The sequence below is a fragment of the Zootoca vivipara genome, chromosome 15, assembly GCF_963506605.1.
Source record: "Zootoca vivipara chromosome 15, rZooViv1.1, whole genome shotgun sequence".
NCBI classification, from domain to species: Eukaryota; Metazoa; Chordata; class Lepidosauria; order Squamata; family Lacertidae; genus Zootoca; species Zootoca vivipara.
The window spans coordinates 41,328,047-41,435,146 of record NC_083290.1 but is presented as its reverse complement, the minus strand read 5'-3'; the positions used below and the strand labels follow the sequence as shown (position 1 = coordinate 41,435,146).

Below are 107,100 nucleotides of genomic sequence, written 5' to 3'. Positions count from 1 at the left end.
ACCGGGGGGGGGGGGGGAGAGAGAGAGACTCTTTCGCTTTCACCTTTTCATAGCCAGAATTCACCTTAAACCATTTGTTTTCAACCAGGGTTCCATGGCACCCTGGGGTGACTTGAGGAATGTTCGGGGGAGCCAGGGGCGGGGTGGGGGCTCCTTTCATTAACTTGCAGCCCATATCTTCCTGCATCATCTCTATCTCCTTCCTCTGAGGAACATTCAGAGGAACCCGTAGCTTTAACTTGCTGCCCATTATCTTCCTGAAATAAATCAGTGGCAAAAAGTAAGGAAACACTTTTGCATGACTGTTTGTCTTCTTAAAAATCTTCCTCCCCCTCACACACACACAAACAAAAATCTCCCCCAGCTTCAGTAACTAACAGTTCCTTAGTTTTAGACAAGGGGCATAAGAAATGCAAGAAAATAGCAACAGTAGCTTGTTGGCGTGTGTGCCTGAATGTATGTGTACAGTAGTAGGAACTATGGACGGGATGGGAGGGAAGTCATGAGATTCAGAGTAATCTTGACATGTGGAATTTTTATGATATTATGATGTAACTATTTTGTCTTTCCTTCTTTCTCCTTTGTTTTTTGTTTTTTAAAAAATCCTTATATTTTCATTTTTGAAAATCAATAAAAATCATATTTTTTTTTAAAAAAAAGATATGGCAACCCTAGGTGGTCAGTTACCTTCCTCACAGGTGGAGCCTTGCAAAGTGATCAAAGCCACCTGTTGGATCAAAGATGTATCCTTACTTTAAAGGTTCAAGCCTTAGTAGGTTCTAAACAAGTGCTTATAGGGTTGCCATATTTTTAAGGGCAAAAACGGGGACACCTAGAAGTGTAAAGTTAGAAGGGACTCCAGGGGTCATCTAGTCAAACCCCCGTGCAATGCAGGAATCTCAACTAAAGCATCCAAAATGCCGTGTTTGCTTGGCCCACATGCCTGCTGTGCAGCTGCAAACTCCGCCACAAGCTTCCTTGCGAGGAAGCATGCCCGCCACCCTCTCCCAAGCGCAACGGGAGTGGGGGATTTGCGCCCGTGGGAATTCCAGACCTCCTTGCATTGGCGTGGGGCTCATGTCGCTGCTGCCAATCTTCCTAATGTTATTGGCTCAAATATGGGGGGGGCAACTCCCATGACCAACCCCCCAAAGACCACCCCCTCGAAGATGAACACCCCAAGATCACCACCATCACAAGAACAACTCCCATTACCAACCTCCCCAAAGACGCATCACCCCACAGAACGACTCCCTCCGAGACCCCCCCTCAAAGCCTTCTCCCTCCCTCCCTCCCCTCTTAAGTGGGGTGTCTCCTTCTTCCTCTGTCTTTGTCCCCCCCCCCCGCCCCATGAAAAACAACCTATGTACCACAGGGTGCAGGAGGAGGGAAGCCCCGCAGCCCTAAATGACCCCCCTCCCTCCCTCTCTCCCTCCCCCACCCCCCACCTGTGGCTCCTTCCCTGACAGCAGCAATGAGTACAGGTAGGTAGCCGTGTTGGTCTGGGTCGAAGTAAAATAAAAAAAATCCTTCAGTAGCATCTTAGTTGGTCTTTAAGGTGCTACTGAAGGATTTTTTTTATTTTAGCAGCGATGGAGGAGGAGGAGGAGGAGGAGGAGGAGGAGGCACCCTAGAGGTAAGGTAAAATACTTTACAACCACTTCCGGATTCTACTCGAAGCAAAGCGGGGCAGGGGAGGCTGGGGAAGGAACGGGATGGGGAAAGGCCAAGCGGCGTTCCGAGTAGCAGGCAGCTGGCCACGCAACAAAGCGGTGTTCGCTTGGGAACCGGAAGCATTTGCTTGTAGCAACTGTGCTGGCCGGAGGGAGGAAAGTTTAAAAAGACGGAGAGGAACAGGAGGAAGACAAAAAAAAAAATTCCCCCAGACAGAAATTTTCACCATGAAAAAGAGGGCGGGTCTAGGGAAATCCGGATACATGGCAACCTTAGCTTTTTCCTTTTCTCTCTCTCTTTTAATTTAAAAACCCTTCCTTATCGAAACCTTTTGAAATAGAAAAAAGAATCGATTAAACGGTAGTGATTAGACATGCATGAAAAACAAGCCTAGCGGTAAGAATGTGCACTTAACTTGGCTGGCAAAAATAATAATAAATATGCCATGTGAGGGAGCAAGCATTAAGAGGGACAGATAATTTTCCAGACACTAATAATTTTAGAGAACAGTGGATCATTGGAAGGAAATGGCACCCTTGCTTGCAAAGAAATAATAGAGAAGCTGGCTTGAAATTGTGTTCTGCTGGTGATGTTGTTAATCACAGGGTGCTGGATGGAACCGTGTGGTGGTGGTTAAGGCGGCTTCTCTAGAGCTAAGGGAGAGATTGGCCAAATGTGATAGGTTAGTTAGAATGAGGAAAAGGGGAACAAAATGGACTCCATTTAGCAAAAGCAGTATGTATGAAATTGGCTGACTATACCCTCCAGGGTAATTGATTAATTACTCATTGTATTAACTAGCATATTAAGTAAGGTCCGGTGCACTAAAAACTCATTAAGCAAAGGCAACTGAGGACAAGTACAGTGTCCCGATTCAACCAGTCTTCATCAAGGATGCCAGCAAAGGTGCCTTGGGTGGACTGTCCCAAGTCACCTGGCCTGCACTACAGGAGTTGGATCTACAAGAAGTGGCCTCCTATGAGCCATTGTGCTCCTTGTTGAAGTGCCCTGACCCTAACCCAGCTGAAACTAAGGCCCCATTGTTCTGCTGTATTCAGCGTAGGGGAGAATCCTGCCCTGACATCATTAGTGCATTGTTCAAGCCATTAATAAATAACAAGAGGCTGTTTAGTTAGTTGTCCCAATGTCCCTTTGGCTTGGCTGCCTCACTGGCTCACAGACCCATGGCTTCCACAGCAGATCTTGATCCAAACATTCCCCCCCCCCATTTTATGTTATGGTGGATTTCAGCAAAATGTTGACACTTAAACCAGCTAATAGAGACTGAAACATATATGTCCCCTAGAAGAAGAATTATAGCTAAGTGATAGAACGTCTGGTTTGCTTATAGGTCCCATTTTCAACATCTCCAAGTAAGGCTGGGAATGTCCCAGTCTAAAATGTTGAAGAGCTGTTGCTGATCAGTGTATTCTGTCTGAGCTAGATGTATTAAAGGTATGTACTGTAAGCAAGATCACTTAAGTAATGCAGAGGGAATCCAGAGAGAAAGCTTCTGATCACGCTTTACTGGGTAAAAACTGAACAAAAACAGTGTAATTATTATTATTATTATTTATTTATTTATTTATTTATACCCCGCCCATCTGGCTGGGTTTCCCCAGCCACTCTGGGCGGCTTCCAGCAGAATATTAAAATACAATAATCTATTAAACATTAGAAGCTTCCCTAAACAGGGCTGCCTTCAGATGTCTTCTAAAAGTCTGGTAGTTGTTTTTCTCTTTGACATCTGGTGGGAGGGCGTTCCACAGGGTCGGTGCCACTACCGAGAAGGCCCTCTGCCTGGTTCCCTGCAACTTGGCATCTCGCAACGAGGGAACCGAAAGAAGGCCCTTGGCACTGGACTTCAGTGTCTGGGCAGAACAATGGGGGTGGGGACGCTCCTTCAGGTATACTGGACCGAGGCCGTTTAGGGCTTTAAAGGTCAGCACCAACACTTTGAATTGTGCTCGGAAACGTACTGGGAGCCAATGTAGGTCTTTCAAGACCAGTGTTATGTGGCCTCGATGGCCGCTCCCAATCACCAATCTAGCCGCATTCTGTAGATCGCATTGCAGTAATCCATGCAGGAGATAACCAGAGCATGCACCACTCTGGTGAGACAGTCTGTGGGCAGGTAGTGTCTCAGCCTGCGTACCAGATGGAGCTGATAAACAGCTGCCCTGGAGACAGAATTGACCTGCTCCTCCATGGACAGCTGTGAGTCCAAAATGACTCCCAGGCTGCGCACCTGGTCCATTCAGGACCAGGGAGTCCTCCACACCTGCCTGCCTCCTGTTCCCCACAAACAGTACTTCTGTCTTGTTAGCCGCCATCCATCCTCCAACCGCCTCCAGACACTCACAGGACCTTCACTGCCTTCACTGGTTCTGATTTGAAAGAGAGGTAGAGCTGGGTATCATCCGCATGCTGATGAACACCCAGCCCAAACCCCCTTATGATCTCTCCCAGTGGCTACATGTAGATGTTAAAAAGCATGGGGGAGAGGACAGAACGCTGAGGCACCCCATAAGTGAGATCCCAGGGGTCTGAACACTCATCCCCTACCACCACTTTCTGAACACGGCCCAGGAGTAAGGAGCGGAACCACTGTAGGACAGTGCCCCCAGCTTCCATCCCCTCTAGAAGGTCCAGAAGGATTTTATGGTCGATAGTGTCAAATGCTTAAGGTTACAAACTCCACTAACCCAGAAATAGTACCTCAGGTTAAGAACTTTGCTTCAGGATGATAACAGAAATCGTGAGGCAGCGGCGCGGCAGCAGCGGGAGGCCCCATTAGCTAAAGTGGTTCAGGTTAAGAACAGTTTCAGGTTAAGAACAGACCTCCGGAATGAATTACAGTAAGTTCTTAACCAGAGGTACCACTGTATTGGGATGTGATGGCCTCATTCTGGGTCACCTATCAGAAGTCTTGTTGTTGTTTCCCACCCAGGACTGCTTGGATGAAATTCAAAGCCAGGCAGGGCATCTCAAATTGACATTAATTACACATAATTAATTTCCAATGCTGGGAGCATAATCCATAATGAATTATGCATGCAAGATCTGTAGCTACTCTTTCTGTTTGGGAACTGATCCTCTCTCTCTCTCTCTCTCTCTCTCTCTGTGTGTGTGTATTCTCAAGTTAACTCCTAGTTCCGAATCTGCTTTAGAAACCTGTGATTTATGCAGAGTTTCTTTTTGTTTTTTTTAACTGGGAGGAGGTCGCATCTCAGTCCTACCGTAGTGCACCTGCTTTTTAAAAGCTGAAATAGAAGGCACAGCTGCTTTATATGTTAGCCTTCCTTGATAAAATCTGGCATGATTAGAAAGACCAGAATGCAAGTCTGCCTTCTTTGCAAGAAGTGGAATGAGGTTGGTTCTTTTTGTCCCAGTGCATAAGTACATAGGAAAAGCCTGGCTTCTGGATCTGGCTAAAGGTCCATCTGGTTCATCATCATGTTCTCTTTGTGGCCAATCAGAAGCCTGCGAGGAGCCTACAAGCAGGACTTGCCACACTTGTGATTCCCAACCACTGACATTCAGAAGTACCATATACTGCCTCCAACAGTGGAGGTGGAACATAGGCATTGAAGCATCATGGCATAATTTTCAATATTTGCCAGATGACTAAAGAGATATGTGTATGTATATTCTACATTATTTGAAGGTAGAAACTCCTCATAGTGGAGTACACATGCAAGCGACGGAATCAACCATGTTTCTATGGAAACAGCTCATGAGTATTCAGCAAATCTTAACTTCCATATCTATTTGGAAGTAAATTCCATTGATTTTGGTGGGGTTACTTTTAAATAAGTGTCCATAGTGTTTCCTAGAGATTCCTACCATTCTCACACAAAAGAGAATGTGTTTCTTTGTTTCCCCAAGGAAAGGGAATTATTATATAAAGACATGCTCCCAACATGTTTCCGCCTCCCATTTTTTTCCAACCGCACATTATCTGCTTTCCAGCTGCACCAAACATTCCCCAAAACAACTGGTCCTTATTTCCATATTAGCAAAGGAACAGGGTCCTCTAAGGGCAGCACAGTAGCTGTGAGGGTGCAGGATAGTCAGGTGGTACATACAGCCATTCTCCTGAGAAGGGTAGCGCCAAGGGGCTCAGGAGGAATAGCTGGGGGGGGGGGCGCTGCTATCACTACTGGAGGCAGTTGCCCACTTTGCTGAATGCTAAAACCAGGTGCGGTACAGATGTCACCCCCCCTCCTGGTGACATTTTAAGAGGTCTTTCCCTATATCTCAGAGCGGTGCAACGCCTGTCAGGCCTTCTGAACAACCCACATCTGAAGGAGCTTGCTCATTTCTTCACCGAACTGGCTGTCTGCCTGGGAGGCAAGACCCTTTTGCTACCGTGAAGAAGAGGACAAAAATGAGAGGAAGGCTCAGCTTGACAGATACTGCAAAGGCCTTGGCTTGATGACTGGTTACCAAGGCAACCAGGCTTTCCCGGGAATAATTGCTTGCTGCGCAGACACAACACCTGCCCCTCCTCCCTATTTTGTGGAGAAAGCTGCCCTGTTTCATTAGAAGACGCATAATATGCCACATACAAAAATCTCTGCACCATACATAAGCAAGGCTACAAGACTGGTCCTCTTAGCAAAGCATTAGGTGGTGGGATCTATTCATATACAGTGGTAACTCCACTTCATAGCTGTCAACCCTCCCGTTTTTAGCGGGAAACCCCCGGATTTAAATCCGTTTCCCGCCGCACCCCCGACTTGTTAAATACCCTGTAAATTTACTGGATTTCCAAGGAAGCAGTTCCTCTCCCTCCCTGCTGGCCAGGGAGGCTCCACTTGGCGGCCGCCCCCCCCCCCGGCGCGAGCAAGCAGCCAGCCGCCGCCCGGTAAAACGCCTTGTTCGGTGGCTGGCTGCTCGCTCACTTGCCGAGTGCTGCTGAAAATCGCCTCTGCGCAGAAACGACTTCCGGTGCCGCGCTACTGGGTGAGTCTGCTGATCCCTTATTTTTCCATGCAGAAGTTGACAGCTATGCTCTACTTACATTCACCTCTGGTTAGTACGCGACAAATCTGGAAGTATCCCGGGTTTTGCTGCACATACATGCGCAGAAGCAGCACCTCCGGTTGCGAATTCCTCGGGATCCGATCAGAGCTCTGGAACGGATCCCGTTATCCCGTTCGCAACTGGAGGTACCACTGTACATTCATGACACCTAGTTCAAAATAGATCTGGGACGAATGAAAAGAAAAATTTTTTGTTGTTGTTCTACCTAAGGCAAAATATGTATGACAATTTCCTGCCCTGTACAAAAGACCTCAAATGGCCCACGATCATATCAAAACATAATAAAATGTAAGAAAGTAGAAAATGCTACAGTGGCAAAATTTAACTTGATAGGCTATGTGTGAGGTTCTGAAATTAGAGGGTGGAGTGTCCCTATTTTCCAGGGACAGTTCCGGATTTACAGAAGCTGTCACGGTTTCTGATTTGATCCCGGAATATCCTGCTTTTCCTTAGGACATCCCTATTTTCAACTGAGAAATATTGGAGGGTATGGAGTTATCAGACCACAAGCCTTCTGAAGGCAGCCCTGTACAGTCATACCTCGGGTTACAGCCATTTCCAGGTTTCAGCGCTCGTGCATGCGCAGAAATGCTAAATCGTGCTTTTGCATGCGTAGATGCGCCGAATCGTGACCCACGTGTGCACAGATGCATCGCTGTGGGTTGCGAACGCTGCGAGTTGTGAACGTGCGTCCCGCACGGATCATGTTCGCAACCTGAGCGTCCACTGTATAGGGAAGTTTTTTTAATGTTTAATTATGTTATTATAGATGTTGGAAGCTGCCCAGAGTGGCTGGGGCAACCCAGTCAGATGGGCGGGGTATAAACAGTAAAATTATTATCATGGAATAGGACGTTGGAGGCTATGTGGTGTTTTTCTGTTTGTGCAACGGGGCTTCTGGTTTCTCATTCTTCCTCTCCAGACCCTTCTTTCCATGGTTGGCAGGGGGTTGGACTGGATGGCCCTCATGGTCTCTTCCAACCCTATGATTCTATGACCCCACAAAGCACCCAAAACCTGTTTCCTTCAGAGCAAACTTAGGTGTTATGTAAGGGGCTGGGGCTGGGTCTGGGGCTGGGGGGTGGAGGGACGGGACAGGAAGGAGAAGCCCCTTTGCCTCAGAGGAATCCCACTTGCACTATGCTGCATGTCACCCATAGCATACTTACTGCATTAAAAAAAACCCTTTGCCATCTATTTTGCGGAAAAAAAAAATTTTTTTAAGAAGAAAAGAAAATGATAGTAGTAAAACTGCAATTATCTGTGGAGGATTTTGGTCAAAGAGAGGCTAACGAGGACACCACTCCCCCCTTCCCAACGACACTTTAAAAAGATGCCACTATATCTAATATACGTAGGTCTTGGGTGAGTATTTCGTTTGACGTTCTCTTATAAAGGAATCCCAATTCCTACAGGGTGTCCAAGACTCCTGTGAAAGAACCTTCATCTCAAGGGCAATTTACAATTTATTGGCTCCATCGAACATAATGGGGCTTTTCTTAGTAGACATGTATAGGATTACACACAGTGGCAGTTAAGGTTGTCATGTGTTTTGGGAAACTTCCAGACTGTTTCCATTTCTATTTTTGGATAGGATTCAATCACATCACATTTCCTCCCAGGCACATTCTGCAGCTATTGCTATAGTAACTTCTTACACTCCTGGGTTCATTATGAATGGCAATGGGGGAAGCGCGCCCCCCCCCCCCCCCTGCACAGAAGCTCTATTCACACCCCACTGGCTGAAACATGCTTGGAAGGTTGTTTTTCTTTTTAACCATGGAAAGAACATTGCTTTGTGCCTGGGGGCCTCGCTGTGGGAACTCCCTCCCAGGGGTCTCTCTTCTGTCCTTCGCTCATGCATGTTATCAGCAGTTGGAGAAGGAGGAGAAAGGGATCCGTTTCTGCAGTACAGATGATCCTGTGGAGTTTTACAGGGCTGAAGAAACCAGTTACATTGGATTGATTCTCACTGATTCTCATTTTAGTGTTTAAAGAGCCTGTTGCGCGTTATCAAAAGAGATAACTTATTATCTGATATCTGTGACTGGGAAATCTCTGTCAGCCTGACATCAATACCAGGAAAGATTCTAGAGCAGATCATTAAGCAAACAGTCTGTGAGCACCTAGAAAGAAACTCTGTGATCACTAAAAGTCAGCATGGGTTTCTGAAAAATAAGTCATGTCAGACTAATCTGATCTCATTTTTTTGTCAGGATTACAAGCCTGGTAGATGAAGGGAACGCTGTGGATGTAGCCTATCTTGATTTCAGCAAGGCCTTTGACAAGGTGCCCCATGATATTCTTGTAAAGAAGCTGGTAAAATGTGGGCTAGACAATGCTCCCATTCAGTGGATTTGTAACTGGCTGACTGACCGAACCCAAAGGGTGCTCATCAATGGCTCCTCCTCATCCTGGAGAGTAGTGACTAGTGGGGTGCCACAGGGTTCTGTCTTGGGCCCAGTCTTATTCAACATCTTTATCAATGACTTGGATGATGGGCTTGAGGGCATCCTGAGCAAGTTTGCAGATGACACCAAATTGGGAGGAGTGGCTAATACCCCAGAGCAGGGGTCCCCAAATTAAGGCCCGGGGGCCGGATGCGGCCCAATCAGCTTCTAAATCCGGCCCGCGGACTGTCCGGGAATCAGCATGTTTTTACATGAGTAGAATGTGTCCTTTTATTTGAAATGCATCTCTGGGTTATTTGTGGGGCCTGTCTGGTGTTTTTACATGAGTAGAATGTGTCCCTTTTATTTAAAATGCATCTCTGGGTTATTTGTGGGGCATAGGAATTCGTTCTTTTTTTAATTAAAAAAAAATACAGTCCGGCCCCCCACAAGGTCTGAGAGAGAGTGGACCGGCCGCCTGCTGAAAAAGTTTGCTGACCCCTACCCCAGAGGACAGGATCACACTTCAAAATGACCTTAACAGATTAGACAACTGGGCCAAAGCAAACAAGATGAATTTTAACAAGGAGAAATATAAAGTACTACACTTGGGCAAAAAAATGAAAGGCACAAATACAGGATGGGAGACACCTGGCTTGAGAGCAGTACATGTGAAAAGGATCTAGGAGTCTTGGTAGACCACAAACTTGACATGAGTCAACAGTGTGATGCAGCAGCTAAAAAAGCCAATGCAATTCTGGGCTGCATCAATAGGAGTATAGCATCTAGATCAAGGGAAGTAATAGTACCACTGTATTCTGCTCTGGTCAGACCTCACCTGGAGTACTGTGTCCAGTTCTGGGCACCACAGTTCAAGAAGGATACTGACAAGCTGGAACATGTCCAGAGGAGGGCAACCAAAATGGTCAAAGGCCTGGAAACGATGCCTTATGAGGAACGGCTTAGGGAGCTGGGCATGTTTAGCCTGGAGAAGAGAAGGTTAAGGGGTGATATGATAGCCATGTTCAAATATATTAAAGAATGCCATATAGAGGAGGGAGAAAGGTTGTTTTCTGCTGCTCCAAAGAAGCGGACACGGAGTGATGGATTCAAACTACAAGAAAGAAGATAAGAAGATTCCACCTAAACATTAGGAAGAACTTCTTGACAGTAAGAGCTGTTCAGCAGTGGAATTTGCTACCAAGGAGTGTGGTGGAGTCTCCTTCTTTGGAGGTATTTAAGCAGAGGCTTGACAGGCATACAGCGGTACCTCTACTTACGAATAACTCTACTTACGAATGTTTCTACTTACGAATAGAGCTCCGTCCGCCATCTTGGATGCTGTTTAGATAGGATTTTTTCTACTTACAATTTTTTAGATAGGGTTGCTTCGACTTACGATTTTTTTCTCCCAATGCATTCCTATGGGATTCAACTTACAATTTTTTCGACTTACGAATGTGCGATCGGAACGCATTAAATTCATAAGTAGAGGTACCACTGTATGTCAAGAATGCTTTGATGGTGTTTCCTGCTTTGCAGGGGGTTGGACTGGATGGCCCTTGTGGTCTCTTCCAACTCTATGATTCTATGTGTTTTGGGGATCCATTGACAATTTTTTTGGAAAAGCATCCCTATCAAGATATGACAGCTATTTGTAGTTTCCAGAATCTATTGAAGACAAGCTTCTCTAGCTGGATGAGGGGAGGTGGAAATTAGGTCTGTGCCTTGGGTGTTTATTTGTATTGTTTTAAAGCCAAATTTAGTTATTTTAATGAATGATTGTACATTACATTGAAATATATATATGAAAAGGCCTTCAGTTAACTGATTAACCTTCTGACCCTGTTAGGAATGAGAAGATGTGTGCGTGCGTGGGGGGGCACACACACTCCATATAGAAAGGGGGGGCCTTTCTATATAGCCCAAAAGATTCTCCATACTGACATTCCTTGAACAACACCAAAGTGAACTGAAGAACAGTATGCTATTACAGTATTGGCTTGAATATCAGAAGGGGCTGCTACTGATTTATTTCCATAGCTACAAGATGTGATTTGGGTAGCATAACCACCATAAACCTCATGTAGTTTTTGTCAGCTGCCGAAGCAATTAAGACCCTTTAGTTAATTCAGCTATAATAATAATAATAATAATAATAATAATAATAAATTTTTATTTATACCCCGCCCTCCCCAGTCAGAAACCGGGCTCAGGGCGGCTGACATCAACAGAATTACAATAAAACATAAAAACAATTAATTAAAATACAGATTAAAATGCAGTATTAAAATTTAAATGGCAGGCCTTTGCATTGGATAGCTGTAATGTTTGCTCACCTTGGTCAGGGGTGGTCACTATGCAAGGAAAAAGATGTTCTTTGGATCTTAGTGGATGGAGGACCAGCAGACCATTAGGAGAAGAAAGCCCTGTTTAGGGAAGTTTTAAATGTTTGAAATTTTATTCTGTTTTTAGTGTTCTGTTGGGAGCCAGCCAGATGGGCGGGGTATAAATAATACAATTATTATTATTATTATTATTATTATTATTATTATTAGGCAAATGTTACCAAAGAGACATACATATAATTAACATATAGAATAGAATCTAGTAACTAACATAAACTATAAAGCCAATAATAACTAATGTGAAATATAAAGCTAATAACATAGGCAATAAGCAAAGAAATAATAGATAAAATCACAGAATAGTTTCAGCTGCATGTCTTCCCCAGCCGTTGGAGATCCCTGGTGCTTCAGGTGGGCAGACAATTTTAGGCTCACAACCTATGTTCACATTACGGAATTCATATCAAGATCTCAATGTCTTATCAAACTGCTGTCTCTTATATACCGTAGTTCATAGTGAGGGTCCTGTGCCAAGCCGATAGCAGCAGGTGGTTTATGCTGTAATCATTTCCCCATACGTACTTTGAAGTCGGCACATGAGTGGGCACAGGGCAAGGTCAGCCTCCGCTTGCATTCCCTCTTTATCTCTGCAGATGGTCCAGAGCAAGGTCACTTCCTTCTTTCTAATACGGACAGGTGTTTGATAGCTGGCCAAGCCAGGATGTTGCGGCAGATGTAAATAATAAAAGCTACAGTTACATTGAAAACAGGAGCACCATCTACTGGCTGTTTCCCTGGCAACACAATAGCTCAGTTGGTTACAGCGTGGTTCTGATAACGCCAAGGTTGCAGGTTCAATCCCCATATGGGACAGCTGCATATTCCTGGAACAAAGATCAAATGCTAAAGTGTCCTTTCAGAATCAGCAGAACATCAGTGCACACCATAAAGCACATTTGAAGGACACCCCCCCCCCCCGGGATGCTGCAAACTGTTGTTTGTTAAGGGTGCCGGGAATTGCAGTTCTGTGAGGGGTAAGCTACAGTTCCCATGATTCTTTGGGGAGGGGATTGTGCTTAAAATGCATGTTGTGTACAGAGGCATTACTGGAGTTGGCGAAACCAGCGCCCATCATAGGTGTACGACATAGATGTATGTGGCGATGTGACACTGCTGCTGCGGTGAAATAAAACATGGGAGGCGCTTGCCATCCTTCTCACACTGCAGCACAAAGGTGTGCGATCTTTTCCTCCCTTCCTACTCCCCCCCCCCCCGATGCTTCAAGTATTTTGGTCACGTTAAATATAGTAATTTCCAATGTGGCTATTGCAATAAAGTGATTTTCCTTGGGTTGTGTGTGTGTACGTGCTGATACAACTCCTTTCCAAGGGTGCAAAGGACCTTAGGTATGTACATGGCAGCACTGATATTTGCTGCTTGGGGGGGGGGGGAAACCAGTATAGAACTGATCCAGTCTCTGTCACAAGTTTGACTAAAATAAGCATGAATGATGCCACTAAATATTTTTATCTAAAAATTATAGTGATAAACATTCCAAACAAAGGCCACTGCTTCTCCCCCCCCCCTTTTCAAGCAGTGAATTGCTAGTAAATCTTTGTTCTGCTTACAGCCAATGGAATCCTAGAGGGGTGGTACCATCTATTTTTTTATTATAAAAAAAGTCTTCTTTTCTCCGCTAATAAAATGCAGTTTTGTTCTCAACACGGCATGCAACTCCTTTAGAGAGGAATGAATGTCAGGCATCTAAGAGTGTGTCAAAGAAGCTGGGATTGCTAAAAAGACAGGGCTAATGAGGATTTAACTATTCCTGACACCTTCTTTCTTGGAGCAAGGGGAGACAATAGAGCAAGCTACACGGTGAACAAAGGGTTTCATCCAACATGGATCCAAGTTAGACTGCATGCACACTGTTCATTCAAAACATATGACTTCTCCCAAAGAATCCTGGGAACTGTGGTTTGTTAAGGGTGCTGTAACTCTGTGAGGGTAAACTACAGTTGCCAGGATCCTTTGGGGGAAACGAACATTTTTGTTTAGGCATGCGTCTCCAGATATGTAGAATGTTGGCATGTGTTTTAATCCAGTTTTTATGATCCAGGTGATCATTGATGATAAACGTTTTTGAATGTTTTAAATAGTTTTTAACTGATTTTACTGTTAATGTTATTTTTTATTCTTTTTGTAAACTGCTTGTGGGTATATAAATATTGTAAAATAAATAAATGGTATGTATGCAGCCTGATTCATTTCCATTAGGAAGCTGCCTTGTACTGAGTCAGACTGTTGGTCCATCTAGCTCAGTATTGTCTACACTGACTGGCAGCACCTCTACAGGATTTCAGACAGGTGTCTCTCCCAGAGCTAACCTTGAGATGGAGGGGATGGAATCCAGGACCTTTCACTTGCAACATAGGTGCTCTGCTACCCCCAAACTACTGTCCTCTCCTGTTGATTTCAATGGACCGACCCTGAATAGAACTTCATTGGATGCAAGCCACGATATTGGACAAAACCATCCAATAGGATCTGGAGCCAGTTGAATTTGCCTCTAGGCACTCCTCCCTGAAAACACTGACAGTGAAGTCCTGTTGAAAAGGAAACCAGCAAATATTTGTTTAATTGTTTGTGGCTTTTTGGCTTTTAGCCAAAAAGGCCTACAAAAAACTAATGTCAAGGTGCTCTGTGCTTCTACGCTCATGATCAGAAAAGGCATGACACAAAAAAAGTGCAATATGTACTGGCAAAAGAGCTTTTCAGTTTGCTGGACATCTCCTACACTTTGAAATATAATATTTATTGCAGTTGGAGACTCTATGCTGACATAATCCCCCCTTCACCCCTCTTGTGCTTCAGGAACAATGTCACCAGAGGAGTAGCTATAAACAGATAGCCTTGGGAAGAGACATTTTCAGGGCCAGCTCAAGACATTTTTGCTGCCTAAGGCAAAGCACAACACAGTTCAGAAACTTCAGCTGGTGTAGAATTCAGCGGCCAAGTTGGGGCAAGACAGTTTGAGCACATAACACCAATTCTGGCCCGACTGCACAAGCAGTCAATTAGTTTAAAGGCCCAATCCAAAGTACTGGTTAAAATAAAATAAAATAAAGCCTTAAATAGTTCAGGGCCGCAATATCTCAAGGACCACCTCTCCCCATATAAACTGACCCGGACTCCGTGATCATCATCTGAGCTGCACCCTCTTCATGTGCACCCTGCACAAAATGTTATAAAAATAAAATTATGAAACGTGAATTTGGGACTTTTAAACACAGGTTGCATGGAAAACTGTCAGGGATTCTTCAGCTCTGATTTTTGCAGGGGGTTGGATTAGATGACCCTTGTGGGGAATTGCTTCTAATTCTGCAATTCTATGATACATTAGAATCCTGTGTCAGATTGCTTGTTCCCATTATTTTATAGATAATGTCTTCTCTTTCCCCTACAATTTGATAACTAAAATTATTGCAACCACCAGCATATTTGCCACCATAGTTCTGTCTTTTTAAAATACTGTCCCCTCAATCTTATTTATTTATACAAATATTTCTATACCACCATTTCAGGGATTGAAATAAGGCATTGTTGAAAATAGAACAAAGCAATCATTATAGCAATGGGCCAGCCAAAAAAGCATAAAACAGATAGGGCTGTCGGCATAAAAGATTATTCAAGAGATGCCTGAATATCCAAAGCAAGGATGCCGAATCACATCCCCACTCTTCCCAGCAGAATTTTCTCAGTAGACTAGCCATGGGGTGTAATTCTAATATATAATTTGCCACTTCATCAATCTTCTGAATTCATTTTTATGGGATTATTATTATTATTACTTTCATTACTATAGCGTTTTATATTTTTAAGGGGGGAAATCAGTGACTGACAACCGACGTTAAAACACTCAATGAAACAACCCAGAACGAAACATTACTGAAGAAAGTCCAATATAAAGTATACATTCAAAGCAACATAATTAACCAGAATCCAAAATATTGGATATTTAACAATTTCAAAAGAAAACATTGCAAAGGAGGCCAACTACAGAATACACATTTAGTGCAGCAAAGTTAACAACAACAACAAAAACAAAGTTAAAAACAACAACAAAATATTACCGGTATGCATTTTGAAAGAAAACATTGCTAAAGAGTTGTTGCCAATCAAGGATAGACAGTAGACTGTATTAAAGAAGGGCCAATGGTTTGACTTAAGCTAAGGCTATTTCACAGCCTGAGATTTTCAGGAACCCAAGGGGAAAGTGCTTCAGCTTGCTGAAAAGCCAGCTGCAATCCAAACCCTCTTTGTGTGTGTGTTGGGTAGCAGTGTCCCACTGCTTAGACCTGCTGCCCTTTGCCCAAGCAGTGGCAATTATCCATTGTTCACAATAAGAATAATTTCTTTTAAAAAGAGAGAGGAAAAGAAACAAGCATTCCAGAGGGTACCTGGTGTGGTGCTCCCTGTACCTCCTCCTGGCAGCATCCTTGCTAGCCGTAGCCTATGACAAGCCCCCAAATGAGACATTACAGGGACAGCGAGTGTCCAAGTTGTCCTGGGATCTACCAGGTCTTGAGCTGGTCCCACTGCCGCCATCACTTGATGGCATTGGACCTAACTGTTACATCAGTTCCAGGCTGGCACAGCAACATGCCTGCCCCTGCCCCTTCTGACCCAGCTGCCATACGCAATGGGGCTGAAGGTAGGGTGGTGCCTCAGAGGGTGGGGTTTCAATTGTCCAGCCCTTGTATTGTTGTTTTGACGTGAATGTTGTTGGAAGCATAACAGAACGGATCATGTCATTTATCACTTAAGTGTTATTCTGTTATCAGTAAGTCAGCTAACCAAGAGGGCAGAGGAAGCGCTTCTGAGCAACCAGGCCGAGTGGCATGCTCTCTGCTGAGGTGCCATGTGCCCTGATTGACTCTGTTTCCTCCATAAAGTATTACCTTCCCGCCCCACCCTCTGAACTCCATCTGCATTGCTTAAGTGACTTTGATAACAGATGTAACTTTGATTTGTTTTATAAACTCCAGCCCTCCAGATGTTTTGGACTACAATTCCCATCTTCCCTGACCACTGATCCTGTTAGGTAGGGATCATGGGAGTTGTAGGCCAAAACATCTGGAGGGCCGCAGTTTGGGGATGCCTGGTATATACTATGTTTTGTATTCAGTTATCTGCTTTGGGCTTCACCCAGGAAAGAAAAGCAAAATATAAGCAATAAATGAAATAGAAAATGAAATCAAATATACAACCTTGAGGAATCATTTAGCCAAACTGACCCAATATGATTATCATGAGGCTAAACTGGGAAGCCATTGAGGAACTCTTCCACCCCACAAAAGAAGCTTAATTTGTGGTGACTTACCACACAGGTGTCACTGTGGTCTAAACCACTGAGCCTAGGGCTTGTGGATCAGAAGGTCAGCGGTTTGAATCCCTGCGACGGGGTGAGCTCCCATTGCTCGGTCCCTGCTCCTGCCAACCTAGCAGTTCAAAAGCACATCAAAGTTTAAGTAGATAAATACTGTAGGTACCACTCCGGCAGGAAGGCAAACAGCGTTTCTGTGCACTGCTCTGGTTCACCAGAAGTGGCTTAGTCATGCTGGCCACATGACCCAGTAGCTGCCTGTGGACAAACCCTGGCTCCCTCAGCCAGTAATGCGAGATGAGTGCTGCAACCCCAGAGTCATCCATGACTGGACCTAATGGTCAGGGGTACCTTTACCTTTTACCATATAGGCACCATGTAAAAAAAATTTAAAAAAAATTATCCTGAGGCTTTTACTTTTTCTAGATAAGGCTTTCTTATAAGTTCCTTGCTTTCTGGGCCATCTCCAAACTTTTCCTCTGTGTATTTATCACAACTGCACTGAAACAACTGCTTAAAAGTGTATTTCAGTTGTTTGAGCGGATGCATGGTCTTTGGAATTCATCATTCCTGTATTATGAATTATATCTTATACTATAAGACATTCAGTATGGAAAAAAAGTTTAAAGGAAAATGGAAACTCTCTTTCTTTAGTTCAAAGAGGTTAGGTAGGAGCTGACATTAAGTTGGCACCTGTCTGTCTTGAGAGACAATGGAGTGTGCCTCCAGGGGTGAAGTTAAACCACTGCATTAGCAGCACCGAAGTGGGGGCACAAGCTTGGGCCATTTGGATGGAGGTACTGGGATGCCTAGACAACATATCCCACTCTCAGCCTCACTGATGTGGGCCAAAGGAAAGCAGAGCAATACATTTGGCGCCAGCTCAGCTGCAGGAGTTGCTGGAAGGAGGTGTACAAGGCACCACCCAAATATCTTAGAGACTCCATTCTGAATTTGTGTAGGGTTTACTTCTTAGCCTTTTCTTCTCCTGAAGATATCCCACAAGGCAGCAGAGGATTAGGATCAGAGTTTTCCTTCTCCTAGATGGGGTACCTTCCCAGGTTGTCAAGTTCCATCTGCCCTTCACTTCTCTCTACACCACATGCAGAAACTGCCTTCTTGGTCTTGTCTGCTCTTGGTCTTGTCTGCTCAGTCTGCTGGAGCCTGTCTTAACATGCATGGGAAGTCCCTAACTCACATAGAGTTTGATACCCTTTGGCTACCCTCACCTAGTTTAGCCAGCCAGTTGACAGCTTCTAGAAGCCACAGGTGGACAAACTACCCCAGAAGGAGTGCAATGTGTCCACCATCAGAGGTACTACACCTTCCCTAACACCCCAACACCCCAGCTGATATCCAATACTGAGGCAATTAAAAGGAGAGCTCCTTTAATCTCTGACCACTGATCATGCTGGCTGGGGCTGATGGGAGTTGGAATCCAACAACATCTGGAGGGCAACAGGTTCTCCAACCCTGTTCATGATTCATTATTGCAAAATTAATACACAATGCATATGTGTGTTGGAGGTGTGGCTGTGGCTCAAAGGTAGAGCATATGGTTTGCATGCAAAAGGTGCCAGGCTCAATCCCAGACTTCTCCAAGTAGGGCTAAGAGAAGCTTGTGCATGAAATTCTGCAGAACTGCTGCCAGTCAGTGAAAACAATCATGGTCTGACAATTCTGACCAAGAGTCTGACTTGGTATAAGGCAGTTTCCTATTTTCCTACATATGTGTTTGTAGTGCTGTTACAAACAAGCCTGTGTGGAAGGCACCTACTGAACTTGGCTGTGGCCTGAAGGCATATGAGGCCAGTATCTTGTTGAAGCTAAGCAGGTCTGTGTCTCACAAGTGATTGGATAGGATACCTCTTTGGGACTGCCTTGGATGGGATATATAAGGAACTGAAAATATATTTTGGATATGTTCTGCAATTACTGGTACCTTATGCCAATCAGTTTTGTTGTGTATCATCTATTATTGCAATGGATTGCATTAATAATTACATAAATTGAAGAACTACATGTCAGTAAAATGAATCTATTTTAAAATTACCACAGTTCCAATACAGTTTGGAATATTGCAATAGTTGAGTTTAGTCATTCTGTCATAGCTGAAATCAGAACCTAGATCTTCATAGACCGGGGTTGGGGAAAACCAAATGGAGTCCCCATGTCTCTCCAATGGAGTCTAACCCAAAAGGAAATATTTTGCATCTTGGGAAACCACCACATATATTAGATTAAGTCTGATAAATTGGTCAGACAAGGAAATACTTGTGGGTTCATTTAGAAATGTCAGGACAAAAATAATTTTAAAAGCAAGGAGGATGAGGATGTGACTATAGCTGAGGTCACCCATCCCCCTTAACAGAAATGCAGCCATTAAGGAAGCACACCAAGGCCATTCAAATGGAGCTGATTTGTTCAGCAATCCAGAATAATTTCTATCAGGAGTGCAACAGTGGTGTCAGAAATGGCTTTTGCTGTTGTTGAAACATTTTGAACATTGTGACTTCCTCTTTATTCTGGATTCAGGGCCACATCAGGTGAGGAGCTTTAGAAGTGTCCCATTTTGACCTTGTCACAAGGACCATCCGTGGAGCTTTTGGATGTATTTCATGTCACACCCCAAGCTTTGTTTCTGGCTGCCTATGAAAATCACATTGTAAATTGCAGCCAGCGTTGTTATTATTATTGCAGCCTCTTGAACACCCTGCTCTTGAAGGCTCTGGCAATGGCCTGCACTGATTAACTGTTCATCAGCAAATCTGCTATTAATATTTATAAACCTAAAGTAATGCATAGATTTACTTACCTGATAGACCATATGCTGCCCTTTGTCCTGTCAAGGCACCTGAACAGGAGAGGGGGTTGTAACTCTGTGTCAAATTTCTAAGTATGATCTTGAGAGTGGTGGAGGGAATGGAGGTGGGGCAGAGATTCCCCATGAGGACCTACATCTCTTCTTCCTCATTAGTCCCCAAAGCACCTCTTGGGTTTTCTACAACCTAAAGTTCAGGGATTATTTATTTCCTTCAGAAATGTGAGTCTTTTTGTTTGTTTAAAACCATTAGGTTGTAACTATTTTTCACTTCCTTGTGACCTTGACTGATGAAGGTTGCAATCCTAAATGCACTTTCTAGGGAGTAAGTCCCACTGAACACAATGGGTCTTCTGAGTAAGGCTGCATACAGTTGCTCTCTTAGAAATCCTGGTGACAAGGAATTTGTATTTGTGTGTGTGTGTGTGTGTTTTAAAAAAAGATTTGTGTTTCCTAAGGGTGAGTATCTATGCTTGGATTGGGGGCAGGAAGTGCACAGATGACTGTAAATTAACATTTAATGCTATGCATCTGAATGAATGAATGAATGAATAATGCATAGCAATAAATGGCTTGGGGAAACCATTTGGACTGGGAAGATACTGAATATGGATTAAAAATGATAATATTCCTGAACAGCATTTTGATTAACTTAATAGATGGGTGTGTCCAAAGCTTGGTCAGATTTGTCTGCATGAGGCATGTCTTTCTTTTTGGTTTGAAAATGTCTCTGTACTAATCCACTCACATGCACTTGTCATATTTTATTGCAATTGCTCAGTGGGTAATTATTGGAATTGTTTGAAAATTTGAAAGCATTAGTCCATAATGAAAAACTACAAGATAATAATATATTGAAAAATGGCTAACCTTCCTTTGTTTGACAGCGGAACAGTCTCTCTTGGGAGGTTGTGGTCCCTTCCAACTCTACAATTTTATGATTCTATGGCTGAGGCATTTTATGGATGGCATGAATGTTATGCATAGTCCCTTAAGAAGATAAGAAGAAATCTGTTTGAGCAGATCAAAGGGATATCTCCAGTCCAACAACTTGTATCCCACAGTGACCATCTTGATGCATCTGGCAGCTCACAAGAAAGTTATGAATGCAGAAGCCCCCCCCCATGGTTTTCTCCCAAGCAGCAGTCATTTAGGGATAAACCGCCCCTAAACCTAGAGGTTCTATTAAGTTATCATAGCTAATAGTCATTGACAGGATGGCTTCATCCATGGCTTCATCTAATTCTTTTTCTGTTCTTCTGCTGTTGTACTGTCCAAACTTTCTGTGGCAGTTATGGTGTGTGTGTGTGTGTGTGTGTGTGTGTGTGTGTGTGTGTGAATTGTAAATGCTCATATGAGAATGTCAAGGTTTTGTATAATAAATAATAATAAAATGTATTATTATTTATATGTTACCCATATGAATTTTTAATGGTATAATGTATTTATGTTTTGAAATGTAAATTTCTTGGAGACCTTGGTAACAAGCTAGTAATAAATCTAATAAATTACTATCATTGATTTTATTAACTTATTTTCTTACAATATATCCTGTTTTTCATCCATTCTGGAACACGTGGTTCCCAGCCAGTCACTCATCCAGGCCCTGTGCAGATTCAGACGTGCTTAGCTTCAGCAAGTTGGTGGTTTCTCGTGCTTTCAGACCATTCCTATTGTATACCCAAGAAGCTTGCTCTGCTTATCCTTTTAAAGCTTGCTTTAACCTTGTCAAGTCAAATTCTAATTTCCTTAAATATCTGAAGAACGAAAGCTCATACCAATGACAAACTTAGCTACTGGAAGGATTTTTTTATTTTTTATTTTGTTCCTTAAATAAATTCTCCTCCCCACCCACCTTACATATATTATTTATTCTCGTGGTTTGAGGTGCCTTCAGATCATACCCTGAAGATACATCTAAGCCAGTGGACGTCACCTCGTTGATAAAGGGGGAGGATGGATCACTGATCCGGCTTATTTTCTAAGATCAACATACCCAAGGCCCAATCCTCTTTCGTGCCTGCTTCGGGGGTGGCTCTGGTTTCCTCACACTAGTACGGTAGCAAAGCGGCGTGGTGCTGAACGGACAGCGCCACCGGCGCGAGGCGAATAAAGGACACCATCTCGCTCAACAAGGGAATCCCGTTGGTCACCAAGGTTAGTACTTTGTATGTAGAGCCTGAGGCTGGTTCCCTACCCACTAACAGAGGGAATATCGGTTATCCTGAACAGGAGATAAGGAGCAAGGACTTTTCCAAAGTATCCATCGAAAACGCAAGCTACAACGCAACTCCAGCTCAATGATAAGAGCACACGTGTTCATACAGGGTCCCTAGGTTCAGTCTCCAGCCCCCTCCGGAATAAAGGCTCTCAGCTACCGGAGACGTTGAAGAGCTGCTGCCAGTCGGAGCAGGACAGGGATGGAGAACCTGTGCCCCTCATGTGGCTGGACCCTAACTCCCATCAACCTCAACCAGCATGACTAATGGTCAGGGATAATGGGAGTTGTAGTTCAACAGCATCTGGAGGGCTCCCATCTATGGAGCAGGCAATACTGGACTAGATTCTTCAATGACCCTCTCCCTTTGCCTTAAGCGCCCCTCCTCCCTTACACCCCTTCACCATACCCACAAGGACCGCAGCCTTGCCAAGGTCAAACCCTTACGGTCTGCATACTGCCTCTGCTTCTTTCCTTCCCCTTGGGAAAAAAATCCAACCTCACCAATGCCAGCTGTCTCTCGCCCCTACCCTCCCATCTCTTTTCAGGCCCCAAGGGAGTGGGGTGAGGAGAGAGAAAGAACACTTCGACTCACAGCAGGGGCTCCACATATCTCTGACTCAGCACCCTCCCCCCACTGTCCAGATCAACCCCCTCCCCAAATCTCCCCTCTTCTGTATACACGCTTAGCCTTGAAAGCGGAGTGTGTGTGTGTGTGTGTGTGTGTGTGAAGAGGAAGAAGCCGGCAGCGTGCTAGCAGGAGACTCGAGGTGGGTGTGGCTGAGAGGCGCAAGCTTTCAGCCTCCCGACGCAGCCTCTCTTGCTAAAGTGGCGTGGTGGGCGTTGAACACCTCCCCCCGCCCCCCCTCACACAGACACACCTTCCAGCTTCCTCCCCACCACTTGTGGAAGCTGCAGTGCGCCCATGGACACACACACACATCCAGGCCTTTCCCACCAGCTGATCCAGTCCATTTGCCAATTTGGTTTGTCACATCACTTCCGGATCAATTCCCAGTTTCTGCTGCAGAGTGAGTGAGGCTTTTTTTAAATTAAAAAAAAACCTCTCTCTGCTTTGCCTGTCCCCTCCCCCTTCACATCATCCTCATCGTCATTTGGATGCTGCTGGGAACTTAAACCCACCCCTCCCGGCTGCGCTGCTACTGACAGTCTCTCTCCCCCCTCGCCTCCTTCCCTCCCCTGATCGCCTCTCAACTTTGCATCGCCTTCAGCCTTCCAGCTGCTGCCCTCCACCTCTCCCCACAAGCAGCCCGCCCTCCTCTCTATGAAGGCGGCCAGCAGTACAAAGGCTCGGCTTCCCCACCGCCCAGGCGTCCAGCCCTTGCTCGCCTCTGCAAGCTGCTAGTGCGAGCCGCCGCTTTCCTGCCTCCAGGGCGAGAGCGGGGAATAGCTTTGCCTTTCGCAGCTAGACCCGGAGAAGGAGGGAGCCATGGCCGAGAAGAGGCAGTCGGGCAAGCCCACCGAGGACCAGGATGAAGTTCCAGCCTTCTTCAAGAACCTGGGCTCCGGAAGCCCCAAGCCCCGGCAGAAATTCTGTGGGATGTTCTGCCCTGTGGAAGGCTCCTTGGAGAACAAAACCATCGACTTCGATTCCCTCTCGGTAGGACGCGGTTCCTTCTCCTCCTCCTCTGGTAGCAGGATCGTGGCCAAGCAGAAGGACGTGGCCCACCTCGGACAGGATGCTCAATCCCATTATTCCTGGCAGAGCAGGAAGGGAGGGGAACCATCTGTTGATTTCGGGAGGAAGGTGGAGATCCGGAGAGCCACTGGCAAAGAGGCTTTGCAGAACCTGAACGACAAGGTGAGAGGTCTTTTTTGGTGGGGGGAGGGATCTGAGAGCCAGTTGATCTTGGGCTTGCTTTTTCACCTGGGGCAGACAAAGTAAACGGGGAGGGGAGCCGTGCTCAGAGACCATCCCCATCGACAGATCGTCAGGGACCTGCTCTTTAGGGTGTGAGTGTGGCACGTGTGAGACTGCAGCAACCTTCCATCCCAGCCCCATCACCCATTTCTTTCAAGCTAGCAGACTTTTTCTGCCTTAGGCATTTTCCAAGCAGTGATATAATAAGGAAGCCCCACCCATCTGATGCAGGTTCCAAGGCTGTAGGGAAGTCAATTGCCAGACAAAGATGCTCACTGGCAAGCAAAACAAAACAAAAGCAAAACGAAACGAAACGAAAATAGCTACATTTGCAGCTTGTGTGGACCAGGATCCTCTGTCTGCTTTCAGTAATGCAATGGAACTCTCCCAGACTCAGGTCATTTTGAAGGCATTGCCTTTAAACAGGGATTGGGAGACTCGGGGCCAAATTGGTCTCTGTCTGGCCCTTGGAACACTCCCCAAGCCACACCCCTCACGAGCCCTGCTACACACCTTCCTTGGGTGTTTTTGCTTGTTTGGAATGTCCCTTAGAAGTCTGATAATGACTTTTGTTTGCTCCGATGGAGAATGGAGAGGGGTGAGAATAGTGTGTTGAAACTAGTGCATTGTACAAAGGTAACATTAAATTAATTGCTCCGCCCATTTTTTCCTCTGGCCCTGGAAGGCTGACCAGAAGGGAATGTGGTCCATGGACTGAAACCCCCACCCCCACCCCTGCTTTAAGAACTTGGGTTGAACTTGAGTTAGTCCAGAGAGAACCTTCCTTTGGGTGCACTTGGAGCAGTCAGTCTGTTAGGTAAATGGGATATTTGCTCCAAATCACAAATTACTGTTCCAATTCTGAGCCAGTGCTGGTGTGTCTGGTCTGACTACCTGTAGGCCTGGTCCCAAAGGGAAAGATGTACTTTGGAAGCTGTCATATTGAATCAGACCCCCTCATCCAACTTGCTCAGTACTGTCAACACTGACTGGCAGCAGCTCTCCGGGATTTCCAGCAGATGTATTTTCCAACCTAACCTGGACACACTGGGGATGGAATCCAGTGTGGTTGCTGTTAGTGATATAATAATAATAATAATAATAATAATAATAATAATAATAATAATATATTATATTATTTATACCCCACCCATCTGGCTGGGTTTCCCCAGCCACTCTGGGCACCTCCCAACAAAATATTAAAAATACAATAAAACATCAAACATTAAAAACTTCCCTAAAGAGGGCTGCCTTCAGATGTCTTCTAAAAGTCAGATAGCTGACATCCAATGGAATGGCATTCCACAGGGTGGACGCCATAACTGAGAAGGCCCTCTGCTGGGTTCCTTGTAATCTCACTTCTCGCAGGAAGGGAACCGCCAGAAGGCCCTCGGAGCTGGACCTCAGTGCCTGGGCTGAACGATGGGGGTGGAGAGACTCCTTCAGTTATACTGGACCGAGGCCGTTTAGGGCTTTAAAGGTCAGCACCAACACTTTGAATTGTGCTTGGAAACGTACGGGTCACCTTCAAAGGTAGCCCCACATGGAGTGCATTGCAGTAGTCCAAGCGAGAGATAACTAGAGCATGCACCACTCTGGCGAGACAGTCCGCGGGCAGGTAGGGTCTCAGCCTGTGTACCAGATGGAGCTGGTAGGCAGCTGCCCTGGATACTGAATTGACCTGCGCCTCCATGGACAGCTGTGAGTCCAAAATGACTCCCAGGCTGTGCACCTGTTCCTTCAGGGGCACAAGTTACCCAATTCAGGACCAGGGAGTCCTCCATACCCACCTACCCCCTGTCCCCCCCCAAACAGTACCTCTGTCTTGTCAGGATTCAATCTCAATCTGTTAGCCACCATCCATCCTCCAACCGCCTCCAGACACTCACACAGGACCTTCACCACCTTCACTGGTTCTGATTTGAAAGAGAGGTAGAACTGGGTATCATCCGCATACTGATGAACACCCAGCCCAAACCCCCTGATGATCTTTCCCAGTGGCTTCATATAGATGTTAAAAAGCATGGGGGAGAGGATAGAGCCCTGAGTCACCCCACTTGAGAGGTAGGGTAGAATTGGGGAGCAGAAGTACAGGGCCCCACTCAGCAGAGACACCAAGGAGGGACTAAGGGCACAGGAGAGCCGACTTACTACATTTTGAAGTGAGTGAAGTACTCACCATAGGAGGAAGCCCCACTTAGCCATCCAGACCATTTGGCCCAGAGCCTAAAATTTTCTGACTGCATTTCTGATTGATGCTGAAACGCATCTGAGGCTGAGAGATAGCCCTTCCCTTCTAAAAGCCCAGTTCCCCTGTAGCTGGCCCTAGTGAAAAAGACATTGGACATTGTTCTATTGATTTCAATAGAGAATGAGTGGGTAGCAATTTCAGTCTGAGGCCCACATACCCCCATGGACCACATGCTTCAGGTGGGTGTGACCAGAGACAAAAGTGGGTGGAGCAAAGGATGAAATACTTAGCTTTGCACAGTAAGCTACATTCCACCCATGCAAATACGTCAGGTTTCCCCCCCCCAACAATTCTTCATCCAGGCATGCTAGAGTCTTTGCCACCCACAGTTAAGCACTTAAAGAGTGGGTGGAACAGGACCAATGAGGGGAGTGGCATGGGGAAATGTTGTGGTCCAGGGAGAGTCCTGAGGGCCAGATAGAGATGCCCAGAGAGCCACATTCGCACTCCCCCCAGCCCTGAGGATCCCCCCCTCTGCAATAGGGTTTAGGGTGCTTATCTTATACAAACACATGGTTTGATAGAATAGGTTGTGGGATGTGAATGATGGTCTCAATAATGAGAGGGGGGATGTAGAGCTATCTCGGTAAATTAGGTGAAAAAAAATCTGTCCACCTTCACTTGCAAACCTTCAAAGGTGTCATACATAAAGACCAGGGAAATATATGATGCTGTACAAAAAATGTTGTGTGTTTCTTAGCACCTCTTGGCCAATCCTGTGAAGGGCTGCCTGCCATGTCTTATGAGGATCACTGCCCTAAAGGGGCAGTGCATGCCCTGCCTAGGTAGGGGAGAAGAAGAGAAGGTGGAGAAAACGGAGAGAAAGATTTCTCCTCTACAATAACACTCAGGGGTATCCAGTAGATCTGGGACAGAGAAAAAGGAGGAGTCATTTCACACAATGTACAAGTAACTTCTGGAATTCATTTCCGTAAGACATGGGGATGACCACTAGGTAGGATAGCTTTAAAAGTGGATTAGGCAAACTTAAAGATGAAGTATTTCCATTAACAGTTATTAGTTAAGACAGTGATGTAGAACCTCAATGACCAGAGGCAGTGTATCTCTAACAGTTGCTGGGAAGAAGATCTCTGTTAGCTCAGCCAGTGGTCCATCCTGTCCAGCATCCCAATTCTCACAGTGGCCAACTAGATTCCAGTGGGAAGCCTGAAAGCAGGACCTGAGCACAGCAGCACTTTCCCAATTTGTGATTTCCAACAACTGGCATTCAGCCTCCATATCCTATCTGTAGGCTCCCCTGAAGAATCTGGCTGGCCTGGTCCCTGTGGGAAGTAGGACGGACCTTTGGTCTTTTCTGGCAAGTGTTGCTGCTTATGGTTTGAGCATATCAAAATGGGGTGGAGAGGAGATGGGGATTAATAACTCATTTAATAACCACTCAACTGTCAGAAATACTGCCTGTTGCAAGTACAGGCAGTCAAGGCATATGTTGACCACTATGTTTATCCCTTTTTCTGTACCATTTCATTTTCTTTTTATGGCAACGGTTATAAAAAGAAGCAGGTCTTTCCTTTTTGCAAACACATATTTGAGGCACAGTTCCGGCTGGCTGTGAACAGTTGCTTTCTAAGAGCAATATATAGGCAACTTCAAACAAGCTTCTCCGGGATGTCAGCCAAAGGGTATTGCCACACTGCATTTTCCTTTGCCATTAAAGAGCTCACATTTGCAGCTTTGAAGATCAGAAGCAGCTAAGTCTACCCAGCAACTAACGGACTTTGCGTTTCAAAGCAGAAAGTGGCTTTTTGTGTACTTCCGCTTGCACAGCAGCTACAATCTCTTTATCTAAGTAGCATCTAAGGAATGAGGGTGTATGCAAGTGTGTGTCAAAACTATCTTACAGGTAAAATGCACATGCTCTGCTCTGCTCACCGTTGTCTCTGACCTCCTGCCCACCACTAGCAAGTGCCCACCCTATACTGCTTGGAAGATAATGCTGCCCTTGAGCTGCTCTAGTGTTTTGATAAGGGTGATTCTGCCTCTGATAAATGCTTCCAGCCCAGGCATAACTCCTTTTTAGCTGAGTGTCATTCACTTGGCTTTGGGCGCATAGAGAATTTCTTTGCTCCCTTACTGTTGACCTTCTCTAGCAGTCCTGCCCCATTCCTTGATCTTACAGCACTGGGTTATATTTTACTCACAGCAGCAACCTCACTTATGCTCCCTCCTCTCCACCATGCAACTTGTTGTGACGTGGGGCTCGTGATTTCAGCTCTCTTGACACAATATGCTGGAGACAGTTCTCTAGTAACACTTCTTTATTAAAGCAAACAATACTGAGCTCTGAGGAGAGGAAAGCTACATTTATAGGGACGGGGGGACTACCGTAGCTGGAGGGAACAATTTCAGGCAATCACAGTGCTGCCTTTTGGAGGAAACCAATAAGACAGAGGATCCAAATACAGCAGCTTAAATGAACCAATAGTAGCTGTACCTTCTGGAACAAAAAGGCAGTTACTTTACCCTAATGCAAATACATACTATATATATTTAAATGGTGAAGGTGCATGTGTGTTATTCCCCACTTTTCTCCCACAAGCACTTACCCGATCGTCCTGAAATTTGGCCACAACCTCAGAGTCACATGTGAGTAGGTAATCCAGTATACCCGAAGGAGCGTCTCCACCCCCATCGTTCTGCCCGGACACTGAGGTCCAGTACCGAGAGCCTTCTGGCGGTTCCCTTGTTGTGAGAAGCCAAGTTGCAGGGAACCAGGCAGAGGGCCTTCTCGGTGGTGGGGCCCGCCCTGTGGAACACCCTCCCATCAGATGTCAAAGAGAAAAACAGCTACCAGATTTTTAGAAGACACCTGAAGGCAGCCCTGTTTAGGGAGGCTTTTAATGTTTAATCGATGATTTTATTTCATTTTTCTGTTGGAAGCCGCTCAGAGTGGCGAGGAAACCCAGCCAGATAGGCGGGATATAAATAAAAAATTATTATTATTATTATTATTATTATTATTATTATTATTACCATGCACTTACACTGACCAGCTGACATACCAAACACAGGTAAAAACCTGGATTTGTGGTCAAAAAACTTCGCCCTCCAGTGGACATTCAACGAACAACGGACAAACATACTCCCACAATCCCTCACGCCCCAGAGACCACGCCTCCAACAGAGAGCAAACCTGCCCGAGACCAGGGACCCACGCCCGTCCAGGAGATCACTTACCAGCGACCCCCTCCCCCCCCAACCAAGCCCACTCCACACACCCACACACCCCACGGATCGCGCCCCCGCCGATACCGCTGCCGATAACGGCACCCCCACGGACCAGGCCGCCTCCACAACAGCCCTAGGCCTCTCCAAACTACCTCCCATGACCCCCTCCCCCCGAACAAGACCACTCCACACACCCCCACCCCACGGATCCCACCCCCGCTGATCCCACTGCCTCCCGGGACCCACCCCCACACCGGAGATCACACCGATCCAACCCCCACCTCACGGATCATGACGCCACCCCCACGAACCAGGCCACCTCCACAGCAGCCCTGGGCCTCTCCAAAAGACAAAAATAAATACCTCACTTCAAAACGTTAACTAACTTCTTCCTTTCTTCACAATTTCACACTAAGCCAAACAATTATTTAGCAAGCCTGACAGGCCACATTTAGACAATTGTGACCACTTTGTTCCTTCCTTGGTCCTGCTGCTGCAGCACTACTAAAAACGTTTTACATGTCAACCTGGACTTTTGGTTTCTATCTCCCAAGCAAACCAAAAGAAGGAAACAAAACTCGCCTACTGTTTGTGGATTGTTTGGAACAAGACAAACCATAAGTCTGGGTTTGCACATATAATGGTAAGTCAAACCATGACCTAGCTTCTAATAGCAGCAGGAGCAGTGCAAAAATCCAGTTACAGGTTGGCTTAATAGAAATCCCGACATATGTCCTACAAATAAACACAAAATAGATCACGTTTTCCTGATACAGAAAAACTTTATATTGCAGGGGAAAGTTGTCATAATTCCAATCTCAAAAAGGGATGACCCGGGGGTGGTGGGAAGAGGGGGCGTGATACGTCTGGGACGGGACAGGTTGGGGGAAATCACAGGGAAAAGCCGGGGTGGGGGGAGGAGGGGTGGGATATGTCATGGATCGACACAGGGGGGTGGCAGTCACAGGGATTAGCCACAGCAACGCGTGGCAGGGCCAGCTAGTACAGATATAAAATCCTTTGACTCATTACACAACACAACTAAATGAGTGCATTCCACAGAACAGGGTGGGAAAGCTGTGATAATCCAGAAGTTGCTAGACAATGGTCAGGGATTATGGAAGTTACAGTCCAACAACATCTGGAAGGCTCCATGATACAGGAGCACAACATGAAGTCTTGCATATGCAGCCAGTGGGACTCCATACCCACTTGGGTGCTGGTGGTGGGGAAAGATAACACAAAGCACAAATCAAAGCACCAAGCACATATGCGTCTGCATACTGTTTCTTATGTGGCACATACTTTTAAGTGCCTAACAAGTGCCTATACACTTCTCGCTCAAATGAGTGAGATTGCCACTGTGGCTAATGTATTGTCAAGCTGTTGACCCCTACTGCCACAAGGGATGTCTGAATATTCAGATGTAGGATTTATTGTGTGAATTTCATCAGTTGCAATGCTAGCACTTCTGCCCCAATTTCTAACATTCCTTTTACACTAGAGTACCTGTTGCATTAGTGGGACCCAGGTGGCGCTGTGCTTAAACCACTGAGCCTAGGGCTTGCTGATCAGAAGGTCGGCGGTTCGAATCCCTGTGACGGGGTGAGCTCCCGTTGCTTGGTCCCTGCTCCTGCCAACCTAGCAGTTCGAAAGCACGTCAAAATGCAAGTAGATAAATAGGAACCACTACAGCGGGAAGGTAAACGGCGTTTCCATGTGCTGCTCTGGTTTGCCAGAAGCGGCTTTGTCATGCTGGCCACATGACCTGGAAGCTATACGCCGGCTCCCTCGGCCAATAATGCGAGATGAGCGCGCAACCCCAGAGTCGGTCATGACTGGACCTAATGGTCAGGGGTCCCTTTACCTTTACCTTTACCTGTTGCATTATGGAACTATGACTTTTTGACTAATATACTGCAAAGTCCTGCTAATTTTTAAACAGTAGGAAAGAACTGGGATACCACCCCAAATTTCATCATGTGAAATTACAACAAAAATGCCCATGATTTTCCAAGTTTACATGGTTGCATGCGGACTTTTTCTGGAAACAATTTAACACAGAAATGAGCATTAAACTTCCATTAGAGTCCACTAGATTTCTAGAAGTGGCTTTTACACCATGCGTGATATAAAAAAGTGAAAATTAACAGGCAAGAAAAAGTTGCAAAGACTAAATAAAGTGCTGTCTCAATGCAGGCTTCATTAATTTCAGTTTCTCTTTCTCATTTTTTCCAATATCAAATTCAGTTCTCTAAATTTCCACATCAGTTTGAGATTTTTTTGTGGGCGTGGGGAACCTCATGAAAATTCATAAGCATTTTGGTGTTAATTTATTCAAATATACACATTTTTGTAAAACAATTTCCCCTAATATAATGCATTTTAATACATTATTTTACCAATATATGCATCTATATGCACACTTTAAATCCTGGGAACCCCAGACCAGCACCCTTGCAATTTACACATGCTTTAAAGTTCATAGATAACATAATGTATAGTTTGGCTCCATATGTAGGGAAATACATCTGTAGCTTAAAAAACAAGACAGGTTTCCACATTTTTCCTGTGAGCAGGAGATATTTAAATTCATATTTTCAGTCCATTTGTAGCACACCATCTACACGTCAAAATGTAATATTTTATACTGGGAGAAATCAGGATGGTCAAAGCTTCAAGTATATTAAAAATCAAACATACTCTGCCTGCAGCCGTAATGTTGCAAGGTGGTTGATGTAAAAGAGTTTGTTGCATAAGAGGGTAAAGAACTCAGAATTCATTAACGACTTGTGGAATGGTGGGAGACTGAGCAATGATTATGGGTTATACTGCCACCACCACCACCAAACAATAAATATCTAGTCGAGTCTACACTATGTTCAGTTTTAATGTGCACACATTTTTATGTGAATTGTTTAATGGTCTTGTAAATGCTTAGATACTGAATCCTGATTTAGTACTTAATCACTTCCCCACCCCGGCTTTCTCATGAGTTCTCATCTTGTTAACGGTTCAGGTATTTAGTGATAGCAAATCAGTGTACAGTATTAGTATTAGTAGAAGGAATAATAATGTTTCCCCTTTAAGAAAAGGTAGTGCCTTTCCCTTTTCCAGACCTCAAGGCAGGCTGGGAAACGAAGGCACAGTGTATTCTAGTTTCTGTTGGCGGGAGGGGGGGGCATGAACTCCCTCTCTCCTTTGCAACCTAGCTCATACCAAAATAAAAACTTAGTTGGTCTTTAAGGTGCTACTGAAGGAATTTTTTTTATTTTGCTTCGACTCAGACCAACACGGCTACCTACCTGTAACCAAAATAAGAACAGTAACCCAATAACACCCCCCCCTTCATGGATCAATGCCTTGTCGTGGCGAAGGGGCTTGAATAACTCAGAGAAGCTATGAGCTATGCCATGCAGGGCCACCCAAGATGGACAGGTCATAGTGGAGAGTTTTGACTAAACGTGATCCACCTGGAGAAGGAACTGGCAAGCCACTCCAGTATCCCTGCCAAGAAAACTCCATGGACAAAGACAACAGGCATATAAAAGTTATGACGCTGGAAGATGAGCCCCTCAGGTCGGAAGGCGTCCAACATGCTACTGAGGAAGAGCGGAGGACAAGTACAAGTAGATTCAGAGCTGATGAAGCGGCTGGGCCAAAGCCGAAAGGACGCTCAGTTGCGGATATGCCTGGAAGCGAAAGGAAAGTCCGATGCTGTAAAGAAAAATATTGCATAGGAACCTGGAATGTAAGAACCATGAATGGAGGTAAGCTGGATGTGGTCAAAAATGAGATGACAAGAATAAATATCGACATCCTGGGCATCAGTGAACTAAAATGGAAGGGAATGGGCGAATTCAGTTCGGGTGACTATCATATCTACTACTGTGGGCAAGAATTCTGTAGTAGAAATGGAGTGGCCCTCATAGTCAACAAAAGAGTGGCAAAAGCTTTAATGGGATGCAATCTCAAAAATGACAGAATGATCTCGATACGAATCCAAGGCAGACCTTTTAACATCACAGTAATCCAAGTTTATGCACCAACTACCGGAGCTGAAGAAAGTGAAATTGACCAATTCTATGAAGACCTACAACACCTTCTAGAAATGACACCAAAGAAGGATGTTCTTCTCATTACAGGGGATTGGAATGCTAAAGTAGGGAATCAAGAGATAAAAGGAACAACTGGCAAGTTTGGCCTTGGAGTTCAAAATGAAGCAGGGCAAAGGCTAATAGAGTTCTGTCAAGAGAACAAGCTGGTCATCACAAACACTCTCTTCCAACAACACAAGAGACGACTCTACACGTGGATATCACCAAATGGGCAGCATCGAAATGAGATTGATTATATTCTCTGCAGCCAAAGATGGAGAAGCTCTATACAATCAGCAAAAACAAGACCTGGAGCTGACTGTAACTCAGATCATCAGCTTCTTATAGCAAAATTCCAGCTTAAACTGAAGAAAGTAGGAAAAACCACTGGGCCAGTAAGCTACAATCTGAATCAAATCCCTTATGAATACACAGTAGAAGTGAGGAACAGGTTTAAGGATTTAGATTTGGTGGACAGAGTGCCTGAAGAACTATGGATGGAGGCTCGTAACATTATACAGGAGGCAGCAACGAAAACCATCCCAAGGAAAAGGAAATGCAAGAAAGCAAAATGGCTGTCCAACGAGGCCTTACAAATAGCGGAGGAGAGGAGGCAAGCAAAATGCAAGGGAGATAGGGAAAGATACAGGAAACTGAATGCAGATTTCCAAAAAACAGCAAGGAGAGACAAGAGGGTCTTCTTAAATGAGCAATGCAAAGAAATAGAGGAAAACAATAGAATGGGGAAAACCAGAGATCTGTTCAAGAAAATTGGAGATATGAAAGGAACATTTCGTACAAAGATTACCATAATCAAGGACAAAAGTGGTAAGGACCTAACAGAAGCAGAAGACATCAAGAAGAGGTGGCAAGAATACACAGAGGAATTATACCAGAAAGACATGGAGGTTTCGTACACCCCAGGTAGTGTGGTTGCTGACCTTGAGCCAGACATCTTGGAGAGTGAAGTCAAATGGGCCTTAGAAAGCACTGCAAATAACAAGGCCAGTGGAAGTGATGATATTCCAGCTGAACTATTTAAAATTTTAAAAGATGATGCTGTTAAGGTGCTACACCCAATATGCCAGCAAGTTTGGAAAACTCAGCAATGGCCAAAGGATTGGAGAAGATCAGTCTACATCCCAATTCCAAAGAAGGGCAGTGCCAAAGAATGCTCCAACTACCGCACAATTGCGCTCATTTCACACGCCAGCAAGGTTATGCTTAAAATTCTACAAGGCAGGCTTAGGCAGTATGTGGACCGAGAACTCCCAGAAGTGCAAGCTGGATTTCGAAAGGGCAGAGGAACCAGAGACCAAATAGCAAACATGCGCTGGATTATGGAGAAAGCTAGAGAGTTCCAGAAAAACGTCTACTTCTGCTTCATTGACTATGCAAAAGCCTTTGACTGTGTCGACCACAGCAAACTATGGCAAGTTCTTAAAGAAATGGGAGTGCCTGATCACCTCATCTGTCTCCTGAGAAATCTCTATGTGGGACAAGAAGCTACAGTTAGAACTGGATATGGAACAACTGAGTGGTTCAAAATTGGGAAAGGAGTACGACAAGGTTGTATATTGTCTCCCTGCTTATTTAACTTATATGCAGAATTCATCATGCGAAAGGCTGGACTAGATGAATCCCAAGCCGGAATTAAGATTGCCGGAAGAAATATCAACAACCTCAGATATGCAGATGACACAACCTTGATGGCAGAAAGCGAGGAGGAATTAAAGAACCTTTTAATGAGGGTGAAAGAGGAGAGCGCAAAATATGGTCTGAAGCTCAACATCAGAAAAACCAAGATCATGGCCACTGGTCCCATCACCTCCTGGCAAACAGAAGGGGAAGAAATTGAGGCAGTGAGAGATTTTACCTTCTTGGGCTCCTTGATCACTGCAGATGGTGACAGCAGTCACGAAATTAAAAGACGCCTGCTTCTTGGGAGAAAAGCAATGACAAACCTAGACAGCATCTTAAAAAGCAGAGACATCACCTTGCCGACAAAGGTCCGTATAGTTAAAGCTATGGTTTTCCCAGTAGTGATGTATGGAAGTGAGAGCTGGACCATAAAGAAGGCTGATCGCCGAAGAATTGATGCTTTTGAATTATGGTGCTGGAGGAGACTCTTGAGAGTCCCATGGACTGCAAGAAGATCAAACCTATCCATTCTTAAGGAAATCAGCCCTGAGTGCTCCCTGGAAGGACAGATCGTGAAGCTGAGGCTCCAATACTTTGGCCACCTCATGAGAAGAGAAGAATCCTTGGAAAAGACCCTGATGTTGGGAAAGATTGAGGGCACTAGGAGAAGGGGACGTCAGAGGACAAGGTGGTTGGACAGTGTTCTCGAAGCTACGAACATGAGTTTGACCAAACTGCGGGAGGCAGTGCAAGACAGGAGTGCCTGGCGTGCTATGGTCCATGGGGTCACGAAGAGTCGGACACGACTAAACGACTAAACAACAACAACAACAACAAAGGATGTCCATCAAGCCAACCAAAGGCCTGGTTAAAAAGGAACATTTTCGCCTGGCGCCTAAGGATGTATAATGAAGGCATCTGGTGAACCTCCCTGGGGAGAGCATTCCACAAATGAGGAGCCACTGTAGAGAAGGCCCGTTCTTGTTTTGCCACCCTGTGGACTTTTTGAGGATGAGGCACATGAAGGAGGGCCTCAGAAGATGATCTCAGGGCCTGGGTAGTTTAGTTCTTGCAAGCCCAGGAAGAGGAATAAACTCACTCATTCTTACAGAACTCCACCAAGGACTCCATAGAGAACTCTATGGAGAACTTCATAAACAGCTCCCTAACCACATTCATTCAGAGCCAAAAGAACAGCCTACTGGAATGTGAGTAAATACCTCTACATGTGCCCTGTGAGCTTCAATAAAATAAATGTTTGAGAGCTTTGTGGACTTTTGTTTATATTATCCAGACTGAGAGAAGTCTGAGGATGCAGCATTAACCATTTCTCCTCCATTGTTCATATTCTGATTACCTTCACAGTCCACTTCATAAGTTTATTGCTGCAGTAAACTAGCTTTCATATCATTTAAACACTCTGGATCCCTTCCCCCCTTTTATGAAACAGATTTTCAGGCCCAGGGTCCAAATGCAGCCATCCAGGTTTCTCTATCTCCGCCATGGGACAACACCTCCCCAGCCACACCTACCACCGTCTTTGTTTCAAACCCTGCTTTACTGTTTTTGCATTTTGGAATGTGTCTTAGAAGTTTGAGAATTGCTTTTGTTTGCTTGGATGGAGAATAGAGAAGAGTGTGAGGGTGTGTGAGTCACTTTGAAAGGTGAGGAAGACTTGTCTTGAAGCCCATCTGTAAAGGGAAAATGTTCCTTTGCTCACATGGTATTGTTAGGATCTCCTACACATGAGTAGGACCCTGGCAGAGACACATGCCCGACTGGCATGTTCTCTCCCTCCTGGTTGATTGTTCGGGAGCTTCAAAAGCTTTCTCCAGCCCGAACATCACAGCGACTGATGCCAGGAAACATCCGCACACTCAGGGATCTGCAGAGTGTTCACAATTGCGTAACAGAGCTCAGTAGAACAGCATTTTGGCTAATCTTTTTTTATTTACATATAAACACACACAGAGCACTGCAACATGTCTCCCTCTCTCAATGGCATCAGACAGCAAAGAGAATGAACAAAGGACAATAGCCCTACTTTACGGAACACAGTAACACAAACATCCTGTCTTCGTCACTTCCCACTCTGTGGAGTCAAAACATACACAGTCATGTGATAGACAACAATCCCATGACTGCAAACACGGGCAATGAATCTTCAACAACCTCCCTCGATTCATGAACTGTGTTGCAGTCATCAGTGTAACTGCAACAAACATACAGATGTCATACAAACAGTATACCCCTGTATCACCCATTCCACCCTTGGAACTACTTGCAACTGGATTAGCCTTGGGCTTTACCATCTTGCACTTCTGACTAGTCTTGGTGTCATAACCCTAAGTCTCACATTTGCCTTTGTTGGGACTCGAACCCTAGCTATTTATCACTGGCAGTGTTTGAAATAGGAAAATCATCTTGGGCAGGACATTCATTTTAACTGCAGATACTCTTCCCAACAAAGACAGATCTATCCTAGACCATTTTTCTAGGTATTTTTAAAATTTCATTGCAGATTTTAACATTATTATCATGGAAATGGTTTAGATTCTTGGCTTGCCTGAGGCAGCTGAGTCCTGTGGGTGAGAGGGGCCTTACCCAGAGATCTGTGGCCTGATCTCAATATAGCAGAACCATTAGCTCCCACACAGTGCAAAGATAATTATGGAGTTCTGCAATGTCCATCCAACCTCCAAATGTCTGGAGATGGTGCGGAAAACTGGAGAAAATTCAAGCGAATGTTTCAACTCTTTTTGGCAGCCAAAGGAGCTGAAGGGAAACCTGATGTAGTAAAACCATCAATACTGCTGTATGTAGTAGGGGAGGAAGTACTGGAGATTTACAATAACTTCCAGTTTGTAGTAGGAGATAACATGAAGTTCAGTGCTGTAATGCATACCCTAAAATAATGAGACATTTGAAAGGCATAGATTCTTAACATGCTTGCTTGCAGAAAAAAAGTTGAAAGTATAGCACAATATGCTACAGAGCTAAAAGCCCATAGCAAGATGTTCCCATTTGAGGCCCTAACAGACTCTCTGATCAGACAGGATTATTTGTGGCATCCAGGAAAATGCAATATGAGAAAGACTGTTGCATGAAGAAGAAGAAGATCTCACATGGATTGGGGGGGGGGACGGAACAGCAGAGGTAGTGAGGGGCCAAGCAAAAGAACTGAGGCAAACTGAAGAGTCCAACCATGCACTAAGCAAGCAGCAACATGGACAGCTGGAGCTGAATCAGAAAATACACCAGCCATCTAATAGAGCTTCTGGGAAGAGAAGCAGGGGCTTGAGCCAAGCTTGCAGACACTAGTTTAAAACATGCAGCATGGTCAAAAACAGTGGGCTACATTTGGGAAGGTCTGTTACAGGACTAGCCCAGCCATTAGGCGGAGGAGTGAAGCTGCTGCCTCAGTGGTGGAAGCCCCCAAGATGGTGGTGAAGTAGCGCTGATGTCATGATATATCTTGTGGAAATTGGAAGCGGAGGCAGTGGGATGGGTGGTGCAGGTGATCGCAGAGGGCAGGAGGTACTTCCCACTTCATGGCACACACCAGGCCTGGTCTGATATTAATGTGGCAAGCACAACCACCTTGCAAACTATTGCAGGTCACAATTTCTGAAACTCCAGGTTGATAAGAAGCAGTTTTATATGGATGTAATAGAATCGGGCAGGGAACATGGCTGGAAGGTCTGGAATCAGCCAGTGGAAATGCAAGGAACAATTTCAGCCTTTAAGCTAGACATGGGCGCTCAGGTTTATATGTTGTCCGACGGTTATGAAAGACTCCCAATTTAGGTGAAAAATACTTTCAACAAGAGTATTTAACTAATAGGCTATTACCAGGAAAGGGACACCATATTGGCAGCATCAGATACAAAGACACTGAATATAGCTTGCCATTTATTATAATTCCTAAACAGCTGACTCCAGTTCTGGGTTTGGCAGTGCATGACAAACTTAGCATGATTAAGTGAGAACTGGCCATGCAAGACAATGGGGATCAGGAATGTGAGACACTGATTTTGAGTTATCAACATACAGTGGTACCTCTGGTTGCATCCTGAAACATGAAAGGCTGCATCCTGAAGCGCCGCGTCTGCGCGTGTGCGTGATGCAATTTTGCACTTCTGCGCATAGTGCGATTTAGCGCTTCCGTGCATGCGTGCATGCCAAACCCGGAAGTAACCCGTTCCAGGACTTCCAGGTTCGGCGCGTCCATAGCCTGAAAAGACGTAACCCGCAGCGGACATAACATGAGGTATGACTGTATATTTGAAGGATTTGGCTACTTACCAGGTGAACATACTATCCAAATAAATAAACAAACTAGCATATTTTTCCGTGTATAAGACAAGGCTTTTTCTTTAAAAATTTGGTCCAAAATTGGGAGTCGTCTTCTACATGGATAGTGAATCTTAGGTGTTGGTGGGGCCCACTCCATTGCTACACTGGTTCTGCTGCTTTGAATAGTTAATAAAATACCAAAGTTGTTCTGTTTGATGTTTAAAATATTGATTTCTTAATTTGGGGTTCAAAAAAATAGGGGTCGTCTTATAGATGGGGGCATCTTATGCACAGAAAAATACGGTAATGTCCTCAGAGATCCATCCGTGCAGAAAAGTGCATTTTGCACTTTGTGACAAACTCAGAGAGGAGTTCTCAAGGATGATTTTTTTTACAGGTCATAAAGAAGATTGAGGAACCCACAGAATGGGTGATCCCAGAAGCCTTAAGGCCATCAAGATGGACTATTTCAAACTCTCCACTAGAGAGAAAATCATGGCACAATTAGCAAATTAGTAAACTTGATGCCTGCTCTGTATTTTGACAGCTAAAGCTCACAGAGGACAACCCAAACTCTTCACAGTCAATACCCCTTTGGGGGGTATTACTTTCTGTGACACCTGTTTGGTGTTGCTTAAGCTCCTGCTGTGTACTATAGAACCATACACATGAGCACACTGATGGAATTGACACTTCAATAGATGATATTGTGTGGTACTCTGTCAAAGATGAACATGATCTGACGCCTGTGAAGTCTTAGATGCAGCAGGAAATTAAACTAAATAACATTGTGTTTTTGGGATCACTGAAGAGACATTTTGGGGAGATGTTATCTCTACTAATAGGGTAAAACCTGACATAGAAAAGTTTGAGGCTACTGGAAATATACCATGACTCTAGTTCAAGAAGGATGTGGAATAACTCCTGAGATAGTTAGCTAACTAACTAGTTCTTGTCTCATGACATTGAACCTAAACTTATTACATTATGGTGTAGGGCAGGACTCCAGGTTGGCTCCAGGTACGAGGGGGTCCTTGGCAATGTGCCTTCTGTGTCCTGTCGTATGTTGGTAACCTGGCCTGGCTGTGGGTGTTACTTGGCTGCTGAGCTGTCAATTCCCACTGCAGGCAATAGCCCAGGGGTCAACAATCTTTTGGGGCCTGTGGGCACATTTAAAATTTTGAGAAAGGGCTGTAGTTAGAAAATGTCTGCTATGGGTGTGTGGCATGGCACAAAATGGCTGCTGTGAGGGTGTGGCAAAACACAAAATGTCTGCCACATCTAAAAGAGCAGGGGAAAAATGCCACGATGACTAAGTAGTGCACAGGTAACCCCTCCGCAAATCAGCAGGGGAAAGGAACCTTCACCCTAGAGTTGCCATATTCCGAAGAGCAAAAAGGAGGACACATTTGCTGGGGCGGGTGGAGTGGGTGCCAGGGTGTGTGCCGGGCATGCCATGGAGCAACATGCGCATTGGAGCAACATTGGAGGGTGCTGGGGAGGGATAAGGCAAATTGTAAGGGAGAGAGAGACAGACACCACACACACACACACACTGCCAACCCCTACCCTGTGCATGGTTTCCCCTCCTCGCTACCTTGGGCAGATTTGCAGCTGGGCCACCCCAGCTGGAGGGCACCGGGGAGGGGTGCTGCTGGTGTAAGCCAAAGCAAACAGGAACCAAGCAGAGAGCGCAAGCAGCCTCTCATGCATTTTTGAGGTGATATTTACTGAGACCACTTGTGGGTGTTATAAGAGGTAGCGGTAGGCACTCTGTTGCCCATGGACACAGTGGTGACCTATGTATTAGCTGTTGGGCTTTGCTGGAGTGCAGCAGTTCCCCAAAGACCAAATGGGCCTTCTGTAAGTGGGAGGGCCGTGGAACCCCCTACTTGACGAGTCTTGGGTGGCCTTGTCTTTAATGGGTCTTCAGTGTTTTGTTAAACAAGCATTTGGGGTTAATATATGTTCCCCCATGTACTCACAGGAATTCTGTTTTAACCTGATCTTGAGTTTTAGTTGTATTTCTCTCTCTCCAATTATATTGTGACTGAGCTGCCTAGCATAGTGCCTAATGGCAGGGTAAAAAACAAATTCACAAATAAATAAATAAATAAATGAGAAACTTATGTTTGTGATATGGTGAATACGTAATGGCTCTGCCTGTAATGCTGAGCCATAGAATCAGCAAGCAAGCGTGCAGCTATGCAAGACAAAAATCGCAGCTGCTTTGCCGCTGCTGTTGTGGCACCCGAGATTAAGCCATAGTTCGAATCAGTCGTGTCTGAACTCATGCTAATGGTTTGCCTTGTTCCAAAAAGACCAAAAGCTGTAACCATGGTTTTTGTGTGTGTCTTACTGCTCCCCCCTTTTTATATGCCCACTCATAATGATATCGGAGTAGCTATATGTAATCCCACTTTCAATGCTGTTTGCACTTGCAACACTTTTGGAACGAACATACTGTATTACTTTGTTTCCAGTCAGTGTATGTCCCACAGTTGCCTGCTGAAATCCTGTAATTTTTTATACCACAAATGTTCTGGTTAATTTTTTTGTCCCGCTTTTGTGGGAGTGCTCCTCCAGATGGCAATAATGTGGCAGCAGTCAATGTCACAGAACAACTAATACAACAGAATTGTGTGTGGAAGCTCTAGAATAAATGCTCCACTCAGTGGCGGAGCTTCATGCTCTGGCACAGGGGGCGGAGAGCAGGCAGGGCGGGGCTGGCGCACGTTCTAGGGGCGTGTCAGCCAGCACGGGGGGGGGGCAGCTGCCAGGGGCGGTGCGCTCCCCCCCGCAATCCTCTTCCTCAGCCAGTGGTACCACTATGTTGCAGAATCTTGCAAGCAAAAACAAAACCACTAGTATGGAGGGCCCTGTTTTAAAATGACTTTTTTATTATGATGAAGATGATCTGCAGGCTTCCTACAGGCATCTAGTGAGCCACTGTGAGAACAGGATAGTGGGCTAGAGGGGCCTTTTTGGTTGGTCCACCAGGTCTATTCCTATGGCACTAGTAGGAAATGGGTGGCACTGTGGTCTAAACCACTGAGCTACTTATGCTTGCCGATCAGAAGGTCGGCTGTTTGAGTCAGTGCTCCTGCCAACCTAGCAGCCTGAAAGCATACCAGCACAAGTAGATAAATCGGTACTGCTGCGGTGGGAAGGTAACCGGTGTTTCCATGTGCTCTGGCACTCATCAGTGTGTCCCGTAACTTCCGTTGTACCAGTAGCGGTTTAGTCATGCTGGCCACATGACCTGGAAAGCTGTCTGTGGACAAACGCTGGCTCCCTCAGCCTGAAGCCAGATGAGCTCCGCACCATAAAGTCAAGTTTGACTGGACTTAACCATCCAGGGGTCCTTAACCTTTACCTAGATAGTAAATTTTCCTAGGTTTACTCAGTGTACTAGCCAAAACTTGATCATCAAAGGACAATTAATATGCAAGTGGGAACTGACCAGCCCAGATTCAAATTCGTAAGACACACTTTATTAAAACGATCCCTCGGCAGTGCATGAAACTGAAAGCAGACTGAAAGCATGTTCATGGATAATTGTATGTCGTTTCACAATAACCTGCAGTTTCTATTTTGGAAGAGGCCCAAACAAACGTTTTGGAAGGATGGGGGAGAAAGTGTTAAAATTAAAAATAAAATGCACCAGTGAAGCTAGTATCAATCAAGGGAAAGAAATCGGAGGTTCGTCTAGTCTAGCTCCTTTTAATAGCCTCCTCCATCATGGGTGGATGCCATTTCCTGCTTCAAAGAAAAAGCCAAACAATACCTTTGCAACCCTCCCCTCAAACTAACTGATCCAGCAGTTAGCAGCTGCGAATGCAAATACAGCCAAGCGAATGCAGAAGCCGCTCTCCTCCCCGCGACAGCAAGGGATCAAAAGCATATACGCATTATCCCTCTCTCTGTGTATGTCTGGCTGGCAGAGAACAGGGCGTGGGCAGCAGCAGCAGCAGCAGCAGCTCATCTGCAAGACTGCGGATCTCTCTCTCTCCTTCCTGCTGCACCAGAATGCAACTGAAAGCAGCACTGGAACAACCCTTTGAAGGTGCTGCACCAGCCCGTACAGCCGGAGATAAAATTGGCTGCCTTTTGCAGCATGTTTTTTTAAAAAACCAACACCCGAAGGACAGGGATTTGGATGCATCCGTGCAAAGGAGATAAAGAGAAACCCCGCCCCCCCCACTGCTTCCTTATTGGCACTGCAGCCTGCAACCCAAAGGACGGCAACGGTGGCGGCGTCCAGCCCTCTCCCTCGTTAGCGCGCGCCCTGCCTTCCAAGTCGCCGCGAGCCCGCCGAGGCTGCAGCCCGCTGCCGGTTGGCTCCTCCACTGCGCCACTTTGCATGTTGCCGCTCTGCTCGCTCCCCATTGCACGGCGGCTGGGCGGTATTTGCATGCCGCCTCCTCCTGCAGCCAATCAGGGCCCCGCAGCCGGCCGGACCCACTCGTCTGAGGAAGACAGGGCGTGGCGGGGCGCGCAGGCGCGGCAGGACCTTCCTTGTGCTAAGGCTTTGATTGCTGTCGGAGAGGGTTCCTCTCTCTCTCTCCCTCTCCCTCCCTCCCTCTCTCTCTCTCTCTCTCGCCTCCTCCTCCTCCTCCTCCTCCTCCTGCCTCAAGACTGGGCTGGGTTTGGAGCAGAGGGAAGAAAAGGCGGCGCACGGGGGGATCGCGGCTCCTTTCTCATCCTTGCGATTTTTTTGGGGTGGGTGGGTGTGCAAGCGACACCGTTTCACGGTTGCTTTTGCAATATATATATACTGCATCTATAGTTTTAAATATTATTTCTTGCAAGGAAGACAAGCGCAGCACTGTTTACGTACCCTTTTCAAAAATACGAATAACAATATTGCAATTTTAAAGCAAACAAGCGCTTTTCGGGGGGGGCAACTAACAGAATCTGCAGAAAGTAGGGGTTTTATTTATTACTGTTTTTTTTAAAAGAAAGGTTGCGTGGGACTTTGTTTCCCCGAGATGTCTTACCAAGGAAAGAAAAATATTCCACGCATCACGGTGAGTTTCAAGCTGTGGCGAGGAGGGTGGCGCGTGGGAGGGCGATGTGGATCAAGCCCTTTGTGTGTGTATTAAGGGGGAAAAGGCAGAGAGGCTTATGCAAGCAGCGCGCCAAAAAAAAGCCTTTGATGCAGCCGTCGATATATATACTGTAATGATAATGAACATGATGGGGAGGGAAGGAGGGGAAACCTGGTGCAAGCGGGGGAACAATGGTTGCCTTGAAGTTGCGTAGCGGATGCAAACGTGAAGAGCTCTCTCTCTCCCCCCCCCCCGCGCTCTATTTGTGGCCGCCAGAAAGATGCTTTTATTTTGCCATCCCCCGATAGTCACAAGCCGTTTGCAGATTTTTCAGTGTACATGCCTGAAATAATAAAACTGGACACAGAAAGGGAGAGAGTGTGTGTGTGTGTTACCCTGTGACTGTACGTTGTTTCATAAGCCCATGATGAATAGCTGCCCTTAGCGGTCTTGAAGATCTGTTTTGTTCTTCCTTTAAAATCATAGCTGCCAAGTTTTCCCTTTTCTCGCGAGGAAGCCTATTCAGCATAAGGGAAAATCCCTTAAAATAAGGGATAACTTGGCAGCTATGTTTAAAATACAATTTAACTCCACGCATTCATTCTGTTTTGTTGGATGGTAGTGGAGAAATGGGGTCCGAGGGGTGTCCCCCTTGGCAGCGAGGGTGGGCAGTTGGGTGGTCGACCTGAAGGTGTGTAGCCTCTGGTAGTGGTTGTGGCAGGCGAGCCAGTGAGAGTATTTTTAAAATTATAATGTCTTTTTAATTTTACTATTTGAAGCGAGGATTGAAAAGAACGTGGTTGCGATGTTGGGAGCTTTGGCAAGTCTGCCCCACCCGCTGTCTTTGGGTGCTGGTGAAGGGAATGGTTGAGTGGTGGGCTTGGCTGGTGTCTTAAATTTCTCTTCTCCGCCCTCCCTTTCCTGATGTTTGCTATCCTCCCCCCCAATTTCGCCCTCATTATTCATACAAAGGAGGCAAATGGGAGCGGGTAGGGGGAAGGCTGGAAGACAAACCTACCGTAGGGCTTTTTCCTCCCACCCCACCCCTTGCAGGAAGTAATGGCGGTGATAGCTTGGGTGATTTGAGCAGAAATGGGCTGTTCATCTTTGCTGTCCTTCCCCAGCAAGGAAAAATTGGGAGTGGGCAAGCAAGTGAATAAATGGTTGCCTGTTGGTACAGGAGACCCTCACCCTCTGCAGCATGCTTCCATTCTCCAGTCCACCCACCCTTTCCCCATCTGTATGCAAGATGAAACAGGAGTCATTTACCTTCTGGAAGGATTTCTCCCCACTTTGTCAGTCAGAATCTCCCCATGTTCATTCCTGCAGGAAATCCGAAGGGGGGCGGGCAGAAGAGACCAGTTACATAATAAAGTCCTAGTGTTCCTTATTGCAGGACCTGATTGCCATGCATGGATTTCTAGATGTAGGGGCAGGATCCAAGTACACAGCACAGTTGGATGCGATTGCAGTATATATTAGTAGGAGATGCAACCCACTACTTAAATTAATACTCTAATGTGCTCTAAGAAGCAAGAGGCTTAATTTCCTTCTCTTTCCTGTGACTTAAGTGACAGCTAGACATGACTAGGACACACCTCATCATGCCAAGCCTTTTTTCTTTGAGTATTAAAGCTGAGAGTTGTGAATAAAATTTTAAGAAGCCGAACAAAATGTTGGGTTGGACAGCAGTCTCTCCCTCCCTCTCTTTACATAACATGCCTCATGTCAAAGAATCTTTTCAGTGAATCGGTATTTTCTCACTGACTCTTAAAATCTAAAGCCCTTAAAAAACCATGTTGGAGTGACATTAAGCACGAGGCATTTAGGCCTTCAGCTGTTTGGTACACTTGTTTTTTCCTGCAATGACAGCAGTGATCTAAGATAAACGGGTGAAATGCATAAAGAGTGCGATCTAGTTTGTTTCAGTGTGAAACCGAGAATAACTGCAGGGTTAATGGAGTGACAACAATGGAAAAGCACTGACCACGTGACTCTGCATAGAAGTGGATTTTGCCAGGAGCAACACTTCTGCAACCAACAGTTAATACAGTGTTTCTCAACCTTTTTTGGGCCACGGCACACTTGTTCCGTGAAAAAAATCACGAGGCACACCACCATTAAAAAAGTTAAAAAATTTAACTCTGTGCCGCCCTATATTATAATTATGACTGTAAGAAACACTTGCCAAATATTGCTTTCCGGCGGGTAAGTGTTGTGTATTGGCGGCTGCCAGGCTTGTTTGCACTGAGCTTTGGGAAAGAGGAGGAGAAATATTGCTTTCCGGCGGATTAGTTTTGATCATTGGCGGCCGCCAGGTACGTGACAATGCAAATCGCCCTTCTCGTTGCCGCACGTCGCGGCACACCAGCCAGCGTGTCGCGGCACACGGTTGAGAAACGCTGAGTTAATAGAAGGGTGGAATTATTAGGCCTGGATGGGGTTTGAAATTCATTTTGACTAGTAACCTTCCACCTTCCAGCTCTGCGATTCATTTTGTAACTCATAACTTGCAATATGGGTACTGATTTTATGTACAGTATTTATTTTTATCTTGTTCTTCTACATTCTTTCTCTGCACTTTCTCCAGTCTTCTATACTCCTCTTTACAAAATGTAGTTGTGGCACTCTTGGTGCAATCTGCATAATCTAGTTATCGTTGCAACTCTCTGGTTGAAGGGCAGTGAACCAACCCCTTGAAACAAGGCAAGTTTCAGTTAACACAATCCTTTAGAGACCAGGGTCACATCCACAGTATTGTACAGTATAGATTTACAGACCTCAAAGAGCTACAATTCCTGGCACCCTTAACAAATGACACTTCCCAGGATTCTCCATCACTGTTATGCTGGTTAAATAAAAAAATTCCTTCAGTAGCACCTTAAAGACCAACTAAGTTTATATTTTGGTATGAGCTTTCGTGTGCATGCACACTTCTTCAGATGTTATGCTGGTATAAGAGTTCTTTAAATGTATGTGGATGTGACTTAGCTCACATATTCCACACTGTAGAGGGACTATAGAACAACTTTGACCTTAAACATAATTGCTTGATTTATCCTGAAGAAGAGCAGATTTAGCTCAAACACCTGAAGGGCTTTCACATAGAAGAGGCCAGTGGCATCTTTGCTGCCCCAGAGGGTAGGACAAACAAGATTATATGGGCTTATATGATGTGAGATTTCAATTTAACATTTTGGAGGAATGGTAAATGATTTATGGGGTGGGGAGTTGACTGTCCCTTCCGGAAGGCCTTCAAGCAGAAACTGGACAATTTGCTATGCTCTAGGTTTGGATTTTTTGTTAATGGCCCACCAGGCCGTCTTCTCCAAATGCCAAAGGAGGCCCCCTCCAATTCCTATGATTCTCAGTCATAAGAACATAAGAAGAATCAATCTTGATGAGTTTCATAGGCACCTATTTGTGGGTAAGTGTGCCTTAGAAAACCAGGTCTAGATTATTCAAGGGAGTGAACGTATCATGCTGCTTAGCAGTGATGACAGGCATTTTTGGCAAAAGTGTTGGGAATCCAAGTTTAATGTATAAGAGGTTGCCACCATGGAACATTTCAGATGTCTACTTTGACTTGCAGACAGGGTGCCAGGTGCATTTTGCGCTTAAAGATTCTCCATTTGCGAGCACTTCCAAAAGTCTGGGTGTCATTTTTTGCACCTGGGTGACACTCAAGTATATGTTAAGGATAGACAATATGTTAAGGAGTTTTAAGAATGAAGAGTAGAGTGTTTTGAGGACTGAATTATGGTACCAATATTTTTTATTGTAAACACCAAATTAAGCATGAATTAACAATTTCTGCTAAAAATGTGATATTAACAATGTGTCACGTATGTGAAATGTGTATTAATTCATGCTTATCAAATTAAAAAAATAAAAAGTGTTGCCAGCGCCCCCCCCCCGGCAGCTGTTTTCGCACCCACAACCCAGGACCCAGAGACCATTTCGCTCCTAGCTTTTCTAATCCAGTTTCTAACACTGCTTTCAGAGCAAGTTACAGTACAAAGTTGAAGATGGATTCAAATGTGTGTGTCTGAGCCCTATCTGCACTGTAATAGGGGCTGAGGTGGTGCTTGAATATGTGTCCCCTACTCCCCTGACAAAGCTACAATTCTGAGAGTGGTTTAACAATCCCTCTTCCCAGGTAACTGGGAATTGTAGCTCTGTGAGGGGAATAAAAATGTAAAGGTAAAGGGACCCCTGACCATTAGGTCCAGTCGTGACCGACTCTGGGGCTGCGCGCACATCTCGCATTATTGGCCGAGGGAGCCGGCGTATAGCTTCCAGGTCATGTGGCCAGCATGACAAAGCCGCTTCTGGCAAACCAGAGCAGCACATGGAAACACCGTTTACCTTCCCGCTGAAGCGGTTCCTATTTATCTACTTGCATTTTGACGTGCTTTCGAACTGCTAGGTTGGCAGGAGCTGGGACCAAGCAACAGGAGCTCACCCCGTCACAGGGATTCGAACCGCCGACCTTCTGATCAGCAAGTCCTAGGCTCAGTGGTTTAACCACAGCGCCACCTGGGTCCCTTGCCATGAGGGGAATAGGGATCTCCTAACAATTCTCATGAGTTTGACCAAAGTGCGGGAGGCAGTGGAAGACAGGAGTGCCTGGTGTGCTCTGGTCCATGGGGTCACGAAGAGTCGGACACGACTAAACGACTAAACAAAACAACAACTCTCAACACCCTTAACAAACTACAGTTCTCAGGATTCTTGCTGGGAAACCATGACAGTTTAAAGTGGCGAGATACTGCTTTTAATGCATAGTGCAGATGGGGCTTGAATCTCTGCTGAAAACAGACCTGTGGCCTCTTGCATTTTTGTGCCATGCATCTTGCATTTTGCACCTGCTCCATAGAATGACCACCCATCTACAGCATGGGTGAGTAACCTGCGTCCCTCCAGATGATGCTCAGTGGTGTCCTTGGCAAATACAGCCCACTATCTACAGTGGCGGTCCCCAGATATGGAACTCCCACCCTGTGAATATTGCACATGTCTCTTAATACGAGTGTCTTTTAAGGGTCAGTTAAAGGCTTGCTTCCGCCCCTCCCCCAGGCCTTTGGCACATAGTGTTAATGACACCCACAAAGTTCTGCCTGTGGTATTTTTATGGTTTTACCAATGATTTCAGATTGTTTTGATGTTGTGGAATGATGATTGAAGGGCCAGGGATAAGAAAAAAGATTGGATAATTGCATAAGATGGAGAGTCGCCAGTTATGTGACTCTTGACCACCAGATTGCCACTGTGCTGAAAGGATGGAGGAAGAGGTCCCAGTTTGATTGGAATAAGGCATGTGATTTCTTGCTGATGTGACTGGATATGTGGTGGTTGTGAAAACTTGCTTAAAAGTAGAGTAAGGTTTTTACAGACTCTGGCATATCAGTTTTTATAGTGTTGTTCCTAGCCTAAAACCGTAGGCTGGGAGGTATGATTAGGCCAATGCCAAGGAATTGGGTTTACTCCTTATAGTTGATCCTACCACTCTGGCTACCGATTGCAGCAGATCCCACCTACATATTCTCTATATAACCACCATGGGTTATATTTTGGTTTTCGTGTGAGGGTAAACCTAGAATTGGAGACTCAGGCAGAAGTTGAGCAAATAATAAAATATTTATTTTATAGAACAAAGTTGATAAAATACAGGATGTGTCAGCTGATAAAGGTCTTTCAGGAAAAAGTTAACTTATTACAGTAATCATTATACTAAATCTAGTAGATGTTTCTGGCTTCTAATCAAGGTAGTAAATACACAGTTGCTTAATTCAGTTATTTCTCCTCAGTTAGATGTTACAGGTTTCTAGACTAGATGGTAAATGCTCAGCTTATTTCCAGTTATTAACTTAGTTGTTGTGTAGATGTTACAGCTTAATACGTTGGTTCTTAAACAAGGTGGAACTTTCTGACAGTTTCCAACCTTTTCTCAATCCTGAGGTACTTCCAGCAGTATAGCAGACTCAGCAGATCACTACTGTCATACCTCATGTTACGGACGCTTCAGGTTACGTGTTTTCGGGTTGCAGGAAAACCCAGAAGTACCGGAACGGGTTACTTCCGTGTTTCGTCGCTTGCGCATGCGCATGCGCAGAAGTGCTAAATCGAGCTTTGCGCATGTGCAGAAGTGCCAAATCGCACTTGCGCAGACGCAGCACTTCAGGATGCGAACGCTGCAGGTTGCGGATGTGCCTCCGTCATGGATTACGTCCGCAACCCAAGGTTCCACTGTACATCCCTCTTAACTGGTTTGGGAGTCTTTTCTTTCTGGAAGATCTCTCTCCTCCTGACTAACACGGGACCCAAGGAGACGATATCCTCACAGCTTTTACTTCTCTAACTCAGCCCTCCAGTTAACTCCCTTCTGAATACCCTCCCAAGACAGTTTTTTTCTATCTAAGGTCAGAGGCATCCTTCTCCAGCTACAGATAATTTCCTCAGAGTGGATGTTGGACGCATAGATCCGAACCAACTCTCCTTCTCTTCTTCTTGCTCTCTCTTCAGCCTACCCTATCTGAACCTTCCTTCAGAAACTGCTCCTTTTTTTCTCTCCCCCAAAGTGCTGGTCCATCTCCCTTTGACCAGCTGTCTTGGTAGCTACTAGAGAGATGCTCCAGCCTCTGTTGGAATTCCAAGGCACTGCATCACCAGACTCTGATCTGGCTCAGCTCTCTGTCACCCTCCTCTTCTAATATCTCTTAGGAACAGAGCTCATTGTAAGGCAGCCAGCTTCCATGGAGGCAGCCAATACTGTTTATACTTGTGATTCCCAGCGACTGGTATTGAGAGGAATGCTGCCTCCAACAGTAGAGCTAGGACATCTACGAAAACCTTGCATTCTTTCAAAGCTGCAATCCCATGTGTGCTTCTTGGGCCTAAGGCTAAGCCTTTAAAACTGAAGTGGAAAAATGTTTTATTATTATATACCGCTTGATTGTATATACCGCTTGATTGTAAAAAGAAACAAAGCAAACCTCTAAGCATTTTAGAACGACAGCACAACTTCCCAGTAAGCATGCCAAGGTTCAGATTGTAATAGTTGCACGTGAACATTTATTTTAACCAGCCTGCTTTGTTCGCTTGATCTCCTGTTGTGCAACTCTTAGTTTCTCAGCAAAGAAAATTAATCTGCATGGTTGCTTCTCCCTTCCATTAAAAGCAGTTGAGTGTAGTCTCTTCATATTTAAGATGCTGGGAGCAATTAATGGCCACAATGTTTGTTGCACATTAGTATGCTGTTTTATTTTTGGGAACCATTATTAGAGATGCTAGATCAAAGGGACTGGATCACACTTCCCTAGCCTGGTGCTCACCAGTTGTTTTAGACTGCAGCTGCTATCTTCCTTGATGGGTTTTTAAAAATAATAATGCTTTTATTAGTTTTTAATTACAGTCCAATAATAGCCTCATTATAACAATACCAGCTTGTAATAGAATTATTAATACTAACCATTCAAGTAGCAAATTATATAATTTAGTTAAAGTGCCCCCCCCCGCGTGCTAGATTTGATGATTTCATAATTTTCTTTTGCGTTCCAAAATCTTATTTGTTTCAATTTCCGTACATTCCAGTCATAATAACCCCTTATACAGCAGCTGCAATATTAATAACTTATATTCATGTTGACACATTACATGGTTTATAAAACTTCAAGTGAGGAACTCAAACTATACCCTTGTTCTTCCTGTGTGTGGCAATTATTCTGTCCATGGTGTTTCTTCCTGTCCTTGTAAGATATTATGTCTTTCTTTCCCCCAATTGTTGCTATTATCCATCATCCCATTGTTATTCCATAAATTTCTCCATCGCTCCATCTTGTGCTTCATTGTTTTGCACTAAGAACTTTAACAACAGCTGCAAAAGTTGCTATGTCCCAGTGAATAAACTGTTGTCAGTATTCCCCCCCTCAGTCTAGGAAGAAGAGTGGTCTGTCTGACAGCAGATGACTCAATAAGGAACTTTATCCATTCCTTGGCAGCTCACAGACTCCTTTCATCCTCCCTTCCAGCTGAAGATATACCCTTCCAATTAAATTACCGTAAATTCCAAGTCCTCTTAGCGTTACTCTTTTTACTTTGTAGATAATAAAGGATGGGGAAGAGTCAGCTCTAAGTTTCCATCGCAAACCTTGTGCAAAAGAGAGCTTCCCTCCCAAAATAGAGAAACCGTAGGCTCCCCTCCCCCTCCCACCGTCTTTTGCACCGAATGAAGTCTTATCTCAAATTCAAACCTTGAAGTCCTTGCAGTTGGTTTGTTCAGCAGTTTGCGAGCGCATCTCTTCCAGCACACACCTGTACTTTATTCCAATGAAGCTCTAATTAACAGGAGAACCTCAGCTTCTTAATGGCGGCATTGGAGGGTTTTTGTTAGGCAAAGTGCTTTTACATTCAGCGCCTCCTCATTCCATACCGGAGCGAGAGTCAGGTACCAAGATGAACTGTGAGTGAAGCCCATTCCCCCCATCCCTGGGGGGGAATTTGCAAGGATGATTTACCCTCAATCATCCTTGTTTTCCCTTTGCCTACTTTCTCCCACTGTTGTGGGGCTGCTTCCATTAAGGCAGAGCGGAACCGGATGGTTGGCTGTGATGACTGGTAGGGATGGGTGACTTATTGATAAAACGCCCAAAATTGTTTTGAAGTCCACATCATGATAATGGTTTCATTATATTTGACATGGTAATATCACAAATCACAATGTGTGTTTGTGTGTGTGTGCTACACAGCTTGTACTGTCCATGGAGGAATTGGAAGTTTTGACAATTCAGCAGCCCTCTTTTGGATGAAGGAATGGGTGGACCTCAAAAACGATGATATATTGGATCTGGAAGGGGATGGGTTAGGATTCGGGTGGCACTTCTATTTACTCCAAGAAAATCTAAGGCCCCAAAATATTTTCTTTTATAATATTATTAGGAAGTCTATTTATAGAATCTGGGTAAAATATAGAGGCATCTTAGAAACAAAAATTCCCAAGTGGATATCTCCATTGGAAGTGGTGGCAGTCAAAAAACGCAATATGGGCACAAACTGGCCAACTTACAAAGAATTATTAGAAGAAGACGAGGGCAAATTAAAATTAAAAAGCTACAATGAATTAAAACATCTTCTAAACAGCTGGTTACAATATTTCCAACTAAATCAAAGATTTCAAAAAGATAGAAAGATAGGATTCAATAAGGAAATGTCTAAATTTGATAAAATTCTAACAATCGGCAAAAGCAAATACATAAAAAATTTATATAATCTACTATTGGAATGGGAAACAAAAGAAGAATTAACTAAGACTTCAATGATTCGCTGGGGACAGGATCTGGGAAAAGAAATCATGATTGAGAGTTGGGGAAAACTCTGGAACAGAGATACGTATTTCACACCAAGCTACGATCTGCAAGAAAACCTAATCAAGATGCAATATAGATGGCATCTAACCCCACACAGATTGGCCAAAATGTACAAAGGAGCAGACGAAAAGTGCTGGAGGTGTAAAAAGGAGACAGGTAATTATATTCACATATGGTGGAGATGTAGTGAAATCAAGCCATATTGGGATATGATATATAGGGAACTGAAAAAAATACTCAGATACTCCTTCAAAAATAATCCGGAACTCTTCCTCCTGGGAATGCTTCATGATGAAATCCGACCAAAAGACAGAAATATAGTAATGTACGCAGGAACAGCAGCGAGAATTTTAATTGGTTCAAATTGGAAAAGCAATAAGATACCGACCAAAGAGGATTGGCAAAATAAATTGTTTATATATTATAACTCAGCAACAAAAAATGCTGAAGTTAAAGGAATAAATGAGGAAGTTAGAAATAAAGATTGGGGGAAATACAGAAACTATCTAAGAACAATGGTGGAAAATCCCTCGTTAGCAGAAGCCATATGAGGGCTCAGATACAAAAAGGTTCAGTAACAGTACCACAATAAGTAATCAGGTATACAATTGCACGCAAGAACATGAAAGGCGCAGAACAGAATAAGGCTGGAAGTATCTAATCACGCACGGTGGGTGGCGGGTAGGGTGGAGGGATATAGGAAACAGGAGTATAAGAAAATATGTACAACTTGGAAAAAAATGTATTATTTTTGTTTTGTCTCTGTTCGATGTTTCATATTTTGTTATTTATCAATGTCTGTTTTGTCCATTTCTATTCTCCTTGTTTGTACAAATAATGTATTTTAATAAATACTACTTTAATTCAAAAAAAAAAAAGGAAGTTTTGACAGCCGGGCAGGGAAGGTGACCCATTTTTGCATGCACTGCTTGAAATTGTGGCCAACCGATTGCCAGCCCTTGCAAACACTTTTATTTGGTTTCCCTGATTGGGTTTCCCTGAGAAATTTGATTCCATTCACATTTAAAGGCGAATCTACCTAATTTGCACTTTATGAAACAATGTGCACACGAAAACATAGTCATCCATCAAAATTGACATTTTTCCACATTTTGCAATGCAATCCTCTAGCTCAGGAATGAGTACAAAAATGCATAAACGGGGGGAAAGTGTGCATAAAAATGCATATTTTTGTGTGTGTAGAAAGGTGCATCCTATTATGGGACATTGCTTTGCTAAAATGTGTATATTAGGCAAAATGGCATTAAAAATTTGTCTGTCTGGCTAAAATAGCACTACAATGCTGATGTGTTTTCATGGATATTCATTTTATTTTTAAAAAAACTGTAAACTGACATGGAAATGTGGTGAACTGCCCTTAAGACTGAAAAAAGGAGAAATTCAGGTGGAATCTACACACATAAAAACCGTTCTGAAAATGCCTTTTAAAAGCTTTTTAAAAAAAACACATTGAATTTTCCATAAGGCTCACCATTGCCATCTAGTGTCACATTGTATATTGCACTTAAAACACATTTTAAATGGTTTATTTGCAGCTGTATAGCTGAGGCCTCAGAAAAATCGAAACTGACAGGTTCCACCATTCCTACTCACACTTGAAATAAATGGGCGCGGCTTGAGCGAAACAGCCTCAAAAGACATAAGGTCTGGAGGGTTACATGCTCTCCATCTACAGTGGACAGGATGCAAAAGGAACGTGTCTTCCTTAATACACTTGTTTCAGTGTGACTTATGCTGGCTTCAATGCTACTGCAGAGTAAACGCTTCTGTTTCTACTATGAAAACATTTGGATCTGGTTGAAATGGAGTCACTCTGGCTTCCGACTCCCCTGCCCCTCCCTTCTCCTGCTTAACTTGTGACTGTAGATATGTTTTCATTGGACTTTACAGTAGCTGCATAAGAGGGGAGAAAATATCTCCTGAATTGAAACCTTTCTAGCACTGAGCTGAAAGGACTTGTTTGTGTTGGAAATCCCATGGCAACAGACTTTTGCTCAGTTTCCTTACTTGCCGTTGACTCAGTACAAACCCAAGTGAAGTAACCTCTATCTAGGGTGTCTTTAGGCAGCTAAGCTTACAGCTAAATTAAAAATAAGACTTTTTGGAAAGCCATTAATATGCCTCATCTAAAGCATGTTGCTCTGCAGTAGCCAAAACTTGGAAAGACTTTAATTGGTGGTGGATGCTGCTTAATAAACAGATATACAAACCCTGTCTATGTAACCTAATTTTTACTGCTTTTCAGTTGCCACATTGACGAAAGGTTCTGTGGTTCTGAAGCATCATTTCATCTTTCCAGTTGAAAGTGTGGTAGCTGACTTGTTTATATGAAACAGCCTTTGAATAATTCAAAGAGAGATCCTACCGCCACTTTTTAATCTGGCACTGTACGCTTGTCTTCCAATAATTAAGTATTGTTTGATGTCTCTTTGTTTCAGAGTGATCGTCTTTTGATCAAGGGTGGCAAAATTGTTAATGATGACCAATCTTTCTATGCAGACATTTACATGGAAGATGGCTTGATAAAGTAAGTACCCAGTAATTATTTTTTTGGAGTGGGGTTGCATATCAGAAATGTAAAATCTCATAAAAGAAATCTCAGAGGACAACTCAGCAAGGCTTTTGTGTTTTCGTTTTCAAAACCTTAGTTGATAATCGTAGGGTCTGGGTAGGTTTATGTTGGGAGAGTCATTCGTTAGATATTGGGTTCTGAACCATATAATGCTTTAAAGGTAAAAAAAAAACACAAAAAACTGGCAGCTTTCTAATGTTGTCTAAAAACTGGGCATAGGGTTCCATTATCATAAGAAGCTACCTAAGGACCACCTTGCCTTTAGGGGAGAGAGAGAAAAGGCACAACACCTTGGAGAGCTGCCCAGTATCTGACTCTTGGTGTTCTAGCTGAGATGGTCTCTCTCTTCCATGCATTTGAGGACTCATTTCTTACTTGTATATATTTTTTAACCATATTCTTGAATGGGAACCCACCTTGGATTAGGCTGCACTCTGGTGGTAGGTCCCGATCCACCAGCTGAAGACCAGTGCTCTAGAGCAGCCTTCATTCAACCTTGAGTTGTTGGGATACAACCCCATTGTCCTCTGCCAGCATGTGCAAAGGTTGGGGGTAGTGGAGTCTGCAGTTCCCAGACCAGGGGTTGGGGAAAATTTCTTTAGGATCTTGGGCAGAACGTTTCCCATCACTTGTTCCCAGAACTCCTTTAATTTGTCCTTCTCCAGCCTGGTGCCAGAGAGTGTGGTTGTTCTGTCTGGGGCTGGTGGGAATTGTAGTTCTCAACATATGCGGAGGCACCAAGTTGCAGGAAGGCTTTTTTAACTGGAGATGCCAGCAACTGAATCTGAAACCCTTTGTGTGCAAAGCATTTGCTGTGCCGCTCTGATTCTTTTCTATTGCTCTGAGTGGGCCTTTGGGTGCTTCCCGGATGATTCTGACAATGTCAGATCCAGGTTTTAAGAGAGTCTCTTCCAGCACATACTTTCTGACATAATAAAAACCTGTTCCAGACTTCCTTGGAATAAAATTTTCTTTGTATGGGAGAAAGGAGGGATCATGGATACACATCTTGGCTACATGTTCAACACATCTGTTCTTTTACTCAGAAGTTAAAGTAAGAGTAGTCAGTGACAGACATGTGATTATAATGTTTCTCTCTCTCTCTCTCTCTCTCTCTCTCTCTCTCTCTCTCTCTCTCTCTCTCTCTCTCACACACACACACACACACACACACACACACACACACTTTAAAATATGAGCAAATTAGTTTACAACAGAAGTTTGGTAGCAGCTGTCTAGGTAGGTTTAATATGCTTCTTGGATGGAGAGACCTGAAAGGTTTCAAGTCTTTTTCAGAAAGTTCTAAGCTTCTCCTATACCTGGGTTAAGGAATCTTTCAGCCTGGGGGCCACATTACTTCCTAGGGAACCTTTCAGGGAACACGTGACAGTGGTGGGTGGGGACAGAGGAAAATGTGGGTGGGGCAATGAATGTGATTGTCATACAGTGGAACCTCGGTTTATGAACACCTCGGTTTATGAATTTTCGGTTTATGAACGCCGCGGACCCATCTGGAACGGATTAATTCATTTTCCATTACTTTCAATGGGAAAGTTTGCTTCAGTTTATGAACGCTTCAGTTTATGAACAGACTTCCGGAACCAATTACACCCATGCTTCAGTTTATGAACGCTTCAGTTTAAGTACTCCGCGGACCCATCTGGAACGGATTAATCCACTTTCCATTACTTTCAATGGGAAAGTTTGCTTCAGTTTATGAACGCTTACTCCGCGGACCGTCTGGAACGGATTAATTCACTTTCCATTACTTTCAGTGGGAAAGTTCGCTTCAGTTTATGAACGCTTCAGTTTATGAACAGACTTCCGGAACCAATTGTGTTCATAAACCGAGGTACCACTGTATTTGTACAGTAGGCTACATTCGAACTACAGTGGTACCTCGGGTTACGAACAGTCCTGCTTACGAAAGCTTCAGGTTACGAACTCCACAAACCCGGAAGTAGGTTTTGCGAACTTTGCTCTGGGGTATGAACGCATTCTGCTTCTGGGGCTATGTAGGGAATGCGCACCTCGGGTTAAGAACAGACTTCTGGAACGAATTAAGTTTGTAACCTGAGGTACCACTGTATGCTAAATGAGAGCTCCTGCGCACACACATTTCTCTAATCTCAACCCAAGCAAACAAAACACATTATTCAACTGCAACAATAATTAATTCTTAGATTTCTTAGTCACTTGTTACAAAGGCCTTCATGTGGCTTACTTTCTTTGTCCTATTGAGAAACGGATGTGTATTAATTTTGTTTTTTTCTAGAATTTAGAACCCACAGTGCTTCAATAATCCTATGTACCATGTTGCAACTCCTATAGAAAAGCAAACTCAACCTCTCTTTTGGTTTTGTGTAGCCATGAATGCAAACATTCCTGTTGGGTGATGAAAATGATGGCAAAGCAGAGGTGGAAAAAAGAATCTGATTATATACCACTTCTTTGTGTGGAGATGAAGTTGATGTCTCAAGCCTGCTTCTGTTCATGTTACAGCACAGAAGTTGTATTGCTGGAAAGTTCTAGAAATATGATTGGAGGGACACCTGATGAAAGTTTGTTATTTATTGAATTTATATACCACCCTATACCCGGAGGTCTAAAGGCAGCCCGAGGCATATGCTTGACTCTGTCCATGTGGTTGTGACATTTTGTATGACTCTGCACAAATGGTCTCTTCTCAGACAAATTGGAGAGAACCTGATTGTGCCAGGGGGAGTGAAGACAATTGAAGCTCATGGGCGGATGGTGATCCCTGGAGGAATTGATGTCCACACTCGCTTCCAGATGCCTGAGCAGGGGATGACCTCTTCTGATGATTTCTTCCAAGGAACAAAAGCAGCCCTGGCTGGAGGCACCACTATGATAAGTAAGATCTTGCTGTCTATCAAATATAAATGTACTAGGCTTAACATCAGTGCTTGTAATAAGAGAGAGAGAGAGAGAGAACACAAGCTGGTTCCAGGACAAATGAGGAAAAGGGTCCGGTTGAAACAAGCTACAAATATCGATAAAGGAATGTGGCCAATGGAAACTGGGAATGAAATTGATTTTTACAGTGTAAAAAAAGGTTACCAACAGACAATACTCCAAGACCCTGCCCAAGTTCACATTGAGCTGATAGCCATCATGGCAAGTGGTCAGGGATTGTATTTATATTGTGATTTTATGTTGTAGCCACCCTGAGACCTGCAGTATATAATAATAATAATAATAATAATAATAATAATAATAATAATAATAATAATAATAATAATGGACTTCTAGTCCCACACAACTGGCGGGTGACAGTTTCTCTTGCACATTTTACAGGGAAGGCATCAGATAACTTTATTTGCAGATTCAGTTTGTGTTTGCAGTCACTTTTACTTAGGGGGAGGAATACAGCCCATCCATTAAAGAGAAGGCAGCTCTGTCATTTGCAGAACTTCCTTATGGGAAACCTATGATTTTGCTGAGCAGAGAACAGCCACACTTAGGGCAGTCTTTACAAACCTTTCAAGTCAAGTAAAAACTTATTGGTTAACCCAATACAGGTTATAGAGAGCCAGTGTGGTGTAATGGTTAAGAGCGGTAGACTCGTAATCTGGGGAACCGGGTTCGCGTCTCCGCTCCACCACATGCAGCTGCTGGGTGACCTTGGGCTAGTCACACTTCTCTGAAGTCTCTCAGCCCCCACCCACCTCACAGGGTGTCTGTTGTGGGGGAGGAGGGGAAAGGAGATTGTTAGCTGCTTTGAGACTCCTTCGGGTAGTGATAAAGCGGGATATCAAATCCAAACTCCTCTTCTTCTTCTTCTTCTTCTTCTTCTTCTTCTTCTTCTTCTTCTTCTTCTTCTTCAGCCAAATATTTCAAGTCAGACTGTTTCTAAACCACCTTCCATGGCTCCTCAACTCCAGGTCTATAAAAAGTTCCAAGGAAAGCCCAGGAAGGGGCAGAGGTCACACTGTGCTCCTTCCAACATTGTCACAGATTATTGCCCTAACTTCAGTGCCAGACCCAAGACACTACGCAGATAACTGGGAAATAAATGTTCACCCACCGACTCTGCTACCATAGGTATGAATGGAAAGAGCGTGAGTTGGAAGTGACTGTACCAATGTGTGCAGCTGTTCCAGTGCATATTTACTCTGGAAGATGGGACATTGAGAAGAGTGAGACTGCTGTCCATGACCACAGATATCAAAGTACCCTCTAGCCACACCACTAGCAGCTGCTAATTCAGCGTTAATTAGAAAGCATTAATTAGAAAGGGTTGTATGTGCATGACCTCTTCCTCACAAATAGGACCTCAGTTTGACCCAGATGTACTGATTTGCATCATCCACTTGCCTTTGCAATTGGAGACGAGCAGAGCCTATACATTTTGTCCTGTATCTTTGGTTCTACAGAATCCTAGAACCTTACTCATTTGAAATGAAAAAGTGGGGATAATAGTTCTGGGGGTTGGGGTTGGGTGGGGTGGACTGGCACCCTTGTACACCCCCCCCCCGATGCCCATGTGCCCCACTTACTAATTTAGAAACAATCTAAAATACTCTCGATAATAACACAGATAAAGTCATTACAAAATTTTAAATAACTACATATAACTAAATTATATGTCTGGGTAGACTTACTGGGGGAAAAGGTTTTGTACTTTCCCCACCCCATACACATTTGCTGTGTCAAGAAGGGAAAGGCAGCTGGGGGGGGGGATGGCTCAGTCATGTGAGCCTCAATTTAGCCAGATGTCATACATGCTGGGTAGAGCCAATATGGTGCCCTTCAGATGTTGCTCAACTACAACTGCCACCATCCCTGATCATTGACCATGATTTCTGGGGTTGATGGAGGTTGTAGTCCAGCAACACCACATTGCATACCCCTGGCCTATACAGAGACCCCTCCGGGTTCCTAGGTCTTCAGTCTGATATATTTACTCATATTCTCGTGGTTTTCCTCCAGACCTGAAATGGGGATCAACCATTTGGTACACTGACTACTGAGCAACTGTTTGCTCACCATGACCAGCTTTTAGCTTGGAGGTGGCCAATGCGGTATTCTCTGGCTGTCGCTGAACTACGGTTCCTATCAACCCTGAACATTGGCAATGCTTGCTGGGGCTGATGGGATTTGTAGTCGAAGCGCTACAGGACGAGACCTCTGTTTTGACTGCTGGCTTTTGATGCCTTAGTAGGATTACAGGAGACTTCCTTGTACCAGGTCTGACTACTTGCCCATTTCCAGGCACCTGTGCCTCTGGACACCATATTTGGGGGGGGGGAATCTAATGTGAGACAGAAGTTGGTAGACAGTTGAATTTCTCTAGCAGGTTCAGAGGTGTGATCCATAAGTTGACACTTTGCACGTGGTGATATTTGTGCTTTCCAGGTATGCAGAGATTCAAAAGACTCCACCTTTGAAAAATATAGGGAAACAAAATGGATTGCGCATTTCCTTTGATTACTTGCAAAATATTGTAAGATATGTATTTCTGCAGAATTTGGAATGAATCAGGGATGCTGCGCAAACATACCCAGATTTGCAGATTTCCCTTCCCTTTTCTATTTTATACTTTGCTCCATCATGGTACATAAAATATACCTCTGTTTTAATGAATCTTAAAATCAAATTGTTACAATTCTAATTTGATTCCAGTGTTAAATAAAAATGTATATAGTTTACATTATTTGAGAGGTGTGTGTATATATAGGCATGAATTAGAATCTTTCATTTTTCCTGCAGAAACTTAAATCTGACTTCCTAATACATAATAATTTAACAAAATGTATATGTCGCTAGATTGTAATAAGACCTTTAAAGTTTTACAAGGAATATTAAAATTATCACTAAGAACAATTAAGAACAATTGAATATATATATATATATATATATATATATATATATATATATATATAATGTTCACACTGCGTGCGCGAAGATAACAGCCTTGAAGATATATATATACTGTATATATATATATATATATGTTCACACTGCGTGCGCGAAGATAACAGCCTTGCTCTGTAACTGCTAAACCGAATTGCATCAAATTTGGACACAGCATTCCATGCCCATCAGGGAGGGATCTGGCATAAATAAATTTTCAAAAAACCACACCTTTCATACCTAAAATACTGATTAAACACACAAAAAGTGGCGCCCCTATTAGACGTCCCTAGCAAAAGCTCTGAAGACTCCAACATCAACCAATAGAAAGGCAGATCGCACACTGCCGCCTCCAAAGCCACGACGCCATCTAAGCACTTCCACCGGCCACACTCAAAAGCCTCTCTGACATTTGCACACACCTCCCCTCAAACAGCTGCCCGCCATTTAAGCTGCCGCCTCCAAAGCCGCGCCGCCATCTCCCTTCCACCACACCCTCAAAAACATCTCAACATTTCTGGCCTCCCACCAACCACCTCCGAGGGGAGCCTTCTATTGCTCCAACAGGTAAAAAGCGAACAGGAACCCTCATCTGCTACCCACCCCAATCCCCCAATTCTGATGTTAGGAAGAATTCCTAGAGGGAAATCGTGTCCCTATTTCCCTCCCAGCGCTCAAAAAGAGTTAAAGGTTCATAGCTTCAAGCAAGGGAACACCACGCAGCAAAAGCATTGTGCAGCCCAAACGAATAACTCTAATCAAGTCAAACGCACTCCTGAAAACAATCACGGAAAAGTCCGCTTGCTACGAGCCTTTCAGAAACAAAACCCTCTGGAAAAAAGAAATGGAACGCTGATGGTATAGAAGGGAGTAATAAGGGAAAGGCCTTGGGGAAACCTGGCTTTCCCCTAGAAATCATCACCCCGAATTCAAATATGTATAGTAAAAGCATTTTTTTTAAATGCAGCTGGAGGGGGGCGGTGGGAGAATTGGCATGACTCCCCCCCTTCCCCCCTTTGTTCCAACGGCTCTGGGGAGGCTTTGGAGCAGTGGGCAGCTGTGCTCCCAGGCTGCTTCCGTGAGGGAGCTGCACTGCTTTGCCAGCAGTGTAAAGTCCTGAATATAAGCCCTACTTTAACTTTTCATGATCGGAATTTGGGAAAAAAACTGTGGCTTATATTCGGGCCAATATGGTAAATGCTGTGCTTGATGCTGATACTGGGTTTTTTTTTTTTTTTTAGTATTTAGGTCAATTTTTTGGTGTCCTATGGACATTGTCTTGGGTTAGTTGCTTTTCTACTAAATTAATAATAATCGCATGTTGTTCAAATGGGAAAGAATTGAAACTGGATACTCTCTTTACCTCTGGCACCAAAGAATTTTTTTGGTCTGCCCTGACACACTTTAAAAACATTAATTATTTAGCTTAATTTGATTTACATTTGTATGTGTGTTATATAACCAAATTTATTTTTTATTACCCGAGGGATGAAAACACTTTAATAATTGCCCTTCTACTTATCTGAACTTGCAGAAGCATTTGTATGCCAAAACTATATGGAATAATAATAATAAAAAATCTGGCAGATGGATTGCATTCAAATATATCCTCCCCCCCCCCCCACCTTTTAGTATCGCTTGCTGGGAACTATATATTAAAAGGTAAACGGTAAAGGTAAAGGACTCTTGGACGGTTAATTCCAGTCAACTTCGACTATGGGGTGGCAGCACTCAGAGCCTCACTTTCAGGCCGAGGGAGCCGGCGTTTGTCCGAAGACAGCTTTCTGGGGCATGTGGCCAGCCGGACTAAACTGCTTCTGCGGCAACGAAGCACCATGACAGAACAATGGGAACTCACCCTCTCACGTGAATTCTTACTTTTCTCATATATTAAAAAGCATGACTCAAGCTCTTAAGTTTAACATTGTCAAGAGGATTGGAAGCAATTACAAATGAACAATTTTTTTTATTAAACTCTGCTTCCAACAAAATTTATTCATATGAACATATTATACCAACCTTGTAAATAAGCCCACAAATTCCTAGCCTGATTTCTTCTTTTTAACTACTCAGCTAAGAAACTATGTCTTCTGCCAGCCTGTTCAGTAGAAGACAAAGAAGGAGCATAGGAATCTGTCTTATACCAAGTCACACCATTGCTTCATCTAGTTTGGTCTTGTCTACACACTGGGTGGCTCCGTGGTTTAGACCACAGAGCCTCTTGGCAGTTCAAATCTGCCTGACAGGGTGAGCTTCCGTTGCTCTGTCCCAGCTCCTACCAACCTAGCAGTTCGAAAGCATACCAGCATGAGTAGATAAATACAGTAGGTACCACTGTGGCGGGATGGTAAATGGTGTTTTTGTGTGCTTTGGTTTCCATCACACTGTCCCATTGCGCCAGAAGCAGTTTAGTCCTGCTGGCTACATGACCCGGAAAGCTGTGAACAAACTACAGCTCTCTTGGCCTGAAGCGAGATGAGCGCCGCATCCCATAGTCACCTTTGACTGGACTTAATCGCCCAGGGGTCCTTTACCTTTTATCTGTCTACACTTACTGGTAGCAGCCTTCCAGATTTTAGACAGGACATTCCCAGTTTCATCTGCAGATTCCAGGAATTGAACCTAAGACCATCTGCTACTGAACTTGGCTTCTTCCCTCAGGGGTGTACCTAGGGTTTGGTTAGGTAGGCCCCCGCCAAGGGCGCAATCCCTGGAGGGTGCAAAATCACCCCTCTCCATTCTGGTTCAGTGGCTAGGAGCCCTCCTGCCCGCTTGCACACACCTCTGCTGATTGGGGAGGGGGGGCACCAATACATCTTGTCAACTCTGCCTTCCCTAAAGGATCATAAGAGGCAGAGCTGAGATGTGGGCTTCCCTTTAAGATCCAGCATAAAACAGTGGGCTGTTGGAAGAGGAATGTCCCTCTTTCGCCAGTCCACTCACTTGCATGTTATTTTGCATACTCGCCTACGTGGAATTCCTGCTCATCTAAATCTACCAGATGTACTACTGAGTCAAATTATTGGTCCAGTTTTGCAGTGCCCCCTACTCTGATTGGCAGAGTCTCTCCACGGTCTCTGGTCATGACTCTTTCCTAATCTCACTTGAGATGCTTTTAGCTAGAAATGCTGGCAAATAAACATGGGGCCTTCTAGATGCAAAGCATGTGCCTTGCACGCCCTTCCCCCCCCCAACCCAGCTGACTCAAGTTTGTTCTGTCTGGCTTCACAATAAGAATATATTGTATACTCCTGTCATCTGTCATCATAATGAATGGAAATTATTGCTTTTATGGGATTAACTCATGCAAATTAGCTGTGACATTCCTGCTTGTGGTAGTGTTCATTCATTGGAGATACATTTGTCAAAGTGGCTTATGGAGTAAGAGACCTGCTGCTTTTAAGGTGTCACAAAGATCTTTGGGGGCTGTCACACAGCAGTTTATAGTGGACACTTGATGCTGCTCATGCCTGCAGGTTTTGTGTGTCGTCCACACAACATGGTCACATATTATTTTCCTGTTTTATTGGTATTCATCATTTCCATGGGGAAAGTGTGCAGAGCAAAAATGTGTGGATTCTTTTCTTCCCAACAGTGGGCTAGTTTCTCCACCTGCTTTCCCTTTCTAGTGTCCAGGCAAGCAGGAGGCATTGGAGTTCAAGGTCACAATCGAGCCCGGCAAAAAAAGATTCTCAAAGAGAGTACAAAGTGGGGCCAGTGAAGGATGTAGTTTAGGAGCCCTGGGTGTGGCTGGGAAAGGTGTCTGGTCTAGTGAGATTCTTGAGGGTCAGTGAGAGAGAGGCCTGGTGGCCCCTGGGCCTCAGGTTCCCCATCCGTATTTTTGTGTTAAAGGCAAATATTGCATGTGAACTGTTACATGCCCAATGGCTTTGTCTGAATCCTGAATAACTCCTCAGATATTCCTGCCAAGAAAAAAAAAGATTGCATTCATTTTTCCTTTGCTGAAGAGTGGAGTCCCCTGTCTGTTTCCCCTGCCCCTTCTTACTCCATGTCTCTTAAGCGCATTGTGATAACACAACCAACATGAAGCCTGTGTGCATTGTCTGCCGATATGCGTGTGTCTGCTCCTGTAGTTGAAATGCCTCTCAAAAACCTTTCCAGTGCTATTTTCCTAGCTAAAGTAATTTTATGGATTGCTTTACTGTCGGGATTCTGCTGGGGCCCTTCCCTAGATGAGCCTGTGGGGTGGCTTGCCAATTAGCACAGAGGGAAACAGCAGCTTATGCTTTCACGTTGCATCAAGCTTTTTGCATCTGGTCATGGTGATAGGATTTATTATGCCTTCTTGCTTCTGTCCAGGAAGAAAGATTACTGAGGGTGGAAGCCTCTTTTTGATAGGGGGACGGTATAAACAAAGATTATGGTGTCATGTCAGGCTAGATAAGGCGCTGCGTCTTTTTTCAACAGCTCCAAAACGGAATCTTGAGCTTGTTTCTCTTGCAGGATATCGTAGGAGGAGCAGAATCCCATGGATTTTGCAGTCCATTGCTGAATCCAGTAACAGCTGGCATGCAGGATAGGAAGGGCATTGGAAAATATACCCCCTGCGGCCAACAGGAAGCGGTACCACTGAGATTTGGTTCAAAATTAATTTGAGGTCTGAATTTCAACAGTAGAAGTCATTTTGAAAAGAGGGTTGCAGCTAGCTTGGTGGTTGCGGGGAGAGGGAGTTAAACTATTTTATGCAGCAGAACAAGAAATTGGTGCTTGTTGTTGAACTATAGTTTCTACCAACCCCACCCAACATAGCTAATGGTCAGGGAAGATGGGAGTTGTAGCCTAGCGGCATCAGAAAGCTAAAAATGGGGTAGGGCCAGTGAGTAGTGTTTAGGATGCAGAATGTCTCCAGTTCAGTTCCTGGCATCTACAGGTAGGGCTGGAAATGTCCGCTGCCTGAAACCCTAAAAAGCAACTGCCAGCTTTCAGTGCTCCTAATGAGGCACCTGAATTTTAAAGAAGAAAAGCACACCCATAAAAAAATCATATTTAATTGTGTGACTTGATTTCATAAGCAACTGCATTTACCATGTTCATTATTCAAGCCTGCCATATAGTCATTAACAGGGGCTAACAGGCTTGTTGAATGAAATTGCCTTGTGGATGGCGAATTCTTTGCTTAGCTGAAGACTAAAGAGTGCTAAAATGGCATTATTGCCAGCCTCTTTCCAACAGACGTATGTGGATGGCTGACCTAGATATTTCTCCCTTCCTTCTCCCCCTCCCCACATACTCTGACAAGAAGGATTTGGCATCTTTTCTAGGGAAGCAACCACTGTTTAAGTGCTCTGTGCAATCACATTTTAATCTCAAAATGCCACAAAATGGCCCAGATCAATGCAAGCTTCTTTCATGCTGGAGGGTAAACAACATTCTGATGGACTTGATTCATCCTCTTCCCCTTTTGCTTTTAGGTTAGTATTGCTCTGTTCAAACTCACAACATTTATGTCTCTTTCTGGATAACATCTGTACTTAGTTTGTAATAACAAAGGTGTGAGGATATAAGGTTGCCTGGAAATAATTTGTCCTGGCATGCATATTATCTTACGGTTTGGACTCTGGAAATGTTCTATGTGGCTGTGGTGACCAGAGCAGGCAGAAAATTGGTGGGAGGTGTGTTTATGAAGAATTTTTTTCTCTAATTCAGAGTGAGGGCAGGAAACACCACCCTCACTCTGATTTGGTTGATGATGTGAAGCCAGATCTGATTGGCTTTCTTGCACCAAGTTGTCCGTCATGCAGCAAACATGAGCTCTAATCTCCTGAGGCACATAACTTGTCTGTTTAAAAACACAAAAACCAACAAAAATAATTGCACCACAGCAAAAAGGTATGAAAACCAGCATGCTGTGGGTGATCATTTGGAGAACATTTCAGAACCCTGGAAATGTCCAGTCCATTACAATTCTCAGCCCTGCAATTAGAGGGTGGCCCTTTTTACTGTGATCTTCTCTTCCACAGCTGACTTGCAATCTGATGAAAAGGACAGTCCATTACAGTGGTGCCTCGCTTAACGAATGCCCTGCTTAACGAAATTTCCGCTTGACGAAAGGATTTATCAAGCGGAGGTTGCCTCGCTAGACGAATTTGTTTTATGAAAAATTCGTCTAGCGAATCGCGGTTTCCCATAGGAATGCATTGAAATTCAATTACTGTAATGCGTTCCTATGGGCAAAAAAAAAATTCAAAGAAAATTCAATGCATTCCTATAAGAAAAGACCCGTGGAACGAATTAAATTGGTCTAGCGAGGCACCACTGTATTTGGAATCTGGATCTTATTGGCCACCCAGGCTGAACTCACATGGTATTGGACCCCAGTATTTCCCCAACAGGATGATGGGAGATTAGGAAGAACAGGGAATTCCAGACACAACAAAGGGCAGAATACCGTAGTTCCTGGCAGTGGTTATCTTGCTTTAATATACAACACTGCACTCTGGGAGGTGCAGCTATGTGCCACCAGTTGATAGTGATTGAACTCCTTACATGAGCAGAAGAAGCTGCCTTACATCAGACTGAACTATTTGCCCATCTAGGTCTGTGTTTATGCCAACTGGTAGCAATCAAGCATTTCAAGAAGAGAAGTACCTTCCACCACTTGCTCCCTGATCCTTTTTAGTTGGAGGTGCTGTGGACTGAACCTGGGTGGGACCTTCTGCATACAAAGCATATACTGTACTCTGCTGTTGTGTTATGGTCCCTCCCTAGAGGGAGAAGCATTGTGTTAGTTCAAGAACAAAATGGCAGAATTTGGAAGATCTACACCAGGCATCCCCAAACTGCGGCCCTCCAGATGTTTTGGCCTACAACTCCCATGATCCCTAGCTAACAGGACCAGTGGTCAGGTATGATGGGAATTGTAGTCCAAAACATCTGGAGGGCCGAAGTTTGGGGATGCCAGATCTACACAGATGGAACCCAACTTCTGGAAATAAGAAAGTTTAGCTTTCCCTGGGGCAACACTGGGGCTTTTTGAAAAATGTAATGAAAGAGTGAACTTCAGAAAATGAATGGTTGTTGCCTAGAGACAATGGTTCTTTTGGGTCAACACAGCAGTGGTTGGTGAGCACATACTGTGGTTGCTAGGCACCCACAAAACACACATCCACACACACACCGAATCATCAGAATAGGTGCTTAGGAGTTGCTCAGGGCTGCTCAGTCACTACCCTCTTAGAAGTGTCTGTGTGCCTGAGCACCATAGCATGAAAGCCAATTCTTGCTCCTTGTCTCCTTCAAGCATACTCATTATTAAATTGGCTTAACTTTGATCCAGGGTTTAGTTGCCAGTTCCTAGGAACATAGGAACATAGACCACACCAGACCATCACTCAGAGTTGTCCACACTTGATCAGCTGTGGCTCTCTAGGGCTTCTGAGCAGGGTCTCTCCCAATCAATACTTCCAATGTAGGCAGCAAGAATGAATCTGTGATTTCTCTGTATTATGGCTATTTTTATCATTTCTGGGTATTTGGAAAGAGTAACTAATGGTTGCCTTTTGGATGTACACTCCTATTTGATGCTTTTGGACCCGGATCTTTTTATTCATTTTTTTATTTGGGAATTGATGCGGCAAATGAAATGTCAGTGGCTCTGTGCACAGCAGTTGTTTATATCTCTCATTATAGCGATCACCATTCTTAGACTAGCATGCATCATCTGGCTCCCTACTCACTTTCCTTTAATCTCATCCATTTTGTTTTGGAAAGAGAGACCGATTCATTGAATCTAGCAGACAGAAAACAACATATAACATCATTTGTCTCCTTGGATTCATTTAGAATCGAGAAGTAAACAAGACATTGTTGCATTTGCAATTTAGTTTAGCAGTTGTCCCCGAGTGGAATATTGCTCTTTTCCTAATTTGCATCCATTCCAAGTCAGTTACTTAAATATTTGATTCTCAAAGGAAGCTTTTGTTTTAGTCTTAGCTTGGAAAGGAATTTTAGTTGCAAATGATTCCCAGGCTAAGCACACACTTCCTTTTTTCTCTTCTTTTCTATGGGTCAGTGGTGACATAACATTGGAGATCTTTTACCCATAGAAGTGGTGCTGTAACCATAGAAGTCATACATGCTTCCTGCTCCAAGCCTCTCCGGCACATATCTCCCTTTGCAAACCTTAATCACAGTAAAGCATGACATTGATTACCATCAAGGGAAGATTCCCGACTGGCTGTAATTGCTGTTTACAACTTAGCACTTTGTTTTGGCATCGCCAATCTCATTTCCTTCCTCTCCTCTTTCCCTGCATGCTTCTTTCCTTGTGTGTTGTGTCACCAAAGCCACCCATGGTTAATGCTAATGGGACTGTTTTAAAGCAGGACTTGAGGCTGGTTAGTGAACCCTGGTTAAGAGGGAAGCTGGTTAGTAGGAACCACAGCAACTTATGATTCTGCTTTCTTCTATTAGCCTGTTTAAGCTAAGTGGCCTGGTTAACACATCAGTGGTAAGCCATGGTTTATGTAGCTTAACTGATTGGTTTGTGTAGCTTACTACACAGCCAACTAATTATGGTTTGTTTATGGTTTATGAACCAGAAGATGAAAATGTTGTTTTAATTTGGTAAATGATTCTTTGCTTGAGTAAACAATGGTTTCTTGTAACCTGTGACATTATCCTTTTTTGTTTTGGTGCCATGTCCCCACATGCTTGCCAGGCTACAGAGAAGAGAGGCAAGAAGAGTTAGAAAATGAAACCAACACTGAGCAAACAAACAAACAAACAAACAAAAACAAACAGTGCCTTGGCTACTCATCTGTTAGACCGATTTCTGGTGTATTATTGTTTGTGAATTCAGCCATCATGTGTGTGCCATTTCTCAGCCTGGGCCCATTAGCCATTGTTAAGAGAATTTCAATGTTATGTCTGTTTTGTCACTATGAAACCGAGAAGAGGTTTCTCAGGACTTGGGCAATACTTTGCCTTTCAGTATTTGCCAGATGCAATAAAATGTTTGTTCTATTTTATGAAAAGCAGCAGTCTATTTTAATAAAACAGTTAAACAAGCCACACTAAGGAACCCGTTGGGTGGGATGTCTCACTAAAGGATTCCTCGCCTCTTGAAAAATGCATGACTTTTGCTTTATTATTATTATTATTATTATTATTATTATTATTATTATTATTATTATTATACTGCCCTTCATCTGAATGCTTTTGCCAGCTTGTGAAGAGAGAGTGAGGAAGGGGAAAAACCTGAATGTGACCACCTGTCAAAAAAGGTACTGCTGGAGGATGAGTGGGCAAGGAGCAACAGTGGCAGCTCTCTGCTTGCCAAGAATAAAAGGTCTAACAGCTCCAGCTGCAACTGCTTGAAACAATAGCTGCTGCAATCTCCAAGAGGCTTCTGTGCTTCTAGAGCCTACCATCACTGGAAACTTCCTAAATCAGTGGTGTTAAGTGTGAGATGTGGTTTTAATAAAAGTCCCACCCCACAAAGTTTGCTGAGCACTGAGTATGCCTATTCTATAACAGCAACTCCAAATTCATGTGTAGGGAGGAAGCTGGCCAGCTCCCACTGCTAACTCTAATTACATTCTTAAATGAAATGGCTTGCAAGAGGAAATTCACTTTGGTAGAGTTCCCACAATTTCATCACATGCAGGCCGACCTAATGCTGTTGAGATTAAGCCACATTACCCAGATGTGTTAGAACATACAATTGTTATTTAATATTTCACTTGGGAGGCAAAGATGTCCAGTAAGAGTTTTTTTGTGTATCCCTTTTTAAAAAGATTTCTGTGTTATAAAAGACTTTTGACTTATGATCAGCTCTTGCTAGTTTGATTTTGTGTGCATAAAACAGTAAGCGTTTCTATAGTGAGCGGAAAGTTTGATGCAACCCTTAAGCAAAGTTTTTAATTAACATAAGCAGTTTTCCTGCTGTTGAGTATTATTCCCTAACTCAAATAATGAAGGAAACTTCCTATATGCTTTTAATGATTAGCCAGACCTTTGTGTGTGAGAGTGTAAAGTTTAGGGGAGCAGGGAAGAGAGAGCTTTCCCTATGTGCAGATAATTGTTATAGTGTCTATTAATAGTTATGCCAGGAAAAAGTGGCTGAATAAAGCACAAACTGTTCATTTGCACAGCCAGGATGTTTTTTACACACACACGTGCACAAAGATGGCAGTGCAGTATAATAGCAGGAAACGATAAAATGCTTCTTCCTTGCCTATTCCCCGCTCCCCATCTGTCTATGTTGATTTCACTTTTTTATGCATGCAGGGCTTTTACTATCAAAGGGGAGGGTTTTTCCTGCATAGGATGTTCTCATACTCTTTATTTATTTACCGTATATAATTTATACAATGCTTGACTGTAAAAACAAACCACAAAGCAGTGTACAAGAGGAATAAAAAAATAAAATTGTCAGTAAAAACAGTTCAAAACAACGATTTGAAATTTTTTAAAAAAAGTTAAAATGGGTGATACACTTAAAAAAAATATTAAGATACCAATCAACATTCTGCATGTCTGTGTAGGCTTGTCTTAACAAAAAATATTTTTAACAGGGTCCGAAAGGAGTACAACAAAGGTGTTTGCCTGATGTCAACAGGCAGCAAGTTCAAAAGTATAGGTGATGCCACACTAAAAATATCAATTTCTTATGAATGCAGAATGGGCATTATGTGGCTCCTGTAACAGTGCCAGTTGTGCAGATTGAAGCGGTTAAGTGGGCATATGTGGGGTAAGGCGATCTCTCAGATAAACCCCCAGATGATAGATAGATAGATAGTAGTATCTATCTATCTATCTATCTATCTATCTATCTATCTATCTATCTATCTATCTATCTATCTATGGATGACTTTCCTGTTACACAATCCTGGTGGAGCCCCATTCAAATAAAATAACTCCAATAGATAGAGTGTCATTGTCCTGGCGGCTAAGTTTAGGTTCATCCAGGTCAGCTTGACTCCCTCTGTGCCAGGAGCAGATTGAGCCAATTCTAGACAGTGGGTGTTGCAAATACACTAGAGTTGTTTGTCTTGATTTAGGGACTGCTAAACATTTTCTTTCAATGAGTGACCTGATACTGGGGTTCCCTTCGCTTTTGATTGGCTCCTGCAGAACACGGCTCATCAGTTAAGTTGGAGCTGTCAGAGTTGGCTGTCAGAGTATTCACTATTTTGCACCTCAGAAATACCAGTGGCTGTAACCCCAATTTTGGCTGAAAACATGTCCGATGCAGGAGATCTGTATGTTCTTCTTGTGTGCCCTATGCCTAAGAGACATCTTGTTCTTTTGCTCTGTAAGGCCCCACCTGCCCTATACATTTATAGCAGTACCATACTGCTTTAAACAGCCATGACTTCCTGCAAAAATCCTGGGAACTGTAGTTAGTTAGCAGTGCTCAGAGTTGTTGAAACACCCCTTTTTTCTGCTCGGAGAGCTACAATTCCCAGAATTCCTCACGGCTGCCATGTAGAAGATAGAACAAGCTTGTTTTATGCTGCTCCAGAGGGTAGTAACTGAACCTCTGGATTCAAATTATAAGAGAGGAGATTCCAAGGAAATATTAGGAAGAACTTTCAGAGGGTAAGAGCTGTTTGACGGTGGAAGGTGTCATTGGAGGTTGGTTGGCTAGAATCATAGAATCATAGAATCATAGAATCATAGAGTTGGAAGAGACCACAAGGGCCATCCAGTCCAACCCCCTGCCAAGCAGGAAACGCCATCAAAGCATTCTTGACATATGCCTGTCAAGCCTCTGCTTAAAGACCTCCAAAGAAGGAGACTCCACCACACTCCTTGGTAGCAAATTCCACTGCCGAACAGCTCTTACTGTCAGGAAGTTCTTCCTAATGTTTAGGTGGAATCTTCTTTCTTGTAGTTTGAATCCATTGCTCCGTGTCCACTTCTCTGGAGCAGCAGAAAACAATATTTCTCCCTCCTCCATATGACATCCTTTCATATATTTGAACATGGCTATCATGTCACCCCTTAACCTTCTCTTCTCCAGGCTAAACATACCCAGCTCCCTAAGCCGTTCCTCATAAGGCATCGTTTCCAGGCCTTTGACCATTTTGGTTGCCCTCCTCTGGACACGTTCCAATTTGTCAGTATCCTTCTTGAACTGTGGTGCCCAGAACTGGACACAGTACTCCAGGTGAGGTCTGACCAGAGCAGAATACAGTGGTACTATTACTTCCCTAGATCTAGATGCTATACTCCTATTGATGCAGCCCAGAATTGCATGGGCTTTTTTAGCTGCTGCATCACACTGTTGACTCATGTCAAGTTTGTGGTCTACCAAGACTCCTAGATCCTTTTCACATGTACTGCTCTCAAGCCAGGTGTCACCCATCCCATGCTAGCAGAGATCTGTATTGCAGGGGCTTGGACTAGATGACCATGGGGACCCTTCCAACTCTACAATTCCGTGATTGTAGTTAGGTGCTGTATAAATGGTTAAAATCTGAGGTTTTCAACCTTTTTGAGTCCACAGCTCCCTTAACCAACTCCATTCTTTTTGTAGCAGCCCTGTGGGGCTCAGGATCCCAGTTGTATCACCTCTTACCTGCAGAGCTGGCAGCCTCTCATCCTTTTTCGAATATCTTCCCTTTTGGAGCATCCCCTCAACCTCCTCTCCTCTCCCCTCGCCTTAGGAGTCCTATGAGCTGCCCCCCCCCCGCCTCAAAGAGAGGTGCCTCCTCACACTGTCCCACAGGGGCCTGGGAAGCACCTATTGGCCAGCTCCAGAGGTACCATTCACCCGGGTTGCTGCAACAGAGAGGCAAGAGGGCATCCAAGGAGGGAGGGAAGAGGGACGGAGGCTAGTGTACCATGGCACACTGGTTGAAAAACACCGGTTTAAATAATAAAAATTAAAAGAACATAAATGTTTTGAGGAAAAGTTGGTCTTTCCTTTCAAATGCACCCATGTTTACCAGTGTGGTGAACTTCCCATTATTTTCTAAACATTCTTGGTAGAATCTTATTCTTGGATTTTGCTTGCTCCCTTTATGAATGGCTACTGCCTTATGAAAGGTTTCTTTCAACTCTATTTTTGTTTGGTATTTGGGAGTTTTTAGAGGGGAGGGGCTGAAATAAATCTGATAATGCAGAGTCTTTTGCAGTTCCCTGTCGGATACATTAATGGTGCTTATCTCCCCCAACCAGTTTTTTTTTTTAATAAAAAAAGAAGGCACATAATGTTTTCAGTGTGGCTTGGTGCATAAAACCTCACTGATAAGCAAACAGTGATTAGCCTTGTTGTCTAGCTTTGGCTTATTGTCTGTTTGTTTTTATTTTGAGCTGATGAATTTGCTCAGGGGGAGAAGGAGGGCGGGGGGAACGAGACAAAGGCAGCAATCAAGAAACAAGCCAGGGTTGGGAGGAAGAATGCTGGAGGTTGTGATTGGAGGTTTGCTTTGGGAATTGGGGTTGAAAGTTACATGTGCACACACACACACATCATGGTTTGTGATATATTGCCAGGTCAAAAGTTACGAAACTGATATCACAATATGGATTTCAAACCATTTTGGATGATATATTGCCCAGCCCTACTTCTGAGTTCAGGATACAAGGTAGTAGTAGAAGGGTGGGACCTGCAAAGAGCAGAGGCATGACCACCATGGATCACGGCCATCCAGAACAGTTGGTTCTGGGACCTACTGACAATATTTGCTGGATCCATTTAGACAGGGCTTTTATTCAGCTGGAACTCACAGGAGTTCAGTTCTGGCGGCTCTCAGGTGGGTCCCATTGCCATTCTGAGCGAACGAGGGAGGCGTTCATAGTGAGTTCTGGCAACTCTTTTTCTAGAAAAATAGCACTGCGTTTAGAGTTTCTGAATGCCATTTTGCTATCATTTGGCTGCTTTTGTACATGTAAAATACTTGGTGGGCCTTGGTGGCTGCTGTTTCCAGTACTGTAGTGTTTGATTTGCATAATACCCTGAGCTATTTTTGCAAATAGTGTGTTATTTATCATGAGCAGCTGTCAGCTTCCAGATGAGAATTAATAAGTGGTGCCAGTCTTGGCTTAGTGCAGCCTTGAACTGTCAAAGTGCTGAAAGGGAATTGCAGAAAATGGGGAGACAGTGTTGCTTTCATGTGCCACGTTCCTAATCCTGAACCAGACTTCCTTTTCCATTTGTACCACAACCACTTCTGCTTTTCTTATCCTCATGATGTAGCCTGCTCTGATACATTGGTGGGCATTTGGACTGAGTAAACCCTAGCTGCTTTCACATGGGATTGCGGAGAATGTGTCTTTTGTTTTTGCTTTTAGTTTTGGACTTGAAATTTGGGAAGGAACCATTTTGATTGATGAGTTTCCAGGAACGTGATGATTGCAGTTTGGCCCAATTCATTTCAAATTTTGTGGCTATCTTCGGGGGTAACTCTTTTAATATATTCAAAGCAGAACTGAGGGATCCTTTGGGGTTCCAGAAGTTGTTGGACTACAATTCCCATCATCCCTCAGCATTGGTCTTGCTGGCTGGTGCAGATGGGAGCTGAAGTCCAACAACATCTGGAGAGTCCCACCTCTGATTCAAAGTATGTCTAGAGCGCCTTTCAGATCCTTTTCCAAACAGTGTGATGGTGGCAGGAGGACTGCACCTACCGCTTGTCAAATTGTCACAAACACTGTCTGCTGCACCGACCCTGCTCTCAACTTTTGCATGTCAAACCAGATGTCTGAAAAGCAGTCCCCCATTTCTGATCTGTGGCACTGTACACGGAGTGTGGCAATATTACGTGCAAGGCAGGGTTTTCTGCTCTGCATGTGTGGTGAAGGTCTGGAAGGCACTTAAAACAGCCTCCTATACTTTCGCAAAGTAATGTTGCTGCAAGCCTTGAAATGTGTTGGAGGGACCAGCAAAATAATTTGCAGCGCGCCTTTTGGGGTTTCTTCTCTCTCCCCACTTCAACAGCATGTCAGATATACCAGAAAAATAGATTAAAAAAAAATTAAACTCCACTTTATAGTGATGTGACTCGAAAAACAAATGACAATATATTTTTCAAGATTTTGGTTGTATCACGAAAGGATTTCCAAACCTGCATGTGAAGGGGATTTTCTTGTACTGTCTGCATTTCTCCCATCTCTGCACACATTGCAGTGTGCAGGGGATGGTCTGGTCCATTTCCAAGGCAATGCATGAGCAGCAAGGGTTCCCAAATGCCCTTCCCACCTTGCCACTGGCGAGTGAATCTTTTGCTGTTAAGCATTTGTTTTTAGATTGTTGTTGGTGGTGAACTTATAAAATGTTTTCAGCTGCTTTGAGCATTAGTGATGAAAGAATTAAAAAACAAACAAACCCATGAGCATGCATTCATTTTTGCCAATGTTTGTGTTTTTTATTTTATTTCTTCAGTTGATCACGTTGTTCCTGAGCCAGGCACCAGTTTGCTTTCTGCATTTGACCAATGGCGAGAGTGGGCAGACAGCAAGTCCTGCTGCGATTACTCTTTGCATGTGGACATCACGGAGTGGCATAAAGGAGTTCAGGAGGAGATGGAAGCCTTGGTTAAGGATCACGGTAAGCTGGAGGAGTCTTTTTTTTAGTGCTTGCTCAGTTCTTTAGTTTCTGAGGCAAATCACAAAGGCACAAAACCATCTGCATGCTAGCTGCAACTTTGAATTCTGCTTTCCACTTAGAAGTCATACCTGGTATTGCTGCACAGGGCATAGAGATGATTTATTTAAATAATGTATCTGTCATTTGCCCATTCTCAGTGTATGTAAATCTCCCAGGCTTATGTAAATATCCCAAGCATAAGGCACATCAATGAGAGCAATAGCAACAGCCTTTAAACACACTACACAATTAATTTGGTAAAAACTCCAAGTGAGTCAGCTGCCAGATGTCATCCAGAATGAATAAACCCAGGAAGCTGATTTAGGCCAAGGCAGACCTGTGGCACAACTAGCTCAGTATGGCCAACAGTGACTGGCAGTGGCTCTCCAGGGTTGAAGGCAGGAGCTTTTCCCAGCCTTGCCTGGAGGCGCCAGGGATTGAACCTTGGTGCCTATACATGCAGAGCATGTGCTCTACCACTGCTGTGGCCCTTCTGTTTTCTGTCCAGAGAGGGAATAGTAGCTCCTGGCCTCGCCACAAAGCCACCATTCTCATACCCTATGACTGCTCTCGTGGTGCATGTGGGATTGTGTTCCTGCAATCATAAGTAATGAGGACGTGCAGATAGGCAAATCTGATCTGCGTTTGTTTGTTTAAAAACTTTGCCCTCGGCTCTTCGAGCAATAGGGTTTCCAGAGTGGCTTCCAGATAAATTAAAAAGAAAAAGAAAAGAAAAAACAGCCCACCCAATTGGACTTTCCATCTAAAAACACAACAAAGAAAAAAGGGAGGAGGGAGGAGCAAAAAAAAGCAAATTTTGACACCAGGTCTTAAATCCAGGGTTACATAACTGGCTTGTTGTGTGGTGTTTGGGTTCTCTATCAGACTGTATGGTACATTGGGGCTTAACACAGGTTATAGATATGACCCAGTGTGGTTGTCCATATGTTCACAACTAAATAGAATTCTGATGGATTTTAAATTTCCTTCCCTCTCTTGCTTCTGATAGGAGTGAATTCTTTCTTGGTGTATATGGCTTTTAAGGATCACTTCCAACTCACAGATTCTCAGGTAGGATACCTTCTTGGTTTACATTATAGCCGATCCAAAATATTTGGCCCAGATTTTTTGGACATTCCTTGGATGCAGGGCAAAAATATCCCTGACAGTTTTTCAAGGAAATATGGATTTGAGGTAGGGTGGGGGCTAAGACCTTTTGATGGGAGGTTCTTACCTTAATACAAAGTGGCTGAGTGTCCCGTCCCCCCACTGTTTTCAAAAACCAGGAGTGAGGAACTTGTGACCCTCCAGATGTTGGGAGTTCCAACTACCATCGGCCCCAGCTAGCATGCCAGGGGATGGCAGTGACTATGGAAGCTGTAAACTGGAAACATACATACATTTAAATCTCTTCTAGATTTTCAAACTCTGTATACTGTGTGAAGCTCATTGTGCTCTTAGTTTACTTTGTGGAGAGCAGCTGGCCCAGCCCAGCCAATACAGTTGGAGGCCAAGGTTCAAATCCTTGCTCACCTGTCGCTCTTTCTGGGCAGCCTTGGGGTAGCTTAACCCACCCTGAAGGGTTGTCAGATGAGGATAAATTGACAGAATCCTTGTCTATGCTCTCCTGGGCTGGAGGGAGATGTAGAAACGAGATAGATAGCTGCTCAGTTGTTATGGCTGTACGGAATCTTTTTGTGTTAACTTCTCAGAATTCCATGGATGGGTTGAGGTACAGTGGTACCTCGACTTACGAACGGCTCGACAACCGAATTTTTCGACTTACGAATGGGGCAAATGGCCGCACGCTTACGAATTTCTCGACATCCGAACGGAAACCGCGGCGGTTTTAGATAGGGTTTTTCCGACTTAAGAATTTTTAGATGGGGTTGCTTCGACTTACAATTTTTTCCGTTTCCAATGCATTCTGTGAGGGGGAAAGAGTACAGAGAGCCCCCTCCCATCCTGAGGAGCAGCTCCTCCACCAGCAGTAGCGCCAGCGGGGAGGGGGAAGAGTCCAAGGAGGAAGGAGGAGACTGGGCTCTGGCAGCATAGGAGAGCCCCTGCTGCACGTGGGAGAGGAAGAGAGAGAGGGGGAAGAGGGGGAGAAGGAAAACAGGGAAAGGAGACCCTTTTCCCCTCCGGTTCCGGAATTACGCAGGAGGAAACGCGGGAGGAGATTTGGCATGCCCAGACTCTTATGTTGGAAGAAGACGTGGAGCGCGCCATTCCAGGGTTCTGGTTCAGACTAAGCAGATGTATCCTGTATAGCTCTAGCACTGTAAATAGCCTGCACTTAATAAAAGCATGAAAAGGCAAAGGTGTGGAGAGTCGTTACTCTAGAGTAGTCGCAACGCAGCGCCCGTGACACATTCCTATGGGAAATCGCGTTTCAAATGGCGCTTTTCGGCTTACGAATTTTTCGGCCTACAAAGGTGCCTTCGGAACAGATTAAATTCGTAAGTCGAGGCACCACTGTAGCTGGAAAACTCATTCCCTGAGTCCTGGAATGGGAGGGTGAGTTTTAGAGATGTTGGAAACGTAATTTAGAAAAGCCAGCACCCTTTCTTGTCTGCCTCCCTAGATATACGAGGTCCTGAGTGTGATCCGTGACATTGGGGCCATAGCCCAAGTTCATGCTGAAAATGGAGACATCATTGCTGAGGTAAGCAGAGTTTCCTGATCACGAGAAGTAATGAGCTTTCTTCTGGCGTTCTGAAAGGGAGTTTGCTCAGCAATAGTGATGGCTTTTCCCCATTGGGACTGGGGCCAGAGCCGGCAGCAAGTGGAGCCAACTTAATTCTAGTTTTGTCCCCATCCTCCTCCCCACTGAATTCTACAAGGGCAAGGAGGAGGAAGATGGCAGAGACTGGCACCCCCTAGACTGGTTGTTAGTAAGATGGGGAATGGGGCTGTATCCCATTTTCTCAAATGGACCAGGTTCCACTGTCAATGGGCAAGATGGCAGGTCGGGGGAGACACCATGGAGACAAGCAAATTAGCCTCAGGACTTTGGGAGACGTCCTTGACACATGTTAGTAAAAGACATTTAATCTTTCCTCCTTTCCATTTTGCTTTAGGAACAGCAGAGGATCCTGGAACTGGGCATCACCGGCCCCGAGGGGCATGTTTTGAGCAGGCCTGAAGAGGTGATGTATAGTTTTGGCTTACTCCTCTGCCTCAATTGCATTTCATGGTGCCAGTAGCAGGGATGCAGAATACTGCCTCCCACATTGAGGAGTTTGCATTCTACACGTGGCAGCCACATGTATGGCAGAGGTGGTCAGATGGCACAGAGGCCCCGATGGGGTAGCGGTCAGTTCCTAGAATCATAGAGTTGGAAGGGACCCTGAGGATCATCTAGTCCAACCCCCGCAATACAGGAATATGCAGCTGTCCTACGGGGATGGAACCTGCAACCTTGGTGTTATCAGCACCACGCTCTAACCAGCTGAGCTATCCACCTCTTCAACTGAAAGGCAGTTGTTGTAGATCTTGTTAGCCTGGATGAAGGAATAGAGAGAAGTGTGTGTGTCTGTTTAGAAACTAGTCCACTGCACAGAGGAAACATTTATATTTGTTGCTCTGCCCGCTTTTTCCTGTGGCCGTTCCCACCCCAGCACATGGCACCCAGAAGGGAATGCAGTCTTCAGGCAAAACATGGTTCCCCAAACCTCCTGTAGGAGGTGGTTAGCTAGGCATCTGGGTCAGCGAGCTTGCCAAAATGTATATTGGTGTCACAAAAGCAAGTTGCTCGAGAGGGAAAATCAAGCATCAAGATCTCATCAGGACACGGAGGATCTGACATGAGGGGAGGGGGTGCGGAGGGGCACCAGGCAGAATTTTGGCTCACGTTTGCAGTCTGTGCTACTTGGACCCATTGTGAGTGGGGTGTGTGTGTGCGTGAAGAAACCTCTAAAGGAGAAGGCAGCAACAATGTCAGTGATGGGTAGAAGGGAAGCCACATTTCTGCGAGGGTAGGGAGCTGAAAGCTGCAGGAGTGTTGCTGATTTCTTCTGAGGAGCAGTGGAACACGAGATGGGAAGATTGAGGAGGCAGCATGCAGTGGTGAGGTAAGGGAAGAATGATCAGGTCCACACCCACCCCCCCACCCCAGAATGATTGCAAGATTCCCCTTACTTTCCTAATGCTTTCCGAATCCACTTCATGGGACAAATGGAGTTTTATATTTGCATCACAGGAAACGAGGAACTGGGGCCATGCTGTTGAACAGAATGGTCCAGGCACAGGGAATGTTCTTCAGCTTAAGATCCACATTTCCATCTGGGCAATCTTCTTTTGGGGTGGGTGGGGAAGGGGAGGGGGCACATGCTAGTACTGGGTGGGACCAGGGGTCAAAATGGGTGGAAAATGAAAGCAGATTTTACCTTTGTACAGTAGGCTAGTTTCTACTTACACCCCCTGCCATTCTCCATCCAGGCAAGCAAGAGGCATGATCAAAGCTCTTGCAGGTGAAAAGCATCCAAGGCGAGAATATGAAGCAGGGGTGTTGAGGGGTGTTGCCTGGGGGGGGGGACAGGCCTGGAGGTTCCTCAGGATCTTCACCCCTGGTGCATTGCCCAATGCATTTGCAAAGCTTTGTCCACACCAGATGCTATCTGTCTGTCTACCTATCTAATTTCCAAATGGCACTTTCATATAAAATATCTTAGAGCAGTATACAAGCTGAAAAACACAGTAAAAACAATAATCATTGCCATCTGTCGGTCTTGAGAGATAATGGAGTGCGCCTCTGGGAATGAGGTCAAACCACTGGAGAATCACCGTGCCTCCTGTGGCTGCAGAGACCGGTGACTTGAATTGCTGCCTGAAGTGGTCTCTCTAGGATACAGAATTAGAACTTATCCCTGCAGACAAACAAACAAATATACATACATGCATGCATATGGGTAAAAGCTGGTTGGCAAAAGAACTCAGGTTTGAAATTCCTGTCTGAATGAGACAGTTTTTAGAAGAAGTCTGAAAACGAGCAGGGATGATTCCTGGCAAACCTCTGTTGGCAAAGAGGTCCACATCAAAGGCTCAGCCTCTGGTAAAAGCCCATCCAAACTTCAGGGGCATGTAGGACCACTGAAAGTGGCCCATCAGAAGACTTCACTGGTTGAGGTGGAACATAAGGAATTGGACAGTCCTAAAGGTACTTTGGGCCCAGGCTAAATTAACACCATGGTCAGTGGTCAGGGTTGATGGGAGTTGTAGTTTAGCAACCACTGGTGGACTGCAGTTTCCCCATTCCAGCTCCATAGCTTTGCCTGGAAAAAGAGGGAGGAAAAGGACAGCAAAATAGTCAGCAAGGAACACAGAAGTGCAAAGTGGGTTAAGATGTTTGGCAGTGATCCATGTGACTATATTCATCCAGGCGGAAAGCACAACTTGCATTGGCCGGGGATTTGAAAGGTGACATTTTGCAGCCCTGGCCTCCCCACCCACACGGAAAAGGACACAGTGAGGTTTTAATGTGGGCTTTTAGTAATGGTTTGTTTGCCTCCAGCAGTGAGTCAGAAATACTTGCAGCGGCCCAAGAGGCTTTCTAAAATTTTGGAAGGGCGGAGGTAAATGCAAATGAAGGGGGGCTTTGTAACATTATGCATGGTTAGGAGAAAGTGGATAGAGCAGAGCCCCTCCCCCCCGGCTGCATAATATTAGACCAAGATCCTCCGGCAAAGCTGAATAGTGGGAGATTCAGACAAGCAGAGGGAAGTCATTATTCACACAGCACATCATTAAAGTATGGAATTTGCTTCTAGAAAATGTGGTAATAGCCATCGACCAGAGGCGTAGCATGGGGGAGGCCAGGGAGAACCTGGGAGACTCCCATCAGCCACACCCAGCATGGATTATGGGAGTTGTAGCCCGACATGCATTGAGACAACAGTCTTAACAACTACAATTCCCAGGGTTCTTTGGAAACACCACAACATTTAATCCAATTTGTTTGTAGTCTCCACATGCCACTTGTTTTGTGCCATTAATTTCTTCTTTTTAGGGTTTCGTTTTCCAAAGGGAAATAATAATTGAAACCTTAGCTGGGGGGTGCAGTGGCAAGGGTTGGCTTATTACTAGGAAAGATTTGTGTGTCTTCCCCTCCCCACCGTAGGTGGAGGCTGAAGCTGTGAACCGGGCTATAACCATTGCTAACCAAACCAACTGCCCCTTATATGTCAGCAAGGTGATGGGCAAAAGTGCAGCTGAAGTTATTGCCCAGGCCAGGAAAAAGGGTAAGTGCTTGATGGAAAAATCCTGTTGACTCTTCCACTCTTTTGTTTTCTTGGCAGTGCTGTATGGATACATTTGCGTTCTCTGTCCAATCTGGATTTTAACTTCCTGAGCATTTAGTTTTTTTCTGATGAGCTTGTTCTATAGGCCAAATAGCTTGTTTGGGACTGGGGCTGTTCCACCACTTGCACAGTTGCCTTGGTGACACAAGTTTTGCAAGTATGAAAAGCATGATCTCTTTAACTATGTCATAGACCTTTGACTGTCAAACTCTTTTGACAAGAGCCAGTGTGGCATAGTGTTGGAGTAGGACCTGGGAGACCAGGGTTCAAATCCCCACACAACTATGAAGCTCTCTGTTTGGCTTAGAGCAAGTCACTCTGTCTCAGCCTAGCCTACCTCACAGGGTTGTTGTAGGGAACAGCCACGTGTTTGCCACCTTGAGCCAAGTGGAGGAAAGGTGGGATGTATAAATAAAATTGATCCTTCCTCCAAAACCACTCCTCTACATTTCTTTCTGAAATCCTTTCAGTCTTTCAGCTGCTGAAAAAATCCACTCATTTTTCCAGATGTGGTTGCAGCAGGCAAGAGAAATAGCATTTTAAAATTTTACCCACCCCCCACCCCCAAATCAGTAACTGTTGAAGATGTAGTCTGGGTTGGTTTGGCATTCTCAAATGGCAAGCAAAGGGTAGCCTTGCTCATACATTAGTTGCATGTAAGGCATTCATGTGTTGAAGCACGAGTAGACCTGTGGTGTTTCCATGCAGTGTCCCGACCCTTTTGCCTCCACGTTGAGCAAGAATGTCTGAAAAGGTGCCCCTACATATGAACAACTGAAGATGGATTGGGGCTCCATGTGGTTGGGACATCCATTCAGTTGGTTGCCCCCGTCACATTGAGGCCTTGCACACGAGTAGCTGCTCATGGATAAGAGTTTCTTTTTACATGTTGTGTAAAAAGAACATGTATAAACAATAATAAATAATTTATTATTTACTAAATAAATAAATTTAATATAAATAATTTAATATATTTATAAAAATTTAATAATAATGATTATGATGATGATGATGTTGTGCTCTCAGGCATGGAGAGCTGTGCTCTACCACAGAGATACCATGTGCAGGTGTCATACTGTCATACAGGTGACTAAGCATGGGGATGGAATTCGATCCAATTCATATTTAAAAGATGAACCTACCCAAGCCCCTCTTTCTGAAACAATACATGAACTGAAACAGATATCCCGCAAAATTCACACATCTCTGAATTTTGCAATGCAGTTCTCCAGGCTCAAAAATGCATCTATATTAAGACTAATGTAGTCTTAATATAGTCTCTGTCCCAGCTCCTGCCAACCTAGCAGTACGAAAGCATGTCAAAATGCAAGTAGATAAATAGGAACCGCTACAGCGGGAAGGTAAACGGCGTTTCCGTGTGCTGCTCTGGTTCGCCAGAAGTGGCTTTGTCATGCTGGCCACATGACCTGGAAGCTCTACGCCGGCTCCCTCGGCCAATAATACGAGATGAGCGTGCAACCCCAGAGTCGGTCATGACTGGACCTAATGGTCAGGGGTCCCTTTACCTTTTTTATTAAGACTAAGTGTACACAAGAATGCATAAAATAACATTTAAAAATGCACCATATTGGGGGGAAGGGCTTTAAGATGTGCATATTAGGAAACATCTGCACCAAAATGCTGATGAATTTTCATTATTAGTATTTTTATTTGTGTGTACTGACCTGTAGAAGTAGAGAACTGACTTTAAGTATGGAAAAACAGCTGAAATCGACCTCCTTGCCCATCCCTACATGTGACTAGCACTGGTGCTGTGCAGAGATGCTAGCTGGTTGACTTGATGAGTGCAGAATTCTCTCCCAACCGGATGAGGTTTTTTTTTTACTTCAAATCCTTTCTCTGCATTCTAGCCTTCAGGGAATTGCTGTTCAAATGGCGTCAAGAGCTCCCATTTCCCCCCTCCCCCTCTCTTTTATTGCTAAAGCCTTATAAGTTTCTATTTAAAGCATCTGAGATACGGGTTGTTTTTTTTTAACAAAGATACCCGCCTTTCTTTCCCTCCTGCCCTCCCTCTATGTATGGAGAATGTGGATTGAGTGTGACACAGTCTAAATAAACCCAAATTAATGAGATCACTTTTCCATCTCTGTTGGTGCAGCCAGTATAAGCCTGAGAATGTTTATTCACATCTCAGCAGAGCTCGATTGCTAAAGCTCAAATGTAAGTCAGGTTACACTGCCAGAAGGATATCCCCTTACACACACACACACACACACACACACACACACACACACACAGCAGCTTTCCTCAAAAACTAGTTGCATGGCGCTCGCACTCTGTGCATGCTTAAATGCATACTTTAAATTCTTTAAATGCTTCCAATTCTAAGCTGAATTGCACTATAAACAGGTCGGAAGGCTAATCTCTTTTGCTGTGGGCTTGTTGGGGTTTTTTTAATGGGTGGGGGAGAGGGAAATGCCTGTTTCCTTTCGAAAGACCTGCTTTCATGTGGACTAGAAACCTGGACAAACTCTCCTGGGCGCAAGCTACTAGCCCACCTCAATCCCTGACTGGATATTCTTGGGCTTGCAAGTTCTATTTGAAGCAATGGGCAGAGGGCAGCAGCGGTGCTCGTGTTTACTTGTCTCCAGATTGAGCGAGGATCCTGTTTTGCGCATCAGATTCTGTTTCAGGGTCCTCCTCCTCCTCCTCGTCACCCATCCCTGGTTGCCAATAATGTATTTTGGTATTTGTTGGAAGCCGCCCAGAGTGGCGGGGTATAAATAATAAAATAAATAAATAAATTAATAAATTAATAATAATAATAATAATAATAATAATAATAATAATAAGTCTTGCCAAAGGCTGCAGGGATTTTGTGCCCCCCCCGCCTACACCCCAGTGGGGGCCTTCCTCAACCCCCCCCCCCAGCTATGGCCCTGACCGAAAGAAGAAACAAATGCCTTTACTAGCCAGTGGGAAATGGTTAGAAAGGGCTGCTCAAATGTCGATAGTATTTTAGTTATTCATTACCAAATGAATAACTAAAACGAATAACTAAAATAATAGCTTGCCTTTTGCACCCAATGAGCTCAAAGCAGCATGCAGCATGTCCTCCCTGTTCCCTGTTTTTTTCTCACAACCACCCTGTGGAGTTGGTCCGGCTGTGAGATCTTGTGTGACCGACCCAAGGTGTAACCCAGCGGAGTGTCTGGCTTTGTCGTGGGTCCCATGGCTGTGGTGATTTGAACCTGGCTCCCTGGTCTTACTTCAGCACTCTTAACTGCTACACCAGGCTGGCTCTCCCAGCAAGGATCTTAAGGCAGTAGGCAGATAGATAAGAGAGGACGAGGCCTTTCAGGCACATTTAGAAACAGATTATTTTCAAACCACGTTAAACAGTGTTAACAAATGCAATGACTTGTACAAAGGAAGGCATGAAGAGAGGCAGAGAGAGGGAGAATGAAAGCTGCGAGGGAGATCAAAGCTGGGGGGACACCTCAACTTTGACCTCCAGGTGTCGAAAGGTGAAGCTGTTGCTTTGAAGCAGGAGCTTTTCTTTAGCTTAGATTCCCTGGGGTTACAGTTCTCAAAACACAGGAGAGTTTTTCATAGAGTGTGGGTTTTTTAAAATGTATTTTTATTTTAAAAAGTTCTTGGTTTACAAAAGTATGAGCAGTGTCTCTCTTTTCCAAGTAACATTTTCACAGATCAGTGTTTTTAACAGTTCCCAGGTTTCTTTGGAGAAAACCTTGATGGTTACAGTGGTATAATACTGTGTTAAGTGTAAGGTGCCTCACGGGCAGCAGATTCAGCATGGAGGAAAGAAAACCCTCTTTTTCTCACAGCATGATTCCTTTATGAGAGGTGAGGAGCCAATGGCCCTCCAGATTCCAACAGCCATAGGCCCCAGCCAGCTTGGGCTATAGTCAGGGAAGATGGGAGTTGTAGTCCAACACGACCTCTGGAAGGCAACAAGGGCCTCATTCTTGATCTGTGGAACTCACTGCCACAGGATATGGTGATGTGAAAAGATCCTGAAAAGCTGCTGCCAGCCAGAATAGACAATACCAGGCTAGATGGAGCAATGGTATGGCTCGGTATGACAGCCATGTTGCCAGTCTTTCAGACATCTCTTCCTTAGAGCATGCAGAAAATATGCATAGTATTCTGCAACAATTACATCTCTCCTGTTTCTGTCATCCCGCTCTGCAGGCACTGTGGTGTATGGTGAGCCCATAACAGCAAGTTTGGGCACTGATGGGTCCCACTACTGGAGTAAAAACTGGGCCAAAGCAGCTGCTTTTGTCACCTCTCCACCCCTGAGCCCTGACCCAACTACTCCAGACTTTCTCAATTCTCTGCTGTCCTGGTAAGTAGAAGGAAAGTTCCTGAGATGGGTGTATTTAAAAAGGGAAATTCTGTGCTATCTGAATTCTGTGACCTGTATGAATTAGGACTGAACCAAAACTTTGCGTTCTAATAAAACTCTCACCACAACCTCCCCCTTTTGACAATAATTCAAGGAAAGTAGAAACATTTGCCCATGCTGAGTGGAGGCAGAAAGCATTGCTCTCACTCTGATTTGTCTTCACAACATAATTATATAGCTGGATCTGGTTGGCTAACTTGCCACTGCAATGCTCTCACACAGGCTGTGTGATTCCTGACAGGCTAGTTCACACAAGGAAGAATAACACTGTTTTAAAAAGAGAAGAAGGCACTGCCCAAGAGGAAGCAAAAAAGTGCAAAGACATACAAGATTTTGATTGTCATTCAGTTTTTCAATCCCTCCTCATCTCCCTTTTTGTGCAGAAAAGGTTTACCCGCTAAAATATTGCAGAGCCCCACAAATTATGCAAAAGTTCCTATATTTTTGCATTATGTGTTCATGGGAGCCAGCATGATGTTGATTATTGTTGTAGCCCAACAACATTCGGAATCCAAGGTTGGGGGAGGCTGCTGTTTTCCCTTCCAGGATTTAATTAAACTTCTGTTCAAACAGGTTATACAATTATCACCAACTCCACCCCATTGGGCAACCTGTGGCCACTTTCTCCCTCTTTTAACTGCCAGCGTTCACACAGGGATTGCGCACTCATTACCTCTGGGTGGTTTCCCCCCCTTTCTCCAGGTTTTTGATGTCTTCCTTTTCTGGAGCATCGAGCATTGGTAGAGAAAGCATGATGTGAAGGCAGATAAGACAATTACAGTGTTAAGCCTATGGGCAGGGCCTGCCTTTGATCTTCCTTGCACAGTGTGGACTGGAAAGTACTTGAGAACAGCGTGTCTTGGCTGAAACAGCGATCCAATTGCTGCTATGAAGGAAGCTGATAATGCTTAACAATTTCCCCCAGATTTTTTTCCCCATTCTGTACCAACTGCCCCCAATTTTCCATTGTAAAATTTTCTTTCGAGGGGAGGTTGAGGAGGAGTCCAAGACTTGCTGTGGCTCCTGTTTGCCAACCTACACTAACCACACTAAACAGACTTTTCCAACTTTTTTAAATAAAAAAGCAACATAACTCTTCTCCCCAGAGAAAATATTCTCTCCTTCCTCTACTCCCCCAAACCTTCCCATGAGCATAATTGCATTCCTGTGGGAGGGGAAAAAAAGAATGAAAATAGCAGATTTAAACAGTGTTGCAGAAGGACTGGTGTAACTGCACCATTTTTTAAAATGTTAAATATAAATTCTGCTGAAGCAGAATTGTAATAAATAAAACAAATGTTTAAAAAGAGGTCTCATTTGAGCAAGTTAGCAAGGCTATGCCAGAAAACTACCAACTCTTTTCCTTGGTTATTTAGGTGAATGCTAGCAAGCCATGGGTAAATAGATAGGTTTCTTGGATATGAAGAGATGGGAAGGTCACTAGAGGTCTTCTAGTCCAAATCCCCTGATCGCTGCCAGAACTATAACACACAGTGCAGCTGCAGCAGGGGGAGGCAGCATGGTATTCTTCAGAAGCTGTTGGACTTCAGCTCCCATCTCCCCTAATCATACTGGCTGGAGCTGATGGGAATTGGAGTCCAACATCCTCTGGAGGTTCTCAGATTGTCTGCTTCTGAACTTTGCTGTTGTTTAGTCGTTTAGTCGTGTCCGACTCTTCGTGACCCCATGGACCATAGCACGCCAGGCACTCCTGTCTTCCACTGCCTCCCGCAGTTTGGTCAAACGCATGTTCGTAGCTTTGAGAACACTGTCCAGCCATCTCATCCTCTGTCGTCCCCTTCTCCTTGTGACCTCCCCAGCAGAGGAGAGACCACCACCTTCCAAGGCAGACCATTCCCTTCTTAAACAGGATTAGGAAGTTACTTCTTTTGACTGGATGAAATGGGTTCCATCGTTTTCCATTCAGCCCTGACCCCTGAAGTCTGTTTTGATCTTTGCAATGGTAGCTTCTTGCTCTGGACGTAACTCCTGTTGATGACACGCCTCTCGTCTTTGGTTTTAGCGGAGATCTCCAAGTCACCGGTAGTGGCCACTGTACCTTCAACACTGCCCAGAAAGCTGTTGGGAAGGACAACTTTACTCTGATCCCTGAAGGAACCAATGGAACTGAGGAAAGGATGTCCATCATCTGGGATAAAGCTGTGGTGTGTTGCTTTGATGGGGCAGGAGAGGTCTTGGTTCACCCAGGCAATCTCTTGTTGATGTTACTTGAGATCCTAAGCCAGTTCCTGGTGCCTTTTGAGCATTGATGTAATGGACAGAGCACAATGTTTGGCCAGAGACATGAATCCACAATGTTGGAAGACTCTCATATCGGTCTTGGAGTTTTTGTATTGAAACATTGGGCGAGGGGTGGGGAGTTCCCTTCCTTGCATGGACAGAATCACCAGAACTCAAGCTGCATCTTAGCCTATCCATGGGATCATAGAAAGCTGTCTTGTATCAAGTCAGACTATGGGTCAATGTAGCTCAGTATTCTCTAAACTCTCCAGGGTTTGTAATAGGATGTTCCCACCTCCAACCTGGAGATACAGGGGATTGAACCTGGGACTTCCTACATTCAAAGCATGTGGTCTACCACTGAGCCACACCATTCCACCTTGTCCCTTCCCTCTCCTATGATTATTTTGAATACTTCTGGTAGTGAACTGCGATCCCAGTGGACACTGGCTTGCCGCTGGTTAGCTGCTCATTTGAGCTGGCCTAGACTGTATGCACTTTACTTTTAGAAGTGTTGGGGGAAGGAATAAATATTTTGACCATTTAGCAAAAGTGCTTAATGTATTCAAAATGCTCAAGTTAAGTATTTTGTGATGAGTGTGGCTCTAAGTTGGTGGAGTATAACCAAAACATGATAAACAGGTAACCTAATATATTCAAAGTATCACAGCTGATGTCTCAAGTACAGGAAACAGAAGGCAAATTTATGTCCCAGTTTGGATGTAAAAAGAAACCATGCTTTTCTGCTACATGAACAACCAGGTACATGTGCTTCTCCCCATTTCTCCTCTTTTGCACAGCAAAGGAGATGAGAAGCTTTTGTTTCTAATTTTGTTTCTAACCATAGTTCTTTATTATGCCCAGGCTCGGGTAACCAAGTTTTGATTAAACTATGGTTAATGAGAACGAATCAGGCTCAAACTGTACCTATCATACATCTTATAAGATGGAACAACAAATACAGATGTTCTATGTAGGTGGTATGCTTATCCTGATTTGAAAAAGCAACCTGATTAAAAAAATAGGCAAATTTAGGAAAGGATTCCAACTATTGGTCAGCTTCATCAAAGTGAACGGAGGTTTTAACTATTATTTAAATTAGCAGAATTTCCCCCTGTTTCAGCACTGCATGAATTTTGAGTTATTGTTTGCTTTTAAGGATTTCTTTATTATTGCCTCTGTTCTTCTGATGGGACTGCTACCGTTCTACGGTTAGGTTACTGGTAAGATGGATGAGAACCAGTTTGTAGCTGTGACCAGCACCAACGCAGCCAAGATCTTCAACCTCTATCCAAGGAAGGGACGTATAGCTGTGGGCTCTGATGCTGACCTGGTGATCTGGGACCCAGACAGCGTCAAGACAATCTCAGCCAAGACTCACAACATAGTAAGTGATTTCTGCACTTCCCCCCACTCCCTGTCCAAGCACAAACCTCCACTGCCTTGTTTGTGTGAGTGACAGAAATACAGAAGGATTATGCAAGAACATGCGAGCTCTGAGTTTCAAAGAGCCTACCTTTCAGTCCGTTGCACATCTGGACTGAAGGGGCTTCCCCCAAACTTCTGATGGCTTAGGCACAGTTGCTTTCTGAATTAAACTTGCTTTCTGAATTCGAAACTCGAAGCACACATCACCCTGGCACCCGAAAATATCGCTTGGCACCAGAGGGAGCCTTTTTAAAATGTCTAACTGTAGGGGGTGGGTGGGAACTGTCTTCATGGAGGGAAGGGTTAACAGTGTGCTATGAGAACATAGAGGGACCCAGGTGACCCTGTGAGTTAAACTACAGAGCCTAGGGCTTGCTGATCAGAAGGTCGGCGGTTCGAATCCCTGCAACAGGGTGAGCTCCCATTGCTCGGTCCCAGCTCCTGCCCACCTAGCAGTTCGAAAGCACATCAAAGTGCAAGTAGATAAATAGGGACTGCTCCGGCGGGAAGGTAAACGGCGTTTCCGTGCACTGCTCTGGTTTGCCAGAAGCAGCTTTGTCTTGCTGGCCACATGACCCTGAAGCTGTCTGCAGACAAAACGCTGGCTCCCTTGGCCTATAGAGCGAGATGAGCGCCGCAACCCTAGAGTCGGACATGACTGGACCTGATGGTCAGGGGCCTTTATGAGAACATTAAATGAGAGCAGCTTCAAATAAGATTTAGACTGGGGCTAACTCTTCAATTCCCTCCTAGGCTGTGGAGTACAATATCTTTGAGGGTATGGAGTGCCGTGGGTCCCCACTGGTGGTCATCAGCCAGGGGAAGATCGTGCTGGAGGACAGCAACCTCCATGTGACTGAGGGCTCTGGGCGATACGTTGCCAGGAAGCCCTTCCCTGACTTTGTCTACAAGCGCATCAAGGCCAGGAGCAGGGTGAGTATACTGGATGAATGTTTGAAGGTGTGGTTTAGGGAAGTCAGTGGGCTGCACCAGAAACAAAAGCGCCAGAAACAAAAGCGATTAGCAAGAGGCCCAAAGTTTAAAACGTGCCTTGATTTTCTTCTTTTAGAGCCAAATCCAGTTGTAAATCAACATAGCTACACTGAAGTTAAGCCTAGCTCACTGCCCTGATTGTAATTGTTATCTGGCTCTCTTCAGGAGATCTAGGAAGAGAAGCCCGTCTTTGCCATCCTGGTGACTTCTGGATGTTTTTGGATTATGGCTGAGCTGTCTGGGGATGATGGGAGTTTGTAGTCAAAAACATCCAGGTGGCTCCCAGGCTGGTGAAGTTTGCTATAAGAAAACTGAATCTATTTCAAATACTGCCCTCTGCTGGATGAAAGCATTCTGTTTGGTTTGAGTTTAAGGCGCAGTGGGAAAGGGTTGGCTTGGGCAGGATGACTCCTCCATTAAGAACATTTGATCCATAGGGCCTTTTTTGATCCTTTGTCAGCTTGAAGCATTTGAGTTTCAGTTCTAAACACACTTACAGGGGAGCAAGCCCCATTGCCTGAACAGAAGTGGGGCCTTCTGAATAAGCATGTATAGGTTTGCACTCTAGATCAGGCGTGGGGAACCTTTGGCCCTGCGGATGTTGCTGAACTACAACTCCCATCAACCTCAGCAAGCATGGCCAGGAGCAATGGGAGTTGTAGTTCGGCAACACCTGAAAAGCCAAAGGTCCCTTCAGACGTTGGACTACAACTCCCAGCATCCTTCAGCACTGACCATGCTGTCTGGTGCTGATGGTAGCTGGAGCCCAATGGCAGCTAGAGGGTCACCAATTTCTCCTTCCTGCATGTTGAGAACTGGAACATTGATAATTAAAGCTGAATGTGTCCATAATTCAGGGCTGCTTCTCAGCGCTTTTTTTCTCCTGCATTTCCCCTTCTTTCCCCTAGTTGGCTGAGCTGAGGGGTGTTCCTCGTGGCCTGTATGATGGCCCAGTCTGTGAAGTGTCAGTGACCCCGAAAACTGTCACACCGGCATCCTCAGCCAAGACGTCTCCAGCGAAGCAGCAGGCCCCGCCTGTTAGGAACCTGCACCAGTCCGGATTTAGCTTGTCTGGTACATACCTATGTGAGGCTAAATTATTATGGTGAAATCTTATTTCTGTTTTATTTATTGAAGGCCCTGGGTCCTCTTCCTTCCCATGCACAAAACAGGAATTCCACTCCAGAGGGGCCATTATCAAAAAGGCCCTGATTCTTGTCAGCAGCAACCAAAACTCCCCAATTAATGGAACTTTGAGCAGGACCTGATGAACAAATTAGTAATATTGCAGGAGGAGATGAGTTGATATGGAAGGTGCTTTCATGTTTGTTGTGAAGAGAGGTCCTGAGAGTGTGCCGGATTGAGAGCATTGTGGACTTGGGAGCACATTTTATTGTTCATTTATGCTAATTAAAGCATTTACAGGTGAAAGTCGGAAAATTAGAATATTGTCGAAAAGTGCATTTATTTCAGTAATGCAACTTAAAAGGTGAAACCAATATATAAGATAGATGCATGACATCCAAAGCAAGATATGTCAAGCCTTTATTGTAATTATTTGTCGTTAGGTGGGTCAATTATAAATGGAATGTAATTTATGTAATGTAACAGCGATGTTTATCTTTGTAGTATTGTAACTATTTGTTTTATTACTGTGGAATTCACAAAAGAAAGCATTTGTAAAAATAAAAAATAAAAAGTTGCATTACTGAAATAAATGCACTTTTCGACAATATTCTAATTTTCCGACTTTCACCTGTATATGCTGTTCAGTTACAGTGGTGCCTCGCTAGACGAATTTAATTCATTCCACGGGTCTTTTCTTATAACGAAAAATTCGTCTAGCGAATCCCATAGGAATGCATTGAAATTTTTTGAATTTTTTTTTGCCCATAGGAACGCATTAATTGAATTTCAATGCATTCCTATGGGAAACCGCGATTCGCTAGACGAATTTTTCGTAAAACGAATTCGTCTAGCGAGGCAACCTCTGCTCGAAAAATCATTTCGTTAAGCGGAAATTTAGTTAAGCAGGGCATTCGTTAAGTGAGGCACCATTGTATTAGCATTTCTAGGTGGTGTACATTAAAATAGACCCTGCAGATAATAAAACCAGACACTGTTAGGAGCGTCGTATTCTTGTGTAGGACCCCGGCAGAGACACATGCCCAACTGGCATGTTCTCTCCCTCCTGGTCAATTGTTCGGGAGCTTCAAAACCTTTCTCCAACTTGAACATCACAGCGACTGATGCCATGGAGACATCAGCACACTACCTTAAAATGGCTGCTAGAATAAGACAGTGTTATGCACCTGAAGTTCAGCTAGGAGGGTGGGCACCTGGGAGGCATTTCTACAAGCTTGTGCCCACAACACTGGGCACACAGTTTCTAGAAGTTGCAAGCTGCACATCTTGAGTCCTGGGGTGGGCGTGGGGGCACCACCAGAGACCTCCAAAAAAAGGTATCCATGATCTGGTACAGATGTAAGGGATCAGGTGTTCCTTAAGATATCCTGGACCCAAAAGGGCATTGCAAATTAACACAAGGACCTTGAACCTGGCCTGGTCACTGGCAGGGGTGCAGAGGGAATGGACCGCCCCTGGCACCACTATTTTGGTAGGGTGCCATTGCAGTGCCCCCCCTGGACACGTACCAATCACCCCCCCTCCATGCGGCAGGTGCCACGCCACACCCTTGTGGGTAGCATGCCATGCCCCCGGGATACATGCTACGCCCCCCAGGGGCACCAGCCACGCCCCCGCCTGCTCTCCGCCCCTGGTAGCGGAGCATGCAGCTTCGTCACTGGGCCTTGGTAACCTATGGGCTGATGGCAGTCTGTCCCCATCAAGTGTCTCTCTGCATCATTTTGCGCCAGCCAGAGCCAGATGTTGAAGTCACCATTAACTTGACATCTCTATGTATGTATTTATGTATATATGCTCAGTTTTTCACTATGCTTATGCACATCTCCTCTGTCTCTTTCCTTCTAGGTGCACAGATTGACGATAATATTCCACGCCGCACTACGCAGCGCATAGTGGCGCCTCCTGGTGGCCGTGCCAATATCACCAGCTTGGGTTAAAAAAAGAGCAATGAAAGGGGAAAAAACATGACCGTTTAGCGGATCATGGGAGAGGGTGGGGCACTTGAAGACCCTTTTTTATTATTATTTTAGAGCCTGTGATGGTTACTGCGGGCAACCAATGGGTAAGGCCTAGTTAAGGCTGTTGTTCCCCAGCCCCTTTGTTGTCAATCTCCCCCCCCCCCCAATCTTCACAGAACCTATTCATTCCTCCCCCTTCTTATACATTTGGGAAACTCCCCCTCCCCCATTTTGACACATGGGGGATGCAGAAAAAAGGAGTAAATCATTGAAGAGTAGAACTTGTGACTTATATCACCATTAACACCATTTTTTCTTTTTGTTGTTCTTTTAAAAAAGGAAGGAAAAAGTGAATTTCCCAGGAGCTGCTTTTTATTTTACTTTTTATATAAATGAAGGTTTAGGTTTAACTATTGGAAAGAGGAATAGGGGGAAAAATGAGGTTTTAAACTGGATGTTTTAGAAACTGGACTTGCAGCCCTGCATCTTAAAAAAATGTGGGAGTCACGATTTCCCTAGGACCAAATCTGTATCCACCCCCCTTTCCAATTAGAGGAAGGTAGAAGTTGTGCTGCTAAGGTTTCAGGTATTATGGTGCTGGGAGGATGTAGCCCATCTTGTTCTTGGGTTTTAATGCTCTAATCCCATCTCGGAATTGAAGGATCATTTGTTCATCCATTTCCTTGTTTTAATAGATGTTTTTGTGTGTGTGTGTGAGAGAGAGAGAGAGAGAGAGGGCATGTGTGCTTGCTGTTATGTTTTGAGATGCCTTATTTTGAAATTAAGCTCATCCTTGTCTTTCTGAGCCACATGAGGTCCAGGGTCCTTCTAACAACTTACGGTCATCCTGCCACAGGTATCTGTATGTCAGATAATTCACTTGATTCTTGGGCCAGCTCCACCTTGATTTGTTGGGTGTCCAAGCAGCATCGTTAACTGGTTTTCCATTCTCCTTTTCCTAAGGGTGTCAGATTCTGCATAAAGTATGTCACCTTTTATTGGAGCCATTGCATGTCTATCCGTTGGAGAACTTTCTAAACACCAGCTCTTTATCCATTGGGTTCAGAACTAAAATCAGGAGATCTAGCTAGGAATCATGCTGCCAAATGACCCATTTCCTTAAAAAACAAAAACCCAGCATCTCCTGACTTCAGTAGAACTTGGAGAGCAATGGGAATCTCTTTTAAAACTAGTCTAGTCCAATGGTTTACAAACTTCTTTCTCTGGGACACACTTTCAGAATAAAAATTTGCTCGTGCCACACCAATTTCTTTATTGATAAGAAATGGATTGGACAACAAAAAGAAACAAGTCCTAGCAGTGCTTGATTCATAACGTAGAACACAACTACTGTACTTTAGAATATGATATTGGAACATCCAGAAAGTATAAAACAATGCAGCTACATAAGAACTTGAACCATTCCCAAAATATAATGATAAATAAGCCTCATAACATATGTATCTTAAGTATGTATGCTTACACATCAGTGAGTGGCGTGAGCTTGCTCATGTGGAGAACTGTAGAAGAATAGCCAATGCTCTTGAAGAGAGGCATGGATACGGTTTGTGGTTGTACAGTATATCCATTCTACACCGAAATGTTTCAATGGTTCTTTGATTGTCCTTGAATCCTCTCCTGCCACACCCTTTGAGAACCACTCGTCTGGTCTTATCATGGATGCACCACCAGGGGCATAACTGCCTGGATTCCTCACCACCTCCTGTGGAAACACTGTGCCAGTCTCTTCCACCACCCTTCCTCCCTTGCCCATCAACCCCCTTTGCCCCATGCCACCTCCCATGCCCCCATCCACCCTTGCCTTCTCCACAGTCAAGGCTTGCAGTCTTATAGGTGGGGTTGCTTGAGTAGATGAGAGACTGAGCAAGTACGTGGGCTGCACATAAGACTCTTGGTTCCTTGGGCTGCCTTGGAACATTGCCCCTGCACATGAGAGCCTGTGTTGTACCCGATGGCAACCGTCCTGCCATCGTGCTTGCAGCAGGACTGGGTTAGCCTGGAGCTGAATCTAATGTGCAGTGTCTGTGTACTGACCCTTAAATCGCTTGTGCCAATTTAGGTTGCTGCATTCTACCAAGTTGATAATGTGCTAAGTTGCACTTCAGTCATTCCTCCCTTTTTTGGTGCACCACTGTGTAGAGGCATTTCATTAGACCTATGGGGAATCTGAAGTCAGCCTGACACCCTTTAAAATGTGGATTGAGCTGCAGGGTCTGTGTGCATGGAAGCAGATTACACATTGTGGGGCCAATCACACGCTTTCCCCCCACCCCCTTATTAGAAAAGGTTTCCCCAAGTACAGCCCACACAGATTCCGGTTCCTGAGTGTCCATGTGGAGGTGCCACAGGATCAGGCCTGGTAAAGAACATATGGAAATGCTGCGTAGAACCTTACAAGAAGTTCTTAATTGTGAAGGCAGCATAACCTCATTTTCTTCATTCACTCATTTCAATTGATTTTAAATTGATACTTTGCCACACATTCCCCCTGTTTTTTAAAAACAACAACAACAACAAACTACAGTGGTACCTCGGTTTACAAACACAATTGGTTCCGGAAGTCTGTACTTAACCTGAAGCGAACTTTCCCATTGAAAGTAATGGAAAGTGGATTAATCCGTTCCAGACGGTCCGTGGAGTACTTAAACTGAAAATACTCAAACCGAGGCATACTTAAACCGAGGTATGACTGTACTTTTAAAAACCCTAACATCTGTATATTTGCTGATTCTTTGAAAGGAAAAGTAGAATATAGCCAGGTCAATGTGTTTTGTCTTTCAAAGTACAACAAGTGATGGAGTTGTGATCTACAAAACTGGCTCCACAGCCCGTTCCTCAAAACAGATCTGCCACACTAAAGCCAATTTCTTTGACTGGTGTGAAAAATGGGAGCAGCAGGCTCATTGGAATCTGGGAGAGGGGCTAGGAGATTGCAGAGATGACTATCCCTACAAACTGAACTCCCTCATCTCCCACCACTGTAGTTAACGCCTACATTTGCCCCTTGCTGATCCTTTCTGGAGCCACACACCCAGGAAGGAGGGTGTGTGGATTTCTAGTGCTGCCTAGTGTACCCTGCTGCACTGGGCAGGGGGCGGGGGATGAGCCTTGAGTCCTGGGCATTGGTTCCCAAGCAATGGGCCTGCTGGGCCTATGCCTGACATCACACACCTCACCCCCTGTATATTTGCCAGGGTATTTACAGCTCTGAAGACACAAGAGGCATGATTGCTGGGGACAATGGGCACATTCACATTCCCCCCTCCTTCACATGTTGAGCTTACATGGGTGGGGGGGTTCACATGTTATACGATCTGTGCACACAAAATATATTACCCTGAAGACAGTTGCAAAGTATCGTGCAAGTGTTTGCTTGAATGAATGTATGCTTGATTGTGCATCGAATACTACTTGTGAACGAGTGCACAGCTCAGCTCTTTGTCTACAGAGACCACACATTATATTCAATGAGTGCACCAACACCCCTTTCTAGTGGAGCTGTGGTCTTCTGTAGGTGTGTAGTCAACAAGTGTGTAGTTTGCACAGTCAGTCAGCAACAGATGCACCCACCTTGCACACAGCTTGTACCTGTGTTTAGTGTAATGTGTGAACAAGCCTAAGGTAAGGCTCAACTGGACTTCAGTGTAGGACGCTTTCTGTATTCTAGGCTGTGCACTATGCAACTCAGCCAGGAGTAGTAAAAACCTGCCAGTCACAGATGCTGAAAGGCAGTCGAGGCTTGAACTGAGTTTCCCCTTTCTCACCCTTTCACCCACAACTGATGGCTGTTCATCATTCCAGACAGTTTCATTTGTTGTTTTGGCTCTGTTTTGTTTGCTTCAGAGATTGCACTTTTTATTAAATAATTAAAAAATATTTAGTTAAGGGTAATATATATATTTGCAGCTTTTTAATTTTTCCTCCTCTCCACTTACGCTTTGATGAATTTAAACAAAGTTCTGTTTCGGGAAGGGGGAGGGGGGAAGTGACCATGGGTTGTATCCAATGTCAGTTCTGATCAGAGTAGGCTCATTGAAATTAATAGACATGGCTAACTTAGATCAATTAGGTTCAATGAGTGTGCCTTGAGTAGAGGTTAGTTGGATGCAACCCCATGTTTCAGTTATACGAAACATGTGCAGCTCTTTGTGATTCACTTGAGTCTTCCTTTCCCCCCTCGTGTTCATTATTTTGTTCTTGGACCATTGTGTGTATTTTTTTAAGGGGGGAAGGGAATAAAGGATTTGTTAAAAAATAAAACTTTGCAGGCTATGTAAGCATGTTTTATTCCTGTGGGAGCTTGCTCGCTTTGTGTGTCTGTTTCATGAATGTCATATGTAAATGCTTAAAGGAAATGACATTGAACTTGGAATTAATTTGCCGCAGTGACTTGATGCTCTAAAGAAAAAGGAAAATAATGATAATAATTTTAAAAAAATTTAAACCATGTAGAATTTACTACTAGATGGATTTTAACCCTTGGATTTGTGCTTGTGAACATGAGTGAAGGAGCTGTAAGTGAATAAGCTGATCATGTGCGTAGACAAAAGGAGTACTGATAAAATTTGACCATTCTCTCAATGGCATAAAATGAGTCTTGTGTTTTTTCTTCCTTACGAACTCTGTGTTATATTACCATGGGAACTCCTAATAAAGACAAAACGTTGTTGTTTCAGTCAGCGTCTCCTTGTGTCTTGGTGGTCTTCCGTTTGGTTCTTTTATGTTTGTGCTAATTGCAATCTAGTGAGGTCCATGTTGCTTCATGGCAACTTGGATGGCTTTAAAGCACAAGGACAGTAGTTCAAGTAGTAAAAGCATCTGCTTTGTACACAGAAGGTCCTGGGTTCCATCCCTGGCGTGTCCAAGTAGGACCAGGAGAGACTCCTTTCTGAAACACTGGAGAGCCGCTAGAAGTCTCTGTAGACAACAATGAGTTGGAAGGACCAATGGTGTGACTTATTGCTATTTTTCTAGGAAAAAAAGGTGCTGGAACTCACAGTGAACTCCTTCCTTGGCAATGGTGCCCACCTGAGATGTCGGAACCCATCTGAGAAGTGCTGGAATTAAGTTACATTGAGTTCCAGCTGGTGTGACTACAGTTAAGCTATCTCTACTCTTCTAAATTCATGTAGTATAACACTACATTTTGCCTTCAGTGTTGAAGGCAGCAAGCCACAGAATGCTAGTTTTAAATTACTGTATGTTGCTTACTAAACATGTATAAGCATTGCATTTGGGACGTACATCTTTCAGAATATACATTTTAATGAGTAACACACAAAATGCCTGGTAATGTCTTAAAGGCAAGCACATTTTTGACCTCACATGTAAACATCCCCATGGGTGTGGATCTGGAAACCTATTGCAAGTGTTGTAGCTCTTCCGCAGAACAACCATGAAAGTTGAGTAATACTGAGTAGCCGTACCCCAGATGTCATGTGCTGGCCAGCCACACCCTGGTGTCCACAGATAGCTAGGGTTGCCACATTTCAAAAAGTACAAGCCAGGGCACCCTGAAACATCAATTCCACCTTTGAAATCCTGGTGATGTCTGGGAAAATCTGGATGTATGGCAGCCCTACAGATAGCAAAAGACTTGCAGGAATAGGAGCCTCTGCTCAAAGGGCTCCCCATGACCTGGAACCCTGCACAACCAGGTCATGGGGGTGCCTTCCATGATACTGCTGTACAAGCAAAGCCCCCCTCCCTGAAGGTGTTTTCACTGCATGTGTGAACATGGGGGTGTGGCTATTCCAGGTGGCCCTTCTCCGAGGTTTTTATTATTATTATACAATCAAGCTGTAAATATTATGAAATACCTCTGTTGCTCTACACAGGAGATAACATGTCTGAATACAATGGTGTGTGAACATGTCTTAATGGACTTGCTCAGATGGTGGTGCTCAAGCTCTTTTGAGGAGTCTCTTTTTGTCACTCCAAGGCCAGGATGGGCTGCATTAACCTCATGATCCCTTCCAACTCTACAGTTCTATGTTTCGTTTCTGTCCATCCGTCCACCCCCCCCCCCGCCCCGTTCTTTGCATGTGATCAGTTTTAACTAACGTCGCATCTGCACTATACATTTAAAGCATGTGGCTTCTCCAAAGAATCATGGGAATGGAAGGTTGGCAAGGGTGCTGGGAATTGTAGCTCAGTGAGGGATGAACTACTGTTCCTCAGATTCTTTTTGGGAAGTCCTGTACATTAAATATGTGAATTAACCTGAGACAGTTCCCCCTTTCAAAGCGACAAATCTAGTAAACAGTGGAGAAAACTCCGCTTCAACATTTGAGAACGCTAGGTGGTAGCAATACACACAGAACAGAAAAGCTAGAATCACTGCTACATTTTTTTAAAGTATCAAATACACTGGTACCTTGGGTTAAGAACTTAATTCATTCTGGAGATCCATTCTTAACCTGAAACTGTTCTTAACCTGAGGTACCACTTTAGCTAATGGGGCCTCCCGCTGCCCCCGCGCCGCAATTTCTGTTCTCATCCTGAAGCAAAGTTCTTAACCCGAGGTACTATTTCTGGGTTAGCGGAGTCTGTAACCTGAAGTGTCTGTAACCCGAGGTACCACTGTACTTTCTGGCTTTCAAAAAGAGCTCCTAACATGGCTTAATTCAATACTAATAATAAACAGAGTCACAGATAGATTTCTTTCTCTATATAGATTTCTAAAGTGCATAACCTCATTTTATTTCAATGGCCAACACGTTGAGAGTTAAACGCTTGGCAAAATAAGGACTTTGCCATTTAACTAATGGAAATATAACTCGTTCTAGAACCTGGGGGCATCTAAAGACACTGAATATTAGAAACAGCACAAGAAAGTACATATTCATACAGATGTCTAGATTAAGGTGGCTATTTCTAAAAAGAAGAGATTAAATGCATCACCAAGAGAGGATAAAGGTAAAGGAACCCCTGGCCATTAAGTTCAGTCGTGAGCAACTCTGGGGTTCCGGCACTCATCTCGCTTTACTGGCCGAGGGAGCCGACGTTTGTCCGCAGACAGCTTCCGAGCAGTGCACGGAAATGCCGTTTACCTTCCCGCTGGGGAAGGTATCTACTTGCACTTTGATGTGCTTTCGAACTGCTAGGTTGGCAGGAGCTGGGACCGAGCAACGGGAGCTCACCCCGTCGTGGGGATTCAAACCGCCGACCTTCTGATCGGCAAGCCTAGGCTCTGTGGTTTAGACCACAGTGCCACCAGTGTCCCAAGAGAGGATATAGATTTGCATAAATCTGCATATGCTACTTTATATGCATTGCTTTAGAAATAGCTATCATTTAAACAGAAATGCAATACACTCCACTGTTGTGGGGAGGACTGCCCAGTTGACCTCCGCTTACTATTCCGGGCAGCTTCAAGGCCCTCACTTTCCCTGTTTTTAAGGTTTTTAAAACCAGATGGTCCTTCAAATAGACACTGCTGTCCCCTGTAAAGTAGAAATGTGGCCACACAGCTGCTTCTAGACCTCCTTGTAAGATGAATTACAGTAGGCTGACAGGCATTTGACACTGGGTCTTTTTGGGTAGGGCTACTCTCTTCCAAGTGAACAGTTTCCCAAGGAACTATTGTTCCCAGAAATGATTTTCATCAGTATTGTAGCATAAGACCTATTCACCATGGTCCTGTTCTTCACTCCCAAGCTGTTATCCAGAACAGGGAAAGACAATTATTTAGAACAGGGCAAAGCACCATCCCTGGCCACTGATCATGCTGTATGGGGCTGAAGGGTGCTGGGAGCCAAGCAAGCTCTGGAGAGCATCACATTGACTATCCCCGATTTAGAAGAATTAAACCAAGGCATGTTAAATGCAGTGACTTTGGCTGCAACCTTAAGAACACTTGATGAGGAGTAAGGACCATTGAAGCAGAGTGGGGGACCTTATTTTTGAGCCCACGTGCAAAAGATTGCACTGTTTCAGTGCACCTGTGGAACCATAGAAGGGAGTTCCATTGTTCAACCATAGTGTTAGAAGCAACCATGAGGGCCACCTAGTCCAACCCCCTGCAATGCAGGAATCTTTCACATGTAGGGATTGAACCCACACCCCGAGATTAAGAGTCTCACGCTCTGCTGGCTGAGCAATCCCAGGTATTTCAATGAATATAGCAGGATGTTATAAGGGTGGTCTCTTCCACTAACAAGGGGACAAGCAGAAGGTTTCATGTTCAGTCCCTGCCATCTCCAGGCATGGCTAGGATAGACCACTGCCTGAAACCCTGGATAGCTGCTGATAGTGTCCACACTACTGAGAGATTGGCGCAGTATAAGGCAACTTCCCGTGTTCCCACTGGTTATCTAGGTTCTGACAGCCAATGAACATTATTGATTGGAACAGGAGAGCTGAGTGAATTTGCGTTTGAACCAAAATTGCATAGAATATTTATGAGTGTTATGAGCTGAGGTGGTCCAGGGAGGAACTCTTGTCTTGACTGACAACCCACCATTCCTCTTGTTGAATTATGTGAATGCCAGGAGTGATGGATGAGCTGAATCCCAACTGAGACTGCGAGAAGGCACAAAGCTGGGGTCTGACAGGCTTCCAAGCTAATAATTCACCAGCAGCTGTCTTGGACTGTCAGACTCGGCGGAGTAAATGTTAAAGCACCAACGAGGGGCTAGGCATTGTTCAAACGCAGCCCATCCCAAGGTATGTAAAAGAAAGCGGCGCAGGTAATTACTCTTTGGGAGAGTAATTATCTGAACATTTTCAGTGGATTGTTTCATGCATCACATAATCAAATTCTGGAATTCACAAAGAGGTAGTGATGGCTTGGACGGCTCTAAAACTGGTTAAGACAAATACACGGATGATGATGAGACTATCGGTGCTATGAGCTGTGATGAACAAAACCTCTCTTCACTGTCAGATACCAGTTGCGGTGAATCACAGGTGGAGAGGCTGCTGTTGCACTCAGACTTTCCTTGTGGATTTCCCCTTGGGGCATCTGTGAAGACGGAGTGCTGGACTTAGAATTGTAGAGTTGGAGGAGATCCCAAGGAGTGTCTAGTCCAACTTCCTGCAATGCAGAAATTAAAGCTAAAGAATCCCTGACAGATGCTATCCAACCTCTGTTTAAAATGCTCTAGTGAAGTTCACCACCTTCCGATGGAGTCCCTCCCACTGTCAAACAGCTCTTCCTGTCAGAAGGTTCTTCCTAATGTTTAGTTGGAATCTCCTTGTAATTTGAAGTCATTGGTTTGGCTCCTGCTCCCTGGAGCAGCAGAAAGCAAGCTTGCTCCATCTTCTATGTGACAGCCCCTTCCGATACTGGAAGATGGATATCATCACTGCTCAGTTTTCTCTTCAGGCTAAACATCCCCAGCTCCCTCATCTATTCCTCATAAGGCTTGACCATAAGGCTTGGCTTGATCCAACTGGACTCTTCTTATGACTGCAAATCAAGGTTTATTCCAAGCTTCCATCTCCCCCAATATTCTAGCATAACTCCTCCTCTCCCCACACCTCTCCCAGTCCATGAGTATGATCTGCCCCACTCTAGCCCTGGAACCTTTTTAAATTAAAAGAACACAAAAGGGAAGAGAGAGCATGAGAATGGAGGATAGACATAAAAACGGAAATGAAAAGGCCAGAGAAAAGAAGAAAGGAGGTACTTTGCAAGGAATATCAGGGTCAGGGAAACCTCTAATATACTATTAGTATAAAGCCATCCGGCTTTATACTAATAGTATGCTCTAGCTGCTATCATGATGGGGGCTCAAGTCCAACAACATCTGGAGGGCCACATGTTTCCCATCCCTGGTATCAGGCTATAAAGATTAAACTGCATGGAGATGAATGAGTTTAATGAGTTCACAGGGGGTTCATCAAAGAGTGAAGGGCGACTGGGGCATCTGTTTTAAACCAAGTGTCCTGTCAGTTTTGTTATACATAAAAATAATGCTAGATGGACCCTGATGAATTAGACCAAAGGCCCATCTAGTTCAGCATTCTGTTCTTACAATGGCCAACCAGAATACTTGTAAGAAGCCTAGAATCAGGGCATGAGTGCAATAACACCGCCTTGCTTATGAGCCCCAGTGACTGGTATTCAGAGGCATGATTAACAGCCCCTTTCATCCCCTTTCAAAGACGTCTAAGAGGATGGCCACCCAAGCAGTTTCTGACATCCATGTAGTTATCTCAGCCCCAGTTCCTCATCTTTAAAATGGGCCTATTGAGGATGAATAAGATGAAAGACTTCTAAAGTATCTAGTACAATGAAAGCTGCCACTTAAATGATTTTGAAGATATGTTGCACTCCAGAGTCACTAGCTGGATCAGAAACTTCACATTTCTCGGGAACTTTGGGACAGATGCAGTCTTGATGCAGTACCTTCTTAATCTATTAAAGGTAAAGGGGCCCCTGACCATCAGGTCCAGTCGTGTCCGACTCTGGGGTTGCGGCGCTCATCTCGCTCTATAGGCCGAGGCAGCCAGCGTTTGTCCGCAGACAGCTTCTGGGTCATGTGGGCAGCATGACAAAGCTGCTTCTGGCGAACCAGAGCAGCGCATGGAAACGCTGTTTACCTTCCCGCCAGAGCGGTCCCTATTTATCTACTTGCACTTTGATGTGCTTTCGAACTGCTAGGTGGGCAGGAGCTGGGACTGAGCAATGGGAGCTCACCCCATTGCAGGGATTCGAATATAATAGTTAATCTATTAGTTAACTTTATCTATTAGTTTCTCTAAGGACCTCTTCAGTGAAGATTGATGCAAACAGTTCATTTGGTTCCTCTCCAAAATCATTATCCTTCTCAACTGAGCCTATTTCCATTCTGTGTTTTGGAGGGACTCAACGGATCCTTTGGCCCACTCTCCACTTCCAGCACATTCATTCCCATTATTATCAGCTTTCCAACCTTGAGCCACACAGGCACTTTCACTTCTTTCTGCTCCTGCCTTGCTATCACTTA

At 44.4% G+C, this 107,100-nt stretch overlaps 1 protein-coding gene across 2 annotated transcripts; it reads left to right on the top strand.

Annotated features, from left to right (window-relative positions):
- Positions 1–43,856: 43,856 nt before the first annotated feature.
- Positions 43,857–101,230, top strand: DPYSL2 (dihydropyrimidinase like 2). 2 transcript variants are annotated; one of them, XM_035139241.2, is made up of 14 exons: positions 43,857–44,272; positions 56,118–56,206; positions 58,942–59,126; positions 77,484–77,648; positions 78,697–78,758; positions 80,272–80,352; positions 80,768–80,836; positions 83,806–83,926; positions 88,163–88,319; positions 90,403–90,544; positions 91,837–92,007; positions 92,802–92,981; positions 93,950–94,127; positions 96,033–101,230. In XM_035139241.2, exons 1-14 carry the CDS (start codon positions 44,234–44,236, stop codon positions 96,122–96,124), a joined length of 1,731 nt encoding a protein of 576 aa, XP_034995132.2. In that variant the 5' UTR covers positions 43,857–44,233; the 3' UTR covers positions 96,125–101,230. The 2 variants fall into 2 exon arrangements, with proteins under 2 accessions (XP_034995132.2, XP_034995133.2); XM_035139242.2 differs by having other exon boundaries at positions 43,858–44,272; positions 93,950–94,115; positions 96,033–101,227.
- Positions 101,231–107,100: the final 5,870 nt, after the last annotated feature.

Bases quoted from the DNA above. Each gene is read 5' to 3' on its own strand.
- DPYSL2 (XM_035139241.2), top strand. From the start codon at position 44,234: ATGTCTTACCAAGGAAAGAAAAATATTCCACGCATCACG. The intron at 78,759-80,271 runs GTAGGATACCTT...CTGCCTCCCTAG, and splicing joins TCCAACTCACAGATTCTCAG to ATATACGAGGTCCTGAGTGT. The intron at 92,982-93,949 runs GTGAGTATACTG...TCTTTCCCCTAG, and splicing joins GCATCAAGGCCAGGAGCAGG to TTGGCTGAGCTGAGGGGTGT.